Source organism: Thamnophis sirtalis, unplaced genomic scaffold (genome assembly GCF_051295495.1).
Source record: "Thamnophis sirtalis isolate CommonGarterSnake01/CBP01778 unplaced genomic scaffold, rThaSir2_p1.2 scaffold_13, whole genome shotgun sequence".
NCBI lineage: Eukaryota > Metazoa > Chordata > Lepidosauria > Squamata > Natricidae > Thamnophis > Thamnophis sirtalis.
This window is the reverse complement of record NW_028261393.1, coordinates 29666887-29809455: the sequence shown is the minus strand read 5'-3', so window position 1 is coordinate 29809455 and position 142569 is coordinate 29666887. Positions and strand designations below refer to the sequence as shown.

Here is a 142569-nt window from a genome sequence, read left to right as displayed (position 1 = left end):
TCCAGACAATTTAGATTGACACTCCTTGGGCTGGGTTGGATGCCAACCTGGATCAGGAACCCACAACCATGAGGGGAAGGGCCTGCCAGAGTGTGGAAGCAGCGGGAATGTTGACTCCGGTCTCAGAAGGCTGAACACAGCTGTGAATGTCCTCCTGCACTCCCGAGGCAGCAGTGACTTTTCATTATTTCAAAGTCAACTGGTCAAACATTCTGGCCTCAGTGAAGATGAGTGGTCAGAAGAGTCTATGGATATCCACAATTAGTCTGTATAGGTGGCCTGGTAGCTCAAATCCCAAAGCTTTGGTTTATGAGTCAACATTACATCAACATCTTTCATCTTTAAATATTTTTCCCATAAATCTACTAATATATATTAATGTCAGGTCCCAAAATGATGCTAAATGATCCCATGACTGTAATATGTGGCTCGGTGAACCCTCAGATGCCAGCATAAAAGTCGGATGCCTCTTGGCTGAAACGCATTCTTGGGGAAATCCAGCATGCTTTAAATACAATTTTTAATGACTCAATCTCAAATCTGCAGATACCCTTTAAACATGTTTAAGCATCTGAAGCCATTGCTAACCCATAGATGGCAGATTTTGAAACAACAACCTGATCCCGAAACCACAGAGGAGGATCTGATAGTAGAGTTGACAGTTCTCAACCATTCATTCAGTGACCATTCAAGGTTATAACGGCATTGAAAAAGGTGACTTATGACAATTGGGACCAGAATTTCTAAACTAAGCAAGGTGGTTATTAATTGAGTTTTGCCATATTTTACAACCTTTCTGTGACAGTTGTTAAGTGAATCGCTGAAGTTGTTAAATGAATCACGCACTCGATGAGCAAATCCAGCTTCCCCCATTGACTTTGTTTGTCAGAAGCCAGCAGTTAAGGTTGCAAACGGCGATCACGTGACCCCGGGATCATTGTAAATACATGCTCATTGCAAAGCACCCACATTTGGATCCCAGGACTGTGTGGATCCTGCAACAGTTATAAGTGCAAGGACCAGTCATAAGCCACTTTTGTCAGCGCTACGGTCGTTAAATGAACTGCTAATTAGTTTGAGGACTACCTGCAGTTCCCCAGTTAACGAGGTTTGTTCTATGAAATGAAATAAACTCAAACTATGAACACAGGTGCTGTCCTCTGAGCCTTGCCATCCTGCTCCCTTCCCGGTGCCTGTGACCAGCAAGCCCCTGGAGAAATGCTGCTTGGGAGGAGAGCTGAGGCACTCTGCATGCCAGCACAAGGCTTCTCCGCTGCCTGAGGGTGGAGGGCACAGTGCTTCACCCGTCACATACTCAGGAGCTGCTGTGTTCTGTTGGAAGAAATGTCCTTCTGGGTTCAATTCCAAGTGGGGGAAAAGACTCTGGAAACAGGGAAACTGCTTGGAAAGATAGTTTAATGGTGGATAGGATCACATGGTTTGAGCTCATGGGGAAAACGGGGGTCAGATGCTTCCAGATGTTGGGTGAAGAAGAAAAAGAGAGTGAGATGCTGAAAGGTCCTGATTTTATGCTCCCTCTGGGCTTTGATCTTGATCTTGTATTCTGATTGGCTATCAGACTTCCATGGGGCCATGCAGGGGCAACTCTGTAGGCTGTGTTTTGAGTCCAAGTTTGGTTGAGCATTGCTTCTTCCCAGGTGCCCTGTGGTGAGAGGAGTAAAGGGCTAGAATACTATCATGCCTTAATCCCATCACCCTGGAACTGAAGGGGGGAGAGATCTTTGTTATGTAGAATAGACTGGCTCAGGCCTTTTAATGGCCCATTGGCAAAGGTGTGGGCTATTAAGAGTGAGTCGCTTCCTGCCTAAAAACATTTTTCTCCATTTCTGATCCAGAGAAATATAATATTCTGCCTTTTCAATATTTCCCAGGATGTTTCATTTTTCTAGGAGAGGGGTGGGTGCCAACTTTCCTACAGTTCCAAGGGTGACTCATGGCATCTGTCCTTGCCAGGCCCCTGCTGTGTCGGTAGCGGCAGCAACAGCAACGATTCGCAATTCTCTACTACACAGCCATCCTATCGGATTGACAAGTGGCACCTTCGGCCCAGCTGCCAACGCTCGGTGGTCTGTTTTGCCACGACGACTCTTGTTCTGACTGTTCCTGATCTGCTCCTTTGGATGGAGCTGCTGGAAGACCACAGCATAACCCACAAATTACAATAATATAATGGATGCTTTTGTGCATACAGGTTTGCCTTCAAATGTTTCGGGTGCTTATGAGGTTATTTTTTCCACATATGAGAGAATAATCTATTGCCTCTGGGTCACAATTTAGTGCTGAAAATGCCGCATCACTTAATGACAAGGTCACGAATGTATTCTGGGTGCTTGAGAACTGACCTGTATTTATGACAGGCTGCAGCATCCAGCAGTTGTGGGGCTGAGATTTTGGACGTTTTTTCAGCAGAAAACGGCAACAAATGCAACTGGATATGCTGGATTCACTTAATAACCTTAACAACCATGGCAACTCACTTAATGACAGTCATAAAACACTCAAAAGCATTTAGTCAATGCTTTTATGTTGTAAATTGTTTGTCCTTCCTCCCCCCCCCTTTGAACTGTGAGCCGCCCTGAGTCCCCCCAGGGAAAAGGGCGGCATACAAATAAAGTGAAACTAAACTAAACTAAACTAGTCAGGTCATATGGACCTATTTAAAGACTGTCTGAATTTGCGACTTACAACCAAACTTCTGAGCTCAATTGCAGTTTTAAATTGAGGAGATCTGCACTTTAGAGGCATTAAAATGTGATCCCAAATAGCAAATCTTCTATTCACGTTAAAGCAGTAATATTATTCATGCCTTGCAGACAGCGGCAGCCAGTGCTGTGGCTGAAAGCAGCTTGCAAAGTGCACTTAAAGTAAAAAAAGAAAAAACAGAAACTATGCATCAGCTGCTTTGCTGCTCTTTCAGGGAATCTAAAAATATCTATTTAATTTTATAGGAATGCTTAAAGAAGCTACAGGAAAAATTACAGTTCACTTTCATCAAAGCACTATATGCTATAAAGTATCAGCTGAAACACTTAATTAATGTAATTAATATAATTAATAAAATAAGTGTATGAATGATTTTTTTAAAAAATAGTTAAGAGGAGGCACATGGACGTACAAAGATCCATTCTTTAGTATGTCAAAACATGAGTCATCTAGACACTATCTACTACTCTATAAATAACCAACTTAATCCACATTGTTTAAAATAAAAATAAATTATGAAAAATTATCAAAACGCTGTTTAAAGTTATGCATTGATAAAGAACAATAAATGGTGTATAAGCTACTTCTGATTCAGAAACCATTTCATTTAATCTGAAGGCCTTATACGTATGTTTTGGGTTTATAAACATTTTTAGGAGTTGAAAACCATGAACTCACAATTGATTAGATAGCTGGTCAATAATATTAGCTTTGCTTCTATATTTGATTTATGCCTGACTTGGCGCTCTATCTGCTATAGAACCAGTAGTTGGTTAAAAGCAAAGCCAAGCAATATTAACAGAGAATTCGCTTTTCAAAAACAGCATCTGTAGAATGGAATGAGATTCAGGCTATCTTGCCTACCGACATATTCAGGCCTGAATTAAAGACTTGGCAAAGATCTCTTTTATGCCACATTGAAATCTGAAATATTTATTATTAAGGGACTATTACTTTTTGTCATATAAATTTAAAAGTATCCCACAGATTTATCCTGTTCATGCTTGTTAGCATGGAATCATTTTTTTTGAATAATAAAAATAAAAATTAAGCATCAAAGTCAGACAAATATATAGATATTTAGCAAACATTTATACCATGGTCATTAAGCAAATCCAGCTTCTCCCACTGAACTTGCTTGTCAGACGCCGGCGGCAAAGGCTGCGAATTGCGATCATGTCACCACAAGAGGCTGGAACCATTGTAAATGTGAACCTGTGGCCAAGCGTCGGATCATGTGTGGCCACCATGAGGGTGCAATGGTCATAACTTTGAGGATGGGTCATAAGTCACTTTCCCCAAGCCTATCTAAGTTCCAACCATAAATATGGTCGGAAGTCCAGGACTACCTGTGTGTATATATCTATATATCTATATTGAACAATAGTATCTCTGGCGTTCTATTTTCTTACCCCAATGGAAAAGCCACAGGGCGTGTGCCAGCCTTTCAACCCGCAGCCCTCACTGCCTGATCCATTTGAATCCAGAAACAAACCAGCCTCCTCTAATGGATGGACGGCACCTGCTTGCAGTGGAGAAAGCATCTTTCGGAATGAATGAGGGCTGGAGAGAAAGGGCCAATCGGCCCTCGGCTGAGCCTTCCAGCAAGCGAAAGCAAGGAAAGGCAGACGCCAGAGAGGGAGAGCCACCCCCAACGGGCGCAAGAAGGAAGAACACAACCACAAGGCAACAAGGGAGACCACCTGAAAGTTATGCTCTAGTCACTAGAATGCAGCATGGACTACTGTGAGTAACTGTGACGGACTGATCTCATTCCCGACCTTCCGCAAGAGCCTGAAAATGCGGCTCTGCCCATTGGAAGGGTCATAGCGGAGGTGGTTGATTGGCTGACAACAGATCCCCATCCTGCTACCACCCTCCCCGTCTTAAACTGAGCCGCAGTGTTTGCTTGTGTATCAATTTATGTTTCACTTTATACTATCTCAACATTTCATGATTGTAAGCCACCCTGACAAAATGGGCAATAAATTGTATAAATAAAATAAATGGATATAAATAAAGGAATAAAATGCACATACAAAGGGTTGGGGATAGTCAGATGAGGTATGCTGGCTGAGGGGTTCTGGGAGTTGAAGTCCACCCATCTTGTCATGGTTGAGAAAGCTATTGGAATAATTGCTGATTAGAAGCAGAGTAAGAATCTTTGGTGTCGTGTGATTATGTGAATTTCCTGCATCTGGATTTGTTCATGCAGACAACATCGAATTTGAATTCCTGCACGAAAGTGAAGGTTAGACTTTTTTAAAAAAAAATGGACTCCTGAAATTTACTTAGTGTCAGTATATTTTTAAATGCCAGTAACATTTGGTACAAGATGTTTCCAGGGTGCTTCTAAAATTCTACATTCCTTGTAAAACAATGATTCAGTACATCAGCTCAAGATACTGTACAATGGATTTTTTAAAGAAACTTCCAAGTAAAGCTACATACTCAATCCTATGCCATCTACCTACTGAAATATTATCCAGATTTTTCCATTGTTTAACAATGACTAACTTAGTTTTTACAAATAAAGACTTAATGAGGCCTTTTGTTTTGCAATTTTTTATTCTGGCCCTTAAATATTTGAGGCAGACTGAGCTGAACTGAATATATTGTTTAGTTCCAGGAGACATTTTTTTAAACACATTCTTCCAAACTCTGATATTTTATTGCATTTCCACTGAAACTGAGAACATCCTAACAGTGAGGACAATTAACTGGTGGAACAGCTTGCCTCCAGAAATTGTTAGTGCTCCATCACTGGAGGTTTCTAAGAAGAGATTGGACAGTCTCTTGTCTGAGATGGTATAGGACAGTTCTTCTGCTTGAGCAAGGTCCCTTCCAGCTCTATCCTGTTCTGTTCTGTTCCTGCAATTTACAGACTTGCTAGCATGTCATTGTACTGTATATTGAGAAGATACCATATTTGTATTGGTGTTTGATACTGCAAATACAAACATTTATGACATTTATGACATATTTTCATTTTGGATGCTGATAAAATCCTTCAGGGTGCCAATAATATGAAGTATTATATTCTAATTGTTTCTCTTAGGCTTCTTTTACTCTATAGTACAGGGCTGTCAAGCTCCCAACCCATGGGCCAGATGTGCCACATGCTGGGCACGCCCACACTCAGGTTTTTCCCCAGTCCCGATACGCCACGTGACACCACTGTGACGACATGAATTTAACACTCCTGCCCTTATTTATCAAATTTGATAAATTATTGAAATTATGCCTTTAGGTTCTATTAAAAACATTATTTAAAAAAATACACAGATGTTTATTACAATTTATCATACAATACTAAATTGATCTGACATCAAGGAAACCATAAGATTTTTTCTTCTAATTGTTGTTCCATTTATTTCTAAAATTATAAAGCTTGGCATTTTTGTAGAACTCTTTTATCCTATAAATATCTTTTCTTCCATAGCTCCATTTGGATAACCATTAAAATTTGGGTATGTTATCCATGGAATTATCACAAAAGAGGCCGGCTACTCACTTGGCTGACTTCAAAGTAGGGCTCAGAGATTCCCAGGAATCCCAGGAATCAGTGGCTCTTGGCCTTGATGGGGTGATTACCCCTGAAGGACATCTCCTGGGAGACCCCTGAGCCAAGTTGGTTGGCCACTGGGAGAATAGGCTGCTGAACAAAATGGGCCAAGGACAGAACAAGATCCTGCCGCAAAGCCAGTGGGATACACTGGACACCTCCTCTACTGGTCCTGCATTCTCATTGGAGGGAGCTGTGCCTCGGCTGGAGCCAGCAAAGGTTTCTAAGCAGCGTTTTCCCCGCAGCGATGAGGCAGATGGGAAGGGGCTAAGAATGCTACGTGAGCAGAGAAGCATTAGGGTGCACCTCTGCTTCAAGGCAACATCTCCAGTTGTGAGAAGAAGCACCTAAATTTAAGCAACAGGGAAAGCATCGGCCTTATGCAGCACTCATTCTTCACTGGGACTTCTTAGCCTTCAAATTGGTTGGTTACCTGCCAATCACAGACTTGGCCAGAGTTGGTAGCGTTACCAGCAAGGCAAGAGGAGGATTCACCGACGGATGGACTGATGCTAGGGAGGACTGGGAATAAATCCTGGGAGGACTGGGGGCAGCCTTGGGCCGAGGGGCTTTTTGTGCGATCTGGGATGATGAGATCTTGCTCTTCTGAGCGAGGCTGACAGCCGGGCTCCAGGAAGAGGTAACCTTGGAGCAGAGTCCACCACTGGCCCCTTCCAAGCAGTTGCTGAAAGGGAACAAGGATGGCAGGAATTTTCCAATACGCTGTTTGCCTAGTCTAAAAATAGCTTGGGAAGAACACAGGAAAATAGGCAAAGAGCATTTAAAAAAAAGCAATTTCAGGAAATCAGTGATGTTCCTTTGGCAGCAGCTGAAAAAGAATGGAGGGCTTTAGTGCGACTTCCCTCCCCTCCCCTTTGTCCAAAGCACTGAGCCCTGAGCTGGGCAAGGTTCCTGCGAAAAAAGGGGGGAACTTCTAGAATACTCCATCTTTTTTTGCATAGCCCAGCAATTCATGTGTGCAAATGCCAGGAAAGGGGAGGGCAGGGTGGGGCAGGGGAAATGCAGGCTCTTTGCATACCACTCCAAACAAATATAATGTTTCAGCCAAAGCCTCCCCATTCAAGAGCATCAACTATGCCCCTCCTACACAAAAAACACTTAAACAGAAACTCCATCCCACACACTCACACAGACAAAATATCTACTTAAAAATCAAACTAACAAATTTGATGAAAAGTCATAACTGAACAGATCAGGCGCTGTAGTACCCCACAAAGGAGAAGGTTTACAATGACATACTGGATGATTGCAAGAAGCCCGCAGATCAAGGCATAAACAAATAATTATAAATATGATTTTATTTATTTATTAATATATGAAAAGGCAGCATTACCCTCCCGTAGCTGATCCCAAGTATCTTGTATGTAGAGGCAGAGAGCACCTGTGCCCCAAGCAGCCCTTGGGCACCAAGGCTACATTTGTCTATTAAGAGCCACAGTGGCACAGTGGTTGGAATGCAGTCTTGCAGGCTACTTCTGCTGACTGCTGGTTACCAGCAGTTTTGCAGTTCGATTCTCACCAGCTCAAGGTTGACTCAGCCTTCCATTCTTACGAGGTGGGTAAAAGGAGGACCTCAATTGTTGGGGGGGCAAGAGGCTGACTTGGTTGCCCTCTGCTTAGAGAGGCCTGTAAAAGCACCGTGAAGAACTATTGTTATTCCCCTTCAGAAGCCAGCCAAATGAGCAGCCAAATAACCATTATGGGATATACAAATTGATTGCAACTTGCATGGAGAAATATTTCCTTCTTAGTAGCTGCAAAATCTAGGATCAGTTTTGTTGAATGGTCTCTAGTTCTAGGATTACAGGAAACCTCCCTCTTCAGCTGTTGATCTCCTGCTTCATGGGTGCCCTGGTTGACATTCTGCTTCTGGGAGGGATTCAGTGTGCTGGTTACCACGCAGAAAGTCCTGTGTGGCCCAAGGTCAGGCTAATTGAGAGATTGGAATCTGCTCAGCCAATATGACAGGTTGCTCCAGGTCCTGCAATCAACAGTGGCCTTGTCTGGGACCCAAGAATCAGGTTCCCTGTCTGGTATGTGGAATGAAATTGTCACCAGGATCTGGATGATGCCACCCTGGGAAGCCTTAAAGACCTGGCAGTGCCCCAGGCCTTGGGTAGGGTGGGTTGACAATCCCCTTGTTAGATATGATTGATACTTTTTGTTTTGTGCTGATGTGGTTACCCAGACTGTTATATAACATATATAATAGCATGTTATTTATTATTGCATTTTTAATGAATTGATTTTTTGATTTTTTTATTTTTTTTTATTTTTTTTCCATTTTCATAACATACAATCACATGTATACTATATAGTCAGTATCCTATAGTATTAAATAGTAATTACAACAGTTCCTCTTGTCATCAACGCCCCCCCAAAATAAAAACCCATTATTAGCTCTTCTGCTCTCCACACACCTCTTTCTTCTCCCTCTCTCCTATCTCCTATCTTCCCTCCATCATCCTTTCCTACTCTACTTTCCCTTCCTTTCTCCTTCTCCTCTCTCTACATTTCACTCCTCCTTATCCTCCTCATCTTCCCCCCTTACCCTCTCTCCTATCCCTCTCTTCCCATCTTTCTTCTCCCTTCTGTTTCCCACTCTTCCTCTCCTTGGTGTATTTCCGCTTCCATATCAATATACTTAACATATCCTAGTTTCAAAGAAAAAAAAATAAGAGAAAACAGTATACATGTGGAGTCAAATTACATTAAAATCTAACACCTCTCGTCAGGCCTAACATTCATCCCTCCCTCCCACCCTCCCCCCTAACCACCCCCAACCTTCCCTCCCCTGACTTCCCAGAACCCATACACAGTATAAATCTTTAACAAAAACAGTCTAAAATATATTGGATGAATGAATTGATTTTTGTATACTGTTGTATATTTGAGCCAGTTTGAGTTGCTGTGGAGTCAAGACAGTGCTAAAATAAACAATTAAAAATAAAAAAAAACATAAGATATAAGAAAAGAATGCCACCCACCCAATACACACACATACCTTTTTCTATAGCTGTCAAACGGGCATATCAATTTAGGATTTATACACAGAGCAGCCAATTCAGGGTACTTCTCTACCTCATCAACTTTACGATCTAGCTCCCAGAATTTCCTAGCTGTGCTCCCATCCCCATGCTGGCTGGGGAATTCTGAGAGTTGAAGTCCACACCTAGCGTGTGCTAGGAAGGAGGCATAGATGTGATACCCAGAGACCACACTAAAAAAAAAAAAACTTCATTTCCTGCTGCTTGTGAGAAGAAGCTTGTGATACTACCTGGGAAATGACCCAAAATAGAAAGAAAATTATTTGGGTTTGATGAGCAAGTCATGATTTTTTTTCTTCAACAAAGCAGACTTAAAACAAACCTTGCATTAGGAAGAACTGCAAACGTATGCCAATATGAGTGCAAAATTTGAGAGGCCTAATTAAAGGTATCCTAGCGAAATAAGTAAACAAGTGAAGCCAAAAGCGAACCAAAGGGAAAATAAAAATAAAAACCAGGGCCTTCATAGAGAATGTTTTTCTGGGGATCATCCAGATGGTTACCATAGAACTGATTTCTCTGTTTCTTACCATAATCTCTGCTGCTGCCCCAAAATAGACCATCTTGCTTTGCTTTAGGGCAGGACTTTATGTGCTTTGAACACACCCGTGCGCACACACCAACTCACAGGCACACGCATACAAGCCATTCAGGATTTGCTGCAACAGGCAGTGTTGTTCTTGGAACCTGTAGCTGCCTTGGGTATTATCAAGTAATCGGCTCCTTCCTCTTGCATGACACACAACCAACGGTTGCCTGGCTGTGTCCACAAACAGAGAAAGCTTGCAGTCACCCTGGGCATCAGGAGCAGTGCATTTAGGCTCTCCCTTCCTGACTGCCCCCCAATCCCTCTTCCCTCTCAGGGCCTCTCTGGACACAGGTGCATGGACAGCTCAAGGTGCCCACCTTGTTTGGACTCTCTTTATGCCACAGAAGGCTCTCTTTGACCAGCCTGGCTGACCCTTTGCTGTAACTTTACTGGCTGTTCCTACACTTAGATAGATTTAGTTGGGTATTTATATACACAAGCAACCTCACCCAACTTAACAGCATTCCTATACTACTGAGTCAAACACCGCTCTGCGATTGGAGGGGCAGAGCGTGTGGGTTGAGCTGAATTCTTGAGAAAGGACAAAAGCACATTTAGATTTAAAAAAAGAGAGCCCTGGGTTTCATTCCTTTTAAAGCCTTTCTTTTGCCTTTACCCAGGTTTTTGCTGTGCAACTGCACCTCAAAGTGAGCAAACCGAGGAAATCTTAGGCTTGGGCGACAGAGGAGGGGGCAGTGGGAGACGGCTTCATGCCTCTGATTTGTTCAGGGAAGCTTTGGGACTTCAGCAAACAAAAGGAAAGAAGCCAGCAAGGGCTGCAGGCAGCTTCACTGGGCCGACTTCCTTCCTTGGTCAGGCCCGATTTCCATCATAAGGCCTCTTAACCATCAGCAGTTAGAGAAAGCTTTAAACACTCAGGGGCCTCAGCAGCATCTGGGAAGAGCTGTTTCTAGGGCTTGTTTGGAACAGTTGGGCTCCCTGGGGGCTTTCGTGGAGTTCTGTTAGAAGAAAGTCTCAGTTCCATTTGTGGAACAACAGCCATGAAAGGCACCTTCTTGCATGGTCAGCAACCTCTGGACTCTCCAGGAAGGCTCCTCCCTTAGATTCTTCTTTAAGAAGTAAAAGATATTGGGACAGACAGGAGAAGCTGTCTTCCTTTTTGCTAGGAACAAACTTGTATGTCACTAGTAAGACTGAACTCAAGATAAATCAACCAAGTGTTGGAAGTGTCACCAGACGCCGGGATTATATTATCATGTGTGGTGGACATGTGCAGAGGCAAAAATTATTGGGCAAAAATTCATATGTGGTTGGAAAGGCTGATACAGCAGCATATTGATTTAAAGCCGGAACTGTTTTTGTTGGGTATTTACCAGAGAAATATAGTAAAGAAAATGTATATTTAATTATTCATGTAATAACTGAAGCTAGAATTGTATTTGCACAAAATTGGAAAATGGAAAAAAAAATCCCTCAGAGAGAGAGGTAATTAAAAAAATATTAGACTGTGCAGAAATGAATAGATTAACATTGGCAATTAAAGAGAAGGAAGAATAAGATTATTATAAGATATGGGAATGTTTTTATCACTGGATAGAAAATGAATATAGACAAAAAGAAACAGAAAATTGAATAATTTAGAAAATAACGTAGAATTATAGGGGAGGAGTTGAATTAAAAGGCAATTGAAATGTAAGGTAAGATAAAAAAAAGATTAAAATGATGTAACTGTATATGATGACACAAAAATTGTACCCAGATGACACACTGTAAGTTTAATGATGTAAGAGTGGTTAAATAAAAAATAAAAAACTTTTTTTAAAAAACTAGTAAGATTGAACTCTTTATTTCAAAGGCCATTTAGCTTAGATTGAGTTTAAGTGTAGGGGTGACAACTTATTATAAGTTGTCAATAAACCTATTGTTTTCTTTGTATGTTTGTATTAGTTTTATATTTTTAATTTAGTCAAATGACTACAGTATATCAATATTTATGCTATCCTATCCTTTCTATTCCATTCCGTCCCATCCCATCCTCTCATTATTCCAGTATTTGAAACCTTACATTACAGCTCTCCATACCTTAATTTCCCTAATAGAAACTGCACCATGTCCCACAGTTGCAGCTGAGTGAACATTTTCACACATTTTACTGTCCTTACATCTCTCCCTCCCACCTTGCACTACAAGAATCCCCTCCATCTCCCTCTGCCCGGCAATTGTTGAAAGTCACCTGGGCTTTCTGCAATGGGCCCCTCAGGTAGAATATCCTTAAGAAAGCAGCATACAGGCAAGGATGTGATATGTAGCGGTGGTTGTTTTAGAAAACAGCACAGATCAACTTTTTGGCTTTGGACACTAAAATGCTTTCAGCATTCTTTGGTCACTCACAAACATCTTGGCAAGAGGACATTTAAGGCAAATCAATCTCTTACCCTTCCAAAAATCCACTGTTAAGATTTAGGTTACATTTTGACAACACAGAGAATTCTGCCGGACTTAACTATGGTTTGTATAATCAAGCGAGTTTTACATTTTGTCCTGCTGTGTTCCAAGAATGTCGAGCCAGCCTCCTTCAGCAACCAAGAAAGAAACCACTTAACTCCATTTTGTAGAATTAAGAGTACTTTTACTGGTTATGAAAAGATAGCAGCTAAGTAAAGCAAGGTCTGAGGCAAAAGCGCGTCAAATCATACATACCAATATTTGTCCAACCCCCTCCCTCCGGCAACCCCCATCCCATTGTCCAATCTGCAAATCCTTCAGGTGTCACGTGGTTGCATCCCCAAAAAGCATCATCAGGTTGGTATGCAGGACAGTTGGCCTTGATCAACCCTAAACACCAGCAGGCACAGTAGATGGTGAGAACAAAACTCCCTCTTAACAAGCTCTCCTGTACCAAATCTTCCCCTCCCAAATATCAGCCCCCCCTCCCCATTTCAATGGTAGCCAAAAGTGAATAGCGAAACAGAGGCTGACATCCAGCCCTCCTTCAGGAAGAGAAATCATTCCTGCAGGAAAAACAGAACACAATAGAAAAGACAACATAAATATGTACATTTCAAATAATATCAAGGCTTATCGGGGTACTTGGAGTAGAACTTCTGTAAAAGTCTAGGAGCCCTAACATGAGATTTATCAACCCATTCAGTATGGGAGGGGGGAAAATGTTTCCAGGACAACAGATACTGAATTCGACTTCTATGTTTCCTGGAGTCCAAGATTTCTTTAACTTCAAAATGTTGCTCTCCCTCAATAAGAGGAAGAGCTGGGGGTGCAGGTTGAGGCGGATGAAAGGAAGAAGTGTGCTCTGGTTTCAACAGGTTCATGTGAAACACAGGATAAATCCACCTAAGATTCTTTGGCAACAGAGAATTCTTTGGAAACAGGATTTATGATTTTCACAAATTGGGACCGACATACTTCGGTCCCAATTTTTTCGATTTTGGGGTGGTTTGCAGAAACTTGGTGGACAAAAACACTAGATCCCCCACTTTGTATTCTTTCGGGTTCACCCTCTTTTTATCAGCCTGTTTCTTGTGCGCCTGTTGAGCCTTGCGGGTCATGCACCAAAACACCTTGGCGGGTCATGCGCCAAAATTGGCAAAGTTGATCACTCCACTCAGAGAGGGACAAAATTTGTGGTTTCTTTTGAGGTAACTCAGGGATCGGTACAAAGTCCTGGCCAAACACAACTTTAAAAGGGGTCAAGCTGGTACTGCTGTGCACAGAGTTATTGTATGCCACCTCAGCATGTGGTAACAGTTCAACCCAATTATCTTGTTGATAATTGATGAAACACCAGAGGTACTGTTCCAAAACAGAATTAGTCCATTCACAAGCCCCATTAGTCTGAGGATGGTGGGTGGAACTTAGCCCCTGGGTGGAGCCAATCAACTTCAGAAACTCCTTCCAAAAGAGGGAGGTGAATTGGACCCCCCTATCCAAAATTATGCGCTCAGGCACTCCATGTAACCGATACACATGTGAAATAAACAACTTAGCTAACGACTTAGCTGATGGAATTTTGGAACAGGGTACAAAATGAACTTGTTTGGAAAACAGGTCGGTGATAACCCAAATCACAGTATTTCCTAGACTCTCTGGCAACTCGACAATGAAGTCCATCAATATCTCCTTCCATGGGGCCTCAGGGCAGGGAACACTTTGGAGAAGGCCCTGGGGTTTCCTCAGTGGTCATTTTGCAGCTGCACAAATGGGACAACTGGCTAGGTAGGACTCAATGTCTTTTTTCAATGAAGGCCATCAAAATTGCCTCTTAATCAAATGCAAAGTCTTTACAAATCCAAAATGGCCCGCCATTCTCAAATCGTGGGCCAGTTGAAGAACAATAGGTTTCAGGTTGGCAGGAACTTACAATTTAGCTCGTAACCAAGCCAGTCCATCTTTCATGGTGCATTCATTTGAATGTTTATTGAACCAGTCATCGCACTCAAGGCCCTCCTTGAGTTTGTACATGAGGTCCGTAGTGACCTCTAAATTCGCTGTGCCTTGGCTCCTAGTAACCACTGGGGCAGCCAGACTTTTTGCTGGGTTGACTGGGTGAACAATGCTCAGCTTAGAGCTGTTGTACTGGGGAAGCCTAGACAAGGCATTGGCCATAAAGTTCTCCCCCCCCCCGAATGTACTTGAGGGTAAAGTTTGAAATGGTTGAAGTGTTGTGCCCAACACACCTGTTTGGGAGATAGCTTACATGGGGTCTTCAATGCCTCCAAATTTTTATGATCAGTCCCTACTTCAAAAGGGTGTTTTGTCCCTTCTAGGAAATGTCACCAGGTTATCAAAGCCCACCTGACAACAAAAGCTTCCTTTTCACATATAGCCCATCTCCTCTCTGTCTCTGTAAGCTTATGTGAGGTGTAAGCACACAGCTGCAATTTTCCATCAGCGTTCGTTTGAAGTACGACTACCCCCCACCACCACATCACTGGCATCAGCTTGAACGACAAATGGTGCCTCCATATCCGGGTGTTTCAAAACAGGTTCAGCTGCAAAGAGTCACTTTAATTTTTCGAAAGCGGCTTGACACTCCATAATCCAATTCAAAGGCTTACCCGGTCTGGGTTTGGCCTCCCCTTTAGATTTTAGGAGATTTGTAATGGGCAGAGCAATGCTGGCGAATGAGAGAATAAATTGACGATAAACATTCGCAAAATCCAAAAAACTTTGCAATTGCTTGTGGGTGCGAGGAGGTGCCCACTCAGTGACAGCCTGGACTTTCGCCGGGTCCATCTCGATGCCATTGTGGGAGATGTGTTAGCCAAGGTAATCAATCTTCTCTTAATGAAATTCACATTTAGAAAATTTGGCATAAAGTTCGGCAGCCCGGATTTTCTTAAGTACTGATTGTACTAAAGTCACGTGTTCATTAGGTGTTTCCATGTAGATAAGGATGTCATCAAGGTAGTCCATCATGCATTTGTACAGGTGTTTATGCAAAACTTCATTTATTAATTGCATGAAAACTGCTGGCGCCCCCAGACAGTCATCATCAGAATCGGTTTCACTTTCCCCCGATGAAGGGTTCTTCTTCCCTCAGAATGAGAGGGAAGTCTGCAACTGGTTCCACCCCTTTCATAGCGGTGTCCTTTCATTTCCCACATTGTTTGTCTGGCTTCCTCTCCCCAGTGGCAGGGGGCTTTGGGCCAATTTTGGAGTGGCAATTCACTGCCTGGTGCCCCTCCTTCCCACAGCGGAAACAAGCGGTAGACCGGGGTTTGTTTGTAGACCAACTTTTTCCTCCCTTCGGAGATCCTTGGGAGGGGGAGGGGTTTTTTCTCTTTCTCACTGTCTTCACGGTACTTATCCCTGGCTAGGTCGATCTCCACATCTGCTGCCAACCAGCGTTGCAGGTTACCGGGGTGGGGTGGGGGGGCTGTTAACACAGTTCTGGTATATATCTTTGTTCAGGCCATCATAAAACTGTCCATCAAAGCCTCTTCCGACCACCCCGTGCATATAAACAGATAGTTCACGAAACTCTTGGATGTAATCAGCCACTGGATTCTTTCCCTGAGTAAGGGTTTTCATTTTGGTTCTGGCCTTTCACTCGGTGAACGGGTCATCAAAGCTTTTTCTCAGGGCAACCATAAATTTATTATAGCCTCTCAGCAAAGGGGGAATTATCATTATGCAGAGCAACCATCCATGCCGCCGCCTTGTTCTCCAACGCCATGGTAACAACTCTTACCTTGGCTTCTTCGGTGGGGAGATCCTCTCCGAACTGTTGCATGAAATTCCAGACCTGGACCAGGAAAACTCCTTTGGGTCACCTCCAAATTTCACACCAAGAAGAGGAACTTTTGCCACTTGGCGTCTGCGGGGGGGGCCCTCCTCCCCTTGGAAGGGCTCTCATGGCTGCTGCTGCTGGGGCTCCCCCATCCTGATCAGCTCCACTGTCTGACCCTAGGGCCCCCCTGGGTGAGACAGGTCCTCTGCAGGTCTCTCCTCTAGATCAGGGAAATCAGCTTCTCTTTCGGACCTGCTCTCACGAAAACGTCGTCTCTCCCAAGCATCCTGGAAGAGTTTCATAGCGTGGGACATCATGAGATCGCCCTCTTCAGCTTTCTGCCAGGCAGCTGCCAGTCGCCAATGTTGCCTTGTTGTAACTCCAGCCGGGATTTCCTCAGTGGGTTTCCGTTCCACTCCCAATGACCACCTGGGGTGGATGGATCTTTTCTCCAAATTCAGTTCTGCCATCCACTTCATCTCCAAGGGATATGAGGATCTGGCCACCCCCATGTCATCCTCCTAGTCGTTGCCTAGGTAGGACATTCCTTTGAAGGTTTTGGTTTTAATACACTCCCCTCAGAAGGTGTTAGCTCCGGGATGAGGGCGAAAGTAAGACCTTGCTTAATGTCGAGCCAGCCTCCTTCAGCAACCAAGAAAGAAACCACTTAACTCAATTTTGTAGAATTAAGAGTATTAAAAGATAGCAGCAAAGTAAAGCAAGATCCAAGGCAAAAGTGTGCAAAATCATACATATCAATATTTGTCCAACCCTCTTCCCCCCCCCCCCAGTAACCCCCATATAGCGAATAGCGAAACAGAGGCTGACAGAAGCTTTGGCCTCTGAGCTTTTTGAGGCACAGATAAACCAACTTGTTCTTGTCCTGCTTCAAGCATGAAAGCTGGCTGGGTGACCTTTGGCCAGTCATTCTCTCCCTGTCCAACCCATCTCACAGGGATGTTGTTATGGGGAAATAGGAGGAAGGAGCTGAATATGTTCACAGCCTTGAGTTAGTTGTAAAAATTATAAAAGCAGGATATAAATAAAAAGATAAATCTTTTGCTTAGGATGGCAAAATACAAACTTTTCTTTACCCTTTTTAGCCATAATGTAGCACCATTACTGCATTATAAATGCCAGGAGACTATTCAGGATCCGAGACAACCCTCAATTATCTCTTTATTCATTCAATTTATATAATATATAGAAAAAAAGAAATTTAGAAAAATATAGAAGGGAAGTCATTAAATTTGCAGATGACACCAAGCTAGGGGGAGAGGCTTGCTGGTGGGAGCTGGTCGTTACAGCTCCGGAATCCTGGTCGCGTTAAACTGTCTGATCAGCAATCCATCAGCTGTCTGACAGCTTGTTTACCTTTTCTTCGGGCTAAGGAGATAAGGTGAGCTAATTGTGCTGGGCAACGTGCCAACTAACTCTCTCAGATCGACTCTGGGAGGGGAGGAAGGGCACCCGAGAGCAGAATTGTCTCCATGCTAGGAATTCCTGCTGTCTATTAGCAGCACAAAGCAAACCACCCATCCCCAGAACAAAAATTTGATTTATTGAATTCAAGACGAGCAGACCCTATACACGTGAACTTTTAATTGTTTGTATTAATCCTTAGCTTCATTTTTACAAGAATTCCTTCTGATTATCTTACTTGCTAAAGAGATATTCAAAATGGCGTCGAGCAGCTTCGTAACACTGATTGGGCTTTGAATTTCTAAGGAGTTTAAAACTTCAAAGAAAAGGAGTGATTTAATACTAAATTAAACAGCAACAGCTGCACAATCGACCAGCAGAGACTTATTAATTGGCTGAAGAAGATTAAAACTTGGAATGGCTTCTAAGCAAAACCCTATCCAAAAGGTTCCCCCCCCATTTCAAAAAGTGCAGGCAGCTCGCCCGCCCCTGGCACAAAACTACAGTCATTACTTCCTCCCTAGAAGAGCCGTTAACTAAAGAAACTTTTCAGAAGGAACTGGCTGAAGCATTTAAAAATCATGTAGTTACGATGGAAACAAAAATTAAGGAGGAGATATCCGTTGTTCATAAAGAACTGTCTGATAAACTTGAGACCCGGGTTCAGAAGATCAGGGATGATATGTTGGGGGTTCTTAATTCGTTTTCAGATTATGTGTCCGGAATTGAAAGCAGATTAGAAGATCTTAATGACTCTCATATTAATTTGGTATCCAAAATGGACGTGGTTCAACAAAAAGTCAGAGATGCTGAAAAATAAATTATTATGTTACAGTATAGACAAATGGAACTTGCACTAAGAATAAGAGGTTTGCGTGAAAATAACCAGGAAAATCTAAAATAGATTCTCTCAGAAGCTTTCGATAGTCTGATGGGAAGGCCAGGGGGGAATTTTGATTGGCAAATTGATAAAGTTTATCGTGTTAACTCCTGGCTGGCTAGACAGAAGCAACTTCCAAGGGACATTGTGATTTACTTTACCACAAGAGACATGAGGAATATGATATTGCAAGAGTCCTATAAAACCAAGCTTCAAATTGGGGGTCAGGAAGTGACTGTTTTGAAAGAGATACCACCTCAAATGCTAAGATCTAGGAAAGACTACGCCTTTTTAGTTGAAGAGCTTAAAAATCATCAGCTACAGTTCAGATGGGATGCACCAATTGGGCTAGCACTCATTTTTGAGGGGCAAAGATACCGCCTTAATTCAGTATGGAAGGCCCGAGATTTTTACCATAATATCTTGAAGGCCGGACATCCCGCCCCACCTGGACCTAGAGAAAGAGAACAAGAAGGACAAGATAGACAGCAAACTACACAATTATCAACAAGGATGGATCATCTTTCTCTCTCAGAAGCACAAGGAGCCAAGGAACAAAGACAAACCCGTGTGATTACCAGATGAATGGACCAACAATTAAAAAAGCAACAATCACAACAAACACCTGTTACCGGTCAAGATGCTACAGTTACCAGCTTAGAAGCAGTGGGAGGAGCCAGACCAAAGATTAAATTCCAGGATGTTCAGATGGCTCTAAAAAAGCTTCAGGGAGCCAAAAATGACAACTAAGTTTCTAACATGGAACGTCAATGGATTAAACTCTCCACAGAAAAGAAAGAAAATATATCACTATCTTAAACAGTTCAAGAATGATATAATTTGTCTGCAAGAAACTCACATTAGATCAACTGATCAAAAATATCTGATTAATACAAGATTTGGACAACATTTTATAGCTTCTGCTACAGAGAAGAAAAATGGTATAGTTATATACTTAAGGAAGGATATGAAAGCTGAATTAATCGAAGCAGATCCCCATGGAAGATATATTGCAATAGACTTGGTATTAGAAGGGAAAAGGACATTGCTACTGGGAATATATGCTCCCAATCAATAACAAGATGGATTTTATAGAAAGCTTCATGCCAAATTAGTACACTTGGATTATAGGTCCTGCATACAATTGGGTGGCTGAAACAGTGTTATGGACACTAAGAAAGATAAGAAGGCTTCTCGCCCAAATACTCAAATGCGAGCGAAACTACCTAAGTCCTTTTTCAATATGATGGATGATTTCAAACTGAGAGATATTTGGCGAGAAAGAAATGCAGAAGAATATGATTTTACCTTCTTTTCTGATAGACATCAATCCTTTTCCAGAATTTATTTCATACTAACTACCAATGATTTGCTTTCTAGGGTGAAAAGAGCCGAGGTGGCGCAATGGTTAGGGTGCAGTACTGCAGGCCACTTCAGCTGACTGTTATCTGCAGTTCGGCAGTTCTAATCGCACCGGCTCAAGGTTGACTCAGCCTCCCATCCTTCCGAGGTGGGTAAAATGAGGACCCAGACTGTGGGGGCGATATGCTGACTCTGTAAACTGCTTAGAGAGGGCTGAAAGCCCTATGAAGCTGTATATAAGTCTAACTGCTATTGCTATTGAAGAAGACAAAGAGATGTGCCAGAGTTTTATCAGATCATAATCCAGTTTGGATGGAGTTGGGAGGGGTGACGCAAGCAAGAAGGTCTTGGAGATTGAATGAAAATTTATTTAGATATGAGAAATATATTAATGAATGTAAAAAATTGTTAACAGAATACTTTGTTTTTAATATGAATAAGGGTACATCTATGGAAATTGTATGGGATGCAAGTAAAGTGTATATGAGAGGAGCTTTGATAAATCTAAATAGATTACATAGACACAAACAAGGAGAAAAGTGAACAGAACTGGAAGATGAAATTAGGAAAAAAGAGCAAGAGTTAACTTTAAAACCAGGAGATATAAAGATTAAAGAAGCAATTACCTTATTAAAAGACCAATTTAATATGTTGATCTCAGACCAGGTAGCCACTAGTCTGTTATATGCAAAACATAATACTTTCTGCAATGCAAATAAATCTGGTAGATGGTTAGCATATCAGATTAGGAAAAAAAATTTTTTCGCAACATAACCAAATTGCACTACAGAGGGAAAGAAGTGTTTCAACAGGGTGAGATTCAAAAGGTCTTCCGTGAATTCTTTACAGTGCTGTACAAGGGTGACAAAATTAATGGTCTAGATATAGAGAGATACTTGGATAAAGAAAAAATACCCATAGTTAAAGAAGAGCAGAGGCAAAGATTGAATCAACCAATAACTTCGGGGGAAAATTTACAGGTAATTAAGCAGTTAAAGGCAGGGAAGACACCTGGTACAGATGGCTTGACAGCGGCTTACTATAAAAATCTACAATTAGAAATGGTAGAACCTCTTAAGGAATTATTTAATAAGATTCAAACGGAAGGTAAGGTACCTCCATCTTGGAAGACAGCTTTTATATCCCTGATACCCAAAGAAGACCAAGATATTACCCAACCAAAAAACTACAGACCTATATTACTACTTGATGTAGATTATAAAATCTTTACTAAAATACTAGCAAATAGGTTAATGTTGGTTATTCAACAATTGATTCATAATGATCAAACAGGTTTTATTCAAGGGAGACAAATGAGAAGTAACGTAAGATTAATCGTTAATGCACTAGAATATTTGGGAAAGAATAACCAAATTCCTACTGCGTTCATATTTCTGGATGCTGAGAAAGCCTTTGATCGAGTTAACTGGCAATTCCTGTTGAAAACACTGCAAAAAATGCAAATAGGAGAACGTTTCTTACAATCAATTAAAGCAATATATCAACAGCAAACAGCTCAAATTATAGTTAATGGAAGTTTAACAGATTCTTTTCAAATTGAAAAAGGTACAAGACAGGGTTGTCCCTTGTCCCCATTACTGTTTATTATAACTTTGGAAATATTGTTGAATAAAATACGGGGCTTGGAGGGCCTAAAGGGAATTAAGATTAGGCAGCAAGAATATAGAGTATGTGCTTTTGCGGATGATCTGGTTATAATATTAACCCAACCGCAGGAATCTAGTATGATCTTAATGAATATGATTAATCAATATGGTCAAGTGTCAGGATTTAAAATAAATCTAGGGAAAACAAAAATATTAGCTACAAATATGAATACTAAACAAAAGGAAGAACTAGAAGGAATGATAGGATGCGAAATAGTTAAAAAGGTCAAATATTTAGGAGTTCATATTTCAACCTCAAACAGGAAGTTATATAAGTATAATTATGAACCACTTTGGCATAGTATACAGATAGAGATGAAAAAATGGGGAAAGTTACAGTTATCCTTGCTGGGAAGAATAATGAATATTTTACCTAAATTTTTATTTCTTTTCCAAATGCTACCTATACTTAAAAAAGATGTGACCCTGTTAGAATGGCAGAAGGGTATTAATAAATTTGTATGGGCAGGGAAGAAGCCGAGAGTAAAACTAAAAATAATGCAAGATGCGTGTCAGAGGGGAGGTTTGAAATTACCCAATTTAAAACTATACTACGACGCAGTAGCTGTATCTGTAATTAGTGATTGGATTAATTTAACAAATGATAGGATACTTAATATCGAGGGGTATGATCTGGTATATGGCTGGCATGCTTACCTGCTATATAACAAAAAAAGTGGACAAGAATTTTAAAAGTCATATTTTAAGGAATGCTTTACTGCGGGTCTGGAAAAAATATCAATACAAATTAAATGATAAGATACCCATGTGAGCAATTCCTAGACATGCAATAGAAAATATGAACATAGTACAAAAACAGGATATAATTACTTACAGACAGCTTCTTACCCTAGAAAGGGATGTATTACAACTAAAATCCTTGGATGAATTAAAAGAGGAAAAGGTAATTCAAACATGGTTCCAGTATGGACAGTTACAGGCCAGGTGAAAAACAGATCAAAAAATTGGTTTTATGCAAGTCGAGGATAATTTATTTAAACAAATAAGAGATCAAAGCTTAATGCATCTAAAGAGACTATACAATGTATTAATACAGATGGATTCCGAAACAGAATTAGTTAAAAACTGTATGATAAAGTGGGCTCAAAATATTGAAGAACCAATAATGTTGGATACATGGGAAAGGATCTGGGTAAGAAATGTAAAATTTACACAAGCCCAAAACTTGAGAGAAAACTTTTATAAGATGTTTTATAGATGGCATTTAGATCCTAAAAAGTTGGCTTCTATGTATCCGAACTTACAACCCAAATGCTGGAGATGTGATTCTCTGGACGCTACATATTTTCATACATGGTGGACTTGCAAAAAGGTTAAGGCATTTTGGATAAAAATATGGTGGATTATGCAAAATGTTCTTTAAAAAAGGATAAAGTTTATCCCTCAGTTATTTTTGTTAGGTATAATTACTGATTGTACAGCTGTAGAGATTAATTTGATTTTGCACTTAATAACTGCAGCTAGATTGTTGGTGGCGCAATACTGGAAGAAGGAAGATTTGTCTACAATTCAAGAATGGACATTGAAAGTCACAAATTTAGCCGAGATGGCTAAAATATCTGCATATCTTAAGGACCACTCAAACAAGAGATATAAACGAGACTGGAGAAAATGGATCGATTATATACAAAATAAATATTGGACTAAGAAATTTCAGATAGCTTATGATTAAGATCAGGAATTATATAAATTGTTTAAAGTTAGCCTAGCAAGGAGAAGCTAAGTTCAATGTAAAGATGTATCAATTTTCCATTCTTTTTTCAAATATATTTTAGACTGTTTTTGTTAAAGATTTATACCATGTATGGGTTCTGGGAAGTCGGGGGGGGGGGGAGGGTGGGAGGGAGGGATGTATATTAGGCTTGATGAGGGGTGTTAGATTTTAAAGTAATATGATTGCACATGTATGCTGTCTTCTCTTATTTTTTCTTTAAAACTAAGATATGTTAAGTATATTGATATGGAAGCATAAATACCATCAACATAGAAGGGAGTTTGCTCAGAAGCTGAAATACACCAAGTGAATGAGAGGAAGAGTGGGAAACAGAGGAGAGAAGAAAGATAGAAAGAGAGGGATAGGAGAGAGGGTAAGGGGGGAAGATGAGGAGGATAAGGAGGAGTGGAATGTAGAGAGAGGAGAAGGAGAAAGGAAGGGGAAGTAGAGTAGTAAAGGATGATAGGAGGTAGGAGAGAGGTAGAAGAAAGAGGTGTATGGAGAGCAGAAGAGCTAATAATGGGTTTTTATCTTTCTGGGCGTAGATGACAAGAGGAACTGATGTAATTACTACTTAATACAATAGGATATTGGCTATGTAATAGTATACACATGATTATATGTTATGAAAATGGAAAATAAAAAAAGTATATTTGAAAAAAAAAAGTTGTGGGTGCTCCATCATGTAGGCTTTAGAGAAGAGACTGAAGAGCCCTGTGTCTGGAATGCTATAGAGTCGCCCCCTTCAGTTGGGGGTTGGACTAGAGGGCCTCCAAGGTCCCTTCCACCTCTGTTATTCGACATGCCGCCCCCATCTCGCCTAGAGACCTTCTTCTAAGTCCTCTTGGCGTGTTATGCGAGACCCCTGCAGCTTTCCTGGGAAACTCCAACTGGAAAAGATGCGACCAGATTCCGTCACGCGGCTCTCCTGCCAGCCCTGCGTTCCACGGGCCCCTCAGCCTCCCCGCCCAGGATCCCCACAAGGGTGAGAAGCACCGCAGTCGCCCCTCCCCGCCCGGCCCCGCCTCCCTCCCCAGGCTCCTCCCTCCGGCCGATGAGGGGGGGCGCGGCGGGCTTCGGGTTTCTGCTCCTGCTTATTAATAACGGCGGCTCCAGGCGCCAGTGCCGGAGCGGCAGGTGAGCAGCGGCTGGCGCGCGGGGCTCCGGGCGAGGGGCGGCGGGGGGCGCTGGGGCAGGGTCGGAGGGGCCGGGGGCGCTGCAGGGGAGGAGAGGGGCAGGCGCGGCTGTTCGGAAAACTTGCGGCGGGAGAAGAAACTGTACGACTCCCGCCGCCCCTCCGAGCCCCGCGGGGAATCGGCCCCGCCGACCGGGAGCTACCAGGGGGCGTCTGGGCCAGCTGTGCAGCCGCCGGGGGCAGCGGGGGCTGCGGGCGCCTTCGGAGGTCGGGTGTGGCTCCCGAGAGGGGCCCTTCGCCTGCAAGCCTGCTCTGGAGCCCCGAGGGCGGGCTGGCCGAGGGGGAAGCGGCCTTATTTGGGAAAAGGGGCCGATTCGCCTGCCGCTCCTCCGCCTCGGCGGAGGCTCGCGGGGCTCGGCCCCTCCGCCAGGCCAGGGGCTCGGCCGGCCGCGCGTGGAAGTCAGCCGCCCGCTCGCTCTCCCGAGGGAGTGGAAGGCCAGGCGGCCCTTGTGCGGCCACCTGTTGCCGGGGCCCCTCCGCTCCTGCTCGCCTCTTTCCTCCCCGGCTCGTCTGGGCGGCCGCTGCGGGGAGGGGGGCGCCTCGTCCGGCCGCTGGCGGGCTCGGCACCTGCTCGGCCGTCCACCCGGAGCAACCGGACTTCGGGCTCCGTCCCCAGCACCGCCCGGGGAATCTCCGGTCCCGAGAGACTTTTGCCGTGGCCGCCGTCATATGGAGTTTCGCCGCCGCCTTGCTGATTCACGCGGGCGCAGCCTCCTCGCCCGAGAAAGCAGTGGCGCTTCAGTCATTAGTCAGTTCCCAGCAGCGGCGGCGGAGGCTGCTCTCAAGCCCGACTAAACTGCTCAGATTTGTCGGTGCCATAAAATCCTTGCTAGAATTTAATCGCCCGTTTCATGGCTAAATGTTTGATTTGTGCCTTTCATACCTCCGTACTTGTTACTTTACGGGGTGGCCTCCCATATGCAGCTCCTGCCTTCCCTGCTCACAGGTTCCTCCTCCCGACTCACTTTTCAACTCCTTTCCCGTCCTTAGTGGAATTTTCTGGTTTGCCGATAATCCCCAGCCTCCCCTCCGAACCAGAAACTCCAATGCACCAGGTGGATTTGGAGCTGGCAAAAAAAAGGTTTGGCTTCCTGATGTCTCCTGAGAAGGGAGCCGAAGAGTTTCTGTCGGGCATGAATTACGGTCCAGTTGAGGTGTGAGAGAAACGATGGAAGAGGAAGAAAATGAAGGCAAAATGGGAAGAAGAAAAACAATACTGTAGTTTTCTCTATTAGGGTTTAATCCTACTGTGGGCTAAGGGAGGATTAGAAGAATAGGGAAAGAAATGCAAACAGTTTGAGAGGTAGAAGTTGGAAAAACCCACACATAAATTGGAGGATGCTTAAATATTTGGAATTACATAACACTGACTCAGGTTTCCCAAATCTGGCACTGTCCAGATACACTGAGATTAAAATTTGCTGGATTCCTAGCCAGCAATGCTAAATAAATCACGCAACATCTTAAAACCACTAATGGGTTGGATCAATATTTAGCTTGAAAATGTTGCCAAGGTAAGGAGAACATATACATTTATGTCTCGGGCACCAAAATACTTTCAGTCGTGCTAATTTATCTCGCTCTTCTGCTCAGACCACAGTCCTTCCATGCAAGATGGGTTGGGTGACCACACAAACATTTGAAGCAACCGGCAATATTTTTCCACAAAGACTCCAACCTCAAAACAGCTGCCAATGTTTATTGACAGAAGAGAAACTGCTGATTCCTCAAACCAAAGAGATCTCACCTATCATAACAGGGTTAGGAATCCCAGCAGTGTGGATGCCACGCAGCTAATCAAAACTCAACACTTGAAAAAAGTAAAGGATGTTTATCTGAATAAAAACTTAGGACAATAGCTGCATCATTGCATGAGGCTTAATTTGCCACCTGTGCGCATTGGCAGCCATTGAGCTGAGCAAAGCAATAGACGGGCATGAGCAGCAGAATTAAAACTGTCAAAAATAGTAATGTAAGATCTGTATATGACCCTCCACCCCCACCCAGTTCACTTCACTAGTCTTGGATCTCCTGGGATTTGGCTGGGGGAATGAGGCTTGTGGTCTAGATCTGTTTCTAAAGTCCTTGCTTCCTTGACGACCTTCAGCCAAGAATTCCTTAGCCCAAAGAAATCTCTTATTTCCTCTCTTCCCAAAGACCCCTCGCTGGGAGAGGACTTTAGAAGGGTAGAATATTTACAATCTCTGCTAATTTAAAGATTCATAGACCAGATATTATATTAATGCACAACCACTGTATTCTAGGGAAAAATCAATACAGAGTTAGTCCATGGTTTACAAACCCAATTGGGACTAGAAATTCTGTTGCTAAGCAAGGTGGTTGTTAAGTGGGTCATACCCGATGTTATGACTTTTTTTGCCATGCATATTAAGCAAATCACCTCAGTTAAGTGAATCATGGTCATTAAGCAAATCTGACTTCTCCCATTGACTTTGCTTGTTGGAAATGATCACATGACACCCCACCCCCCCCACCCCCCGGGATACTGCAACCATTGTAAATACATGGCTGGTTGCTGAGTGCTGAAGTTGATGCTGCAATGGTTGTAGGTGTAAGGATCGGTTGTATGTTACTTTTTTCAGCGCTGTCATAATTTCATGTGATTGCTAAATGAATGGTTATAAGTTGAAAGTTACCTGTCCATATTCTCTGCCCTTTCTATATTAGTCTCCAGTGAGACTGACTTGTAATAACCCACAGGCACCTGCTGGTGAAGAATGCAACACAGAGAGAGTTTGGAAAAGAAAATTCTTCTAAACCCATGTGCTACCTAAAAAAAGGGAAATGAGTGGCATATAAGTTGACAAAATATGGGCAAATAAAGGTCACACACTTGTGTTTGTGTGGCAGGTACTCATGCAGGGGGTTGGGATGTTTTTATACTTTCCCCCAACTAACTTGTCAGAAAGTATTTAAGAAATTCTGTCTGCTCCAGTCTCTCCTCTGCATTACATCTTTACCAGAAACTGAAAAGTTAATCATTTTGCTGAGAACGTTCCCTGTTCTAGGATGACAACATATGGAGGCTGTACAGATGATGGCCTAGAGCAGACTTGGCCAAATAATATAATGGCTGTTTTGAGTTTTGTGAGGAAGGGATCAGGAAAGGGCCCTGGGATGCAAGACCAGCCTCTTGCCAATTACTCAGAAAAAGGATTTTATTTTAAAGCGCTGTAAATCAAAACAGAACTGCTGGGCAATAAAGCTTTTTAAATATTTTAACAGCAGAAATGCCATGCCACTGTGATTCCTTTTCAAATTCTCTTTTCTTAAATAATGCCCTCAAAAGTCTTTCTATGACTTTTTGATTCAATGTCTTTAAATCCCCACTTTCCTTCTCTATTTACAATACAAAGCTATGGCATCTGTGTAGTACAAAGATACCTCTCTTTCTCGAGATCTGATTCAGTTTCCTTTCTCTTTTCAAGAAAGAAATGGCAGATTTTGAACTTCCAGTGGAGCAGAATAGTGAAGAAACCTTGGAGCCAAATATTGCCGGTGTAGGAACTCTGCCAGAATTTAACCAAGAAAATGTCCCTGAGTTCTTCTACAGGGACCCCATTAGTGCTCAGTTCCAACCAAACCCAGAAATTACTGGGGCCTCACTGGGGCCTCAAGAGTCCATGACTTGCCAAGACTTGTCTACTGCTGAGAGCCAACATGTGGAGGTGGAAGATCTAGGAGACCGTTTCCAGCAATGCATTGAAGCAGTCGAACAACTAGAGGAGGAGAGGGACTGTCTCATTAAGGAACTCACTCTCTTACGCCAGCCGGCTCTCAAGGAACTCCAACGGGCCCATGAAGAGATTCTGGAAGCCTACAGGCTCCATGCCAAAGTAGAGCTGGAGAAGGATAACCTGTGGGATGAGGTTCGACAGGTGAAGCAGAAGCTATTTAGGGTGACGCGGGAATGCGTGGCCTGCCAGTATCAGCTGGAAACCAGGAGGTACGAAGTCACTCAGCACGTGGACTACCGAAAAGAACTGGAAAACAGAGTCAGCCAGCTCTCAGAAGAACTGTCCCAGTTGAGAGAGACTTGTGAGGAAGAGAAGGAACATTTTAGGCAGAGGCTGAAGACTCCACGGCATGAGAGGAGCAGCCGTCACCTCCAAGAGAGCCGGCGGCTTTCCATGGAATTTGAGAGTTTTGTACTGGAGAACCGTCAGTGCTTGGAGGAGCATTACGAACCGAAGCTGATGCGCCTCTTGGAAAGGAGAGAAGCCAGCAGCAAAGCCTTGCAAACGACACAGAGTGAAATCCACAGACTGAAGGAGACCCTGAGGCCTCTGCAGGGAGAAGTCAGCAAGTTGCTACTGCAAAACAGGAACCTGGAGGAACAGATTTTGCTGATAAAGCAAAAGCGCGATGAAGAGGTCCTGCAATACAAGGTAAACCTTATGGCTTCCACCCACCCTCTTTCAGTTAGCTGCTAGGCCATTTGATGCAGCACTCGCCTGGCAAGGTAGCTTGGCAGGGCAAAAGGAGTTTTGTTTGCAGGTTCAATCTAGCTACTTTATTGTAGCCTCAAGTCTCAAAGGCCTTCTGGGGGAGTGCCAGGCTGGCCTTCATGTGCTCACCTAGTGAGTCTAGATGTCCCATTTGAGTCCGCCCCCCCCCCCAGGTGGGATGCTTGCTTTGCAACATTTACAGGTTGGTTCTTGACTTGCAACCACAATTGGCACCAGTATTTCCATTGTTGAGCAAGGTGATTATTAAATTAGTTACACCCCATTTTATGAACTTTTTTGCCAGTTATTAAGAAAATCTGCAATCTTTTTTATGAATCACATCGTCATTAAGCAAATCTGGCTTCTCCCATCAACTTTTCTTATCAGAAACCGGCAGGGAAGGTTGCAAATTGCGATCACATGATGCCGGGACACTGCAACTTTTATAAATACTTGCCAGTTGTCATGTACCCAAATTTTGATCATGTGACTGTAGGTCACTGTGATAATCGTGTGAGGTCCAGTCATAAACCACTTTTTTCAGTGCTGTTGTAACTTCAAACAACACATTGTTTTAAATCAAGGATTATCTGTATTGTAAGAGAAACTATGGTCCCATCTTTGACGCACAAATCAAAACCAAATATGACGGTCGTAATGGTGTAGCAAGTTATATGAAGCAAGCCAGAGAAAAGCTTATCATTTTCTATGCCACCTGCTTAGACATAACTCTGGGATTATCTTGACTAACAAACCTTAAACGTTTCTTATCTATACATGACTATCTAAAGAAATTATCCCATGCTTTCCTCAAAGGCACTGTAAGCTTACATTCAGTTTACAAAGGAACTATAATCATGTTGGTCCATGAGAAAATAATCTGCAATTCATGATGGAGCTGCCTCTTTATTAGGCTGAGGAAGTTATTTTAAACGGGGGTGGTGGTGGTGGTGTAGAACAGTGTTTTTCAACCTTTTTTGTGCAAAGGCACACTTTTTTCATGAAAAAATTCACGAGGCACACCACCATTAGAAAATGTTTAAAAAATTTAACTCTGTGCCTATATTGACTATATATAAAGTGTTTTTCCCACGGCACACCTTACACTATGTCACGGCACACTAGTGTGCCACGGCACAGTGGTTGAAAAACACTGGTGTAGAAGCACAACTCCCTGCCATCCATCAAGCTCGGTTTCCTCACAGCTCGGCTGGGCTGGGGCTGTGTGCGGTTCAGTAGCAGAGGCAGGGAGACAAGTTCTTTCCAGAGACGGGCTGTCTTATATGCAGTATGTTTGGTGGCAGACAACAACGCTATGTAGGGGGCAGGTGGAACAATGGAACTTCCGAATACATTCATTTTTGACGTCTTTTTCTGCTTAGAGCAGCTTTTCGAATCTGGCACGGCTTGCTGATCATAGGGAATGTAACTCCAACAGAGTCAAAATTCCAACAGGGGTCTCCTTTTCTGAGGAAACTTTATTCTTCTTCTTCAATTATTCAAACTCTTTCTTCAAAAAGGAAAAACTAGCAGGTTTAGGAAAAGCTATTTACTTGTTCAGTGAGATTTTAAAACCATGTGATCTGACTCCTCTCTGGAGAGTAGATAAATAATGGCCTATTTTTGTGGCCACAAAAGCACATTTTGCTTTCTATGAATAGGACTGATCTGTAACATCTTCAGCCAGTGAGGACTTTGAAGGAACCCTGGATCTGGGGGACATCAGGATAATAAAGAGTTTTGAGATGGACCAGATTCAACGTTTCTTTTCAGGAACAGACTACAACTAACAAGCCACATGTGCACCTGAAAGAGCCCCAAGGGCTGTCAAGCCAACGCCCTCAATACAGGCTGTCCTTACTGCCATTTAATGACCGAAATTATGACACTGAAAAAAAACAATGACCAGTCCTTGCCCTGACAACTATTTCAGTCTTACCAGTCATCTGATCAAAATTCAGTCCCTTGGCAACCTGTATGTATTTGTTATGGTTGCGGTGCATCCCATGCAATCCACCTTTTGCTACTTCCCAGCCAGCAAAGTCTGACAAGCAAAGTCATTGGGGGAAGCTGAACCAACAACAAAGTTTGTAAATTCAGGTGCAATTCAGTTAACAATTGCCTTGCTTAACAACGAAAGCCCATCTCCAATTGTCATCCTGCCAAGAATTATCTGTATCAAGAAACATCAGCATAAAATGATTATAGTGTTTCGTTAGTAACGTATCTTTAAAGCAGTTTAATATCTTTTATGTGCAAAAGATAATTAGAATGAACAAAATCATTTAATCTCATGATGGTAAAACTTTTAAAGCAAATAGTGAATCGCATCAATTCTACAAGCAGACTTGTAATTAAGGTATTGGCAAAATTATTTCACCATTTATATAATTACTCACACTTTTAAAAACTTTTAAAGTTTTCGTATTATTGTATAAACCAGGGCTCCTCAGAGCTGGCTGGAGAATTCTGGTAGTTGAAGTCCACAAGTCTTAAAATTGCCAAGTTTGAAGACCTCTGGTATAAACTTTGATTTGGGCTTATATAATCCCCGCTCACAGCTACATTTGTTTTCATGCATTTTCAAAACAAAAAATAGAACATCTGAGAGCTAGCGCTGTGAATGCCATTAGGGCTTCTTACTATGGAGCCTGTTTGGCAGCCATTTTATTTTCAGATTACTGTGGTCGTTTTGTGCATTTTTTAAACTTTTGACAGCTGCTCAGACTGATCAATCAATTTAAAACCAAATGTTAATTTAAATGAGACAAAGAGGCAATTCTCATTTAGCATGCTGCCTTTTTTAATGAGCACATGAGCTTATGCAGTTAATTTTACAACCAGACCTCATATTTATGCCTTTCACAGGTCTGTAAAGCAAAGATTGTGAGGAGTCACAGTTCCATTTATTGACCATTTTGTTTAATGACCGAGTTGTCAGTCCCAGTTGTGGTTTACCCAACAAGGAACACCTATAATTTATTCAAATTATTATAAGGTTATAGATTCCATGAAGGATGTGGCATGTGATTTGGCTGACTAAAAAGGCATGTACTGTAAATCTCCTGTGTCAACCAAGTAAGACTCCGTGGCAGGCACATCTGGGAAAACCCGAAGGAAAGTCAGTCTCTTCCCCTGCACCCACATGTCCATCACAAGGTCCAGTCAGGTCACCATCCTAACTGGAGTTGCTTCCCAGTCATGCCTCTCCAGGTGCAGGCTGAACATCCTTGCCTCCCAGTGAAAGAATGTTGTTATAGCTATACATCTCACCTCCCTCCCAGTTCCCACAGCATGCCCCTCCACCGAGTGTGGCAGCCCTGAAGATCCAAAGAAAAGGATGGCCTCCAGGGCTGGCATTGTGGGTTTGCAAGTGTCCATTCCAGTTCACTTGTCCATCGCCCAAGTTCACACCCAAGGGGCTGCTCCTTAATATTGCAAAGCCCATCTTGACTGCAACATAAGGTCACCATGAAGAATTTAAAGCTTTCTTTTTTAAGATAATTTACATACCAGTATAGTCCTCAGCTTGCCATTTGTTTAGCGATGCTTCCAAATCAAAGGCACTGAAAAAGTTCTCAGGAGGCTTCACACAACCTATGCAGCATCAGAATTTGGGGGCTTGCCAACTTTATTTATGGTTGCAGTGTGCTGCATTTATGATTGTCCCAGCTGAATTCTGACAAGCAAGTGTGAAGTTCCCAGAAGATGACCTAATTAATTTAGGAGCCTCCAGACGAAGTTCAAAATAAATCCAATCATTTATTAGGATTGACATTCTGGTGTGGACTCCTGTGGAGCCGAAACTGCTTTCACTTAATTGCGTTTGCACTTTACCCCCTGTATCTCCTCCCTTCTGTCCTGCGTCATAATTCATATTCTCCAACTAGGCTGTAGACATGAGATTGACTCCGGCCGAAAGCATGCATGGAATTTTCCCTTCCATGCCAGCCTGATAATAGTCATGGCAAGAGGATATATAATGTATTAATACAGATGGATTCGGAAACAGAATTAGTTAAAGATTGTATGATAAAATGGGCTCAAAATATTGAAGAACCAATAATGTTGGATACATGGGAAAGAATCTGGGTAAGAAATGTGAAATTTACACAAGCTCAAAATCTGAGAGAAAATTTTTACAAGATGTTCTATATATGGCATTTAGATCCTAAAAAGTTGGCTTCTATGTATCCGAATGTACAGCCTAAATGTTGGAGGTGTGGTTCTCTCGATGCTACATATTATCATATATGGTGGACCTGCCAAAAGGTTAAGGCATTCTGGATAAAAATATGGTGGGTTATGCAAAATATTTTTAAAAGAAGGATAAAGTTTATTCCTCAGTTATTTTTACTAGGTATATGTACTGACTTTACAGTGGTAGAGACTAACTTGATTCTGCATCTAATAACTGCAGCAAGACTGTTGGTGGCGCAATACTGGAAGAAGGAAGACTTGCCTACAATCCAAGAATGGACATTGAAAGTCACAAACTTAGCTGAGATGGCTAAAATATCGGCATATCTTAAAGATCACTCAAATGAGAGATATAAACGAGACTGGAAAAAAATGAATTGACTATATACAAAATAAATACGGGACCAAGAAATTCCAGTTAGCCTATGCTTAAGATCAGAAATGATTTAAATTGTTTAAAGTTAGTTCAGTAAGAAGAAGCTAAGGTCAATGTAGAATGTCATTAATTTCTTTATTTCTTTTTTCTCAATAGATTTTAGACTATGTTAGTTAAAAATCCATACCGTGTACGGGTTCTGGGAAGGAGGGGGGGGGAAGGAGGGGGGTTGGGGGGGTGGAGGGAGGGGCATACAAAAAAAAATTGTACTTCAATGTTTTAATGATTGACGAATGATGAAATATTTGTGTTTTTTAAAAGAAATAAAATAAATATTTGGAGAATAGTCATGGCAATGCTTTAGAAGTTGACACAAAGTTTGATTTGCTTAACAGCATGATTCATTTAACAACTCTGGCAAAATATGTTGCCAAATTTTGCCTAGCAACACAATCCCAGCTCTGGTTGTAAATTGAGGATTACCTGTCTTTTTTGCTCACAGGAGCAAGTGGAGGAGATGGAAAACAGAATGAGGGAACTGAAGACTGGAGTTCAACTTCAGCAACGAAAGAACCAAGAATTGGAAGAACTGAAAGCCAGTTTACATCAAGAACTGTCCATTTACAAGTAGGTTTCACTTCTTTGATCCGTATCCACGTAAAAGCAAATTAAGGGTTTGAAAATAACACTTTTGAGCTAGGAATCTTGATTTCCTATTTTTTCTACCTTTGTAGTACCTTTGTAGCTTACTTCCTTGGCCTTTGTGCTAGGAGTGTAGCCTAATAGCCACTCTTACTATACCAACAGTATAAACCATGGCGGCATAATTAGCATATAATCTAAATATATTCTGTGTACAGACAGGATTTTTGATACAATATTCAAATTATAACAAATAGCAATAGGACTTAGACTTATATACTGCTTCAGTGCTTTATAGCCCTCTCTTAAGCGGTTTACAGAGTCAGCATATTGCCCCCAACAATCTGGGTCCTTATTTTACCCAGCTTGGAAGGATGGAAGAGTCAACCTCGAGCCTGGTGAGATTCAATCTGCCAAATTGCTGGCAGCCGGTGATCAGAAGTAGGCTGCAGTACTGCACTCTAACCATTGCATCGATAGATAAAAATATCTTGCTTTGATATAAAAATGGTTATATAACTTTTCTACTGTCAAGTTTTCTTCTATGTAGGATCTACAAGAGTTTATGTTCAAAGCACCTCTAGAGCAAATGTTATTTTGCAATATATTGTCTTTTGTAACATAGAACTGATGCAACTGTGTAACCAATTGTCAATTCTCACAGAGGCTGCTTAGAAATGTACGGGCAACTCTGCAAATCGGAAGTGAAGGAAGATGAAGACTGAATCCTATGCAGAGCCATCTTTCCCTCTGCTTACCAATATGGACTCCATCCAACTAATACTGGTAGCAACCAATAAGCAAGATTTCTAGAATGAGAGTGCATTTTTACTGTCAAAAAGGATTATGATTTTTGAGATGTGGCCATTATGACAGATTTGATGTTAACAGACTAGATAAGCATTATCAACAACTGTAAAAAAATACTCACATGACATGTCAAAAACTTTGTGTCAATATTTAACTTTCTATATAAAACTTGCTTATGAATAGTGAAGGAAACTTTTCATATAAGAACTGCTTTCCTATAGGGGTTTTTCAATCTATGACATTCGATCAGCAACCATTCCAATGGTATCAACCATTATGACACTACCTGAATGGTAGTTACGACCAGTCATTGGACTGCTGGCTGTCCCAGCAGCCCCACAATCACAGGATTGCAACTTGGGTGATTGGCAAACTATCTGCACTTACAACCAATTGCTAAGGACACCATGATCACCATTTGCAACCAACCTTGTACACTTCTCCAGAAAAGTCAACAAGGAGGCTAGCAGGAAAAGTTTATATAAGACAATTTATATGGACGCCCACCCACTCAGTGATTCTGAGGAGCATAAAAAAAATAAAAACCAAAATCATAAGTTTTAAGGCTCTCCAACTCACAGGGCACCTCTCACACACCCTCACTGTGCCCCCTCATCCCCAGCCCACAGTGGGTCACCTGCCTGCAAGCCTGGGACTGGCAACTTCCCCCAGATTTTGATTGTAGGAAGCTGGCAGGAAATTGTCTGCCCTAACACCAGGTGACAGCAACCAGGACTGCAGGAATTGCTGCTGCTAAGTGGTGTGGAACAGAACTACTAAGAACAGAACTATTGCAAAAAAGCTGCATAAGCACAACCAAACAGCTTCCAACATTAGGACCATCTTGATTTAGTCAGTAACACATAATTACTCAATTTTTATTCCCAATGGCTAAGAACAATTAACTTCAGCTATGTGAATAGTCACTTAGCAACCATTCAGTTACATGACTCCCCCCCCCCAAAAAAAAGCTACTTACCTTTTTCTTCCCCTGAACCCACACCCTGCATCCCAGCATCACACACTCATTTTGGGTGCTTTGCAACCAGGCTCACCTTTATAATTGTTTGCAGCATCCACAGTCACATGAAAATAATTTGTGACACTTTTTATTTCTGGCAGAAAATACATATTGGGGAAAATAGATTTGTTTAATGTCCATGGAATTCACTTAATAACCACAAAAATTTCCAAAAAATTGGGTCCAATCACGTGATGCCTCAATTTGTGACCAGAATGATTTAGGGTTGTAGTTCCAGGCTCAATTATGATAGTAACTCAAGGAGTATCTCTAGCTCCTAAGAAACCTAAAAGACAAACTTTTCAATAATATATAATTTGGTAAAAAATCTATGCATGTTCAAATGAAGAAAAAAAGACGTCACATTTTACATTAAAAAATGAATTTATTTAACTTGAAGTTTTTTACAGGGTTCATGAAGTTACACTGGCTGCTGGTGAAACAGTTAAATCCACACAGCAAATATTCAGAGGCAAACTGAACTAGTTTCATCATTCTGTATTATGTATATCTGCTACCAGTGTTCAATTCCAGAAAGCTGGGCATGAGGTCTGCGATCTATCACTCAGCTGAGACACCTTTTACAACTTGGTCTCCCAAGTTAAAACATAAAAACAATTAACAAGAAATGAAAGATAAAACACATTTCAAGAAAGATACAGAGACAGCTAAGCAATGTGCAGATATATAGGCTATCACCATATTACATTCTTATGCTAACATCCTAAGATGCCTTATTGGAAAATGATAGACGGAACAAGATGCTACAGAGAAACCTAGGAAGAAAGTCTCACTGACAGCAGCTAGAGGTAAGAATGAGAAGTGATGAGCCTGCATTGGATTTACCTACGGCAAGAACTTGATGAGTAGAGAACAAAAGTAACCCCAATTCTTTTATTGGAGGGCACCAAAAGTATAAGAGAATCCCCTCTGCAACTTGTACTGCAACAGTTAGAGCATACCTTGTATTGTTGTTTAAAAATCAGAAATTAATCTTATAGTTGTGGCAACAGATATTCACACTAGCATAACTGACAAATTCTTTAGAAATGGTCAAAAAAGGTGAATCTGTCAACATTCAACAGCAACCTTTTACATTCTCAGATGAACAGCATTCATAAATGAGCTGTTGAATGCAGTGTGATTTCTTTCTTTCAAATATTGTCAATTTTAGGATAGTTAGAAAAGGCAGGAAGAGGACAGTAAGGAGAAATAAAAGGGGCCACGTGTCTAGGATCCTTGTCCTTCTGGATCCACACTTCCTTCAGGATCTTCATCATTATATATGTTCTCAGCCTAAAATAGGAGATGAATAGAGAAAGGGAAATATTGACTTGGTAGGCAAAGCAGACCAATTCTGAAGGCAGTTGTTAACCATTCCAACTGAAGAAAACAGATGCAATGGTGTCCTTGGTGCTCTGAGCCTGGTGGTTTGTCTGCAGACTTTCATTATAATTCACCTTGTTTACCCAACAAGGTAACATCAATGTGAATTGCAAGGAAACATCTGCAAGGAAGCCACCAAGCTCAGGAAGCTCAAAGAACTCCACAATTCTTAATTGTGTCAGTGATAGGTAACATTAAGCAGCTTAAATGTGCAACACAGTTTATGTATCTATTATAAGGATTCTATTCTTTCCACAAATACCAGTGATAAATTCCTTTGATTAGCATAAGGCAGGGGTGACAAACTCACATTGTCATGGCAGTGTCACGTGACATATTGGGACTCCCCCCCCTTCACTAAACCAGATGTGGTCATGGCCAGCGTGTGATGCATCCGGCCCATGGGCCAGGAATTTGATAGCCCTGGCATAAGGCAACTTAACAAGCATATCCTAGAAGTGTGCCAAAAGTGGGGGGAAACGCAGGGGGGGTCGTGCGCAGGCATGCTACCCATGTGCGTGCTTTTCCCCTCTGCGCGCAAGACCAGTGCTTCCCCTCTGCATTTTTTCATATTTTTTTGCCCTCCCCAGGCTCCAGAGGCTTCCTAGGAGCTTGGGGAGGGTGAAAATAGCTCCCCCGCCCTCCTAGAGGCTCTCCGGAGCTTCCCTGAAGCCTCGGGAGCACGAAAAACCGGCCCTACAGGCAAATTGGAAGTTCAGGAACGGACTTCTGGTTTGGCCATAGGGCTGTTTTTTGCCTTCAGGGAAGCCTCTGGAGGGCAAAAAATGGCCTCAAAAGAAGGCCAGTCAGCTAGTCAGCGCGCTAGAGCTGACAGGGCAACGCCTCGTGTGCCCTAACAAATGGCTCCGTATGCCACCATGGCACGCGTGCCATAGGTTTGCCATCACAGCCCTAGAATGTCACATTCTTTATATAGACATTACCATAATATTTCCAATATTGCCATAAAATTCTGTGGTCAACATTGTTCATGCAAGGAATGATTAAAAGTTTGCAAACTAACAAAAGTAATGGAACAGTCATCTAAAATTTGCACTTTGGCTTAGCCTTGAAATAATCCGTCAAATACGTACCATTTGCCACACTTGCATTATATTGTCTTCTGATACAGAACAAATTACCCAGGGTTCATTGGGATTCCAGGAGAAGTCAGATATCTTTGCAGTGTGACCCCCGTGAATGAACTAACATCAGAATCAAGAGAAAGTGACGTAAATACACAATAGCAATGGTGCATACTATCAGAAATAGGCTTCATAAAATCCAAGAGACTTGGCCATATAAAATGTATTGATCTTTAATACTTACTTCTATAGGGTACATGAGCAAGCATCATTCAACCATACACTTCACTTTATTTTACTACCTCTTTTACTGTAGATTTGGAAAGCACATCTCAGGACAAAAAAGATCATAACAGAAGGTGGCAAAAGGTTGTTCTGTCAGACTGACTGTAATTTTGGGATAAAAGATGGAGAGGGGAATAATTTCAAACAGGAAAATGTAGCAGAGATAGCACTGTAGTAAGATTAAAGTAGGAAGGATCCTCTCTTGAGCGTGGATTGTTTTCTTGCAGATGTTTCATTACCCAACTAGGTAATCAGTGCTAGTAAGGAGTGGGGTTTGCTTTCAGTTTATATTCTAGTGGCTTATCCTCTGAATATTGGTAGAGGTGGTTTTAGAGGGTCTTTGGTTGGGCTATTTATTGTTGGCTTGTTTGACAGTTCCATGACTGGGTTTATTGTTGATCTGACGTTAAACCTGCAGTAAATCTATGCTCATCAGGATGCTGATTGTTGGTGGGGAGATGTTTTAATCTTTTTGTTCCCTTTTTGCCTCGTTGACTCTCTCTTTTGCACAGAATGTAGATATTGTTTATGTCTATTGATGGCTAGTTTGTCAGTGCCAAGCTTCTAGAAATTCCCTAGCATTCTTGGATTTGGCTTGGTGTAGGTCAGTTTCCAAATTGAAAGTATGGTTAATTGTGAAATTAAAGAGTTTTCACATCTTCTGACTGCTGGTTGGTGTTTATGGATACATTCTGCCAGTCTTCTGTTTGTCCTACATAGTGGCTATTGTAGTCATTACACTGTATGTTATAGATGGCTCCTGTTTTTTCTTCTGGGGCTGCAGGATCTTTTGGTTTTCTTAGGATATTTTGAAAGGCTTTAATTGGCTACGCTGATTCCATCTGGTTGTAGTAGTCTGTTCTCTGTAGAGTTGTAGTAGTCTGGTTGTAGTAATCTGTTCTAGATATATATTAGTCAGGGGTGGGATTCTACCAGTTCAGACCAGTTCAGGTGAACCGGTAGTTCTAACGATCAGCTGGGAGCGAATCGGTTCGGTCCAACAATCAGGTGGGCCCGCCTGCCTACCCCTGCACTATACGGACCTATATCTTCTCACCTGATTCGCACAGCAGAGTGGATTGCCATGCCTCAGCTGTGCTACTCCCCAGCAGTAACGCGGAAGGTAAGCATTCTTAAAACTCTGCACGAGAAGCGCGTGATCACCGAACCAGTTGTTAAACCAGCAGAATTCCACCATTGTTAGTGTTATTCTTTTTAGGGTTTGGGGTGATTGTGCTGTATTGGGTTGAGTGGATTAAAGTACCCACTTACCAGCAATTCAGGTGGACCATCTTCTGCATCCTCGGGAGATTGCTCTTCTCCAATTTTACTAGAAAAGAAGCAGCTGCATTATATAAAAACCATTCCTGATAAAAATTTATACACACATCATTAGACTAATTTGATGCTCACCTCAAATCCCAGACATTTAGTCGGCGATCAGTACCACTGGAGGCCAAAATAGTTTCATTATGTGGTGACCACTGAACCTGTGGAGTAAGATGATGCAAAACACATTGTTGTAGTACAGGTAATCCCCACTTAATGACAACTTGGAACGATTAGGTATTTGGTCAAAAAAAGCTTAATGGCGAATGAACTATTGTGCCACTCCCCTTGAGCAAAAAAAAATGCATTAACCAAATGTTTGCTTTAATTGTAGAACTTTTGAAAGATCTTCTTAAAAACAGCCAACTTGTCAAATGATTAAGAGCAAAGCATTCCATACCCATTATGTGAATTACCTGAAATATTTCATCTTTATGTGACTCAAAGGAATGCAGCTTTAGTTTCAAGTTTCTCAGATCCCACAATGCAACAGTCTGTCCAGGAAGATCAAAACAATTTGACAAATTAAAACATTTACCTTTTATTTCATATATAGCAGTCAATAGAGTGCAAATCATATGTTCAATACCGCTTCAATGCCAAAAAAAAACACCCCTATGTAATATGCTGATTTAAATAGAAAGACCCCTAAACTGAAACCATGAATTTAAAGGCAAAACACTACACATGATTCTAATTAGGTACCTTATCAGCTGATCCTGTAGCCAGGATGAACTCGCTGTAAGGATTGAAAGACAGGCAGTTCACTTCAGCAGTGTGAGCATCCACCGAATGGCTTGGTTTCGAAGTGTTGTTTGAACGGGTGTCCCAGCTTTAAAAAAGAAAGAAAATACAATTTGAGAAACTGTTCTCATAGGGTAGTAATATATACATTGTTGGGTGATTAACAAAACCCTTTTCTCTTTGTAAATAATAATAATAATCCCGAAATTTAGTTTGAGATAAAGAATACTGCTTTGCTTACATCATGAGTTTCTGATCATCAGCAACAGATCCAAAAAGAGATTCATGGAGCAAATGCCAGGAAACATCCTCCACCACAGCTGTATGACCAGTGAAGATAGTTTTAGCATCCACCACTTTCCCTTCCTTTGGAACAGCACTTATGTCCCACAAGCAAATAGTCTTAAACAAGGAGAGAAAGTGTGTTTGGTTAGGATAATTTACCTGGCAATTAATACATGTAATGGGGATGTGCTAACACATAATTACTCACATGATCATCAGATGCACTAAGCAAATGTCCACTAAGATTTGGATTCCAAGACAGACCATAACCTTCTTTTTGATGCCCCCGAAGACGTAGATCTGGATTGCACTCCCCAGAAGGATCTACAAAGAAAGCAATGGCTGAGCAAAAGCACAAATATAATAAAATAATAACTTCTTCTCATTTTTTAAAACATTTAACACTAGGGAAATGCAAATAGCAAGCATATAACTATTGTGAAAAGTATTAATTTTGCTTCAGGTTGGAATTAAAGTAGAGAAAACTTGACTATCTAGTTGATCCACATAATTAAACAGTTACTCAAAATCCTTCCCTAGTAACCACTATCATATGCTATTCCTACTTGCCTGAATGCATAAATGTTACTTTTCAAATAGCAATTATTTGGCATATTATAACTTTCTTAAGATTGTATTTCCAAACAGGAGATGAAAGACATGGAAATAGGCAAAAACCTGGTTTAGATGGATGTTTGGTATAATCAAATACAAGAACATCACTGGATGGAGTTTTTGTGGCAATAATGCAAGGATTCTGAGGCATGTAACGGGCTCTATTCACTTCTCCTTCATGGTTGATCTTTATTTCAATTTCAATTTTTCCACTAACAGATCCAAAGCCGCCAAATTCTGGAAATAAAGATAAGGTTTATAAACTCTACTTTATTGCTCATCGGAGGATATGAATTGAGAACAGAAATATAAAATATAAAAGCTAGTGCAATAATGCAATACAGCAGCCTAAAATACTATTGCTGATTACTAAACTGTGCTCAAGCAAATGTAACATTAAAAGCTTTCCATTGACTTATCTAAAAAAAATCAAAATGCTGACATTTCATATTTATAGTGTTACAATATTTAATATTTTCTATCAGCTCATTATCAATGTTCATTATGAACCTAATTTGTACATAGCTGAATGATTTTAACCCTAACCCATTTGTCAATAAAACCAAAACAAGAAATCAGGTACTGCCAAAAAGTACACACAAGATGCAATTACGCAAACCATGTTTTAAATAATAGGTCTAAACCCACAACTAAAAACTTTCTTACCTCCCTTTTCACTATCATAATGTGAGGCATCAAACTGGGCATCATCATTGGGGAGCTGAACACTGGCTATTACAAGGTGATTTTGCTCATCAGATGTATGTGTCCCAAGAACTAGCCGGTGAATACTGAAATCTTTGCCTTCGGGTCTGTAATGCCATTAAAAAATGAGACCGGGTTGAATTTAAAAGAAAAAAAGAAAAGCTAGACTGATTAAATAGGGTCAGTGAACACTACAAAGAAAAAGCATCCTTTGAGCAATTAATTCTTAAAGTAATAAGAATATTTTGCTAAGAAAAAAAAGCAAGAAAGAGCCAAGAGCTCTGGCTATTTCATACATTTTCAAAAACAAGGCAGGCTATTTATTTGGGGGGGGGGGGTGTAGGAGAAGAGACCAGCCAGATTTCTTCTGCTACACTGGGTAGAAAAAACAAAAAGGAATCTCTTGCAAAATTCTTTTGGGCCCAAGTACCATTCCACACAGGAAAGAGCTGTGTAACTGAATGCCATCTGATTCAGAGAAGGCCAAAAAGGCATTATAAGAAAAGGTATGTGAGAAATAAATTCAAGCAACCTTGGTTCACCTTAGCATTAAGATGAATTAGAGAGGGGCTTTGATAGCTTCCTGTTACAACATTCTAATTATATAAAAGCCTGACCCAAGACTCCACATGATTCCTCTGTCTTGGCTATGCCTATCTTGAAGATTTGACCATTATTTTTCCAGGACTGAGGGTTTTTTTTCTGCAACAGCTACATTTTAGATTGTTTTTGCCAAGCACACCTCAGCCATAATGATTTAGCAAAACTTGTGGAACATGATTTACTCTGATTTAAAATAGGTTTTACTTTTTGTGCTCACCCCTATTTGCTATATGTTAATAAAGAGTTGCAAAAGAAAATTAAAAGTATGGTGAGGACTATTGTGCGCATTTAAGTCTTACCCTCAATATGCACATGTCCGAACTCAATTCCATTCTATAGAACTTAATGCACTGTGCATGAGTATCTGGTAAAGAGGACTAGAAAACTAAATGCATTTATAATTTTATGCAAAGGGAGGGAGCAAGCAGACTGCAAGAAACACATGCAGGCAAAGATTATTGGCACCTAGAGTTAATAAGAGCAAGGTCTTTTCAGTTAAATTAATGCTATAATGGGTATAGCTACTTTTCCAGCATATTTACAAAGTTTCACTTTGCTCAGTACTTATACATGTTAAACTGTAATTCTTAGAAAATTACCTGGTTACATCTGGAAGCCACTGAGCAGTCAAGCTGGGCCATTCTAAGGCATGTGTCATTACAAGGTCGTAAAGAAAGGGAGTATTCTTTTTCCATATTTTATATTCTTCATTGATCACTCGTTCCTCTACTGCATCATCAAAGGCAGCTAAAATATAACATCAATGCAATCCAATTAATTTTACAGTAGCATGAAAAGAAATTATTAGTAAAGTTAATTATTCAGAATACGAGATAGAAGGGAAAAGGTACTTTTTATACATTGCAAAGTATTTATGTACACTCACAACCTTATCAGGAAATGCAAAAAATCTAGTAATTAAACATGCAAGCCTATACTAATGTATAGAGCTTACTATTGACTGGATAATTATCACCGAGACACATTTTTTTCCTGTGATTAGAAATTATTATCCACAATATCAATATTAAAGTTCGGCAGTCTCTTTCACAAGACAGAACACAATATAGGAGGGGGGTCAAATTGTCATTTTTCTTTAATGCTCCGAAAGAAAAGGCGATTCTGGCCTGCAGTACAACAAAGAGCTCCCTCCAGGCTAAGGCCTCCTCCTCCTCGGCTATCAAGCGGTGCTGCTTCCCAGTCCGGTTCGTCTCAAGGAAAGCAACCAAGGCGCGTGGAAGAGCCAGGCCTGTTCACGGGGCTTCTCGCTGCCAGAGCATCCGAGGGGAGCTGACCGGGCTGCGCTGGGCCAACAACGGCAAGAAGCCTCCCCCCCACCCCGTCTCGTCCCCCTCCCCAGGAGCAACCGCCCAGAAAGGCCGAGGCGGAAAAAGGCCCAGCGGCCGGGGGAAAAAACGCCCTCGTTCCTTCCGCCCCCCGGTCGGCGCCGGGGCAGCCATGACATCAGCGTTGCTTCCCCGGAAGGCGGAGACCCGACTGCCGCGGGGCTCAGACCGGCGTGGGATTCAAGTGCCGGGGAAATTGTTGGGGGGGGGAGCGCCAACCCCCCCCCCGCGAGGAAATCGGGAGACCATCGGGGAGCCCACCACCCCCGCCCCGGGATTCCCCCCGGCCAGGCCCCTACCTGAGCCATCGGGCAGCCCGGCCCGCCTCATCCCGGCGAACTCGCAGCCGCCACCGAGGGACCCAGAAGCGCGGACTTGCCGCCGCGGGGGAAGAGTCGGAGAGGGCGGGTCCAGCGCGCGCGGCGTACCCTATTGGGCGGCGTCGGGGATTCGGGGCGGGGCCAGGTGGACCGGCGCCAGGATTGGATGAAGGACTCCTCGTCAGGGCGGGAAGAGAGGGCGGGCGCGGGGCCTGTTCCGGCGGAGGCTTCCCCTCGGGAGAGTGCGGCTCGCCTACCTTCCTTATCCGCCATGATGGCGACTCGTCGAAACGGCGCGTGTGGCGTCGCGGCTCCCGGTTTCCGACGGCTGCCTGTCTGGGCACGCCTCTACCGTTTGGCGAGGCCGCCGCCGGTTCCTTTGCCCCCCCTTTTGGCCGTCGCCACAGAACCGCAGCCGCGCGCGACGCGTTCGCGCCAACGGCAACCAATCGCAGACCCTCACCGCCGCCGCCTCCTCCGCGAATCACGAGCGCGGGAATGGCGGGAGGGGGCGGGGCAGGCAAGGCCACACGCGCGCGCGAGCTCCCCCCTCCGCCGCCATTTTCCACCGAGGAGGGGCGGGAGGATTGTCCGGGAAAGGACCCCCCCCCTTGTCCCTTTGGCCGTCTTCCCAGTTGCCAGTCAGCCTCTCCTTTGCTCGGATCAGGGAGGGGTTTCTCCCCTCCCTTTCGGGATAGCCGGTGAAGCAGAAATCCGGCCGGTAAAGCTGCTTCAGCGGAAGACAAGGGCAGAGCAGCGCCGATTGACAGTGGCAGGGTGAGGTCGGGCCGGATCTGCTGGGACTTGGTTGAGGGGCCTCGGACCACGCCGGGAGTTAGGAACAGGAGCTCCCCCTCCCCCAGTCCATCGGGCCGAGAGGCCGAGGAAGCCCGGGGAAACAGAGCAGCCCGGCCCCATGGCGGACGACGGGCGGGACTACGACTTGACCGAGGCGCAGCAGGGAGTCAAGGCCAAATACCCGGCCATCCAGAAGAAGTACGAATGTGAGTTCGGCTTTAAGAAGAACCGGCGCCCTGCCTCCGCCTTGGCGCTCTTCCTTCATTTATGGCAGATGAGATCCAGAGAGTAAAACGATCTTTGCCTCCTTTTAATTCTTTTCACTTTGTTTTCCATCGGTCTTTGTTCAACTGTAGTTTTTAGCGTTTCTATTTCCCAATCTGGAAAAACATTGCTGAAATTTTGATTTTGAGATGATTACTTTTTAATTAGCAAATCAAAACCTTTAAGTTTGAGGCGCCTATTGTGATTTCTGTAGATTTCACTTTGACTCTTCATTAATTGATTTTATGTATTCTTTTAAAACCACATTTAGATCTGGATCATACGGCTGATGTGCAGTGAGTATTTCCACCTAAGCATATACTCTAATAAATGGAAAGGGGAGGGTTAGGTTATGCAATGCCCTTTCTCTAGTCTTCAGGAAAGAGTTTTTTCATGTCATAATTCCTCATTAGTAACTAATCTTATTGGACTCTGAATATGTTAAACCAGCAAAAAAGTCAACACAGTTCTAGGTTGCATAAACAGAGGGATAGAATCAAGATCATGTGAAGGGTTAATATCATTTTATAATGCCTTGGTAAGACCACACTTCAAATACGGCATCCAGTTTTGGTCACCACGATATAAAAAAGATGTGGAGACTCTAGAAAGAGTGCAGAGAAGAGCGACTAGGGGACTGGAGGCTACTAACCATAATAACCATTCTCCAGACTGAAAGGTCTCCAATTCTATGTGTAAAGGGGAGGAACCAAATATGGAATTCCTATCTGCAAAACAGGAGTTATGTCCCTAAAATACATTTCTTCCCCCCAAAGCTTCTAGTTTAAATCCACTGTATGGGTTTGTACCTGTTGGAAGATTACATCATATAAAAGATTCCTCTGCAGACTGGGAAGAAGAGTGGGTGGGAACAAAGGTTTTTCTAAAGAGCAAGTTATTGTAGAGGTCATTGTTGAGAACATTGAATATAACCCACAGAATTAAAAAGGCAACTACTATTTATTTTTTATTGGAGATCTCAAAATATAAAACATGTACTATTTATCCTGTAAGTCAACTGAATTGTCCTTTGTGATACTCTGGTCTTCAGATTTCTCATCTATATATTTTATTCTGATGCTAGGACCACCCTACCAAGCAGAATTAATTCTAATCAACTTGTAGGTTGCATGCCTGGGGTGATACCTTGGAAGAGGCATTTGAACAATGTGCTATGGCCATGTTTGGCTACATGACAGACACGGAAACAGTTGAACCTCTTGACACAGTAGAAGTGGAAGCGGAAGGTAAGAAAGTATTTTTGGAGCCTGGCTGTTCTAACTAGGCATTCCCCAGAGGTTTTTTCCCACAACATCCACAGGCAGGAAAAAGTTTTAAGAAGATTGCCTTCAATTATATGAGTGTTTTTAAAGGGCAAAATATTAGATGAAGACCTGTCAGTCAATCAGCCCAAAAGAGAAAAAAAAGATTCCAGCACCCCTCCACCAGTATTCGGCAACCAGATCAGCATAGATTAAATATTTGAGGAAGTAAAAGTGAGGTTTTGGCTTTCTTAGGAGAATATCTATGTGTGCACAATTATTGGGCAACTTAATTTGCAGAATTATCATGCAACTTAATGAAAAATAAAAATACCTCTGTTAAAGTGAGAATAATAAACTACTCAAAATGTACAAATAAACATTTCTGACATTTAAAAAAAAATCAGTGACCAATATCCTTCTTGTCAGTAACAGTCATGAGCCTTCCGTACATAGAGTCTGTCAGTTTCTTGACCTACTGACAAATAACTTTTTGTGCAGCAGGAACCACAGCCTCCCAGACACTGTTCAGAGAGATTTTCTGTTTTCCTTCACCATAAATCTCCCATATAAGGGCCCACAAGTTCTCATTAGGGTTTAGGCCAGGTGAAGAAGCGGCCCATGTCATTATTCTTTCATCTTTAAGGCCTTTTACTGGCTAGCTACACAGTGGAGTATCCATGCGATGGAGCATTGTCCTGCATAAAAATCATGGTCGTCTTGAAAGATGCAGACTTTTTCCTGTACCGCTGCTTAAAGAAAGTGTCTTCTAAAAACTGACAGTATGTTTGGAGGTTGATTTTAAATCCATCTTCAACCTAAAAAGACCCAATTAACTCATCTTTAATGCCAGCCCACATCAGTATCCAACCTCCACCTTGGTGGTGTCGGAGCTCCGTGCCCATTACTGATCCAGCCACGGGCCCACCCATCTGGTCCATCAAGAGTCACTCTCATCTCCTCAGTCCACAAAACCTTTGAAAAAACTGTCTCCAGATATTTCTTGGCCCAGGCTTAGTGTTTCAACCTGTGTGTCCTGTTCAGTGGTGGTCGGGTTTCAGCCTCCCTTACCTTGGCCATGTCTCTGAGCTCTGAACACCTTCTACTTCTGGGCACTCCAGGTAGGCGGCAGTTCTGGAATATAACAGCACGGAAGGATAATGGGTTCCTGGTAGCTTCATGTTTGATTCTTCTCAAACCTTTGGCAGTTAAGGTGCGTCTTTTTTCTCTCGACACGTTTCTTGTGATCCTGTTGACTATTTGCAACAAAATGTTTGAAAGTTCTGTGACCACACCCCAATATCTTAGCAACTTCAAGAATGCTGCGTCTCTGTCATTTTTTGACTTTTCAGAGTTAAATCTTTTTTAGCCCATTTTGCTGAGGAAAAGAAGCTGCCTAATAATTATGCACACCTTGATATAGGGTGTTGATCTCCTTAGGCCTCATTACATGAATACACATCACCTGATATGCTTATAGCCAATAAACATTCAAGTTTATACAGCTTGGAGGTGGAAAATATGCATAAAAATGATACGTCCAAAATACTCTTGTTAATAATTGTGCACATGCTGTAAAATAGTTTTTCAAAGTTTTTAAAGCATAATTGTTGATTCCTACAAGTAGGCAGAAAATTTAACTTCCTTTGCATTCAATCAATCCAGGGCAACAAGCAGAAAAAAGAATGTTTTAGCATAGCATGTGCAAGAAAATAATGGTCCCTCCCAGCATGGTTCACAAAAAGATCTCCTTTCATATCCTTTGCCCAGCCTAAAGCTGTTGAGGGTGAGAATTAAGACAGGGAGGAAGAATTCTGCTTTGAAAATCCACCTGTGGTTTCTAACATATTTTTCCATAGGACATGATATGCTCTCTCTTCTCTTTCATTTCCTCGATGAGTGGCTCTATAAATTCAGCGCTGAGGAGTTTTTCATACCCAGAGTGAGTATTAATATTTTTCATCTTAAGAAATATGATACTTTATATACCAGCTCTTTGCAATGATCTTTTTGACCTATTGAATTCATCTATTCTTACGAAGCTGAGGTAGAATCATAAGACTACAACTAGCCAATGAAAAAAATCTAAAGAGGAGCAGGAATGTATTTTGTTAAGGTCCCATTAGTTGCATTCTTCTTGTGAATCAGGGATATAGCATCTTGTTAGATTATGTGAACTGTTCAAGATGCTGGAGCAGACTAAAATATCAGTTTGTAGGCTCTAAGAAAGTTACTGCTTCAGGTATACCTTGATGTATGTAGAAGTGGAGAATTTTTATGCTTGGATTAAGAATCCTGCTACTTGGAGATACTACTGGAGCTGTGTGAAGCCTGTGAAGGTGTATAGATTTCATACTAAGGTTAAATTCCTCCCTGTTTATAGGAAGTGAAAGTGCTTCACATCGACCCAATACATTTCAGGATACGATCTATTGGGTAAGTGAAATTATCCAGTTTAAAATAGAAGAATTGAAGTTCTAAAATCTAAAGACTTTGTGACTTTCATGGAAGATTCTGCAAAGAGTCATGGCGACTAAGTGTCATCTCTCTGCCAGGTTTCTTGTCATTTGTCATGAACATTTGGGAAAGAAAATACACACCATTGGAATCAAATTTGTCTGCCTTTAAATCTGAGTTCCCCCACTTTTCTGGGTCAATGGCCAGGGAAAGGGGGAGAAGAGGGAATGGTTTTGTGTGAGGGCAGGCACTCATGCTTGCACAGATTGTCACACAAGTGGGATTGCGAATGCATAGGCCATAGCCTGGTAGTGGGCTGCGACCCACAGGTTGAGGACCCCTGCTTTAAATGTTCCAGGCGACTTCCCCCTCCTTTGGTGATGACTTTTTAAAAAATGCTTTACCTTCTAATGATTGGTTTCTTTTATTTTCAAGGTGGGGAGAAGAGTTCTCTTTGCAGAAGCATCCCCAGGTATGCTCTAACATGCTTTAACATAGTTATTGTGGACTAGTGAATCAGAGTCAAATCTGGCTTGGTTGAGCATCCTTCTGCATTTCAGGAAAACCATCCTTGCATTATTTGGTCAAAGGCTCATAACTTATATACTCCACATAAAGTTCACTCTAACCTTTCAGCTAAAAGGAAATAATAACTACAAATAGATTCCCCTGAAAACGGCAACTTGGAAAAAAGCAAGCTCTGATATGGTTGGCTTCACACATTACCCTAAGTCAAAGCTCATTTAACTATGATTTACTGAATAAGCCGCACTTGTTTAGGTCCACATAACCACAGTTAAATGACCCATACCTTAGAAACCTCAACAATTAGCAGTATGGCTTTATGTGATTTATACACTCAGAAACTTGACTAGAAAGAGCAAGTGAGTGTACACGCACTGCCTCCAGTTTGCCTAAGTTCCTCCCTTGTTAGCTGTCCTGAGTCTGATCCAGTGCAAAGGGATGCTGTTGCTCAAATATTCACATATGATTTCTGAACTCTGCTCTTGACAAGGATGTTTGAATTCTGCCCGAATAAGCCATGGTTAAACATAGTTTGTTGAATTAACAAGTTATTTACTGTTTTCTTCTTGCTTGTTCATCTCAGGGGACAGAAGTCAAAGCAATCACGTATTCAGCCATGCAGGTCCTGGAAGAAGGAAAAGAAGTTTTTGTCATAATCGATATTTAAACAAAGGTTATTCTGCTGGACGCTTCCTCTGCAGCCGGCCCTTGGAGCCACAGGGATCGTTTTCAGGAGGAACACAGAAGCCAGTCAGTCCAGAAACCCAAAAGCCAGGAGAAAGGAGCATGCGACAGCCATTGAGAAGATAATTTTTCAGTGAAAGCCAGAGATGAAATTGTTAGCTGTTTCATGACAAGATGGAAATGAACTAGGATCAATTATTTTCTTGTTTTAATTTTGCTATTTCCTGCACTTCCCCTTTGGAGAATATGTTGTTGAATATCCATTTGCTTTATGCACTAATTGCAGCCAGTCAATTACACTTAGTCACCCCCTCCCTTATGTAGTCATAAGAAACATTGGAAGATGTAGTTCTCCTGCAACCCTCCTGCAGTCACGCTCTCCATGATCAGGTGGCTGTGAAAGCACAGCTTATATCTTCTGCTCTCCTTGATAAATTCTTTCCTAGCCTCCATGACTGCTTCCAGCGGTGTGGTGAGATAGCATCAGCACTGGTGCAATTATGGTTTGCACAGATGAGAAGTTATCAAGAGGATCTGCTACTCACACTGTTGGAGAACGTATGGCATGGTTAAAACAAGTAGTCCACAGATATTGACGAGAACACATAAGTTGCGTCATACAGATAGTTCTTGACTTATGACAGTTCAATTAACGACAGTTCAAAGTTATGATGGGCTCAGAAAGTCTTCACACTTATGACCATTAGTACATGGTCATGTAATTGCATGATTGAGGTTTGCCATCTTTCCAGCCAGTTTGTGGCAAGCGGTGTCAGTTGTGGAAGCTGGATCTCTTATCAAATGCAATGATTGTAAAATTGGGTCCAATTAGTTGATGAGTTGCTTTACAACCGCACTAACGTATTACAGAAAGTCCAACCCCAGTTGTGATTGTCAATCGAGGACTATCGCTCAAATGTCAACCAAAATCAGAGCTATGGTGGTCTTATTAAAGCTAAGAAATGTCTTTGTATAAAATAATACGTAAAGAATGTATATTGCGTGCATCCTGTGGTGGAGAACTGGGTTGTCAAGCATGAGCTGAGTGTTTGAAGTCTCCCTGAAGCGACTCAGTAGTGTTGAGGTCATGAGACTGACAGCCACTCCAGAACTCTTGCCCTTTTTGGGGAGGTCACTGTCATGTTGGGAAGTCCAGGTGGTGCCCGTGTGCAGCTTTGGAGCTGATGAATGCAAATTGTCATCCTGTATTTTCTGATGAGATGTTGTCTTCCTCTTGCCATTGATTTGGACTGCTGCCGAATCTCCCCACCCCAAAGCAACAGAGACCCACCCCCAGGCTTCCTGGGAGGGTTGGGTCTGCGTCTCCACAGGGATTCCTCTGCAAGTGTTTATGTCCATTTGCGGCTATAATGTTCAATTTTGGCCTCATCGTCCCAGACGATTTTGTTCGGGAGGTTTCAAGGCTCCTCCAGATGCCGTCTGGCATATTGCAAGTGAGCTGCTTTGGGCGTTGGTGCATCGACGGCAACCCTGCCCATGTCCCATTTTTGTTCCAGGAGCTCCTTGCTCCTCCTGAAGCAGCCACACTGCTGCTCTGAGAAGCCTCTGTCCCCATGGAAGCCGCTTCTGGGGTTTTCCTTCCAGCCCAGCAGATCTTGCAGCAGTTTTGTCTGACATCTTTCTTGGTCTACCCAGCTGGCTCAGTATTCGCAGAGCCCCTCATTCCCCACTTCTGGGTCAGAGTCTGAGCGGCACCGTTTGGCATTTTCAAATCTTTGGATCTCTTTTTAGATCCTTTTCCTGACTATGAAGTGGAGTTGCCTCTCCTCACAAATCCTTTCGCTTTCCCCCGGCTTCTCTAAGCGACACAGTCCTGGATTTATTTTTTTTAATGCATGAGTGTTTCTTGGGACCAAAGAAACTCATTGACTGCTGTTAAACGAGAAAGTTCTGGGTTCAAGTGTGACTTGAGTTATGAAGGAGCACATTGAACAACTGTTTGGAGTGGAGGATGGTTTATTAGGCTACTCTTGAAATTGGCACAGGCAAAAGGGGCAGTAAGGTTTCTAGTAAAGTCGTCCCAGTGTTTGAAAGGTGCAGACAGAGAGGTGGGAAGTTTGGTAGAAGGAATGCCATCCTTCCTTATTCTTTATCTAGGTCTTTGGTTGTCTGGTGTTGAGGGGAAAACATCTTGTGTATCCTGGGAGATTGTCTTTCCTATTAAGAAACCGGCACTTATCAACTTCTTAAAGGGAAAGCAGCACTGCATTTCAGCCTCCACCTCAATCTAGCCTGAAGGGATTGGGGGGGGGGGTGTTCTTCTGCAACCTTCAGCTTCTTTCTAATGGTTGGTTATTAGCTGGAGAGTCAGGAGAGATGATCTGCCTGTGAAATGCACATGAGGGCTGGCATGGATGGTATTTTCCCCCTTTTCCCCTCCTGTTATGTTTCCACAATACACTAATTACACTGAAACAAGGCATAGATACTTGCCGCTGACTATCACGCCCAAATAATCAAGGGTATGCAAACTTTTGAACAGGGCTGTTTTATTATTTCCTTTATTGCTATGGTTTATTTAATGATTGCACTATGATAGTTTATATTTTAATCACATTACAAATAAATATATTTTATTTGCTTGTTTATATTTACTTCCAAAATGATCCACATCTTACAAATTTTGCAAGGCATACGTAAGTTTACGAGCATAATTTATAAGACTTGGGGAAAATAACTGGTTTGCTACAGGAGAGGTACAGATATAATTAGGACTGCAAGAAAAACAATTGCAACTGGCCTGCCTACCATTGAGGACCTGTACCTTGTGCTGGTCAGAAGGGCTGAGAAAATACCCCGTCACTTCCTGGACATAAACTGGCTCAACTCTTCCAGATGCCGCTATAGAGCATTGCAAGTTAAAACCACCAGACCCAGAGTGTTTTTCCTTGTGCAATTGCTCTGCTGAACAACTAATTTCCACAGTACTGTAGTCACATGCAACTTCATTTAATAACCAGGAAAGAAACCACTCAGCTCCATTTGTTTGAAATTAAGTGTACTTTTACTAATTACAAATGAACAGTTGCGAAGCTAAGTGAATCTGTTAATTAGGCGCGAAAGCAAAGAATATCGTATAATTCAATCCCCTCCCCTTGGCACCCCAGTCCATAGTCCAATTATAATTCACCCAACAGTCAGGTGGGAGATATCTTCAAAAAACATCACCAGGATGGAATGCTGGACAGTTAACCTTGGCGGGAAACTCCCTCCACATGCGCAGTAAGATGGTCAGATTAGTGTCTGGAATCTTCCTCCAGCACATAATGATTCCCTTCCCAAATACCATGCCCCCCCTCCCTGTTTCAATGACAGCCGAAGCAGCAGCAAAGCAGAGGCTGACATCCGGCCCTCCTCCAGAAAAGGGTGGTCAGACCTGCAGAAACAAAAAACACAAACAAACCGACAGACAACAACACAAGAGGAAGGGAGAAAAACAAAAGAAAGGAAAATTAGGAGACTGTCCAATAATCAGGGCTTGTCAGGATAGGCAGAGTAGAACTTGCGGAGCAGACGAGGCGCCCGAACATGGGATCCATCAACCCATTCAGTGTGAGACGGGAGAAAATGCTTCCAAGCCACCAGGTACTGGACACAGTTTCGCCGTTTACGAGAGTCCAAAATCTCACGAATCTCGAAATGCTGCTCTCCCTCTATCAAAACCGGTGCAGGTGGAGGAGGGAGAGGTGTTCTCGAAGAAGTGTGGAGAGGCTTCAGGAGATTAACATGAAAAACAGGGTAAACCCGGTTGAGATGCTTAGGCAACTGGAGACGGACGGAAACAGGGTTGATGATCTTGACAATGGGAAACGGGCCAACATACTTGGGGCCCAATTTCTTCGACTTCTGGGGTGTCTGAAGAAATCTAGTGGATAAATAAACTTGATCACCAACTTTGTACTCATAGGGCTTAGTCCGTTTCTTATCAGCCTGTTTCTTATGAGCACAGTGCGCAGCATCTAGAGTCTGGAGAGCCAAAGGCCAAACGGCCCGAAGGCGATCACTCCACTCGGACAGTGAAGACACCTGCGGCTGCTCGCAAGAAATCTCGGGAATGGGTACAAAATCTTGGCCGTACACCACACGAAAAGGGGTAAAGCCAGTATTGCTGTGCATGGAATTGTTGTAAGCCACCTCAGCGTGAGGCAACAAATCCACCCAATCATCTTGCTGGTAGTTGATGAAACAACGAAAATATTGTTCCAGCACAGAATTAGTCCTTTCGCAAGCCCCATTAGTTTGAGGGTGGTGGGAGGAGCTTAACCCCTGGGCGGAGCCAATCCTCTTGAGAAACTCTTTCCAGAATAGGGAGATGAACTGAACACCCCTCTCCGAAATGATGTGGTCGGGTACCACATCACTCAATCCCGACAAGACTGAGTGGCTATTGATGCTCGCTCCCAAAGATTGGCTAACTATTCCATCTCTCAGGCTGGGGGGTGAAATTATACGCCCCTCAGAGAGGGCCCGCAATTTGGGAGTCCTCCTAGATCCACAGCTGACGTTAGAACATCATTTGTTGGCTGTGACCAGGGGGGTCTTTGCCCAGGTTCGCCTAATGCACCAATTGTGACCCTACCTGGACCGGGAGGCACTTCAGATAGTCACTCACGCCCTCGTCACCTCAAGACTGGATTATTGCGGCTTCCGGTGGGCGGGCCTGACAGAGAGTTGCTATCTCTAACAGCTCTGGAATCTTGGCGTCGTTAATCTGTCTAAACAGCAATCTATCAAGTTGTTTAGCAGTTTATCTATCCTCCCTTCGGGCTTAGAAGAGAGAGATGAGCAGCTATGCATCGGAAGTTTTCCAACTAGCTTTTTCAGCATAAACGCCGGGAAGAAAGTCGGAAAGCACCGGCTGTAGCATGGCAGATCCGTGCCAGGATTTATTCTGCCTTTTGCTGCAGAATGAAGGTTTTCGCCCATTCTCAGCACAATAATTTATTATGGACTTCAAGCCGAGCTGAACCAATACTTGTGAGCTTCTTAATTGTATGTATAAATCTTTTTAGCTCCATTGTAAAGAATTCCTTCTGCTGATTACTTGCTGAAAGTTCTATAAAAATGGCGCTGAGCTGTGTAGGAGGGGCGTGCCTCAGGTAGAGCTTCTGCGAAGCCTAAAAGTGATTTACTGTCAAGAAGAGATTTATTATCAAAACAAATAGCAATTGCTGTATAATTGGACTTCCTGGACTTTTTAACTGACTAAAGAAGATTAAGTTCGAGATGGCTTCTAAGCAAAGATTCCTCCCCCCCTCCTCCCCCCGCATCGAAAAGTGCCGGAAATTCACCAGTGCCTTCTGCTAAAATACAATCATCACTCCCTTCTACATCTGCAGGTGACCCCCTGACAAGGCAAATTCTGCAGAAGGAATTAATCGATGCGTTACAAACTCATGCTGTTATGATGGGAAAAAAATTTAAGGAAGAGATAGCTGCTTCTAACAAACAGATGTATGAAAAACTTGTGACATATAACCAAATGATTAGGAGTGACTTTGTGACAGTTATGAACTTAATAGTTGGCTATGCACAGGACCTTGAAGAAAAGGTAGAAGAACTTAGTGATGCTAATACGAAATTGGCAACGAAACTGGAGGCGGTCCAGCAAAAGGTTAGCGGTGCAGACAATGAAATCCTAATGCTACAGTATAGGCAAATGGAATTGGCTTTAAGGATAAGGGGTCTCCCTGAAAATACACAAGAGAACCTGGAACAGACTCTCTCTGAAGCCTTCGACCTGATGGCGGGAGGGAATCTTGACTGGCAAATCGAAAAGGTTTATCGAGTTAATTCCTCACTGGCAAAACAAAAACAATTACCAAGAGATATAGTGGTCTACTTCACCACTAGAAATGTGAGAAATACGATATTACAGGAATCCTACAAAAATAAGCTTCAAATCCGGGGTCGGGAGGTGACTGTCTTGAAGGAGATACCACCTAAAATGCTGAGGAAAGATTATGCCTTTCTAGTGGAAGAGCTCAAAAATTGCCAGATACAGTTTAGATGGGATGCACCAACCGGCATCACATTTAGCTATCTTGGAAAAAGACATTGCCTCAATACAGTATGGAAAGCTCAATATTTCTACACCAACGTACTGATGGGTGGACAACTCTCTTCCTCTAGAACTAGACAAAGAGAAGGATATGATGGAAAGCAAGCCACTCAAGTTTTAACAAGGGAGGATCAACTTGTTCTTTCAGAGGTACACGATGCTAAAGAACAAAGACAAAACTGTGTGGTTACCAGACGAATGGAACAGGAATTAAGAAAGCAACGTACACAAGCCACCGTTCAAGAGCATACAGGTGTTACATCAGAAACAGTGGGAGGAGCTAGGCCAAAGCTTAAATTTCAAGATGTTCAGATGGCTATTAAAAAGTTTCAGGGGGCTAAGGATGGTGACTAAATCCCTAATATGGAATATTAAATGATTGGATTAATTTAGCAGGAAATGGAGTGCTCATTATTGAAGGGTTTGATTTGGTATATGGCTGCTTGTTTGCTGTATAATAAAGAGGTGGATGAGAACGTTAAAGGTCATGCTCTGGGGAATGCCTTGCTATGGGTTGGGGAAAAAAACATTACATGGTAGATTTATAAAAAGGTTAAGGTATTCTGGACACAAATATGATGGATTATGTAAAATGCTTTCTCTCTCAAAAAAAACCCCACCTATTCTTTATTATGTATAATTACTGACTGTACAGCAGTAGAGATCAACTTGACTTTGCATTTGATAACTGCAGCTAGATTGTTTGTGGCGCAATATTGGAAGAAATAAGATTTGTTTACTATTTAGGAATGGATCACAAACTTAGCAGAGACGGCTAAAATAGTTGCATATGTCAAGGATAACTCAAATGAGAGATGTAAACCAGACTGGGGAAAATGGATTGACTATATTCAAAATAAATATGGGTCTAGGAAATTTCAGATAGTTTATGACTAAGATCAGAAACGATACAAATTATTTATAGTTAGCCTAGCAAGGAGGAGCTAATATGAATTCAAAGATGTTATTAACTTTCTACGTTTTCTCTTAAGTATATTTTAAACTGTTTTTGTTAAAGATTTATACCTTGTATTAGTTCTGGGAAGTCAGGGTGGGGGAAGGTTAGGGGCTTGGGGGGAGGGTGGGAGGGAGTGGAGTTTACTAAGTTGGAGGAGGGATGTTGGATGATTGTACATGTGTACTGTTATTTTTTAATTTTTTAAGTATATTGAAATGGAATTATAAATACCATCAACACAAAAGGGATTTTGCTCAGATGCCGAAACACATTAAGTGAATCAGAGGAAGAGTGGGAAGTAGAGGAGAGAAGAAAGATAGGAAGAGAGGGATAGGAGGGAGGGGGAAGGGGGAAGACGAGAAGAGAAGGAGAAAGGAAGGGGAAGTAGAGTAGAAAATGATGGAGGGAAGTCAGGATATAGAAGAGTTGGAAGTAGAGGAGAGAAGAAGATAGGAAGAGAGGAATAGGAGAAAGGGGGAAGGGGGAAGATGAGGTGTATAAGGAGGAGTGGTAAGGGGAGAGAGTAGAAAGAGAAAGGAAGAGGAAATAGAGTAGTATGGAAGCGGAAATACACCAACGAAAGGAAGAGTGGGAAGCAGAAGGGAGAAGAAAAGTGGGAAGGGAGGGATAGGAGAGAGGACAAGGGGGGAAGATGAGGAGGATGAGGATAAGGAGGAGTGGAATGTAGAGAGAGGAGAAGGAGAAAGGAAGGGGAAATAGAGTAGGAAAGGAAGAGGGAGGGAAGATAGGAAATAAGAGAGGGGTAGAAGAAAGAGGTGTATGGAGAGTAGAAGAACTAATAATGGGTGTTAATCTTTTTGGGGTGTTGAGGACAAGAGGAACTGATGTAATCATTATTTAATACTATATGATATTGGCTATGTATAGTATACATGTGATTGTATGTTATGAAATGGAAATAAATATTTTTTTTTAAAAAAAAGACTGGATTATTGTAATGCGCTCTACATGGGGCTGCCCTTGAATAGTGTTCGAAGACTTCAGCTAGTCCAGAATGCAGCCGCGCGAGCAATTGTGGGTGCACCTAGGTACACCCACGTTACACCTATCCTCCGCGAGTTGCACTGGCTGCCCATTGGTCTCCGGACACGCTTCAAGGTGCTAGTCGTTACTTATAAAGCCTTGCATGGCATCGGACCTGGGTACCTGAGAGACCGCCTCCTGCCAATTACCTCCCTAAGACCGATTCGATCGCACAGGCTTGGCCTTCTCCGGATTCCATTTGCCAGCCAATGTCGGCTGGTGACCCCCGGGGGGAGGGCCTTCTCTGTTGCTGCTCTGGCCCGCTGGAATGAGCTCCCCGTGGAGATCCGGACCCTTACTACCCTCCCGGCCTTCCATAAAGCTACTAAGTCCTGGCTGTTCCGGCAGGCTGGGGGCTGTTGAAGTATCCGGCCCCACTTCAATTGTGAATGTTGCTGTATTTTTAAATTGTTGTATTGTCTTGTACTGTCTTTTTATCCCCTCTTCCTGTTTGATTGTAAGCCGCCCGGAGTCCTTCGGGAGTGGGCGGCATACAAAACCAATAAAACTAAACTAACTAAATTACCCCATGTAAGCGATATATATGAGAGATGAACGTCTTAGCGAGAGATTTAGCAGAAGGGATCTTAGAGCAAGGGATGAAATGAACTTGCTTGGAGAATAAGTCCGTAACAACCCAGATTACTGTGTGTCCTTGACTCTCCGGAAGTTCAACAATGAAATCCATGGAGATCTCCTTCCATGGGGCTACTGGGCGAGCCACTGCCTGGAGCAACCCCTAGGGCTTACCCGGAGGGCGTTTAGCAGCGGCACAAATGGGGCAACTAGCAACATAAGCCTCAATGTCTTTTTTCAGTGCGGGCCACCAAAATTGCCTCTTGACGAGGTGTAGAGTCTTGACAAATCCAAAGTGTCCAGCCATCCGGGAGTCATGAGCCTGTTGGAGAACAATGGCTCTAATGGACACAGGGATGTATAACTTTGCCCCAATCCAAGGCAATCCATCTTTCATAGTACATTCATCCATGTGTTGCTGGAACCAGTCATCCTCAGTAAGGACCTTTTTTAGGTTAGAAAGAAAGTCCTTAGTGACCTCCACTTTAGAAATTGTTTGACTTTTAGTAACAACAGAAGCAGCGAGGCTCTTTGTGGGAATGACAGGCTGGACGACAGTGAGCTTTGAACAGTTGTACTGAGGGAGCCTGGACAAAGCATCAGCCATAAAGTTTTTCCCTCCTGGAATGTATTTCAAGGTAAAATTGAATCTATTGAAATGTTGAGCCCAGCACATCTGCTTAGGAGAAAGTTTTCTGGGGGTCCTCAGTGTTTCCAAGTTTTTATGGTCAGTCCACACCTCAAAAGGGTGCTTGGCGCCCTCCAGAAAATGGCGCCACGTGGATAAAGCCCAGCGAACAGCAAAAGCCTCTTTCTCCCAAATGGCCCAACGTCTCTCTGTGTCGGTCAGTTTGCGAGAGGTGTAAGCGCAGGGTTGTAATTTACCTTGGCTATTAGCTTGAAGTAGTACAGCTCCCACTGCCACATCACTGGCGTCAGCTTGGACCACAAAAGGTGCGTCCATGTCTGGGTGTTTGAGAACTGGTTCCTCCACAAAGAGGCATTTCAATTTCTCGAAAGCAGCTTGACAGTCCATAGTCCAATCTAGCGGTTTGCTAGGTTTAGGGTTTGGCCCTTCCTGTCGACTTAAGGAGGTTAGTTATAGGGAGAGCTATCTTAGCAAAGGAGGGAATAAATTGACGATAGAAGTTAGCAAAACCCAAAAACTTCTGCAATTGCTTACGTGTACGTGGGGCCTCCCACTCGGTGACAGCTCTGACCTTAGCGGGGTCCATTTCAATTCCATTTTGGGAGATGCGATAGCCCAGGTAATCAACCTTCTCCTGATGAAATTCGCACTTGGACAATTTGGCGTAGAGTTTCGCTGCCCGGAGTTTTTTCAGAACTGTGCGAACAAGTTTCACATGTTCTTCACGTGTTTCCGTGTAAATAAGGATATCGTCTAAATAGACCATTACGCCTTTGTAAAGATGGTCATGTAAAACCTCATTAATTAACTGCATGAAGACTGCTGGCGCCCCCTGGAGGCCAAATGGCATTACCCGAAATTGGAAACAACCAAGGGGGCAGTTGAAAGCAGTTTTCCATTCATCCCCCTTGTTAATTCTGACTCTATAGTACGCTTCCCTCGGGTCCAATTTAGTGAAAATTCGGCCCTTCCCCAGTTGGGCCAGCATGTCCTTCATCAGTGGTAAGGGGTACAGGTTCTGAGCAGAGATGCAGTTTAAATTTTTGAAGTTCACACATAATCTGAAGGAGCCATCTTTCTTTTCCCTGAACAATACTGGAGCTGCTACCTTGGGCCTTGCTGGCTCAATGAAGCCCCGTTCCAAGTTTTTATCAATAAATTTCCTCATTTCCTCCATCTCCCTAGGGGTCATGGAATATATTTGGGGCTTTGGAAGTTTTACTCCAGGTAAAATATCAATGTGCAATCAGTGGGTCTGTGAGGGGGTAATTTATCAGAAGATTTTTCACTAAAAACATCCTTGAGGACCCAATATTCCCTTGGTATTCGTTCCTCCCCCTCAATCTTCTCCTGCCCCCTGGCTGCCAGTGAGGGGGTAGTAGTATCAGAGGCTGGAGCTTCACCTTTTCCCTTTGGGGGTGTGGATGTTCGAATCCGCAACCACCCCTCCCTCCAGTTTATGCGCGGGTTCCATCTACGGAACCAGGGGAGTCCCAGAATAAGGGGCCGGTCCATGCCAGGAGCTACAATAAAAGTTATTAGCTCTTGGTGGGTACCCATCCACATCTCGATGGGTTCAGTGGAAAAATGAGCAGGACCGCCTCCCGCAATAGAGCCATCTATTTGGCAAAAAGCAATAGGGATTTTTAAAGTCTTTAGTTTCAAGCCCAGCTTCTCAACCATTTCAGGGCTTATCATGCAACGGGAACACCCAGAATCTAACAGGGCCAGAAGTTTTTCTGTTGCGCCAGAAGAGGGCACTTTAAGCTCAATTGGGATAAGCATAGGGCCAGAGCGGGAACTTACCCAGCGATGAGAATTTTCATCATCAGTGTCGTCTCCCTCCTCCTCTGGCTCAAAGCGTCGAGAAACATTTTCAGCAGTGAAGGCGGCCTCCTTCCTCTTGCCTGGAGCTTTCTCAGGTTTCCTTTCCCTCCGGGGGGGGTGGAGCGGGTTGGGTCAGCTTGACACGGCAATTCACAGCATGATGCCCCTCCTTTCCACAGCGGAAACAAGCGGAGGGCTTTGCTTTGCCTGCAAAACCTCTCCTGCCCTCACTTCTTGGGCGGGGGGCTTTAGGGGGTGCTGGGGGGGGATTTCTCAACTTCTCCCTCTTCCATGCAACGAAGCCTGATTAAGTCTAACTCAATGTCTGCCGCGTTCTCATACCAAGCTTCCAAACGACGGGGAAGGCGTCTGTTTATGCACTGCTGGTAAACATCTTTATCCAAGCCATCAGTAAATCGATCCAGCAAGGCCTCTTCCGACCACCCCCTCATATAGGCTGACAATTCCTGGAATTCCTGCACATAGTCAGGCAGTTTTCTTTCCCTGTTTAAGGGCCGTAAATTTCAGCCTAGCGCGACGCTCGGTCAAAGGGTCGTCGAACCTCCTTCTCATGGCTGCCATAAATTCATCAAAATTCCTCAGGAGAGGGGAATTACTATTATGTAGTCTGACCATCCAGTCGGCTGCTTTCTTCTCTAAGGCCATTAACACCATTCTCACTTTAGATTCATCTGTCTCTAAATCAGGCCCATATATTTCCATATAATTCCAGACCTAAACAACCCAAGACCTCTGGATTCTCCATCATACTCTACGCTTAAGGGTGGGACCTTAGCCATCCGGCATTGCCTGTCCCCCCCTGCCCTCGGGATGTCTCTAGCCACAGGGGGGGGGCTGGTTCTGGGTTTTCTTGCGCACATCCCCCATCGGCCCCTCCAGTCTCCCTTAAGCTATGCAGTGAGTACCTTTCCTCCAGTTCCTCTGTTGGTTCCCTTTCCACAGCTCTCTCTCGAATTCGGCGTTCACTCCATGCCTCTTCGAGGAGCCTCATGGCGTGGGAGATTTTGTAGTCTTCCTCTCCAGAGCCACTCCAGTCAGCTGCTGGCTTTTTCTTTGGCCTCCTTCTCGTGACTCCAGCTTGTAATTCCTCAGGTTCCTCTTTCTGTCCCACACCCCAAGTCCATCTGGGACGGACGGCAGGTTCTTCCACTCTCAGTTTGGCTAGTCTTTCTGTTAGAGATGGTCCTGCCGTTGCACCCAAGTCTTCCTCTTGGTCGCTTTCATGCAAAGACATTTTCTTTTCTTTCTATGAAGGCACCCCCCTCGGTAGTTGTTCGCTCCGGGTTGGGTGCGAGGTGAGATTCAGCTTATTGTCACGTGCAACTTCATTTAATAGCCAGGAAAGAAACCACTCAACTCCATTTGTTTGAAATTAAGTGTACTTTTACTAATTACAAATGAACAGTTGCGAAGCTAAGCTGAATCTGGTTAATTAGCAAAGAATATCATGTATAATTCAATCCCCTCCCCTTGGCACCCCAGTCCATAGTCCAATTATAATTCACCCAACAGTCAGGTGGGAGATATCTTCAAAAAACATCACCAGGATGGAATGCTGGACAGTTAACCTTGGCGGGAAACTCCCTTCCTCCACATGCGCAGTAAGATGGTCAGATCAGCGTCTGGAATCTTCCTCCAGCACATAATGATTCCATTCCCAAATACCATGCCCCCCTCCCCGTTTCAATGGCAGCCAAAGCAGCAGCAAAGCAGAGGCTGACAACTGTCTTATAAGAATATTTACCCATATAGTATGGTTGTATGACCTTATCCTTTTCATCTTTTCTACTACCTTCTATCACTATTACTCTGTTTTGCATGCATACTAAAAGCTGCACCAGATATACATTCCATACACTCTCAGAATTCTCCTTGGAATCAAAGTCCACACAGCTTAAAGTTGGTGAGGTTGGGAATCACTGGTTTAGTGTAATGCATTTAGTAAACCCAGCCATTATGGCTTAACAATATTTGAAAACCAGCCACAATGGATTGTTCAGTAAAGCAGAGCTGAAAATTCTGGTTTGGTGTGGATTGTGCTTTGTGGTGATCACCTCCAGTGAAGTGCATCTAATATTACATCAATCCCAGGAAATGCCACAGCCTGGTTGTGCCTGCTCAATAGATTATGGTGGCTAATTCAACAAGTAACATAATTTAAAGATGAATCCAAGTTTTGTGGAGGAACCAGGAGTACAAGACAAATGTATTTCTATGATACCAATATTTGCACCAATTACAAGTGACTAGCAAGTGTCTTCCTGGTTTACAGCTCAGAACATCCTCCTCCATTCATAGGAGAGGGGAAAAGAGCCTCATTTTTGTCCTTGGAGTTGCCATTCCTTGTGGAGAAACAAGGACTCTCTCATCCCTGATCAACACCAGTAGGAAATGCAATAAGCACTTTCCCTTCCTATGCATTTTTGGTCTGTGCAGTTCTCTGGAAATCTGCAGGACAGCAGGACATTGTGCAGTTACATGAAAAAACCTCTGAAGGGTAGAGCAGAGTGAGACGCAAATTGCCCATTTTTGCAACCAATCGTTTTTCCCAGTAACTTGGGTCGTTTTCCTTCTCAGAGTTGGAAGAAACAAAAGTAAATTCTGAACTGATATCGATAAAGGAGAATATTTGTGGCTCAGGGTTGAACTGTCAGGCCTGCAATTATATTTCTTTTAGAATTTTGGCCTGCCACACTTTCTCTTATTTCATTATGTTGTTTCATTAGTATAGTTGATGGGAGGGGGAATAGACAGGAGTGAGATTGTGGAATGTATTGTTATTATTCTTTTCTAGAAGCTCAAGGTCATCTTTTGTCTCCGTACTTTCACACCTGACCGGAAGCAGCTGGGTATGGATGCCAGCGTGGAAGAAGAAGATTGGACCATGTGAGGGATTGTGGGTGTGGGGACAAGATCATGAACTTTTAACTGGGTGGAATTCTGATGTCATTTCCAGTATGGGGATTCCATAGCATAATGCCAACATGTCTGATTTATTAAATTGGAACTTTAAGGATCGTTTTGCCTTGGTCTCTGATTTAATTCTACATGATACTTGGAATGCTGACATTATCCCAATACTCTCTTCAAAATAAATCACCAGCACCCGCTCCCTCAAGGGGGCTGGTGGCTGGTGAGGGTTGCTGTTTTCCCAACGCTGAGCCACTCGGTCAGCGTAAAATATCAGTGAACAATTATGAGCAAGACTTTTGAGATAAGAAGCTGAGATGAGACGCTTCTTTGCAAATCTTCAAAGGTGAAGCAGTTTCGCTTTTAAAATTTATTGCCGCTGGCAAGAAGCCCAGCCTGTGGGGGATGGAAAGAAGAGGAATGAAGAAACTTATTCTCAACGCAACTAAAGAATGGCCAGATGATCTGATGAATGGAGATCCCAGTCACCCTCACGCAGTCAGCTCCAATGGCTTTCCCGGACTGTTCCAGACAACTAAATGTGAATGCATACTACCCCTCCTTCCCCCTCAGCCAAGGCTTGGAAAAAACCCTGGAGTGGAGATTTTGACTCCTTCCAAATGGGGATAATTGAAATGAACCAATGCCCTGCAACTGAGTTGAAGACAGAATCCCTATCAAGATGGGATTTTCAACCCAGCCAGCAAGAAGGGATTTGGCCAGCATCTTTCACTTGCCAGCCACCAGAAATTGGGCTGCAGCTAGTGGATGAAGCACCACTAAATTGGGTTTTCTTCCCAGAGTATGGATGGTTAAGATGCCAGTGGGCCATCAACATGGGCCATCAACATGGGGAAATCCTCCAAGCCAGCAGTGGGGCCCTTGGCACATAAACCCCCCTAACCAGCCATCATTGGGTGAACTGCAACCTGTGAATCAGGCACCCTCGGGATGAGTCTTAATCCCAGGTCATGGATGGAAGGGATTCCAATTGGTACCTGCCCTTCCTCAGCAGATGGCATCATGGCAGACAACTGGGCAGTGGCCCACCGAGGGATTGGCCTCCCCACTGGTTCCAGTCTCCCCTGCAATGCCCCCAAAGGTTCTTACCCAACTTTCCTACAGAGAAAGGTTCTCAACAATGGAAGAAGGGATTACCAAGGGGCAAGCTACAGAATGGACGGTGGAAAAATGTGATGAGGCGGTTCCTAAGTTTAGAGATGTAACTAGGTCCCTTTCCTCGTGGGGGCCAACAAAATGCCACCTTTGCTGTCAACTTGGCCACAAAGCGTCAGAGTGCTTGGCTCCAGCCCCATTGCCACAAATGTGCACATCAACTGCCATGGCAGAAAAGAGAAGGCCTCAGATGCCACCACAAAAGAGTCATCTGGGCCAACAACCTCGAGAAGAGGATCCCCAACTTAAGGTGACAAAGAGTCCTACCAAGGGGGAGGCCTCGGAGGAGGAAAAGGGTCAACAACCTCTGGAAGAGGATCCCCAACTTAAGGTGACAAAGAGTCCTACCAAGGGGGAGGCCTCGGAGGAGGAAAAAAGCAAACACTCTCTGGAAGAGGATCCCCAACTTAAGGTGACGAAGAGTCCTACCAAGGGGGAGTCCTCGGAGGAGGAAAATGCTGAAGATGACCCAATGGTGAATGCACCCATCCGCCCCTTCACCTTCCAAGTCAACCTCCAAGTGCCTAAGATGGGGTTGGAGGGGGAAGTTGAAGCAGTTGTGAGCACCAGTTGCTCTCGATGCTTAATCAGCAGGTCAATTGTCAAGCAACTAGGCATAAGCACAAGACCTCTAGCCTGTCCCATTCAGGTTGAGCAGGTAGATGGAACGCTAATTGGAGGGGCCCAAACCATGCTAGTAACTGACCTGGTGAAGTTACAAGTGGGCCGCCACTGCGAGCTTCTCAGATTCATTGTGGCTCGAGATGCCTGAAAAAATAATCTTGGGGCTTGCATGGCTTGACAAGTGGAAGCCTACGATAAAGTGGGAAGACGGTGGTAGGAAATTGATGATGATAGTGGTTGAGCCGCTACCACCTGTGAAGGAAAAGGGCCAGATAGGGATGATTGAACCCAAGAGCCCAGAACCTGCAGCAGACACAAAACCCCCAGCTGTCCAACAAGTACTCAAAAACTTGTTGGGGGATGTTTTGTCGAGAAAAACGCAATATGATACTAATGGAAGCCAGGATAAGCTGATGACAGCTATGAAATTGGCGCTCCCAACAGACCAGTCTGGACTGCTACAACGAGTGGCCAGCCTTAACAGACCATAGGAAGAGGTCGCAATGGACTTCATCGTGCAACTCCCAGACAGCATTGGCAACAGAGTAATCTGGACAGTTAAGGACTTGGTTTTGCAAGCTGGTGCACTTCATCGCTTGCTCAGAGTTGCCATCCACAAAGAAATTAGCGAAAATGTTTGTGAAACACATATATTTCCTGCACAGATTGCCCAAGAGGATTATTTCAGACCGCGGAGTCCAGTTCACAGCCAAGTTCTGGAGCCAGGTCCTGAGATCCATGGGGTCCACATAAGAACTGAGCTCAGAGGTTCATCCCAACATGAACTGTGCAGCAGAGAGAGCCAATGTGGTAGTAGAACAATACATCCAGTGTTTTGTGGACTATCAGCAAGACAACTGGTCAGACTTGCTACCCTTCGCAGAAGTGGCATACAACGATGCGATTCACAGCAGCACTGGATTTACTCCTTTCCAGATTACCAGTGGCATGGAATTTGTTCCCATGCCTGAGCTGCCTAGGAAATCTCCCTCCTCCATGTCTTTGAATGAATGGATGGACATACTAAAGAAAGGTTGGGAGAATATGAAGAAGGCTCTAGCAGATGCAGCAGAAGCCTACCAGAAGCAAGCTGATAAACATCGCTTGCTCCAGAACCCCTTCCATGTGGGGGACAAAGTTTTTGTGTCTATCAAATACTTAAGATTAGGAATGCCTAGCAAGGAATTTGGTCCAAAATGTCTAGGTCCATTACCAATAGTGAAGATAGTTAACCCATTTACAGTTCAACTCAGTCTACCCAGAAGTCTAGGGAAATTTGACCCAGAATTTCAATGTAGCTTGTTGAAACCAGTAAACCTGGGGGTGATGAGTTCCCTCCCCTCTCGACATGTATGGTTGTGCGACTGTTGTCTACTTTTATTATTTGTATTTTGTCTTTTTATGTTCCCCATTTTTTCCCCCTTGAATTGTTCGCCGCCCTGGGTCCTCCCGGAGAAGGGCGGCATACAAATAATCAAATACAAATACAAATACAAATAGAGTCTAGCATAAGAGCATCCACCCAAACTTTCTCTCCTCTTAACCAGATAGAAGGGGAAACACAATCTGAAAAGATTGTAGACTCTAGGTTGAATAGGGGTCGCTTACAGTATTTAGTGCAGTGGAAGGGTTACCCTTTGTCTGAAGCCACTTGGGTGAAAAGTTGGAACTTAACAGTGGAAAAGTTAGTAGAACAATTCCATGAGAAGTTTCCCGATAAGCCAAAGGGTCCCCTAAGGGGGGAAGTAGGTGGTTAATTTTTTATGTTAACTTTTATGTTATTATCTTTTCAGGAAACATTTTTCTTCTGAGGAGAGGCCGCCTGTCAGGCCTGCAATTATATTCCTTTTAGAATTTTGGCCGCTTCTCTTAATTTCATTATGTTGTTTCATTAGTATAGTTGATGGGAGGGGAATAGACAGGAGTGAGATTGTGGAATGTATTGTTATCATTCTTTTATGGGTGTGGGGACAAGATCATGAACTTTTAACTGGGTGGAATTCTGATGTCATTTCCAGTATTGGGATTCCATAGCATAATGCCAACATGTCTGATTTATTAAATTGGAACTTTAAGGATCGTTTTGCCTTGGTCTCTGATTTAATTCTACATGATACTTGGAACGCTGACAGAGTCCTTGGTACCCTCAAAGCTTGGGGATTTCCTATAGACATTTCTTAGGGACGCAGTGGTTCAGTGGCTAACACGCTGAGCTTGTTGATCAGAAAGGTTGGCAGTTCGGTGGTTTGAATCCCTAGCGCTGCATAACGGAGTGAGCTTCCATGACTTGTTCCAGCTTCTGCTAACCTAGCAGTTTGAAAACATGTAAAAATGCAAGTAGAAAAATAGGAACCACCTTTGTTGGGAAGGGAACAGTGTTCCATGCGCCTTTGGCGTTTAGTCATGCTGGCCACATGATCATGAGACGTCTTCAGACAGTGCTGGCTCTTCGGCTTTGAAACAGAGATGAGCATTGCCCCCTAGAGTCAGAACGACTAGCACATATGTGCGAGGGGAACATTTACCTTTATAGTCATTTCATTACTCAACTACATAACATTATCAGTGCTGGTAAGTAGTAGTAGCAAATTGAGAGCAAATCCCCTCCCTTCTACCACTGATGTTACCGCTATGGGTAATGAAATGTCTGCCAGAAAACCACCAAGCTCAGAGAGCATCAAGGACCTCCCCCTATTTTTCCTGAACAGAGCACATAGGAAGAGTAGAGTTAATGCTTGCTGGGACCCAAGAAACTGGAGGCCACGAAGCTCAAACCGTCTGCCAAGCAGAGCCGCCCACAAGAACTATGGAGCTGCCAGACTCAAAGTCAAATGGTGGTTTTGCCGGGCTCCCAACAGAGCAAAGACGGGAAGGAGGCCTATGCCCCCCTCCCACTCCCTCTGAGACTGATCCCAGGTGGGTAGAAGTGCCCCAGGCCAAGCTGAGTGTCAGCATGGGATTAGATTTTGCTGCATGCTTGCTATCAGCTGCCATAGTAATTGGGGGGGGGGATGGCATTTGGGCTGGTGAGGTGAAGTCTCATGTGAACTGGGAGGTTTGCTCTCAAAAATTTTTGCACTGCTGAGTGGATTTGTTTATACCCAGTCAAGACCAACCGTCCTAGGACTCCAGATGGGTAAAATACCTGAAGATGGGCTTCACATATCATCATACTGGACTTTGATTGGACCCTCAGTACTGGACTCAGGGGGGGGGGATTTGGGGAAACGTTCAATCTGTAACTTTCACATGTTTTGAATTAGATCTTGCCTTGCTTTCGCTGCTATTGATACAGCATGGGTTGCACAGGTAAACCCACCAGTGGCTGGCCAGGTTAGGTGGTCTTAATAGAATGGACCTTATAGATTCATTTTAGTTTGGCCTTTTACTCCAGTGCCCTGGAGTCCCAAAGTTGACTTTTAACTTCCTCATATTACAAATAGGGCTGACAGTGTGGCAAGACTCTGTAAAGGAGGGGCACAGGAAGCCAGGCGTGGGGTAGAGATAGTACAGAGAAGTTGCAGAAAACTGTTGGTATGAATATCTGCTTTTGTATTTTTCCAAGATGTACTTCCCTGTTCTGAACAGGGGTTTTTACGTTTTGTATGAATACGCCTCTTTAAACGCCCTCTGATTGACGAAGTTTGATTAAAGGTATAAAATCACTGCCTTGGGCGTAGCCAGGCCAGTTCAGATGTTGGTGTGTGAACACGCTGAACTCGATGCATCCAATAAACCTGTTTCTCTTCCTTCGTGGTCTCAAGTCCTGATCTTTCGTAAGTAGATTACAAACCTCAATCTGCTGCAACATTTTTGGCGAGCCAGCCAGGAGTTGAGGGGTCTTTGGGACCCTCTGGAGCGTCCACCCCGGTGTCAGAGCTCATCTTGTCAGGGGGAACCTCCCTGGCGCCAACGGACCCATTTGATCCGAGGGACTTCCCAGCGACAGAGGGCTCTGGCAGCAGCGTTTGGCGATTCCAAGAACCACCAGAGAAGGACCAGAGACCAGGCATCTAAAAGGCTGGCCAGCATCGCAGGAGGGAAGCCAAGTACATGAGGCAAGTACTGTGGGAACCCTATTTAGACCCGGACTCCTTGTTGAGCCGGAGGTGAGGCCTGATCTCCCTCACTAGGTGAAAGGTTTTGGGGAGGATTGTCTAGTGTATGTGTGTGTGTGTGATTGAGGGGGGGGGGCTACTGCATTTCCCTACGATAGCCGTGTCCATCCGGTATCCTGGGTCAGAAGCCTGTGTGGGGTGATTGCTAAATTTTTGTTGTCTGGTACCCTGGGAAGAGTTGTGGGGGGGGGGCAGCAGTGTTCCCTTGACCCCTTACAATGTATGTTAAATCATTTTAAAGAAGGATATGTGACTCAGGACTATGGCATTGAGTGAAGCAGGCATGAGCTTAAAAAAAGTTTTGTGAATCTGAATGGCCCACTTTTGGTTTTGGGAGGCCTAACAAAGGCAATTTTTGATCCCAACATAGCTTTGAATGTCCATAGGTTAGTGTTTGATCCTGTTCAAACAGGATCCGTATATTGACGTGTAGTACAATTTGTTGAGGAGACAGCTTGGCTAAAAAACAAATGCAAAAGACCAACAGTGTATTCTTATGGCTGTTCGGGTTGCAAACCCCAAATGTCCCAAGCAGAGACCACCAATCCTAGCTAGTGCCCCAGAAGACTTGCCAGAAGAAGGAAGAGGAGATAGAGCAGTCTGAAGAGAGGGAGAAGATTAGAATTGCAGTGTCTAACATTCTAAAACCTGATGTTCCTGCTCACACCAATCTGGCTGACTTTACTGAGCAACGCTTCCCTTCAAGGGACCCGAGATGGAGCCCCTATGACCCCCACCAGTTGACTCTGCTACGTAATCATCAACAGTTAATTGTAAGGGCTGTCCGGCTGGGAGGAAAGCCAGCCACTAAAATGTCTAAACTCTGCCGAAAGCCCCGAGGTTTTTATTTATGGTAACCACTAACCTTCCTGAAAATGCTCGGATGCTAGCTATGGCCTTTATTTCTCAGTCATCCGACACAAGCTGTAGAAGCTGGAAGGGGCACTGGGGAAGCCCCTCAATGAGCTTATGGAAGTAGCTAGAAAAACTCTCGTCAATAGAGACTTGTTGGAGGAAAAGAAAAAAAAATCAAAAGATGCAGGAAAAAAGCAGAAGTGCTCGCGGCAGCAATTAGGGAGGGGAACAGGCCCCCACCCTTGGGACGGAACTGATGTGCCATCTGTTACGAACATGGCCACTGGGAGGGGAGTGCCTCAACTGGGACTGGGCTCCACCCCCTGAGGAAAGGGAAGATGACCGCCCTAGGATGCCAAGGGATCCCCCCACCAAGCTGCCCCAGGAGACCTGAATCTTACAGGAGGGCCTTCAATGGCATGCAGAGGAAAATGGTTTTCAGTCATTGATTCAAAAGATGCTTTCTTGTTTGCCTTCGAATGCCCAGTCACAGGCAGAAAGCAGCAATATGCGTGGACACGCTTGCATCGAGGCTTTGGAAAAAACTCCCCCACCTTATTTGGAGCTGCATTAGCCATGGATTTGAAACTTTTAGACATTGCCCCACCTGATGTGGTTTTGCAAGATGTAGCTGACTTGTTGGTCACAGGCCAGACGGAGGAAGCCTATCATGCCAATGCAGCAGCCCTACTGCTCCTCCTACAGGAGAGAGGCTACAAGGCCTCTCAGACCAAAGCCCAATTAGTCCAATTGGAAGTTAGATATTTAGGTTACGACATCCAATAGGGACAAAGGACTCTGGGCCATAAAAGGAAGGAGGCCACTTGCCAATTGCCAGCCCCACGAAATAGGAAGGCATTAAGGGGCTTTTGGGATGCAGCTGGGTTTTGTCGCATTTGGATTCTCAACTTCGCATTGTTAGCAAAGCCACTCTATGAAGCTACCAAGGGGAATGGAAAAGGAACCCTTGAGTTAAGAGGAAGAGGAACAGAACAGCTTTTTGGAATTGAAGCATGCTGTGACTCAGGCTCCTAGTTTTCTGACTTGACAGCCTTTTCAGTTGTTTGTGGACATTGAGCAGAATATGGCCATTAGGATACTGACCCAACAGTTGGGAACATGGTATCATCCGGTTGCATATTTGTCCAAACAGCTGGATCAGGTGGCCAAAGGGTGGCCAGCCTGTCTCAAGGCTGTGACAGGAACTGCCCTACTTACCCAGGAAGCCAATAAGCTCACTTTTGGACAGCAATTAAATATCTACACCCCCCATGCTCTTCGGGCTGTCCTAGACCAGAAAGGTCATTTGTGGCTTACCAATCCACGAATGTTGAAGTATCAGGGGCTTGTTACACATAACCCCCTCATCACGTTTGTCCAATCTATGCTTTGAATCCAGCAACCCTGTGGCCTGACCCAGACTCTGAAATTACTCATGATTGTTTGCAAACCATTGAAGAAACCTATGCCAGTCACCCAGATTTGAAGGATAAACCCACATCACACAAAGATGCAACTCTTTGTACAGATGGAACCAGCTTTCTACATGAGGGCATGCGAAAAGCAGCTTATGCTGTAGTCACCCTTGATGATGTGTGGGAAGCCATGCCCCTACCACCAGAAACCAGTGCCCACTTGGCAGAACTACATGCCCTCACATGGCTTTGGAATTGGCATGAGATCTACGAGTCAACATTTACACAGACTCCAAATAGGCCTTCCTAACCATCCAAGCCCATGGAGTTTTAGGAAAAAGCTAATCACAGGAAAAAGGCCTCATCACAGCTGGAGGAAAGGACATCAGATATGACCCCAAATTATGCGTTTGTTGGACAGTGTGTGGGCCCCCAAACAAGTTGCCATTATGCGTGTATGGGTCATCAGAAAGGGGTTTCAATAACTGAAAGAGGAAACAACAAAGCTGATCAAGTTGCCAGAGCAGCAGCCTTGGATCCCCCTTCTTTACAGGCCGCATGCCTTACTCTGTGGACCCCGGCTCAGGAAGAACAACCCACATCGTATAGTCACTCAGGAACCCAGCGAGCTGAAGCAATGGGGTGGAACTACTAGATGGGTGGTGGGTTCTGCCGGACAAAAAGGTGTTTGTTTCCCAGCAGTTGGCATGGGATGCTGTCTCCTCCCTGCATAAGCATTTGCACTTAGGAAAAACGGCTTTGAAGAAAAAAAAGCCTTGGCTCAGGGAGGTCTATATCAACAATTTGTCTAGCCTGGCAGCTGCTGTTTGCTCTCAATGTCAGGTATGTGCTGCTAATAACCCTCCGTCAAGGCCCAGTTCAGGTGGGAGGGTCAAGAGGGCAGATCACACCATAGAGGATAAGTTGGCCAAAATTTGTCAGGAAACCCATTTCAAATGGCCGGATGATGCCCACAGCATGGCGTTGCTGGCAAAGAGGTGCACTCTCACCGAGGAGTTGGGTGTCTCGCCATTTGAATTGTTGTATGGGAGGGTTCCTAATTTGCGTGGCCCACAGGTGTTGCCCAACCCCAAGTTACAGACATGGTGAAGCTCAAACAGTTGCCAGCCCTGAATGCCATAGTCCACAAATTGCAGAAATATGTTTTGTCTTGTTGTTCTCATGAAATTGTAACTCCAGTCCACAACTTCCACCCAGGACAAGAAGTCTGGGTGAAGGACTGGTAGAAGGAACTATTGGGCCCCAAATGGTGTGGGCCGTATGCTGTTGTTGTTTTTTCTCCCCTTGTTGTTAAGGTAACTGAAATTAGGCCTTGGATTCACTGGACCCGTTTTAAATTGGCTGCGAAAGCTTATTGGAAGGCCTCCAGTGACCCTGCCAAGCCTCTATACCTCACGTTTTGGAAACACCAGGAGGAACGCCACCTCTTCTGCGGACACACGGGAAGCTGTCGCTCTACGAACAGGTGGTGAAGAACCAGCGCCCTCTGCAGGTGTCGCTCCAGGTGCCGTCGACACCCATCGCACAGGCAACGTACCGCGCCTACCGTGGAAACTCCGCCCCGTCCAATGCCCAGGCACAACCATGAAGACTGACTAGCGCCTACGCCGAGCTGCGTGCATTAGGAGAGGCCTGATGCCGGCAGTGCTGATCGTGGTTTTTCTCCTATTCATTTCTATTCTCATTGACTCTCTTTATCTCTATCAGGCAATCTTGGCCAGAGCAAAGGGTGAGGCCCATTGGTGGTGTGGGAAGTTCCGAATGATTACGGGGACCCCCGCTCCATCCTTTCCTATAGGGGGGAATGAGGATAATGAGGGTACTTCCCAACAAATGGAAGCTAGGCCCCTCACCTCTATAAATGACTCCCCTGCACAGGTAACTTCTGAGCCAATGCTAGAAAAAATGGGTTCAGGGCCTTTCCCCCTTTGCAAAGACTGCTTTTATCAGGGTGAACAGGGACTGCATTTTGTGTATAATGAACGCTGGTTATTAAATTGCCATCCGGAGGAGGGGCCATCACCCTGTTCAGAGGAGACAGGGAACTATTGGCAGTGTCACATGAACCCCAATGTCACAACTTGGGCACCAAACAAACAATACAATTCAACCATTAGGTGCCATAGAAAAAAAGCCCATTCAGAGACCCTTCCCAGACCCCTTTCCAGAAAGGACAAGGGCTCAGGTGAAGCGGGCCCCCCTTGATTTCAGTCTGAAAATGGAATATGACATAACTTATGACCAGATTCCCATAATAGTGGAGATAACTTGTCAGCTTATTGGGGATGTAGGGAATCAGTGGTTTCTACAATGGTGGTCAGAGGATGAAAATCTGTCAAGCATGGATGCACAAGACCTGAGTAAGTACTGGCAGATAGGTGTAACACGTAACCATAGTGCTAAAGCCAGTCGCCTGGAGGTCTGGATAACCCAATCCAGCTACTTGGAAACATATCAATGCCATGCGGGGACACTTGACAAGAACCTCAGCAGAACAGCTATAGCCACCCTAAACACACAGGGAAAGGGAATGGTGGTTCTGGAGCCACTCCTACAACAGGGTAGGAACCCCCATCCCAGATGGACCCCTCAGGAGGGTGGGAGGGGCGGCCCACAAGGGAAGGAAAAGGGAGCCCCAAGGGAACCCAGGGCCACAAGGGAGGCCATTACCCCCTCTCCATTGGAATGCACTCAATGCCTGCAGGATCCACAGAAGGACAAAAGGGAAAAAAGCCACAAAAACCCCATCTAGCACTTGGGAAGCCCCGGAGAACATGTATTGGATTCGTGGCACATTGGCCTACGAAGTCCTCCCTGTGTTCTTGGATGGATAAAACTTTGGGTTCTTTCTGTTGCCCATCCAATCATGACAGGTGCTAGGGGTCCTGGTGTATGACTCAGTAGGCCCCATCCGTCAGAAGAGGAAGGTGGACACAGCCTTCTCTAACTTTCCTTGTAAGGAACTGGCTGAATACGAGAAATCCGACATGTGGAATTCAGAGAGAATCGTATGCACATATGGGAGGGCCACTAGGGCAGAGGATGGGTCTTGGGGTTACTGCACCCCAATCTACATGATCAATTGGATCATGCATTTGCAGGCAGTATTGGACTTGGCTGGGGAGAGGATTGATAAATCTTTGAATATCCTCTCCAGTGCCACTGGCAAACTCTGTACTGCAGTGTACCAAAATCGATTGGCTCTTGATTACCTCCACGCAAGGGAAGGAGGGTCTGTGGGAAGTTCAACTTGTTTAATTGCTGCCTTCACATTGATGAGACTGGATGTGTCATTAAGCAGCTCACCACAGAAATGAGGCAACTCACTCATGTCCCAGGGCAGGAATGGAAAGGTTTTGATTTCACCTCCACTTCTAACTCCTGGTTCCCAAAATTGCCAAGGTTGCAGGCCATCATTGCCTTGATTGGTCTGATCGCAGCAGGCTGTGTAATCATCCCCTGCCTTATGCCAATCTTTGTCCGCACTATCACAAACTCCTTACCCCTCTTGATGGAGAAATGGGCCACTGAAAAGGTCCTGGCCCTGGTGGGATGCTCAGAAGAAGGACACTCGAGCAAATATGTTGGGCTCATGCTTCATGGAGAGGAACCTGCCATTTATGAAACTACACAGTAATCTTAGGATTGGGTGAAGTTTCAATAGGGGGGAATGATACAGCATGGGTTGCACAGGTAAACCCACCAGTGGCTGGCCAGGTTAGGTGGTCTTAATAGAATGGACCTTATAGATTCATTTTAGTTTGGCCTTTTACTCCAGTGCCCTGGAGTCCCAAAGTTGACTTTTAACTTCCTCATATTACAAATAGGGCTGACAGTGTGGCAAGACTCTGTAAAGGAGGGGCACAGGAAGCCAGGCGTGGGGTAGAGATAGTACAGAGAAGTTGCAGAAAACTGTTGGTATGAATATCTGCTTTTGTATTTTTCCAAGATGTACTTCCCTGTTCTGAACAGGGGTTTTTACGTTTTGTATGAATACGCCTCTTTAAACGCCCTCTGATTGACGAAGTTTGATTAAAGGTATAAAATCACTGCCTTGGGCGTAGCCAGGCCAGTTCAGATGTTGGTGTGTGAACACGCTGAACTCGATGCATCCAATAAACCTGTTTCTCTTCCTTCGTGGTCTCAAGTCCTGATCTTTCGTAAGTAGATTACAAACCTCAATCTGCTGCAACACTATCCTCTCTATCTCAATGGATTTGGGGTTTTTTTTTCTTGGGGTTTGAAAGGAGGCAGGCCTGACTTTGGGCCAGCAACAGTTTTTCTGGGCCAGCAACTGGGTTTCTGACCTTCCCAGCTGGCTTCTGACAAGCAAAGTCAAGATGGATTCACTTAACTATGTGATTCACTTAACAGTTGCAGTGATTCACTTAAACAGTGACAAAAAGGCTTGTAAAATCAGGTGCAGCTCACTTAACAACTGACTTGCTTAGCAACATAAATTGTGGTGAATCAAGGTTGACCTGGGAGAGGCCAGCAGAAGAGATGGGATGCACTCAGCAGCTGAGGCCCTGCCAGTCACCGAGTTACATACACCCCACTCCATTTCCATTCCAGCCATCGGAAGGGGTTGTGGATCTGGTGCCCAGCTGCTCCCAGGCCTGGAGTCCTTCTGAGCCCATGAACAGGAGACATGAATAATGGGCTGTCCGCTAAAAAAAGGCAAGGCTTCCTGGTAGGAAGCCTTTCATTGTGGAGCCTGTCTGGCAAGAACAAAGAATGCTTATTCGGAGAGAATATGCCAGTGTAAAACTTGGCATATTCTGGGTGGCTAAAGAACTGATAAGAGTAACAAAAGCTAGACATCCTGCATACCACAGCTGGAAGTTAGGAATAGGGATGGCCTGGAGCAAATAGATAACTCCTGGAGCATTCATTAGCCAAGTCTTAGGAATAGGGACAGCTAGGAACCAATAGAACAATTGTTAGGTCCTTACTTTAGTAATGTTTATTACATATTTCTTATATATCTTGTCTTATCCGCCTTGTGCTTTAGTTTAGTGAAATTGTATAAAGCTTTCTTTATTCTATTCTTCGGGGTTCTTTGGCATTTTTTGCCAGGACCCCTTTTCTTGGAGCGTTCCAGTAAAAGGAAACAAACCTGCACCTTGCATCTGGTGTTCTTCATCGGCTTCGGCACCAGGCTCAGACCCAAATTGGGGACTCGTGTGGGATTCCATGTCTGGATTTGATTGAAAGATACCAACGACCACTAGAGGGCTCCCAGATGGGTAAGTAGTGACTGAAAGGTATGTGAATGGTTTGAAATAAGACTCTTGATCGATGATCAGGATTGTGTATTTCTGCATGTTATCAGTTGCACCGACACCCATGAATTTTTGGCAATGACTGGGTACCGTGGAATGCAAGGGACATTGCAGGAATCCACTTGTCCCACCAATGCATGGAGTGGATTGATTCAATGTAAGAAGCCACTGCCTAGTGGAGTGATGACTAACTTTTTCTAAAGGTGTGCCAAAACTGTGCACGTGTTCGTGTGCCCATCCCCCCACCCACTTGCACATGTTCGAGTGACCCCCCCACCATGCATGCGGGGGGGATTTTTGCCCTCCCCAGGCTCTGAAGACTTTCCTGAAGCCTGGGGAGGGGGGCAACTGCCTCCCCCGGCCCTCCAGAAGGCCAGAAATCAGAGTTGAGGGCTGCCGTGCCAGCAAATATGGTTCCATGTGCCACCTATGGAACGCGTGCCCTAGGTTCACCGTCACAGGTCTAATAGTTGAGGCAGCAATTAGAAACCAGGAGAAGGTGAGTTCTAGTCCTGCCGTAGGCATGAAAGTTGGCTGGGTGACTTTGGGCCAGTCCCTCAACCCAATGCACCTCACAGGGTTGTTGTTGTGGGGAAATTAGGAGAAGGGAGGAGTATTAGGTACGTTTGCTACCTTCAGTTAGTTATAATAAATGAAAGAATAAATAATAAACAATCTTTTAGCTGCCTACTGCAGTATCTGCTTAGCAGAAACCTACATTGTAACAAGGTAATGATGAGAGGTGGATTCATTCAACCTTCAGGGAGATCAAGCTATCTTTAAAATGACCTTGATACATCAAGATGTGGTACAGGTAGTCCTTGACTTACAACAGTTCATTTAGTGACCGTTCAAAGTTACATCTCTGAAAAAAGTGACTTATGACCAATTTTTCACACTTATGACCCCATCCCCATCGTCATGTGATCAAAATTCAGACACTTGGCAACCAACTCGTATTTATGACAGTTACCGTGTCCCGGGGTCACGTGATCCTCTTTTACAACCTTCTGACAAGGAAAGTCAATGGGGAAGCCAGATTCACTTAACAACTGTGTTACTAACTGAACAACTAGAGAGATTCACTTGGGAACTGTGGCAAGAAAGGTTGTAAAATGGGTCAAAACTCACTTCAATATCTCACTTAGCAACATAAATTTTGGCCTCAATTGTGATCATAAGTTGAGGACTATCTGTACTTTTCCAGCTGCCAGAGGATGCCACAATTGCGACAATTGGGAAATGCTAAATTAGTATTTTTTAAACCTGGCAAGTTAAAGATACGTATGTGGACTTCCAGAGTTCCTATGCTGATGGAGGAATCCTGGCAACTGAAGTCCATGCATCTTAAACGTTTCTGAGATTGAGAAACGTTGGTTTACAGGAAGAATCTGAGGTAGGGAATAGTGGCCTTGATAGGTCACAATCTGGCATCAGGACGGGATGTAAATATTTTAAATGTATTCAAAATATGTTCACTTTGCATAAACAAACAGAACTGTGAAATATTTGGCTGCCGTAGAAGCCAAGAAAATGAAAGACAGTGTTTCTCTAGGCTTCCGCTGCAGCTGCCCACCTGGCAAATGTCCCTGGCCTGGGGGACTTGTGGGGTCCTGCCATCTCTTGTGCCAGTGAAAGGTGTTTGGCCGGTCATGCCAGGTGTTCTACAATAGATAGCAGCTAGATCGGGGTCTCAGGGTTTTCTTCCCCACTGAAATTGCTATTCCAGGGATCGCTGAGTCAGAAGGATCCAGGTTCATTTGTTTAAGTCCATCCCTGGCAGCTGGCTGTGAACTGGGGTGGATGATCCTGGAAGAGACGGAGGCTGGAAAGAGAAGTTCGGGAGAAAGGAACCTCCCTGATCCCCAATAACAAACAGTGGGGGACAAACTCTGCCTAAGATGCCGAAGTAAGTAATGAGGCTTAAAAATTTGTGAACCCTTTTGAATATTTCCATAGAAGATAATCCTCGACTTACAACTGAGGTCTATCTTATGGCCATAAGTCATCAAGGTCATTAATTAACTGGGTGACCATGCCTGATTTCACAACCCTTTCTGCTGCAGTTTTTTTCGTTTCTGTTATAATTTTGCACCAGTGAGGTTAAAACCAATTTCATTGTATTTAAGTACAATGACAATAAAGATTATAAAACATGATCTATTCTCCGCATAGCATACCGGTACTTCCACATCTTCATGAGTTGTGAAAATCAGACTTTAATAGTGAATATGCAGTAGCCATTCAGAGTCACTGCAACAGTGGGATAGGCAACTTATAAATTGAATAAATAAATTTGCTTAATTTATTTTATTTATTTAATAAATTCTGTTCTTTAAGTTAGTTGGACCTCACACCTGATCCTCCGATTGAAATACCCAAGTCTGATTTCCCTTTCAGATGAGCTGGGCAGGGCTTCCCAACCAGGACACATTCTGGGAGTTGATGTCCACAATTTCAAGTGGTCAAGGTTGGGAGACCCTCCCCGAGGCCTTGTGTACTTTTGCCACACACAAATAGGTGGCTTTGGATCGTTTTCCTCAGTGAAACAAGTATAAGGCTTTTGACGGATTTGTTTACTTGAATTCGCTTTTGTTAGTTTTAGGACTTGTGTGGAGAACAGATCTCATTTAAAATTTATTATGCAGAAATATTGAACATTCAAAGGATTCACAAAGTTTGAACACCACTGTCAATCACTGGCAAGATGGAGCTAAGCTTTTTAGTATCTATTTGCTTCCATCTAATGGCCATCTGGGTTTTTTTGGGTTTAATTGCTTCAAAGAGAGAGGGGGGGGAGAGAGGGAGAGAGAGAGAAAGAGAGAGAGAGAGAGAGAGAGAGAGAATGAAAAACTAAAGAAAAACAAAAAGCACAACTGGAAAAAGAAAACCGCAAAATAGAACCTGTAAATTCAGGAAAAAATAATCGTAATGACTTGTGTCATTACTAAAGTATTGGGCTAAATGAGAAAATACAGGTTATTACCTCTCACAACCCCACATGTTGGTGCAGTGTCACAATTCCATAAAGTCAAGGAAGTGAACATGTGTGAACACCTGCATCATGAGGAAAAGCTGCATTACCATCTGTGTGCTCCGGCGGATTTGAGAAGTATCAGTTGTTCTATCAGGCACAAGGCCTGCCGAAAGGGTTCACTGAAAAGAGATTTGGGAATCAAAAACTGGTTTTGAAAACTTCATTGTTTTAATAAACAAATGATGCTTTGAAGAAGGTGAATGCTTGCTGAAGGATTATGAATTGTTGTCCACTTACATTCCTTTAAATCTACTGGCTATGTTTCTAAGATAACACATAGCTGAGATTATTGTCCATGGCTTAGGAGAGGCTGAAGCACCTTTTCATATTAATGTTTATAGTTAAACAAAACTCTTATACTTGCAAAAATTTTAATTCAGTAACTGAATTACTATGAAGTTGTTCACTTTTATTTTGAAGGGCTTTCCAATTCTGTAAAAGGATTAAGAGGACAATTTTATATTATCAAAAGTTATCACGGTTGCCATTTGCAAATAATTGTTCATACATTGCGCCATCTTGAAATGAAGACTTCCTTATGCAATAAAGTAGTGATACTTGGGAGTAGCTAAATTCAGAAGAGACACAATGGCATGTCCGTCACTGCATGCAGTTGACCCCAAGCCAGGGGAAGCCGTTAGAGCAGAGTGCATCTGAACCCTGGGCCAGCAGGCAGGCAGGCTGGGCGTCAACGCTCAAGACAAGGGATGAGACATAACGTTAACAGGACGGGGGGGAGAGACTCTATTCACGATCTGTCCTTCATACCTACCTGATATTGGGCTTTACGTCTTTTTCCTCGGCTTCATCGTCACTGTCATCCACTTGCTGGATAACCAGATCAGATGAGCCATCCTCTACAATCTCCACATCGGATCTATTGTCTTCGCTGTAATTCCAGTTGGAATCTTTGTCCTCCTCCAGAGGAAACTCCGGGGGCGGTTCTGTGTCCAAATCAATGCGGATGCTGTCGATCCCAGCTTCAGAGAGGCACTCGTTGCAAAGTCTGTAGCGTCTTGTCCCTTCCTGGACCACCTGGCCTGTCATTTCAGTGACATGACGCTTGCATTTCCTGCAGATGGGTTTGCAAGCTTGATGGATCTGCAGTGATGGGAGAGGACATTATCAGAAAGTGCTTAGATGGAAATAGAACTGTGTGGCAATAGCAAGTCATACTCTCCTCACTGAGAGAATGAGTCAGTTACATTTAGTCCTAAATTAAATCAATTTAATCTAGAAAAGACTTTGTCTGTTTATAAGAGCTGGACATAATTCGTGTTTGAATACGATGGGAGGTAAAAGGAACCACTTCTCTGTGGCTTGGAAGAAAACTCTTTGAAGTTGTTTATAACATCAGCAGGAGTCAAGGTTGAGTAAAGGCAAATCTAAATTTCAGGATAAGAAGGACTTTCTCCCTCTTTTTTTTAAGCAAAGAAGAGATGAAAACAAATTAATTGTAAAGCAAAGAAATTATAGGATAAATCTATTGTACAATTTTGTAATCATATACGATTTTGTATATAATTACATAAGATGCAAGGTGATATCAACAAAGTTATAAAATGCAAGGAAAGTTTCAAGTAATATTTTTTGGTTTCAATAGGTACATGCACAACCCATTTTTGGTTAAAATATTATGTTTATATTATGCACTCCACCCTTTGCAAAATATACTTCTTCCAAAAAATAATGGAACAGACTAACAGATTGGAAGGGACCTTGGAGGTCTTCTTGTCCAACACCCTACTCAAGCGAAAAACCTCCAGTGATGGAGCACTCGCAACTTAGGAAGGCAATCCATTCCACTGGTTAATGGTTCTCAGAGTTAGGAAATTTCTCCTTAGTTCTAGGCTGCTTTTCTACTTGATTAGTTTCCATCCATTGTTTCTTGTCTTGCCTGTGGTACTTTGGAAAATAGGTTGAAATCCCTCCTTCTTTGTGGCAGACCCCCAAATTTTGGAACACTGCTATCATGTCACCCCTGATGCTTTTCACTAGACTAGACATATCCAATTCCAGCAACCATTCTTCATATGCTTTAGCGTCCAAACCCATCTTTGTTACTTTTTTTCTGCACTCTTTCCAAAATCTTTACATCTTTTTTTTTTAATAATATGGTGTCCAAAACTGGATGCAGTATTCCAAGTGTGATCTTACCAAGGCTTTATGAAATGGTTCTAATAGTTCATTTGATCTTGATGCATTGGCTTTTTAGCTGCTGTTGCACACGGCTGGCTCCTGTTTGTCATGTTTGGACATGGACATGTTTGTCCACTAGGACTCCAAGATTCTTCTCACAGTTACTGCTATTGAGCCAGGTTTTGCCTAATCTCCACCTGTACATTTGATTTGTCTTGCCTAAATGTAAATGTACTTTTTCCGTGACCCGACAAAAGCGCGAACATCATAAGTGCGCCGACAACACCGCGGCGCTAAAACCGCGATGTCAAAAGCGCGCCAACAACAGCGCGCCGACAGAAGCGCGATTTAATTTAAGGTAAGATTTACGGTTAGGTTTAGGGTTAGGGTTACGTTACAGCGCGCTTCTGTCGGCGCGCTTTTGTCGGCGCGCTTTAGGGCTAATTTGACGCTCATTCGTTGCGCGGTTTTGTCACCGCGCTTTAGACACCGCGGTTTAGTCAGGCGCGCTTTTGTTGTGCGCGCATTTGTGGTGGAACCCTTTTTTCTATACTGAATTTCATTTTGATAGTTATGGCTCACTGTTCAAATCTGTTGAGATCTATCTGGATCTTGAGCCTATCTTCTGGAGTGGTGGCTATTCCTGCTTTAAAAGAGTGTTAGACTAATTGCATGAAGTTAATTCTAAGGTACTGAGGCATGTGATATCTAACATATATTGAATGTTCCACTGAAGTCTGGGAATTGGGCGCCTTGTCAGTCAACAGGAGTTCTGATTTACCACCAGCTTATCAGGTACATAGGAGCTGAGGAGTTGGCTGCACAAAGAGACAACAGCCAACCACTTAATAGCCGGCTATCAACATCCCAATCAACCAATAACAAGCCATCCATCCAGCTGGTGTTTAGACATATTTTATTAGAATTGTGTTTGTAGCTTATCCAATAGCCATGGCGGGCCAAGAGCCAGCTACGTCTTCATTTGATCACTGAACCCAGAGAGCCACGTTGAGACCAGTTGCCTTAAGCTCTCAGAGAGAACATGGCAAGATGGAAACGCAATAAACGGATAGAAGAGATGATTCCACCTAGCTCATCAGATCTGTTCTTGGAGAACTTGTCCTTCCAAAGGTGGTTAGTCAGAAGACACCTGGGCAACTGCACAAGAGTCAACTTCTGAAGTGCTGCATCTGCACAACACGCAAACGAAGGAAGCAATTAGACTCCAGACAGGTTTGGACGTGCACAAAACCCTGAGCCACCCAGAAAGCAACCAGGCTAACAATGCTAGCCTGCTGTTGGAATGTAGAGGCCACAGAACTTGGTTAGCATGTTTCGGAACAGCCGATGATTCCATCTTGTTGGAAAGGCAAGGCAGCTCTTGAAAGTCCGGCCTCTGGCTGTCATCACCCGGCCTCTCTGCCAAGGCTGCTCCTTCTTGCCTGCCAGCAGCTCTTCTTGGTCCCAGTCCCCCGTGCTGAGCGGAGGCTCTTCTGGAACGCTAAGGCCAATCGTGCCTCAGCCTCAGAAGCCTCTGGTCAGATCAGGACCTCCCCTTGGAGAGGGTGTCTGAGGCAAATGGCAGGCAGATGCCGAATGAGCAGCTGTCCGACTCCCATCCAGCAATGCTACATTCTCTTATTTTTTTATTTGCAACATTTATTGATAGAGGACAATTTATAGAAATTGGAGAATTGTGTTTCAATTCTGCTTCTTTAATCGATGTTAATCAGGGCGAGGAGCGTCTCTTGAAAAACCCAGAAGTTGTTGCTTGCTTCCCTGATAGGAATGTGCAACGTCTGGTCTGGTCACATTTTGCAAAATGCTGCTCCCTTTTCCAGGCTCCGAGACGTCCGTCTGAGCAGCCCAATGGCAAGAACATTTTTCCTACCCCCACTATGCCAAGCTCACTCAGGAGCAAGAGGGCTCCCTTTCCTTTACAAGTGAGAACATCTCATCACTTTGACATTATGCAAAAGAATGTGGTGTGGTGTGATGCGCACATCTTTATTGTGTTCTCTAGGTAGCAAGATAAGCACCTGAGCTTTCTGGAGTTGCAGGGTGATGAGACTATCAATATGGCTACAAAAGGCTTTCATTGGGAAGAAGCATCAGCAGCACAAACCTGGCACCTGTCTGTGACTCACTGAAGCAGCTGTGCAGCAGTTGCCCAGTTCTGAATCAGATGCAGCTGCTTTAATGAGATGCAGGCAGATGCTGTGCTTGGACTGCTGCCTGTTCCCAAATGAAGCCACCTGCCAGTTGACTTCAGAGACAAAAATCAGCCATTTGAACCAACCGTAGTTTTGACCTTATGCTGAGTGTCCCACAGGGTGAGAAGAAGGTGCTTCTATGGATTTAACAGAGTAACAGAGTTGGAAGGGACCTTGTAGGTAATCTAGTCCAACCCCTCACACAAGCAGGAGATCCTATACCATTTCTGACAGGTGGCAGGCCAATCTCTTCTTGAAAGTCTCAAGTGATTAAAGCTCCCAAACCTTCTGAGGGCAAGCTATTCAATTGGTTGATTGTTCTCACTGTCAGAACGTTCCTCCTTATTTCTAGGTTGAATCTCTCCATCAGTTTTCATACATTATTCCTTGGAAAATAGCTTCACCTCCTCTTCCTCTTTGTGGCAGCCCCTGAGATATTGGACGACTATCATGTCTCCCCTGGTCCTTCTCTTCTCTAGATTAGCCATGCCCAGTTCCTGCAACCATTCATCGTATGTTTTAGCCTCCACTTCCCTAATCAACTTGGTTGCTCTTCTTTGTACTCTTTCTAGAGTCTCAACATCTTTGTTATATTGTGGTGACCAAAACTGGATGCAGTGCTCTAGGTGTGGTTTTACTAAGGCTTTATAGGGTGGTATTAGTACCTCACTTGATCTTTTTTTTTTTTAAATAAATGTTTTTTTAATTTTAATTGAAACAAGTACAGCATCTTACTTTACATCTGTAGAAAATGTATCAATCGATTACAGATCCTCCACGGTCAACAAACATAACTCATATTAACTCAAGCATTATTATATATCCATTTTCATTTGACTGTAATTATTATTTAAAAATTATAATACAAGTAATAATCTTGAACAATACCTGCCCACACCAGTGGGAAAAGAAAAAATCAAAAAGAAAAGGCAAAAAAATAAAATAAAACAAAAAAAGACAAAAACAACAAAGGACAAGGCAGGAAAAAAACAACACAGGTATCTATTATAAAAAAGAAGAAGTATATCAACTGGTTACAACATGCTTTGGTGCTTCTCTTCCATTAACTCATATTAATTCAAATATCTTAACTCAAATGTTTACCATATTAACATCATTATACCTCCAGTTTTAATTACCTATAGTTATTTAAACATCCTTCATCCTTAGCTATGCCAAAGAATTAATCCATAACACATGCTGACATTTCATTTACTTACTTGTAAAATCCTCTATTAACATCAAATCCTCATATCCTATTTTAGCTGAACATCCATAATATTTAATTATATCATATATCATAACATTTTCCCAGTATTGATTAACATTTGATTGTATGTATTTTATTTAGTTTTTATAATAGTGATAATAATTGTAATTAATACTCTTTATGTATAATCCAAAAATGTTTTCTCATATCCAATTATTTATCATATCGACTCCACATTATATACATTACTATCAATATCAATTATTATTCAGCTATATCTGTTACAAAAAGAGCAATTAGGTTTAGCTAGTTTTCAATTGTATTCTTCAATCTATCAGCCAATTCCACATTATATACATTACCATCAATATCAATTATTATTCAGCTATATCTATTACAAATTAAAGTAATCAGATTTAGCTAATTTTAAGTTGTATTCTTCCATCTGTCAGCCTGTGTCCCTCCAATAGCAAAATTTTCTCAATCCAGTTGCCATTCGTTGGATAAATTTACCAAATGTTTTTATAAGCAAGTCCAGACAAAGATATCTTCTCACCTTTTGGCTCTGAATGTCAGTGATGAAATAATAATGTTGTCCCGGGCTTGTAAAACTTTTCAAATTGACTTTAATTCTCAAGGGTGGAGTTTTCATTTCTCCTGCACTCTGTCTCTTTAAATGAATCTTCTTTATAGCTCCCCCCCTCCTTTCTTCCTCTGAGATAGACCAGACGCCATTTCTCACATTTTCCATTTGTATTTCAGGAACATTCAAACATTCAACGATCTCAGTTTTTCCTTCATATTTTAAAATCAGATGATCCAATTTTCTTTCCAATCTCTGAAAAGAGTCAAAAAGCTCTCGACATGCGGAAAAAAGAATCTGGAATGAGACTTCAGACGCCATGATGTGTCGCAGTTAGAAATTGCAAATAGAAACACGCTGGAAACTGTGCAATCTTATCTGATCGTAAACACAGCCAAGTAATAAAAATGTCAGATCGTGAAGGGCTAATTAGTAGGAAGTTGACTTTACGATCCACTTAGAAAGAGTCAGTGGGGAGGGCTGCCGAAGAGTTCCTTGAAGCGTTTAAGAAATAAAGTAGCCACCAGCCATAAATCCATTAAAAAAAGACCAATTCGCCGCTAGATTCTTCTATTTTTTGGTTTCAATTAGCTTAAGCTTTTAGTGCGGACAGTCTCTCTTGAATAATAAATCAGCTTACCAGATGACATCACTTCTGCCATTCTTAGAGGCAACCTGCAGTTTCAGTTAGCACGCAGCTAATCCAGAAAGGAATTGGCACGAGGGGTTAATACCCCCCCCCCAGAGACTTTGCGAATGTCTCTGAGGTCCTGGGTCTCCCCTCACCTTCACTGTCGTCTCCGGGACAGCTAGGGTCCAAAAAACCCGTCCAAAAATCCTTCGGAATAGAGGAATTTCAGGAATAGCCTGAAACTCCGTCTTCTCACTGCTAAGCCCCGCCTTCTCGATCTGTACCTCACTTGATCTTGATTGTATCCCTCTGTTAATGCAACTTAGGATTGTATTGGCTTTTTTGACTGCTGATGCACACGGCTGGTTCATATTTACCTGGTTGTCCACTAAGACTCCAAGATCCATCTCACAGTCACTGATATTGAGCCTGGTTTCACCCAGTTTATATCTGTACCTTTGGTTTTTCTTGCTTAAGTGTAAGACTTTACTTTCCTCTATGCTGAATTTCATTTTGTTAGATAGGGCCCAGTGTTTAAGTCTGTCAAGATCCTTCTGGATCTTGAGCCTATCATCTAGGTCCGGGATGGCGAACCTGTGGCACGCAGAGCCATTTGTCAAGGCACGTGAGGCGTTGCCCTGTCAGCTGGCCAGCGTACATGCGCGCACTGGCCAGCTGAGTTCAGCCTTTTTAAAAGCCATTTTTCGCGTATCCCAGGCTCCAGAGGCATTATAGGAGCCTGGGGAGGGCGAAAAGAGCCTCCTCACACCCAGGCCCTCCGGAGGCTTCAGGAGCTTCTCTGAAGCCTCTGGAGTGCAAAAAAACGGCCCTAAGTGACTTCTGGTTTGCTCGGTTCTCTGAAGCCTCCTGAAGGTCCCTAAAGACTCCGGAGGGCCTCCAGGGGAGGCTGTTTTTGCCCTCCCCAGGCTCCTATAAAGCCTCTGGAGCCTGGGGAGGATTAAAATCGCATGGAAAAATGGGGGAGAATGCCTCTCGCATGCATGCGCACTGGGGTGTGTGTGTCACGTGTTGCATTATGGGTGTAGCACACCTACACACGACCCCCCTGCGCTCCCCACTTATGGCCAAAAAAGGTTCACCATCGCTGATCTAGGTGTTCGCTATTCCTGCCAGCTGAGTATCATCTATTTGCTTTAGAGTAGATACTCCCTGACTTAGCACTGGTCACTTAGCAACTCCTTAAAGTTACAATGCCCCCCCCAGGTGCTTTTACCTGGTTCTGAAGTTCTGACGGCTGTGGGGTGGTCAATTATGGTCACATGACTACCCTCAGATGCTCAACAACTGACCTGCACTTGTGGTTGTGATGCGTTTTACAACAGTTGTGCCAAAAACCAGAATTTACTTTCAGTTTTGGGCAATTTGGGAGTCCTCCTGGATCCACAGTTGACTCTAGAACACCATCTGTCGGCTGTGACCAGGGAGGCCTTTGCCCAGGTTCGCCTGGTGCACCAACTGCGACCCTATCTGGACTGGGAGGCCCTTCGGATAGTCACTCACGCCCTTGTCACCTCAAGACTGGACTAATGTAACACGCTCTACATGGGGCTGCCCTTGAAGAGTGTTCGAAAACTTCAGCTTGTCAAGAATGCAGCTGCGCGAGCGATTGTGGGTGCACCTCGGTACACCCACGTTACACCTATCCTCCGCGAGCTGCACCGTCTGCTAAGTATTTAGCTAAGTTGTTCATTACCCATGTATACCGTCTACATGGAGTACCGGACCGCATCATCTCAAGACAGGAGGGTCCAGTTTACTTCCTTGTTTTGGAAAGAGTTTTTGAAGTTAATAAGCTCTGCCCAGGGCTTAAGCTCCGCCCACCACCCTCAAACTAATGGGGCCTGTGAGAGGACTAATTCTGTGCTGGAACAGTATCTCCGATGTTTCATCAATTACCAGCAGGATAATTGGGTGGAATTATTGCCTCATGCTGAGGTGGCGTATAAAAACTCGGTACACAGCAACACAGGATTTACACCCTTCAAAATAGTGTACGGACATGATTTTGTGCCTATCCCCGAGATACCTTGAGAAAAACCATAGGTGCTGTCCCTGTCCGAGTGGAGTGACCAACTCCGAGAGATGTGGCCATTGGCTTACCGGGCGCTGGATGTGGCACATCGAGCACATAAGCGGCAAACGGATAAAAAGAGAACGGAGCCAAAGGAGTATAAAGTTGGTCATCGTGTATATTTATCTACCAAATACCTCCAGACCTCTCAAAAGTCTAAGAAATTGGGTCCCAAGTGTGTTGGCCCGTTCCCAATTGTCAAGGTCATCAATCCTGTCTCCGTACATCTGGAACTGCCTAAATACCTCAACCGTGTTTACCCGGTATTTCATGTCAATCTCCTAAAGCCTGAACGTACTTCTCCGTTGCGGGCCCCTGTGGCGGCTCCCCCTGCCCCGCTCCTGATTGAAGGTGAACAGCATTTTGAGGTTAAGGAAATTTTGGACTCTAGGAAACATAGAAACCGTGTTCAATATCTGGTGTCATGGAAACATTTCCCTCCCTCTCATGCTGAATGGGTTGATAAGTCCCATGTGCGGGCTCCTCGACTACTCCGTAAATTCTACTCTGCCTACCCAGACAATCCTTGACCTCGATTGATTTCTTTTAATTCCCCTTCCTTCTTTTTCTTCTATGTTATGTTGTTCGTCTGTTTGTTTGTGCTCTTTCGTTTCTACAGGGATGATCGTCCTTTTTTCTGGAAGAGGGCCGGATGTCAGCCTCTGTTTTGCTTCTTGCTTTTTGGCTGCCATTGAAACGGGGAGGGAGGGCATGGTATTTGGGTAAGGGAAATATTCTGTACAGGAGGACTGTTAATTGGGAATTGTTCTCACCATTCGTTTGCGCATGTGGAAGGAGGGGAGTTTCCCACCAAGGCCAACTGTCCGGCATACCAACCTGATGATGATTTTTGAAGATGTCTCCCACCTGACACTGAGGAGATATACGATTGAACTATGGACTGGGGTTACCAAGGGGAGGGGAATGGGTCATGCATTGATATCTAATGCTTTCGCGCGCTTTTACTCAGATCCAGCTTTGCCTAGCTTCTATTTACTTATAATCAGTAAAAGTACTCTTAATTCTGCAAAATGGAATTGAGTAGTTTCTTTCTTGGTTATTAAGTGAAGCAGCACCTGACAGAGAGTTTGTTCATATCTATTCTTGAAATGACAGACATGAGTGTTTAAGGTTCTGCTGTATATTGGTCAGAAGGGGTGAATCAGTAGCCATAGGATGGCCAATAGCCAATATGTGAAGACTGAAGTAATGAGATTCTTGTTCTGGAAGAGTCTACATTCTCGGAATGTATCTGTACCGTGTTTCCCCAAAAAGAAGACAGTGTCCCCGCCCCCAAAAATTTTTGTTTGGGCCTTATTATCGGGGGGGGGGACTTATTGGTTTGGGGTTGCCAGGTGGTTGCTCTCTTGCGAGCAGCACAACAAAGCCGCCATGAGGTGACCACGCTCATGAGCTGCCGCCCAGCAATGCCCCTTTCCAGCCGGGCAGAGCACCACTCACCGACCCAGTAATATCCCAAAGGCACTAAGCCACGTGGTGCTCTACCCGGCTGGAAAGAGAGGTTGCACAAGCACTTGTTCTGCCTCCAGCTCACGTGCCTCTCTGCCTCACCATGCCTAACACTCCCTGCAGGGCTGGGCCAGGGCGCCGCCTCCCCGCTGCCGCCACCCCCACACTGCTGCTGCCCCCATGCTCCAAGCATAACCGGCTTCCAAACTCCAGAGATCTGCTATCGAGTCTTCCGGGAGCGGCCACTATGGGACTACATTCTATGGTTGTGGGCTGGCTGCGGGAAGACTCTCTGTACCAGCCGGTTATGCTCGGAGTAGGGCGGTGGCAGCAGCAGCAGGGCGGCGGCAGCGGGGCGGCCCTGCAGGGAGAGTTGGGCATGGTGAGGCAGGGAGACACGTGAGCTGGAGGCAGAAAAAGTGCTTGCGCAACCTCTCTTTCTAGCCGGGTAGAGCGCCATGCGGCTTAGCGCCTTTGGGGTATTACTGGGTCGGTGAGTGGTGCTCTGCCCGGCTGGAAAGGGGCGTTGCTGGGGAGCTGCTCGTGAGAGCAATCGCTCTCAGCAAACCCCCGCTCCAGCTGGGCACAGCGCCACCCACCAATCTACCAGTATCCCAAGGGCGTCAAGCAATGCGAGCGCCTTTGCCCCCCCCTTTGTGCCTTCGGGATATCGCTAGGTTGGTGAGTGGCGCTCTGCCTCGCTGGAGGGGTGTGTGTGTCCGGGGGGCTTATTATTGGGGGAGGGTGTATATTTTTGTCCACAGGAAAAATATGGCATGGTGTTATTATCAGGATATATCGTAATTTCAGGGAAACATGGTAGTACAGGTAGTCCTCAATTAATAACAGTTGATTTAGTGACCATTCAAAGTTAAAACAGCACTGAAAAAACTTGCTTATGACTACCGTATTTTTCAGAGTATAAGACGCACCTTTTTTCCTCAAAAAAGAGGCTGAAAATCTGGGCGCATGTTATATACCGAATACAGCATTTTTTTGCCTCCCAAAGCCCCGCCCCTTGCAGAGAGCTCCTGGGGGCTGGGGAGGCCAGAAATGAGCAAAAGCCAGAACTTGACAGGTCAGAGCTCGCAGTGGTCATTGGCCATCTTCTCCTGGATGGACATACCAGGGGTCCCAGGCAACTTTAACTGGCTATTTACTCCTGGATTCTGGAAGGGGCTGCTGCTGATGGAATGGATAGGCCAACAGAATTGATAGAAAAAAATATTTCATAATGCAATATAATGTTATTTCTGACATGTTAATTGTATTTTATTTTTTAACCAACTGAGTTGAGGGGGTGAGTTAAGTTCACCCCACAAGATAGAGCTGAACTAAAAAAAAATAACCATTCCAAAACTAAAATGCTGCTTTGACATCCCACTAATTCCAATTGGAATATCAATATGCGATTAACACTGCCTTGAAATTAGAGCAACTTCAGAGCATTCCACCATAGTTGCATCAAGCTCCAATTGTATTCCTATTTGCTATTTAAGCCCAAGTTACTTTTCTTGGGCTTTAGAAATAACATTTCAGCTAAACATACAAAATGGGATTTTTAAAAGAAGCTGCATTGTAGCTGCCGTTTCTGTACAATGCAGACTTTGCCTGGAAGACAAATGCTTTGCCCATCTGGCATTTCCAGGTGTGTTTCACTATAAGTCCCAGAATTCCTATCTCGTGTGTCTGTGTGTTGGTACCATTTTAAAGCAAAACATTAAAAAAAAGTAAGGTTACCGTCCGAAAGTGGCTGCTCAAGTGGTCCAGCCGACTGAATCTTTTCCCGCAGGCTTCACATGGGTACGGCCGCTCTCCCGTGTGGCAGCGAAGGTGTCGCTTCAGATCTGCTTTCCGTTTCACCACGTGGGTGCAGAAGGGGCATTTGAACCTCATCCGTGGTAGGTCATCTGGAATGCAAAGCAATCCCTTCAGCTGCAAAATCCTCAAGACATACACCAATTGGCTTGAGTGGAAATACCGGTCATCCAATGGCTTTGGAAGGCATATGGATTTTTATTTTCCGTTTTCATAACATACAATCACATGTATTTTGCAGCCTTGGCAACTTTAACACATGTGTACTTCAACTCCCAGAATTCCCCAGCAGCAACTCTGGGAGCTGAAATCCACATGCGTTAAAGTTGCCAAGATCTACTGTAAAGTGTGCAAAGTGGTTGATCTTTGTGTGCTTGTTTGGCTGAATTTCATTAAAGTGAGCACAACTTGCAACAGATTCTGTTGGAAACTGCAGGTGGTCCTCAATTTATGACTAGTTCCTTAGCAACTGTTCAAAGTTATGGCAGGCTTTTCCAGGGCTGCTTACAGCTCAAATTCAAAATTGTGATGCTGCCCTACCCCCAGCCTGTGACTGCATTTTGTGCATTTGGCAACCAGCCCACATTTACAGCCATTTGCAGCATCCCAGAGTCACAACTTACAACATGTTTTGCTAGAAATAGGTGCTTATTTTCCATTTCGGGCAAAACCAGCCCATTATGAACCACTGGTTTGCTTAACAACTGCAGCGTTACAAAAAAGGTCGTAAAATCATGTGGAGTCATGACCTGCCTAATGATTGGTACAAACCTTTGGCTATAATTCAGTTAGTCAGGGCCACCTAGAACAGCCCGGCCCAGTCAGAGTCTGCCCAGGAGCCCCTCTTCCAGTGAGGAGCCTCCTTCAGGCTCAGACGTTTTTCCACAGGCTTCTTTGGTTCCTGGATGCCAGAGGCCGGTTCCAGGGGCCAAACTCAGCCTCTGGCACCAGAAACTTTTTTCCAACTGCTGGGTGAAGAAGACAGATTTGGGCACAAAATGAAGTCTGTTGCTTCTCCCCACTTTGTTGATAGGACCAAAGGTGATATGCTTAGGTTGTTATTGTACTGTAATTATAGGACATCTGGATTACTCGTTGCTCTGAAACCTATTTTTGGTTAAAGGGTGGTTATAAATACAAGAAATGAATATGGAGGGAGGAAAGAAGGGGAAATTGTTTAGGCTTGGGATATGCAAAACACAGAGGGAGCTCAGTTTTTCTTCTTGGAGATTGGAGAAAAACCCAAAGAGCCTCAGCCTGCTAATGATTTCTGCCCAAGGCTCTCCCTGCAATCAGGGAATCAGTTCAACCCTTCCCTTTGGAGCTCCTCTTCCCACCCCCACCCCCGCAAGCTCAATGGGTGCACAGATTGCCACCTTGCTCAACTTTGGCATGGCCACAAGGCCAGAACTCAGAAATCACCAGCAAGAAAATAAAAATCAGAGATGAAATTTCCTAACATTTTAGGTAGGAACTAATGAGGCCTCCCAAAAGATGGTCCTTATTTTCATTTTTAAACTCAGCAGTTCCAAAGATGCTGAGACTTTGGAAAAAGTGCAAAGAAAAGCAACTAAGACAATTAAAAGCCTGGAGATTAAAACATATGAAGAATGATTGCAGGAATTGGGTTTGGCTAGTCTAAGAAAAGAAGGACTAGGGTGGAATATGATAGCAATATTCCAGTATTTGAGGGGCTGCCACAAAAAAGAGAAAAGAACTTATTTTCTAAAGCACCTGAAGGCAGGACAAGAATCAATGGAGGGAAACTAACTAAGGAGAAAAGCAACCTAGAACTAAGGAGAAATTTCCTAATGGTGAGAAAAATTAACCAGTAGAAGGACTTGCCTCCAGAAGTTATGGGTGCTCTAACACTGGAGGTTTTGAAGAAGAGACTAGACAGTCACTGGTCTGAAATGGTATAGGGTCTCCTGCTTGAGCAGGGCACTGGCTTAAAAGACCTCCAAGGCCCCTTCCAGCTCTCCTCTCCTCTTATTCTGCAGATTTTGTGGTTCTTTTGCCATTTGGTGTAGTTAAGACACCATGCTAGAAAGCAGTTTTTGTTCCACCTTAGAAATGGAGAGTCTCCTTCAGCCCAACTCACTTCCCAGGGTTCTTGTTGTGGGGGAAATAGGAGGAACAAGGGGCACTGATCACCATGTTATTTGTAAAAATAATAAAATAATAATAATAAAGATACAATACAAATAAATAGTTGTTAGCTGCCCAGAATCACTTGCTCAAGTTGGGGACTGCAGGGAGAAGCTGATGGGAATTTTGCATGATGCCACAGTAGTCAACCGAACTAAACTATGGGACTACTTAAGATTATATAAAAAACCCATTCAGACACTCTTCTCCAACCGATCCCTTCTAACTTTGTGCCGGACTATAATTCAAACCATCTGTGTGCTAAAGAGCTAGGTTGCCCAAGACAGATGGCAGGTACTCAGCTGGGGAAGACACAACTCTGAGTTTATTTCTCTTAAATAAAATAAACTGTGAATTGTGAATGGCTCATGTGAGTTACATGAAAAGGCTCTTTAGATCAAATGCAGTTAGGACACACTCAATGGGTTGCCCTGCTGTGCAGCTGGATGCAACATCTGGTCAACTTGAGAAAGGATCAAAGAAAGAATTGTGTGTTTCAGTCAGACAGCACTTTCTAAAAGCGGGGGGGGGGGGAGAGAACATGGGAGGATCTGCTTCTGGCAGCAAACTGTCTTGGGCAGGCAGTACAAAACAGCATTTGGGAATGACCTCCGGGGACAAAGGGAAGAGATGCTGCTGAGGGAAGAATCAGAGAGGAGAAGAGCAGGGGGAGCCTCCAGCGGCTTAACCATCAAAGAAGGAAATTTAGGAAAGACCCACCCTAATGGATTAAGCAGCTAAAAGCGGCTAAAAGTAGGAAGTTTCTACCTTCAGACCTGCAACACTCTCTTAATATACTGTATTTTGGAGTATAAGATGCACATTCCCCCCCCCCGCTAAAAGAGCATGGAAATGTTGGTGCGTCTTATACACCGAATACAGCCATTTTTGGCCTCCCAAATCCCTGTCCCCACATTCCATTTTTGTGAAAAATGGCACATTTTCTGCTTGCTTTTCAAAAAGGGGGGCATTTTTGTCTCCCCCCAGCGCTGCTGAAGCCTGCAGAGTGCTCCTGGGGGCCGGGGAGGACAAAAACTTTTTTTTCTTACTTACCTCTTCGAAATCTTGATGCGTCTTATACACCGGTACCTCTTATAGTCCAAAATATATGGTACTTTTAGAATAAAGTAGAATTAGCTCCTTAGTCCCATTTCCTGTCTGGTTTACCCAGGAGGGCTAATACGTAGCTACACCAGCTCACAATCTGCTGGGGCCATCTCCAGTGGGATGGGCTTCACTCTGTGCCAACATGCCCCCAAAAGCCCTACCTCAGCCACCCACCACCACCTTCCCCTTAAGCAAAGAGAGCGAAGAGACAACTCCAGATTGAAACCTCTGCTAAAGAGCTCAGTTTTCAAAATCCACCGAGTCCTGCACAGCACTCAGCAGACATTCCTGACGCCTCCCCTGGAACCTTCACAAGAACGAGCAATTCAGAGGGACCCACCTCTGTCTGTCCTTCATTTCCCACCCCTGACTGAGCTTCTGCCAAAGCCTGGGGCTTCTGCCCGGGTAGGGAAGGGAGTGCAGCGCCAAGGCTCTTACCCTCAGCCCAATTCCCCATGACCCCCAAGACGGAGGGCATGCTGGGGTATTGCTCTTCGGCTTTGGAAGACTTGGACTTGCTGGCAGAATGGGGCAATTCGTGCTCGTGTTGAGGCACGGCCAGCCCTCTTGCGACTGCATCCGAGCCCTGCCCGTACTGGTAGCTGGTGGGACAGGAATCCCCTTCCGAGTCCACCTGGAGCTCCTCTTCAGACGGAGGAGCATGGCTCGCCTGCTCAGCAACCCGGTCCTCCAGCTTGTTTGCTTTGTAGGGGGGCCCGTCGGCAGGCTGCAAATGCCTGCTTTTCTTCAGGGATTCCTGCCTTTGGTCGTGTTTGGAGAGAGGCTGGGCGGCTCTTGGGGCGGACGGGTAGTAGCTGAAGTTGGTCCAGGAGTTGCTGTTGATCACGCAGGTCCCTCGGTCGGGGCTCAGGTGGGAATGGGGGGGGCTGGACTCCGCTCTCCAGCCAGCACTGTACAAACACAAGCGCTCCACCCCATTGGAGCTGACCTCCTTGTCTGAGAGGCTGAAGTAGCGGTCCTTCTCCTTCTCGCTGATGTCCAGGGATGACTTGATGAAAGTCTTGCAGACGCTGATGACGTCGGTCATCTGCAGGAAGCTGGCGGCCGACATGACCTCGATCACATTCTGGCCGGTGAGGGAGAGTTTGCCTGAATACACAAAGTCCAGAATCACCGAAAAGGTCTCCGGGGAAAAGGCCTGGAATGTGGCGGTGGTGGGCTGGCTGGCCTCCTTGGAGCACTGGGAGAGGAGCATTTTGAAGTAGCCGCTGCTGGCGAAGAGCACGTTGCGGTGGGCTTTGAAGACCTTCCCCTCCACCAGGATGCTGCAGTCGCAGAACAGGTCCTGCTGGCGCTGCTCATTTAACTGCTGCAGGAGGTGGGACTGGTGGGAAGAAATCTCCATTCTGAAACCGGGCAGTGTTTACGCTGCAAAAGAGCACAGAGAGGGCCTGTTTTTACATACCCACAGTGGCTGCAATGTTTTTAACAGGAAGCTATTTTCAGACCTTGGGACAGAGAGATATACCCATTCATTCATTCATCTCTACAGCTATTTGGGTAGCTATCTCAGTCAATGACTCTGGGTGACCTATAAGTATAAAAACAATTAAATCAATAAAAAGCATTTTACCAAGATGCTTAGCTAGTTAACAGTAGAGCCAGGAAGCTGGGCCCTTAGCACCTTCCATGCTCAAAGCTTGGGAACATAGCCAGGTTTTTAGAGCTTTGCGACAGGCCAAGAGGGTTGGGGCCCTACTAACCTCTGAGGGGAGGAAGCTCCCCAGAGCAGGTGCCACTGCCGAAAAGGCCCGTCTTCCAGTCCCCACCAGCCAACCCTCTTTGACTGACGGGATCTGCAGCAGCCCCCATTGGCTAGATCAAATCAGACGGGAGACATTCTGGGGAAAAGGCACTCCCTTGGACAATGGGGACGGTCTGCCAGGATGTCAGATGGAAGGGGTGAGCTGTACGTCTGGGCATAGAACGGCTCACTCACTCTAAGAGGCAGCAAATCCCTCCTGGCTTGCCTGAAGACGCTGAGGACGGATCCTAGAAGCCTCTTTAGCTGAAAGTATGGAATTATGGATTCCCCTGAAGAGAAAGAAGGCTCTAGTCCATAGGGTTCTAAAAAGAAGAACAATTTAAATAACGAAATTGTGGGAGTCCAGTACTACACTCTGCACCATGGCAGCTTTAAGATGGAGGGACTTCATCTCCCAGAATTCCCCAGCCAAGCTCCCAGGATTCATTTTGGATACTCCACTGCAGGAGATGATTGTTATTAGTCTGTTCTGGGATTAGAGCTTTTAATGTTGACTGGGGAAGTCTGGGAGCTGAAATTTTCCTAACTTAAAACTGTTGAGGTTGAGAAACAGCAACTATTAGAAACAATTCTTCAAGTTTCAGCCAAGCGTGCGCGCACACACAGACACAGACACAGACACACACACACACACGGATCCCCAGCTCTGCCCCTGCTCTACTAGTGAGCATTAATACATTGCAGTGGCTTCCGTGGTATTGCTCCTTGCATTGCTGCTGGATCTGGCAAGATGCAGGGTGGAATACAGTCACCAGCTGTTTCTTCCTTCCAGCCTGGCATCACACCAGCCCTCATGCACTGTTAATCATTATATTTGCTCCTCACTCTCCCCCCCCCCCCGGCTTGAACGCAGCAAGGTGGGAAGCTTAGGTAGGGGTGGTATCCGGCAGTGCTGCAAACGCACACAGGCTTGATGTGCACTGAGCGCTCTGCATGCATAAGTAATACTATTAAAATTGTTCTGTCCATGCACAGAATTTAAAAATAAGATGGCAACACCTACAGTGGCACCCGGGGGGGGGGGGGTATCACAGGCCTGGGTTGTTGCCGGTTCCAGCGACCTAGGCCGCCAAACCACTACCAGTTTGAACCGGTCCGAACCAGTAGGAACACACCACTGGGCTTATGGGCTCCCAATATTTGAAAGCATTTTCAGTAGCTACCAAAGTGAGTGATTGTTTCTATAGTGCAGTGTTTCTCAACCTTGGCAACTTTAAGAAGTGTGGGCTTCAGCTCCAAGAATTCCCCTGGCAGTCATGCTGGATGGGGAATTCTGAGAGTTGAAATCCACATATTTTAATGTTGCTAAGGTTGAAAAATATTGCTGTAGTGGAAGCCTTCTCTTTCCAGCCTCTGTATCACTTTCTTCCTTCTCCGCAGCAAGTTAGTGCACAACCATTACTACAAAGTGACCAGGTTTTGGGATTTGTACAAAAGAGCTTTGATTAACAATTGACCCAAAATACATTGGAATAGCATATTTTGGCGATGGTATACTACCATACGATGGTATGATGTATTATGCAGGGGGATTGATTTGATGATCTCTTAGGTCCCTTCCAATTCTATAATTCTATTATCCTCTTTCTGATTCTGAGTTGTTAAGGTTTCTAGGTTTACTCAATAGTAGTAACTGTGAGAGGGAACTTGGAGTCCTAATGGACAACCATTTAAATATGAGCCAGCCGTGTGCAGCAGCTGCCAAAAAAGCCAATACAGTTCTAGGCTGCATAAACAGAGGGATAGAATCAAGATCACGTGAAGTGTTAATACCACTTTATAAGGCCTTGGTAAGGCCACACTTGGAATACTGCGTTCAGTTTTGGTTGCCACGATGTAGAAAAGATGTGGAGACTCTGGAAAGAGTGCAGAGAAGAGCAACAAAGAGGATTAGGGGACTGGAGGCTAAAACAGATGAAGAACGGTTGCAGAAACTGGGTATGTCTAGTTTAATGAAAAGAAGGACTAGGGGAGACATGATAGTAGTGTTCCAATATCTCAGGGGTTGCCACAAAGAAGAGGGAGTCAAACTATTCTCCAAGGCACCTGAGGGTAAAACAAGAAGCAATGGGTGGAAACTAATCAAGGAGAGAAGCAACTTAGAACTGAGGAGAAATTTCCTGACAGTTAGAACAATTAAATCAGTGGAACAACTTGCCTCCAGAAGTTGTGAATGCCCTAACACTGGAAGTCTTTAAGAAGATGTTGGATAACCATTTGTCTGAAGAGGTGTAAAGGTTTCTGCCTAGGCAGGGGGTTGGACTAGAAGACCTCTAAGGTCCCTTCTAACTCTGCTATAGTATTGTATTGTATTGTATTGTATTGTATTGTATTTACACAATTGGCTAATTCCAGAAATGCCTAGTGTTGTGTGAATACTGCTAACATGCTGCATTGATTGGAGTGCTAGCAGGTGGCATGTAAGCTAAATTGTTGTTGGTTCCTGTGGATTTCCACAGAAGTTTCACCTTAAAAGAAAACTGCGCCCATTGATGTTTCATCAGAAAAATGAGCAGTGGCCAAAAGGGTCTCTGCTCCAAATTCACTTCTCATCAATTTTCCACAGCTACACAGGAACTCCTTTTCCCCAGAATTGGTTAAGGGTAGAGAGCGCTACCTGATTGGGAAGTTCATGGAGAAACTTTGACCTAAAACCCTTTGAAGTTAAAGGGATACTGAAAAATGTATAATCGAGTATGAGGGGATAATATGAGGAGATAGAAGGGGAATTCATCAAATTTGCAGTCAATACAAAATCTGGGAGGGGGGATAGCCAACACTTTAGAAGTTTGGCTTAAGATCCAGAAAAATATTGAACCCTATCTAACAAGATGTAATTCAAAAGTAAGGTCCTGTACTTAGGTAGAAGAACCAAATACACAAGAATAGAATAGACAGTACTTGGCTCAACAGCAGTAACTGTGAGAAGGATCTTGGGAGTACTAGAGGACAATCACTTAAACATGAGCCAGCCGTGTGCTGCAGCTGCCAAAAAAGCCAATGTACTCCTAGGCTGCATCAACAGAGAGACAGCATCAAAACCACAAGAATTGATAATATCGCCCTATACAGAAGTATTGAGGCCACATTGCATCCAGTGCTGGTCGCCAATATACAAAAACATGGTGAAACCAAAGGAGTGCAGAGAACAACAACGAAAAAGATGACAAGGGGTCTGGAGGCAACCATTTGCTGAACAAGGGTATGAGTAGGATTTGTAGTCTAAAGAAGAGAAGACTCAGGGGAGACCCCACAGCCATCTTGGCGTATTTGAAGGGCAATCACAGGGAGGAGGGAGTTCTTATTGTCCCAAGCACCTGAGAGCAGGACAAGAAGCAATGGGTGGAAGCTCATTAAAAAGACAACTAATCTAGAACTAAGGAAAAAAATTTGACACTGAAAAAAATTTCCGTATTTTTTGGACTATAAGACACACCGTGTATAAGACACACCAAGATTTTGAAGAGGTAAGAAAGAAATAAAAGTTTTTATCCTCCCCGGGCCCCAGCAGCACTCTGCAGGCTTCAACAGGGCTGGGGGAAGGCAAAAATGCCCCCATTTTTGTGAAAAACCCGCAGAAAATGGGTTGTTTTTTGCAAAAAAACTGAGGTGTTTTTGCCTTCCCCCAGTCCTACTGAAGCCTGCAGAGTGCTCCTGGGGGTTGGGAGAAGGCAAAAATGCCTCCTCTGCTGCTGGGATGGGGGGCAGGGATTCGGGAAGCCAAAAATGGCTGTATTTGGTGTATAAGATGCACCAACATTTCCATGCTCTTTTAGGGGAGGAAAGGTGTGTCTTATACTCTGAAAAATACAGTAATCAATAAAGCACCTTGCACCCTAGAGCTGTGGGTGCTCCATTGCTGAAAGTGTTCAAGAATAGATTGGGCAGCCATTTGTCCAGCATGCAATAAGGTCTCCTGCCTTGGACAGGGGTTTAGATAGAAGATCAAGGTCCCTTCCAGCCCTAGGATTCTATAATCCTAAAAGTGACAGCCGGTCCCTACAACCATCACAGCATCCTCAGTCATGAGATCAAAATTTGGGCACATGGCAACTGTCATATATTTATGGTAGTTGAATTGTTCCAGTGGTCACCAGAAGCCACCTTAAGTTAATGACCACATGATTCACTTAACTGTGGTTTAAAAAAAGGTAGTAAAATCAGCTGGGACTCACTCACCGACTGCCTTGCTTAGCAATGGAAATTCTTATCCCAACTGTGATCAAAAATCAAGGATTATCCATACTCAGCAATATTTGCTTATTTCTGGCTAGTTCTGAATGAGCTGATCATTTTGTTTTTCTCTGCTACTTTAACTACAATAATTACTACACAGTTCTGTTGTGATCCCTGGAGCAACTGGAAAGTGAGCTAATTACAGTATTAAAAAAGAGAGATTGGACACAAGTCAAATGCCTAGTTGAAACTTCCTAAAATTGTCAGGATGTTTCTAAGAAACCCAAGATTGTACAGAGCCTTGTGAAAAACAGCACAATATACTTTTGAGCCACACAAGCAGCAGCTCTACAACAGAAAATTTCTGTGTCTCCTTTAACCAGTAAGGTTCACACAGAAACCCCAGTAATTTCTGCTACCCTGCGAAATGGGGCAGAATTTGTTACAAGCAGTCCATCAGAGCTTCATCCTCAGGAGAATCTCCGGGTCAGTTGCTCTAAATCAGTGTTTCTCAACCTTGGCGACTTTAAGTCCTGTGGACTTCAACTCCCAGAATTCCCCAGCTGGGATTCTGGGAGTTGAAGTCCACAGGACTTAAAAGTCGCCAAGGTTGAGAAACACTGCTCTAAATATTTGCAGCAGGAATTTACAGTGTGCAGCCCCCCAAATCCATACCACATATTTAAAGAATTGGCCACTTTCAGCCACACACAGTACTGCACTTAAGCCAGCTGATGTAACTGTGGGAGAAAAAGAATCCTCAACTTGCCTCTCAGCCCTCATAACACCATAATGGGCCAGCTGTGGTTACCTTGGGAAACCTCTTCTCTTCTAGTCTAGTCTAGACTAATGTAGGCTTCTCTAGTCTAGTCCTGTCCAGCCCGGTTTATTCCTTGGCAAAAATGTTCCCGTGCAGACCTATTTTTGTTTTGCAATCAGCCCGTTTAGTCAATGACCATCCTCATACAATAAACTAACCCCCAAAACTTGGATACCCACATGATATCTTCTTCCCCAGCTGTGTGGTGCATCTCAGCCACTGTTGTCCATACTGAACTTTATAAGGAAGACTTTCAGAATGGAGGCAATTGATAATCTTATAAAGAAATATAAATAGGTTACAGGATGTGGCCTGTGCAAAATTCAAAACGCCACCAACTAGGTACAAACTTGGTTGTAAAACAAGGGCCATTGATGGATAGTTTATGCAAACTTGGCTTGGGGTGCTGTGCAAACCCTTTGGCTTTTTGGTTGGAATCTGACACTTCTTGGGTCTGAAGGGTCCACCAAAATCGACGGTTGATTAGCACTACATATTCATTCCTAAGGGGCCTACTGGGAGGGGGTGTTATTCTCCATTACTGTGGTTTTGGCTGCTGCTATCTTTCCTCCTTTCCAACTTCCCCAGGCCTTTTACCAGGACCCGGGAGGAGCAGAGTTCTGGACGCGGCTAAAGGGCCTCCGGACCGCTGCCCGGTCCCTCAAACCAGCCTTCCCTGCCGAGGCTTCGGGCCATTTGAAGCTGCCGCTTAGGTGGACTCGCGCAGGGCGAATCTCTCTGCGGAGCCCGCCTGGTTTCCTCAGGGCGCCAGAAGCCTCAGGCGATGAGGACCGCGGCTAGCCCGCTGAAGGCCCCGGAGGCTGGGCGTCCCTCGCTAAAACGGTTCGGGCAGCATCTCCGGCCTGCGACTTGAAGGCTGGGGCTGAGAGAGGGGGCGCTTCCCGCCCCTCCGTTCTTTCCTTGCAGGCCGGAGGGCCCACGGGCGGCTTCCCGGGAGTCCGCCGCTTCTTCCGGCGGGGGCCAAACCGCCTTCGCGGGCAGAGGGGTGCGGCGCGCAAAGCGCCATTTGCCCGGCGCCGTGAATGGCAGCGCGAAGCGCCGGGGCAGCCCTTCAGGTGCGCTCCGAGGACGGACCAGCGCGGCCACGGAGGACGCTCCCGGGAGTCGAAGCGAGATGCGCCGCCAGCGGTAGCCCAACCGCCCGCCGCCGCCGCCGCAACGAGCGCCAAGCGGGCAGCCGGGGCAGCGGCGGGGCCAGCCCGGCCGAAGAGGGATCGCGGCGGCGTATTGGCAGAGGGCGCCGTCAGTCTTTGGTCGCGCTTCCGAATTGGCTGCTCGGGCGTCGGGAGCCCCGGAGCCCGCCAAGGCAGCGGCGCTGGTGCGGGAGCCCCTGGAGGCTCGCAGGGCGAAGCCCGCTCCCTCGCTCTCGCTCGACGGAAAGCCGCCCGACCGGCGCTGGAGGCGATGCGGCAGCCCCCGCCCTCCTCGCCCTGCCCGCTCGGTGCCCGGCTAGCAGCGCCGCCCCCGGCAGCCCCGGCCTCGCCGCCCTTTGTTGCAAGGAGGGAGCGCCGCGCCCGGGGCGGCGACAGCAGCAAATGGCGCCCGGCCGCCCCCCGGGTCCGCTGGTGCTCCGGGCGATGGGGGCGCCGGGCGGGCGAGGCGGAGGCCGCGGGGCGCGCTCAGCCCACCCGACGCCCTGTTCGCACGGGCTACTGCGGGGCGCCGCTGGTGACTTACCGCTCGGCGGAGGCTGGGCTGGGTTGGCTGCGGCTCCGGAGGCGGGCGGGCGGATGGAAGGAGGGAGAGGCGGGGGTGACGGTGCGGAGCGTCGCGGGCACCGCCGCCCCGCCGCCCGGCCGGAGAGAAACAAAGGTGGCTGCTGACGTGGGCGGCGGAGAGAGGCGCCCGAGGGCCAGGGACACAATTAAAGGGGCAACGCAGCGAGCGCGGCAAGAGCCAAACACGCACGCCTCTCTCCGCCTGGCCGCGCGCCCCCTCCTCCTCGCCGCCTCCGTCCCGCCGGGCGCCCCCCGCCGCTGCCCCGCCCGCCCTGGCGCCCGTCCGGCTGGCGCTGCCCTCCCTGGCGCCCCCGGAACGCCCTCCTGCGCCTTGCCGCCACGGCCGGAGGGCTTCGGGCCGCCCGCCGTTTTCGCCTCTCCCCGCCCGGGCTTTGCTGCGTCCCCCAACCTGATGCGAAAGGAGCGGGTCGGAGGAGGCGGATGCCCGGCCGGGGTTCCGCCTGCAAGGACGGCCTGGCCGGTCCGAGTGGGACGAGTTGGCGGGGGAAGCAGCCGGGCTCCCGTCGCCTCTGACCAAATACAAGCTACCAGGCGAGCTTCAGGAGGCCGAGGGCGGCGAATAACGAGCCGGAGCGCTTCCGGGCGGTGCAAAGCTCTGCCAAAAAGGGAGCGGACGATGCCAGGGTCTCCTGCGGTTCCTGGACGGCCGAGGAGCGGGTGGTTGGAACCGCCTCTTCTCCGGCTGAAACTGAAAAATGCCCCAGCATCTCGCAGGCCCCGGGATGACCCGAAGAAGCCCCTTGTGGGTCCGCGATCTTTTTCAGGGCTTTTCTAGAAAGCCCCGGAGACCATTCGGTTTCCCCGCCGCCCGGGGCAGAGAAGGGCATCCGCCTTCCCGGAGCTGCTCCGACCGCGGCTTTCCCTAAGAGGCGGATTCCGCCCGGCCATCATTCAATCCTCCGGAGCTCCTGCAATTATTATCCAGCTGGATCGGAGCGAAAGTATCTTTCAATAAAATCGGTGTGTGTGTGTGTATGTTATTTGCTGAGAGGACGCCTCACCTTTGCCAAAGGAGGGTTAATCCGGAATTTGAATCAGCCAAGATTCTCATAGATTACCTAATCTACAAGTCCTCATTGAAAAACAGCTGGGTACCATCCAGTTCCAGTTGAGGGGCAACTATTGTGCACCACTGCTATTCCTATTAGATCAGGACAGGCATTAAAAACAGGATGTGACAATTTGTTAGGTGAGTGTGGCTCAAGATAAGCCCAAGAATTTGTGGTTGCTTCTTTAACCCTGAATTTGGAGTTCTATAAAGAGCAGGGATCCCGTTTGCTCTTTGGTTATTCTTTACTTTGGTGCAAAAGGATTCTCCCAGTGAGAGCTCAACGCTTACCATGCTTCCAAGAAAGAGGACAGAAGACTCTTGTGGTTTTCATAAAGATCTGAGGGCCAATTCAGTTTATTTTGGAAAACTATGGGCAAAGAGGACAAGTTATATTTGTTTTTTTGTTTGTCCTATGTTACACACACAGAAGTTGAATTGGTTCCACCACAAAACCGCGGACGACAAAATCTCGCTCGACGAAAGCGCGTACGTGACGTCATCACAGCGCGACGAAAACATCGCGCTATGATCGATAAATGTAAAAATAAAGCGAAAACCTTACCCTAACCCCCCCAAACCTAACCCTAAACCTAACCCTTAACCTAACCCTAAATCTAACCCTAAACCTAATGCTAAACCTAACGCTAACCCTTAACCTAACGCTAAACGTAACCCTAACGCTCTAAACCTAACCCTAACCCTTAACCTAACCCTAAATCTAACCCTAAACCTAATGCTAAACCTAACGCTAACCCTTAACCTAACGCTAAACGTAACCCTAACGCTCTAAACCTAACCCTAACCCTTAACCTAACCCTAAACCTAAACCTAACCCTTACCTTTATGTGAATCGGCTTGCTTTAATTTTATTTTTATTTCAATTTTTAATTTTTTTCGTCGCGCTGTGATGACGTCAAATGCGCGCTTTCGTTGAGCGCGCTTTTGTGGACTGCGGTTTTGACGGGTCACGGTTGAATTTTGTTCAGTTGCTATGCACATTAAACACTTGTTGATTGAACTACAAACAGTACACTCTTCCAAATGCTTTTTAATCCTAGGTATACAGATAGTCCTCAGTTTACAACCATTAATTTAGTGACCTTTCAGTTACACCATTGAAAAAAGTGACATTTCACCCCCACCATCTCCCCATTTCCCACCATTAGATATACAGGTGTGAATTGCCTCCTCCCTCCTTTCCCCTTTGCTTTTTTTATTATTTTATTTTATACACATAAGCACATCAACAGAACACATAAACACATTAACAAAAATAACCACATGAGTTAAAAACAACATGGGAACAATAAGTTCCATCGTATATCATACAGCAGTTCCGAATCGGTTTCTTTGCAGTTAGTGTTTTCCTTTCTATACATTTCTATCTTGCATTTGTAATCTTGTTACTCATTATCCATTTTTATATACATTTCTTTATTTATTTATACTTAGCTACTTATGATCAAGTATTATTTACCTATATTGTGCTTTATATTTTTACTGTCATCTATTCTCTTACATGCAGTTATAGGTATACATTCACATAGTTATTCTTTTTCTTTGCCATTCTTATATTATTATTATTCCATTTAAAAGGGTATAAGGTATAATTTGGAATGTATTATTTACCATCCTTCACACCTGTTATGACACCACCTTATTTTCTCTTTTCTTTTCTCCCTCCCTTCCTTCTCTACTTCCTTCCTTCCTCCTCTCCTTCCCCTTCTTCCTTCCCTTATTTCTCCCCTACTTCTCCCCTCTTTCTTCTCCTTCCTACCCTCTCTCCTTCTCTTTTTCTCTTCCTCCCTCCTCTCCTTCTCTTTCTCTCCCTTCCACCCACCTTTCCATACTTCTTTCTTCTTCCCCTACCTCTCCTCCACATTTCTTCTTCCTCTCCTACTGTCTCTCCTTCTCTCTCTCTCTCACCCTCCACTTCTTTCCCTTCCTTTGTCCCTCCATTCTCTACTTCCTTCCTCCCCTCCTTTCCTTCCTTCTTCCCTTCCTTTCTTTTTCTATTGTTATAGGTGTCTCTTTCAAATCCAGTTTATGTTTTCTTGAGGGTGTTATTTCCACAAGTCCATTTTTTTTCATATCATTTCCTTTTTTCTCTATCATTCTACAGTCTATATGCCAGCTATCATCCTGATTTGATTTCACCAATCATGACCCCCTTGTTTTACTCATAATTATTATTTTTGCGAGTTGTTCTATTCTTTCAATGCTTTTTATTTCTTCCATCCATCTATATCCATTAACCATATCTGGTCTACTTTCAATTTCTTAGGAATATTAAACATCTGGGCTCTTTTTTTTTTAGTGCATTCAGTCCATTCAAGTTTACCGACATAATTGTTGTTTCTTGATCCATCTTTCATTGAGGTTGTTTCTTTTACTTCTAGTTTGTATCTGACTTTTCCCTCTCATGCCTTCCTTCTGTGCTCTCTCTCTTTCTTGCCTCTGTTCTTCTCTCCTGCTTCTTCCGCTGTCTTCCTTCTGTGCTCTCTCTCTTTCTTGCCTCTGTTCTTCTCTCCTGCTTCTTTTGCTGTCTTCTGATGTTTCTTCCACTTGACCTCTGTATTCTAGTTCCTCTTTGCTTCCTTGTTTTCCTTCCCTATTACAGTGTTCTTCATAGAATTTGTGTGCTTCTTCTAAATTCTCTATCTTATATCTTTTTTCTTGCCAAGATACCAGAACCCCTTCTGGTACCAGCCATCTGTACATTATTCTGTTTTTATTCAACTCGTTTGTTAAAAATTGGTATTGCCTGCGTTGTTCCCGGATTCTCCGTGGGATCTGTTTAAACGTGGTCAGCTCTTTTCCCTGTAGTATAATCGTCTCTTCTCTGGTTTTTTTGTACACTTCATCTCTGGCAGTTTTCTTAGTGAATCTTACATGTACTTCTCTCGGGAGCCTATGTCTCCTTGCATAATTAGTATTCACCCTGTAAGCCTCATCAATAGTTCCTCTCAGTTCTTGTTCTGTTTTTTGGAGAAATTCAGTAAGGATATTAATCATTTTTCCTTTCAGATCTTCCTCCTTCTCTTCCGGTATATTTTGAAATCTTAGGTAGAATGCCGCTTTTTCGTTTTCGAGTCGGATTATTGACAATTCCAATTCTTTATTAAGTTGCCTATATTCTATTTCCATTTTTCCCATCTTCTGATCTGAATGTTGTATTTTTTCTTCCATACATTGGATTTTCTGTTCATTGATTGTTAAGGCATTCTGTATCTTTTCAACTTTATCATCTACATTTTTGATTGTTCCTTTCAATTCTCCCATTTCCTTTTTTAATTCTTCATGATTTTTCCTTGTCTCTACTTGGCTTATAGCCAAGGTCTCCTGGAGCATCTGGAGCATCGATTGTATGTTTTGCATCGTAGGTGCTGGTCCCGCTGATTCTGCCATCTTTTCCCCTTTCTCCAACCTCCACGCACTCTCCATTGTTTTTTTATTTGAGGAAGGGGGCGTTGCTGAACTCACATTGGGTATGGTCTTTTTCCCTAATTTTGATGAGGTTGCCATTTTTAACCCACTTTTTTGACCTTGCCCACGATTGGTTATAACTTTTACCTTATTTATACCTTGTCAGTATTATCAATAATATATTATAATTATTATAATTGTATAAACCAATATTCAACAACAATTCCATAATTATCCTTCCTTGGTATCACCTTTCAATACTTAAACAGTCCTATGTAATAATACTAGTGATATTCTATTTGATTAATTTGATTAGTAAATATCATAAATTTATATATCACACCCTATTCTTATATCAATAAATGTCTCTCAGTTTTGTCGGTTGTTCAATATTCAGTTCTAATAATTAGTCTCTCTAAGTCACTCTCTCCTTGGTGTCAGTGTTGATGTCCACAAAGCAAAAGACAGACCTCTATTTCTTGTCTCTGGCACTGCTCCAAGCTGCTAGTCAGCTCAATATCAAATACTTAAAAAATTCAACCCGGCGGCAGAAGGACTGGTAAGCAGAAAAAAAAGGGAACTCCGTTTGCCAACCCGACTATTATGCAGTCACTTCTTTAAACCTTCCAAATCCTTCCGGCAAATTTTATCCCCTGAAGTCCATGTTGGGATTTTGTTCTTACTGTGGCTGATCTTAAGGTTCCTGCGGCTGTCCCTTCCTGTCCGTTCTAACTCAGCCTCTTTGCACTGCTTCTTTTTGGCAAAATTAAACTGTAAAAAATAGCCTCTCTCCTGGCTCCTTCTTCTCTCAGTTCACCCATTTTGCCAGTTTCACGTTGCTTTCCTCTCTGGATTGTCGGCAATAATAACAAGCACCCGAATTCGTCTGCTTCTATTTCTGTTTCTTCCTTCTATGCGGCCGCCATTGCTCAGTCCTAACCAGATGGTAGGATATGTCTTCGTCCGTTTAGAGGGGTTTCTCCTATCTGCCGGGGGATTTGCCTTACCACCCCGGCGTCTGCAGAATATCCCCTTTGATCTGCTGGTCTCTTCGGGATCAGCAGTGCTCCAAAAGTGAGCCCACACGAAGAAATTAGAATTAGGGGTTAGAGGAGCTCCCTTACCCCGCTCTAGGCACAGTGACGTCACCACCCGGAAGTCCCTCCTTTCCCCTTTGATGGTAGGAACCCAGCAAGGGGCCATGCCAATGATGGAGATCCTGACATGCTGCCCCTCCCCTCGACAAGGACATTAGTCCTGCAAAAAAAGAGGGGAGAAGGGAGGGGAAGATACAAGAGAAAACAAGGAAAACCAGGGTTAGATCACCTTGGTTTGTCAGGATATTGGTTGGGGAAGCATTTAAGGAATTTTATGACTTTAACGTGTTTAAGGTCTACCCACTCCGTTTCGCAAACGGGAAAGTCTTTCCATGCCACCAGGTATTGGATCTTCCCCCAGTGTTTGCGGGAATCCAGAATGTCTTTGATTTTGAAATGCTGCTCCCTTTCTATCATGAGAGGCTCAGGTGGGGCAGGGTGGCATTGGATGCAGGGGGGAAGGGCATCTCAGGTTTCAGCAGATTGCAGTGGAAAATCGGGTGGATGCACCTGAGTGATTTGGGGAGTTCGAGTTCTACTGTGACTGATCAGGCATTTAATGGGAAAAGGTCCAACATACTGTATATACTCGAGTATAAGCCTAGTTTTTCAGCCCACTTTTTGGGCTGAAAAAAGCCGCCTCGGCTTATACTCGAGTCAGTGAAAAATTTGCCCGAAATGGAGGAGAAAAAGGGGCGGGGTCATGCCGCTGGGTGACACTCGTGAATGGCCCAGTGCCCCTGTGAGTTTCCCCTCCCTCTGTGTCAGTTTGCCGCGCAGCGCGCACCGCACCATCCCCCCTCCTCACGTTCTAATGTAATGCAGGGCTGTCTTACGATTCCCCTTCCTCCCCCTCCTGCCGCTCTGCAACGATGTCCCACCTCCTCCTTGTTATGGCAAGCAGCCACATAGCGATGTCCCACCTCCTCTGGTACAGTGATCCAATGATAGGAATCACTGTGCCGTGTGTCATAGGAGGCGGGACATCGCTCCCGCGGCTGCACGGGACATCATCATCACAGCGGGACATCAGCATCATGAGGTGAGTGAAGTATTTCATTGAATACACCGCTAGTTTACTGTTTTTCTTTGAAATAAATATTCAAAAACATTATTGGTATCTATTTTTATTTTTGAAATTTACCGGTAGCTGCTGCATTTCCCACCCTAGGCTTATACTCGAGTCAATAACTTTTCCAGTTTTTTGTGGTAAAATTAGGTGCCTCGGCTTATATTCGGGTCGGCCTATACTCGAGTATATACGGTACTTAGGCTCTGTTTTTTTCGAGGGTTGCCTGGCTTGAAAGTACTTGGTAAACAGATACACCTGATCTCCTACATTAAACTCTTTAGGCTTTGTGCATTTTTTATCTGCTTGCTTTTTATACATGTCCCTCGCCTCTAATGATTTTCTAACTTGTGGCCAGATGTCTTATAATTGGGTCACACAGTCTTTGAGAGAAGTGATGGGCGGGGCATTGGTAATTCCAGTATTGAGGCAAAGTCTTGACCTGAGGCCACCTTGAATGGGGTAAAGCCTGTGCTGCTATGGACAGAATTATTGTATGCTACTTCAGCAAACAGAAGGCACTCCGCTCAATTGTCTTGCTGATAGTTTACATAACACCTGAAGTACTGTTCTAGAACCCCATTATCTCATTCACACACCCCATTAGTTTGGGGTGATGACTGGAGTTTAGTTCCTGAGAGGTCCCCAAAAGTCCCAGAAACACCTGCCAAAACTTTGTGTTGAATTGGACTCTATGATAGAAGATTATGTGTTACGGAGCCCCATGCAGTCTATAGGCAATGTTTAATGAAATGTTTAGCCAAGGCATGGGCAGATGGGATCTTTTGGCAGGCTGCAAAATGTACTTGTTTGGAGAGTAGGTCCATTATAACCCAGATCACTGTATTTCCTGAGCTCTCAGGGAGTTCTACAATAAATGGAGATTTCTTTCCATGGAACACTAAGCTCTGCTACTGTTTGAAGGAGCCCTGGTGTTTTCTCTTGCTGTCATTCAGCTGAGGCACATACTGGGCAGCTTGCCATGTACCCTCCAATATCCTTTTTCAGCTATGGCCACCAAAACTGTTATTTGACCAAATGGAGCATTTTTATGAACCCGAAATGTTCTTCAGCTATAAAGTCATGGCTTTTCTCTAGAGTCTCTGGCTTTTTGGGACATATAATTTAGTTCCCACCTAAGCCAAACCATCTCTCATGGTGCATTCATCCTGATGTGTCTGGAAGCATTCATCTCCCTCCAGGATTTCTTTTAAGGTGGCTTCAGTTTTTGGGGCCCTTGCTTTCGTTTATGCCCTGATGGTTACTGGGGCCATTAGTTGATGGGAAGGATGACTGGTCTGACTATTTCTGGCTTAAGAGCTACCAAGGCATTCTAGATAGTGCATCAGCTAGGAGGTTTTTCCCCCCTGAGGGAAGTATTTCAGAGTGAAATTGAAGTGATTGAAGCATTGCATCCATTGGACTTATTTAGGCAACAGCTTTTTTTGGGGGGGGTGTTAAGGCCTCTATATTTTTGTGGTCTGAAAGGTGGCCAAGGCCTTGAAAGATGCCTTGGCCACCGTCAGGAAGTGCTCCATGTAAGTAATGCCCATCACACTTTGTATGCCTCTTTTTCCCAAACAGTTCTCCATTACCTGGTGTCAGTGAGTTTTTTGGATGTGGTGGGCACATGGTTGCGGAGGGCCCTCCTGTTTTTTTTTGTAGCAGGACTGCCCTCACAACTATATCATCAGCTTGGATGACAAAAGGAGCATTTGGGTCTGGGTGGCTCGGCTGCAAATAGGCATTTAAGTTTCTCAAACGCTGCTTGACAGTCCATTGTCCATTTGAGCGGCAGGCTGCTTTTATCAAGTTTGTGACGGGGAGAGTGATTTGTGGAAACAAGGGGATGAATTGCCAATAGAAGTTTGTGAATCCCCAAAAGCCCTGCAGTTGTTTCCTGGTGCAGAGTGGAGTCCAGTCCAGTACTGCACAGTACTGGACAGTACAATCCATTTCTATCTCTTTGTGGGATATTAGGTAACCTAAGTAGTCAATCTTGCTTTGATGGAACTCACATTTAGAAAGTTTATTGTATAGCTGGGCAGCACAGAGTTTCTTTAGTACTGCCTGCACCAGCCTGACATGCTCCGCCATAGGAGCCAAGGTGGCGCAGTGGTTAAATGCAGCACTGCAAGCTACTGCTAGATCAGCAGTTCAGCGGTTCAAATCCCACCGGCTCAGGGTTGACTCAGCCTTCCATCCTTCCGAGGTGGGTAAAATGAGGACCCAGATTGTTGGGGGCAATATGCTGACTCTCTGTAAACCGTTTAGAGAGGGCTGAAAGCCCTATGAAGCGGTATATAAGTCTACTGCTATTGCTATTGCTATAGTTTTGGAATAGATTAAAATATCATCTAAATATACCATCACCCCTTTGTATGTTTGTGCAGCACCTCATTTATCAGCTGCATGAGGACCTCAGGGGCTCCTTGCAGTCTATATAGGAGTTGTCTGAACTAGAAACACTCTAAGGGCAGTTGAACGCTATCTTCCACTCATTTCCTCTTTGATCCTAACTCGGTAGTATGCTTCTTGCAGGTCTAGCTTTGTGAAATTTTCCCTTTTGCCACATGGGCATGTTTTTTATTAATGGCAGAGGGTAAGCATTTTCCACGCAGACAGCGTTTAACCCTCTATAGTCCACACACAGATGGAGGGATCCAACTTTCTTTTCTTAGAACAGAACCAGGGAGCTGGGATGGCTTTTCGGGGTTGGGCCAGTTGAATGAAGCCTCATTCTAGATTTTTGGTCAATAAAAGTCTGTAGCTCGCCCAGTTCTCTAAGGGTCATGGAATATAGCTTGGGTTACTTGGTCACTAGTTACTTTGAAAAGATGTTAACAGCTCCTGATTTTTGTTGCCACCATGGACTAATATACCCCTCCTGCAATGTCATGAATCACAGAAATTCCACACAAAATGACAAGACTGTTCACAATTGAAAGAGTTTCAGGTGGCCCTTGACTTACAACAGACTCCCCAAAAGGCATTTATCTCCCAGTTTCAAGGTTCCAAAGGCCAACCCCTCCACCCTGCAGTCACGGGATTGCATTTTGCAGCACCTCAGTCACATGACCATGATTTATGACAGGTTTTGCCATAAAGTAGCCTTTACTTATGCCCATTGGGGAAAATGGATTCACTTAATGATCGCTGTATAAAAAAGGTCATAAATTCAGGCACTATCACATGGTGCCCTGCTTAATGACCACAACAACTTACAACTTTAATTTTGGGTTCAATTATGTAAGGTGACGACTATCTTTACCAAAATCTCTCCCCAAAAGATACTGGCAGAAGCCTCACCAAGTTCATATTGTTGTCAAAACTTTATTTTGTTCACAGTCAGCTCCAAAAGTCCTGCTACAGCTATCTGAAGAGACATGATATAAACATACAGAGACTTAATGGTGCGCCAATGTGGAAACAAGACTACTAAAGCATTTCCTATTTGTTCCACATCCTGCAAAGAAAAGAACACAATGTGGGCAAGGAGTGGCCTTTGTCGATTCTCTGCTTTGGTTTATTTCCAACCCTTTTGCCTTGAGACAAAGCCAACATCGCGAGGGGGTCACTTGCAAACTCAGACCAATGGTGGATAGCACTGGAGAACTATTTCACACAGACAAATTTCCCAGGTTTTGCTTGCTTGTAGATTAATTTTTTTCAGACTTGAATTCTCTGCCCCTGATGTGCATTTATTTATTTTGTCCTATAAAAATAATATTCTATCTAACATAACTGATTGGCACAAGCAATTCCAAGAAGCAGCTGATTGAAAGCTGCCTCATAATCTTGGAGGGGAAGGAGACAGGTAACCAGGTTCTTTTTTCCTTGGTGCGAAAGGGGGCAATCTTTGGGCACCAAAGTCATTTAGAAGAGAAAGTGCTTGGCATCTCAGGAAAAAAGACGATAGAGCTCTTATAGAAATGTTTTAGCAGCACTGGGCCAGCCCACAGCAAGGACAAGCCATGTTCTGATCAGATGCTATGTTCTAGTTACCAAGATCTATGCCAAATATTCTCCTTTACTGGTATCTATGTCTGCATTTCTTAAATCTTGACGGCTTCAAGATTTGTGGAGTCACCAGCATGTTGGCTGGGGAATTCTGGGATTTAAGTTGTCTTTAAGTTGCGTCTCCAAATTGCCTTTGCTATTTTTAACTACTGTAACATTTCAGAGAGTAGAGGTCTGTAGAGATTCTCAGTCATCCAGGTCATGGTTGTCCCAAAGGTGCTGCCCTCGCCCCCACCCCCCCAGGAGGCAACTGTACTTTGTTTTTTCTTTTGTGAAGTGTAATGTCTTGAAAAGAAAAAACAAGAAAGTCTAATTGTGGAGGGGGAAGCACCTTTGGGACATTTCACATGACCTGTAACCTTGTGGGATTTGGGACAATTTTTGGGGAATCCCACTTATTGTAGTTGTGCACGTCGGTAAAAATGTCTTAGTTGAATCCATCTCCCAACACTTTGATTCCTCATTTAAAAGCACATTCACAACAGTTCGAAAAAAACAGATTTGCAAGCTTCCCCAGACCCTCTTAACTAAAAAAGTCAGATCGGCTTAGAATGGGAAACCACCAGAGTTGTGCCTAAACTGGGAATTTCAAACTTCCCAGGAAGAGGAAAGGCACCCAGTTTCGGTAAAAATGATACTTTTACCAAAAACTATCTTGGGTGCACATGGGAAGCACCATGAGGTGAGCTTGACTTGAGGGAGACCTCAAGCAATAAATGTAATTTCACTAAATTTAAATGCAACTTTAGCACCAGCCTGCCTACCCTTTGAAGTCTCGGAATTCAAGATTTATGAAAGTTTTGAGTGGATATCTTTAAATGTATCTTTTCAAGGAACTTGCTTTACTTTCCATTCAATAAGTTCTGGTGATATAAAAGCAGAAGGGAGAATTTAGCCACATTAAATGGCATAAAGATTTAAATTTTGTAGTCACAGAGGAAACCAAGCAAAACAGCTTTATTTTTAAAAAATCACTTTAAAGATCTCTGGTTTAAAAACTTACTACTCATTGAAAACAAAATAAAAGAAACTTTGGAGAGGCTGAAGCCTTCTTAAAAGCATTTGTCTTCTGCAGTCAATGGGACTTCCCAGCAGGGAGACCACTGAGGCTGATAAGCAGTCAGGAAAACAAGGCAGTTAATCTCTCAACTGCATCTTCCAAGTACAGAGAGAGAAATAGTTTCAAAATGAAATTGGATTATATTAGCTCAAACGGCTTCTTGGGCTCATAGAAAAGTAATCAAAATTATATTAGGAATAAGCCTGTTTCCATTCTTTTTAAGCATTGCTTATCAAAATGCCAAATTTGGATTAGACGAAAAGGCTTCAGAGAAATATAATAGAACTTAGTATTTGAAGGATGAAGGGAACACGCAGGCAGTGTGTCCTCACAAGGAAGCCAAAGGCAATACAATTTCATGAAACACAAATGGCATGAACAAAATAACCCACTTAGTTTTGGCCAGAATGGGAATGTTGATTAGAATTCTCGCCTCTTCCCCCTTATATAAATAAGCTTCATTTTCTACTCTCAAGAAAATTCCTGAAACCAGATTGAATTGTCTGATGCAAAAAAGAGTTCTTAAACCTGCAAAGAGCTCTACAATAAACCATTATCACCAAGAAAACTGCAGCATTCTCTCCATTAATCATCAGATTTGTGTTGAGCATGGCCCACCTTGACTTTTCTACCCTAGCCAGAATAGCAATAGCACTTACTGTAGACTTATATACTGCTTCACAGTGTTTAACAGCCCTCTCTAAATGGTTTAGTCAGCCTATTGCTGTCAACAATCTAGGTCCTCATTTTGCAAACTTCGGAAGGAGGGAAGGCTGAGTCAACCTTGAGCCGGTTAGGATCAAACCGCTGGCATCTGGCAGAATTAGCTTGCAATATTGCATTCTGACCACTGCAGAAGGCCACAAACCAGATGGATTAATGGTTTCACCTGACCCTTCAGGAGATCGTGATGTCTGCTGCTCCTGCTACTCTCTCTCAATGCTTCATGTGATTCCTCATCTGCCCATCTCCTGACTTCCTCCAAGGAGCAAAGCCTAATCTATTTTATGCATCTTCAGGCTGCCTCCCGGATGGTGGACAGAACTTTAGTATTTACACCAGGACAATTTATACCTTCTGACTGCTGAGCCAGAAACAGCATCATCATCTGGAGGCCATGGCAGAAAAATAATGCTCCACTGAGATGGGTTTATACTAGCATCAGGTCCAGGAAGGGCCATAAGCTAAAGTGGGCGGAGCTTAGACAGCTGCAATGCTGAGTTGGTCAGAGGTAGTTCAGCATACTTGGGGGGATGCAGGTTGTGATATGCACAGGTACCACAATTCCTTGGAACCTGACAAGGTAAAGGCAAAATGGGGGGAAATAAAACAAAGTAGCAGCTACACAAAGCAGTGGGGCTTTGATTGTGTAGTCACACGCACTATTTTGAACTTTTTCAATAATCATTTTGGGGATTTGCACTTGGGAAACAGAGGAGGAACAATTCTATTTTTAAGAGCAAGGGAACAGTAAGCAGATTGTTTAGCCAGCTTTTAGAGAGGGTGTGATTGGCCAATGTTGACTTCTGTGTCTTAGGAAGAACTAGCAACCAGGTCTTTCTGCTCCCACTATCTGGGTTGGTGCTGTTCAAGTGCTCAGATTAATCTCCACAATTTCTAGTCAGAAGAGCTGGGTGGGAGCTAGTCCAGCATACTGGGAAGGTCAGCAGGTGTACTAACATGCGAGAAATGCCTTGGGAGACGGGGAGAGAGGCTTCCTAGAGAACCACCAGGTAAGAGACAGCTTAGTCCGCAGCTGGAGAGTGGGTGGGGCAAGAGGCCAAAGAGAGACCTTCCCTAGACTCTCAGACTGTAAAGGTGATGGCAGGAGAATTATACCTTCAGGCTTGCAAGATTCTATGAATGTAACTTTACAATAAAGTAGAATTAACATTTTTCCTGTCTGGTCTACCTGGTAAGGTTGACACCAGGATGGAGAAGGTGAGTTTATTCTGAATATGGAAGCTACAAACCACTACATACAATTTTACACTTTGATTTTCATTGGCTTTTCTTTTAGTAACTTTGTTCTGTTATATCTAATGTGTTTTGATAGTTCCCCAGATTGTTTAAATAGCCTCTAGAAATTCAACCAGAGGACATAAATTGAGTAATTTCACATTCTATAGGTAACCAAATCCCTAGTGTAGGCCATCAATGGGAGTAAAGCAAAGTTGAAACTGTGATTTTTTAAAACATGGAACACACACAAGACAAACTTGTAAGACGATACAAATACAGAAACCATCACAATCCACCCATATTACCATGTATCTGTGCAACAAGAGGAACGTATCCTGGAAAGAAGCAGGGCAGTAAACTGAAGAATTGTGGCTCATTGCTGACTTGGTGTTCACAATACAATTACCACCAGAAAGGGGATCCTTCAAGGGCCCAATTTACCCCACCCACCAGGTCCCGCCGAACATGGACATTCCCAGAAATCTTCACAGCGTTGCCTTTGGAATGCACAAGGGCAAAGTGGAGTTCTATTCACTTTGACCCAACAGGCTCATTCCAGGCTCTTTGCTGGGCCCTGCCGGAGGTCCCAGCTCAGCCACCAGTGAAGGTGCTGGAGCTCTACTCAACAGCACTTGAGACCACCGGTCCCCGGCTCTGACTCCCGAGTACCATTGGCTTCTCTCTCGTATTTCTTCCTAGAGGTATGGACCATCAATTGTTTTAAGAGCCCACAAGCAGTATATCCTGTGTGGTAGCTTGCACTGTACGGATGGGGCCAGCCACAGCACCCATTGGCTTTGGGTCCAATTAATGAAGACTGACTGATACTGAGCCAGTCAGGCAGCAAAGTATCTTAGGTGTTTCAGTTGGAGATGCTGAGAAATGAACTTCAGATTTTCTGCTCGACCATCAGCAGATGCAGACCTGAAGCCCTGCCACAGACACACAGATCAAGGCAGAAGGACCCCTTTGGTTTAAGCACGAGGCACATCAGGGCCCAATACACTGCAATCCCCAAGGTTCTTACTCCAGAGATTTGTAAACTTCTTATGTGCCCTTGACTTGAGGCAGAGCCGAAGCGTCCATTTAAGTTGGTGTTAAAAATATCTAAAATTAGGATTCCGTTGTGGCAGTTCTTCTTCAATTCAAACATCAAACTGGTGATGACGTTTCCAGTTTTTGCATGGACAGAGTCGTGTTTATACAATAATAATACAATAGCAGAGTTGGAAGGGGCCTTGGAGGTTTTCTAGTCCAATCCCCTGCCTAGGCAAGAAACCCTATACCATTTCAGACAAATGGCTATCCAACATCTTCTTAAAGACTTCCAGTGTTGGGGCATTCACAACTTCTGGAGGCAAGTTATTCCACTGATTAATTGTTCTGTCAGGAAATTTCTCCTCAGTTCTAAGTTGCTTCTCTCCTTGATTAGTTTCCACCCATTGCTTCTTGTTCTATCCTCAGGTGCCTTGGAAAATAGTTTGACTCCCTCTTCTTTGTGGCAACCCCTGAGTTTACATTTCCAAATTAAAGATCAGACCAGGGAGGGAGGGAGGGAGGAAGGAAAGCTTGTCCCCCCCCCCCAAAAAAAATCTTTTCTGGATCCAAATGGTACTTCAAGGAAAAAGCAGCAGCAGCAGGGAAGAAAAAGAGAAGCTGCACCAAGTAAGCAGAGAAGAGGCCAGCAGCAAAATGCACCCAACCTATCGAAACTGCAGCTGGGAGCCCTGTTGCTCCCACTTTTGAACGCGGAATCCTTTCCAAATATGTCGTGCACAGCAACGACGACTGAAAAAGACCTTTCGGAATGACCAAGTCCATCTGTGGTCACCAAAAGAGAATTATTTCTGTTTCTATAAAAAGAACCCAACTTCATGCAATTCTGGGTAACTGTATGAGTCGACCCATCCATAGTAAGGAAAAGGGATTCCCAACCGTGGCCCAGACCCTCCCTCCCTCGACTGCTACATCAATGCTTCTTCATGGAGGCCCTGCTTATGGTCAGGGTCAGCCTCCTCATCTTCAGGAGGATCGTTTTCATCCCCGGATTCGACGTAGATGGGCCAGTCGTTGTCTGGGTCACCCTTTTCTGGCCCTTCGGAAGAAGGCTCCATGAGGCTGAGGTTGATGGGCACTGAATCCTCATGAGTGGTGGTGACACATGTGCAACTGTCGCACAGGCCAAAGCGACGCAAGCCTTGAGTCAGACTGCTGGTGAATGTCCGCCGGCAGCCTTTGCAGATGATGGGCTTGTTGGACCGATGGACCTGGAGAACAAAAATCAAGCAGGATGGTCAACCCAGGGGACAGTCGAGGTCAGGAGGGCCTTTGCACAATTTTGGGTTGTGCACTGGTTATGCCCATTCCTGGAGCAACATGCCCATCTCAGATACCCACGCCCTGGTCCCCTCCTGTCTGCACTGGTGTAATGTACTCTACATGGGGCTGCCCCCAAAGACCCTTTAGAAGCTTCAATCAGGGCAGAACGCAGCAGCCCAGACAAGCCCAGAGTTTGCAAGAGCCGCCCTGGCTGCCACTCTGCTTCCAGTCCAATTAAGATGCTGGTTGCCACTTTTAAAGCCCTGCATGGACTGGGACCAGGCTGTCAGGCCTGCAGTTTTCTTTTGGATCTTTGGCCTGCCATACTTTCTATTATCTTTCTTTTTCTATTATAGGAAAGATAGGAGGGGGGATTGTAAGGAGTTACTTATTGTGTAGCCTAAAAAAAATTCTTTCTAAAAGCCAAGTCATCCTTTGTTTCTAGGCCTCTGCACCTGACCGGAACTGGATGTGTGGAACTGCCAGCATGGCAGTGGAAGATTGGACCATGGGATGGACTTGTGGGTGTGGGAGCAAGATTGAACTTTCAACTCGGTGAGGAAAACTGGGGAGCTTTCAGATTTGGGTTTTCCCAGATGTGCCAACGTGGCTCTCTTCATAAATTGGAACTCTGAGGAATCCTTTGCCTTGGACTCTGATTTAATTTTGGATGCTATTTGGAACCCTTACAGGTTGTTTGAAGGATCATGTATAATGTCCCCTCTTCCATCCACCCAGCCCACCCGAACAGGAAGGCAGGGCATATTACGGGACTGTCATCTGCTGAGATCACAAAAAGATCTTGGGGGTGGGGGGGCTTCTTTATGGAACATCTTACTCCCACAAATACGATTGCTCCCCTCCCCCCTTGATGCATTAAGATGTAGCAATCAAGGGGTTGGTATGATTATATTGCTGCTGCCTTGGGGGGCAGGGAGAATGGGTTGTGTATGTTAATGTGGTGAGCTGCCCAGGGTCACCAGGGTGTGAGTTGGGCAGCCATATAGATTTGTACAATGGACAAGCAACATGGCTGATGCCCCAAACTCTGTGTCTCATCTGTACTGGCCCAAGTCATGCCCAGTCCTTTTCCAAAAACCTCCCCCACTTCCACAAGTTGATTGCCCGTTGCGATGGGGACATGGCTTCCCCTGATGGGCAGGTGCAGCCAAAGTAACACTTACACTCAAGGCGTGGCTCCGGAGGTGCTCCTGGCGCGTGAAGCGCTTGCCGCAGACTTCGCAGGGGTAGGGCCTCTCTCCAGTGTGGGAGCGGATGTGGCGCTTCAGGATGCCCTTCTGCTTCGCCGTGTAGGGGCAAAACGGGCACTTGTGCAACTTGATGGGCACCACAAGGACATCACCTTTGTGGGGAGGGAAACAGCATTGGGGACCGTTTCAAACGGGGGTGCAAGTTTCAAAGGAGGAGATTTAAATGCAAGTGCAACCATTTGGGAGGGGAAAGAGAATTCCGTTGAGAATTCCAGGCCATGGCAGGCAAAACTTCATTTTAGCATCTGCAGCATTTAGGCTGCATGTGTGAAAGCATTTCCGCCTGGTTACTGCAGCCACTGCCACTGATCCATGGAAGCAAAAAGGTTGGGGACCACTGGGGCAGTGCGTGTTCCTTTTAGATATACCTGGTACAAACATTTGAGTGCAGGGATTCCTTGACTTGCAACCGTTTGTTTAGTGACCATTCGAGCTTATAATGACACTGAAAAAAGTGACATGACCATTTTTCACACTTATGACCGTTGTAGCATCCCCTTGATCCTGGGATCAGATTTTGGATGCTTGGCGACTGGCATGTGTTTCTGAAGGTTGCAGGGACCACGTGATCCCCTTTTACGACCTTCTGATGATCAACTTCAATGAGGCAGCCGGATTCACTCAACCACCATCCTACTACCTAATTGCAGCAACACACGTACACAAGGAAAGTCGTAAAATGAGGCACTCTCTCTTAACAACTGTCTTGCTTAGCAACAGAAATTTCGTGCACAATTGTGGTCATAAGTCAAGGACTACCTGTAACTTTTAGTTATCCTATATTTTTAATTCCACTTTTCAGTTAGCCTAATATTAAGGGTCCCAGCTTTTATTCTGTGCTTCCCAACACTGCCCACTTCAAGCTGTGTGGACTTCAACTCCCAAAGATGCTGGGGGATTCTGGGAGCTGAAGCCCAACTGGCTTGAAATTGATTCAAGGTGGGATACCAAAGCAGGCAGGGGTGGGGTGCTGCCCCCCCCCCAAACAGGAAAGAGGAAACGGACATCAGGGCAAAGGAAAGACCAAGAGAAGATCTTCCTGCACCAGCACCGCTTTCCTCCAGGCAGAGAGAATTATGGGCTTATTTTCTGGGGAGGAAACATGAGAGTCACCTTGGATAGCGAGATGGGTGGCATATAATTTAATAAATAAGTAAATAAATCAAGCATCTTTCAAAGTCAATAACAAAAAGCACACAACTTCAACATCCAATTTCAATTTATGTAAATTACAGAATTCCAGAAGATGGACATTCCTTCATCAAAGGAATGTTTCCCAGTAGTTTCATCAACAGCTCAGTTAGACAACATCACTAGGTGGTTTATGGGTGCATCCCACAGATAAGTCAAGGGCCCAGGGCTCCTTTCTAAATGCAAGAGCCTTTGAAATGGGTAGAATCATTTAAAGGCATCCTTTGTGCCTTCTGCATTCTCACCGGACAATGGAAAGCACTTTTAAATCCAAGACTTATCGTAATTGGAGATTGTGGGTTAGGGCAGGTTACAAAGACAGCAGAATAAATGAATGAATGGTTCCATTTTATGACATTTCATTCTCCCTTCATCATAACCTGCCCATCATCTTTGGGAAGGGGAGCAAGGAAAATGAAGCAGAAGGGAGAATCCCAACACTAATATAGGTATCCCCCAACTTACATCCACAACTGGGACCAGAATTTCCATTGTTAAGCAAATCATTGAAGTTGTTAAGTGAATCATGCAAACATTAAGCAAACCTGGCTTCTCCCCTCGACTTTGTTGGAAGCCAGCTGGGAAGCTCACAAAGAGATCCCACAAGCTCGGGACACTGCAAGTGCCGTAAACACAGGCCTGTTGCCTAGCACCTGAATACTGATCAAATCAGCATGGGATTGCTGTGACAGTCGTAAGTGTGAGGATTGGTTGCAAGTCATTATTTTCAGTGTGGTTGTAACTTAAATAATTAAACAAATGGTCGCATGTGAAGGACTACCTTCATTAAATACTTGTTGAATTCTACACCTTCCCAGAAACTTTAGATTGTGGAATTAAGATTCATTCTTCCTTTGGAAGCCCAGCTATTTTGATGCACCTCATTACCTCAATTCCACACAGGCAAGAAACTCTGTGAAATCACTGAATCAGAAAACAACCCCCTTGCGAGGAAGAAGGCGGGGCTTAGCAGTGAGAAGACGGAGTTTCAGGCTATTCCTGAAATTCCTCTATTCTGAAGGATTTTTGGACGGGTTCTTTGGACCCTAGCTGTCCCGGAGATGACAGTGAAGGTGAGGAGAGACCCAGGACCTCAGAGACACTCGCAAAGTCTCGGGGGGGGGGTTATTAACTCCTCATGCCAATTCCTTTCTGGATTAGCTGCATGCTAACTGAAACTGCAGGTTGCCCCTAAGAATGGCAGAAGTGATGTCATCTGGTAAGCTGATTTTATTACTCAAGAGAGACTGTCTGCACTAAAAGCTTAAGCTAATTGAAACCAAAAAATAGAAGAATCTAGCTGCGAATTGGTCTTTTTTTTAATGGATTTATGGCTGGTGGCTACTTTATTTCTTAAACGCTTCAAGGAACGCTTCGGCAGCCCTCCTCACTGACTCTTTTTAAGTGGATCGTAAAGTCAACTTTCTATTAATTAGCCCTTCACGATCTGACATTTTTATTACTTGGCTGTGTTTACGATCAGATAAGATTGCACAGTTTCCAGCGTGTTTCTATTTGCAATTTCTAACTGCGACACATCATGGCGTCTGAAGTCTCATTCCAGATTCTTTTTTCCGCATGTCGAGAGCTTTTTGACTCTTTTCAGAGATTGGAAAGAAAATTGGATCATCTGATTTTAAAATATGAAGGAAAAACTGAGATCGTTGAATGTTTGAATGTTCCTGAAATACAAATGGAAAATGTGAGAAATGGCGTCTGGTCTATCTCAGAGGAAGAAAGGAGGGGGGGAGCTATAAAGAAGATTCATTTAAAGAGACAGAGTGCAGGACAAATGGAAACTCCACCCTGGAGAATTAAAGTCAATTTGAAAAGTTTTACAAGCCCGGGACAACATTATTATTTCATCACTGACATTCAGAGCCAAAAGGTGTGGAGATATTTTTGTCTGGACTTGCTTATAAAAACATTTGGTAAATTTATTCAACGAATGGCAATTGGATTGAGAAAATTTTGCTGTTGGAGGGACACAGGCTGACAGATGCAAGAATATAACTTAAAATTAGCTAAATCTGATTACTTTAATTTGTAATAGATATAGCTGAATAATTATTGATATTGATGGTAATGTATATAATGTGGAATTGGCTGATAGATTGAAGAATACAATTGAAATCTAGCTAAACCTAATTGCTCTCTTTGTAACAGATATAGCTGAATAATAATTGATATTGATAGTAATGTATATAATGTGGAGTCGATATGATAAATAACAATTGGATATGAGAAAACATTTTTGGATTATACATAAAGAGTATTAATTACAATAACTATCACTATTATAAAAACTAAATAAAATACATACAATCAAATGTTAATCAATACTGGGAAAATGTTATATGATATAACTAAATATTATGGATGTTCAGCTAAAATAGGATATGAGGATTTGATGTAAATAGAGGACTTTATAAGTAAGAAAATGAAATGTCAGCATGTGTTATGGATTAATTCTTTGGCATAGCTAAGGATGAAGGATGTTTAAATAACTATAGGTAATTAAAACTGGAGGTATAATGATGCTAATATGGTAAACATTTGAGTTAAGATATTTGAATTAATATGAGTTAATGGAAGAGAAGCACCAAAGCATGTTGTAACCAGTTGATATACTTCTTCTTTTTCATAATAGATACCTGTGTTTTGTTCTTTTTTCCTGCCTTGTCCTTTGTCGTTTTTGTCTCTTTTTTTTGTTCTATTTTTTTTTTTTTGCCTCTTCTTTTTGATTTTTTCTTTTCCCACTGGTGTGGGCAGGTATTGTTCAAGATTATTACTTGTATTAATACTTTTAAATAATAATTACAGTCAAATGAAAATGGATATATAATAATGCTTAAGTTAATATGAGTTATGTTTGTTGACCGTGGAGGATCTGTAATCGATTGATACATTTTCTACAGATGTAAAGAAAGATGCTGTACTTGTTTCAATTAAAATTAAAAAACATTTATTAAAAAAAAAAGAAAAGAAAACAACCCCCTTGCGAGAAGCTGCATCAGACTCCGCTTACCTGTGTCCTCCCCATACCAGTCACTCTGAAGGTCCATCATGGAGCTCATGGGCAAACCGGCATCTTCTGGCCGGCCCTCAAAGCCACGCACAAAAGGGTGGACCATCTCGTCTTTCCTTTGGGAGGCGCTGTTGCGTAGCAAGGCTTCGAGAACCTGCTTCATGTGGTAGCTGCTGCATGCCAAGTCCATGGCCTGCCCCCCGTGAAGCCCCTCTTCGATCTGCTCGATCATCAAGGGAGTGGGATACTGCTGTAGCCGTCCCCCAACTTCCACCTCGTCCACATCAAACTCGACCTTTGGCTCGATCACCTTGGGTGCGGAGGAGCTGGTGTCATCCGGAGACTCGCAGCCAGCAGGGTCCCTGGCCAGGAGATCCAGATGACGCTGGCAGCTGCTGCAGTCCCCACAGGGGGGAGGCCCTTGTGGGCAGTCCGGGGCGCCATCCTTGTCCTGCAGAGAGGAAGTGGAGGCTGAGCATTGGGACTTGGCACCGCAGGATGGGCCTTGGCAGGCAGAGCTGGCAGAGCTCCCGCTGTCTGCCTGGTAGAAGGCAGCTTCTCGCTCGATCTTCCTGCAGATGTCCAGCGATGACCGGATGTACGTCTTGCAGAAGTTGACCACGTCAGTCATCTGCAAGTAGCTGGCCGCGGACATGACCTCAATCACATTTTCCCCACAAAGTTCCAGCTTACCTGAATAAAGGAAGTCCAGGATAACGGAGAAGGCCTCCGAAGTCACAATGTCCAGGGAAGCTGTGCTGTGCCGGCCACCGTCCTGAATGTAGTGGATCAACAAAGCTCGGAAGTAGCCGCTGTTGGCAAAGAGAATGTTCTTGTGGGCCTTGAAAATCCTCCCTTCCACTATGATGCTGCAGTCGCAAAAGAAGTCCCGCTTCCGCTGCTCGTTCAGCTCGCTCAAGAGTTTGGCATAGTAGGACTGTATCTCCATGGCTCTGCAGCTTGGAGCAGTCAGGGGGCCCTGCAAGGAAAAGGAGGACCAAGCGAGGTCACGCAGCTCCAGGGCACGGAGGCAGACCGAGCCCCCCTCCAGCCTGCACCTGAACTTTGACAGCCCTTCCTGGAGGGCTTCAAAGGGCTGTGGATGGAGAAGAAGCCGCAGTGGGAATCCTACGTCATCAAGAGTCTTTTTCCTCTCTCAGCTCTGCACTCTAATCCAGAGTTTCTCAGCAATGGCCTTTTTAAGAAGCGTGGACTTCAATTCCCAGAATACCCAAGTATTGAGTGCTAGCTGTGGAATTTGGGGAGTTGAAGTTTATACATCTCAAAATGGCCCAGGCTGAGAAATACTAATCTGGTTTATCACACCTGAATGGCGTGTTAACTTAGGAGTTCCCAGTGAGCTGCACCCAAACTTTGGCTTATTTCTGGATAAGCCAATGACTGGATGCAGAAAGTTCTAGAGCTTTTTTTGGGGGGGGGGGAATAAGCAAGAACAAGAATGCCGATCCCACTCCCTGCCTCTGCTTCCACTTGCCTTCTCCTTCTGTTCTGTGGGGTACCCTGCAAAGGGATTCTTTCCTAGATCAAGTGGGAGATTTTGCAGGATTGTCCCTTATACACAGACACATACATCAAAAACCTCCACTGGGACCCTGTCTTAGGAACTAAAACTTCCAACATTGCCATAAAGGAAAACAAACACCAACATCTGGAGCCTGGCAATCCCATCCTTGTCTCTGCTGTTATCCTTGTAAGATTTTCCCAGCCATTTTCACTTTCAGAACATCCCCCCCCTCCCTCTAAGCAGCTGCAGGCAGGCTCTTTCTCCTCCAGCTGGGTTCCTTTTCCTAACTGAGGCAACTGCCAAGATTTTCCACTTTTCTCTTCGTTTGCAACTGCAAGAACTGCACCAGATGAAAGGGGCCTGAGCCTCAACGTCTCAGGGCCCCCGTTTTGCAGGCAAGGAAGGCAAGGCCATTCAGCCTTTGTAAGTGCACTCCTTGCTGGTAATATTATAATCACACAGATGATGATTTCCTCCTCCAGGGTAGAAGTCCTTGGGTAATGGTTCCTTCTGCCTGGAGTAGGAAGCAAAAGCTATAATGGGACCAGGGGAGCCCCACAGACCCCCCTCCTCCTTCCTCTCAAAGGGCAAAATTGGCCAGTCATTCACTAAAGCACAAAACAGGACGGCAGATGCTTCTCCCCATCCCGTCCTCTAAATCAGCCATTCAGAACTGAGTCCTTTTCATTCCTTTGGCTTTGTGGCACCATAGGAGGGAGATATTCCGCACAAGAGATGATCAGTCAGGGCTAAATCACAAAGTTCAGGGGAATGAAGTTCTTGGGAAGCAGCCGTAGCAGCTGCTTTTGCCTCCCCTGCTTCAACCCTTGTCTAATAAACCATGGTTTCTTCAATAAACCTATATTCGGACCGAAGCCCAGCCCAGCCCAGCCCTCAGGCTCCTTGGTGCTGGCGGAGCATTCTTGAAAGCCAAGCCCCGCAGGGCTTCGCAGTGGATCGCAGCCTCGCTTCTGCCCGGCGCTGATCATCCGCGGGCTAAGCCACGCGGGGGTGGGGGGTTTTCGGCCCCGGTGGGCGGGAAGGCAGCCAGGGGACCCTCCAGCCCGGCCTGCAACGAAGCGGGCAGGAGCGCGGCGGGGCCGAAGCCAAAGAGCCGGTTCCCTCTCTCCCTCCGTGCCCATCCAAGGCGTCCCTCGCGGACCTGCCGGGAGACAGACGGGCCCCTCCGCGCCCAGCAGCCCCTCCCGCTGCCTTCCTTCGGCGCTGCCCCCTCGCCAGGCGCAGCGCGGGTCCCCGGAGGTCTTCTAGTCCGACCCTCCGCCGTCCCAGCGATGCAGCGCCCGCAAGCGCCGGAGGGAGGCCGGCTTGGAGGTGGGGTCACCCCGCCCCGGCAGCCTTTGGAGGGAGAGCGGGAGCCGCCCCGCCGGCCAAGCAGCGCAGACTCACCTGCCTTGACTCGCCCGCCGCGGCTGCTGCCTGCCTCCTCCGCTCCCCTCCACGCGGCCGCGCGCGCGCGCTCCGAGCCACAGGCAGGGCACCGGCAGCCCGCCCGATTGCAGGGGCCACCCACCCTGCTCGGCGCCAATCGCCCCCCGGAGCCCCCGGCTTCTTGGGGGTTGCCGGGATTTGCAGTCTTCTCGGCCGGGGCTGGAGGTGGGGGGAGAAAGGGTGGCGGGCGGTCTTTGAGGAGGAGGAGAGGAGGGGGAGTCAAGGGAAGAGGGGAGTCTTCGCAGAAGAGAGCCAGCCGTGCGTCCCGGGGGTCCATCCAGCGACTCCGCCTTCCTCGCAGTAGTCAGTGCGGCTCAGCAAATGTAAGATGTGTGGCCTTCAAGGCATCAGGCTGGCTGGGGAACCTGGGAATTGAAGTCCGCGTATCTTAAAAGTTGCTGAAGTTCGGAAACCGCGGCTTAAACGGGGATGCTTCTTGCATCAGCCAAAGAGGAGACTCCTTTTGCACATTAGGCTGTAGGTTTTCAAACTTGGCAACCTTGTGGACTTCAACTCCCAGAATTCTCCAGCCAGCTCTGCAAACCATCTCTGCTGGCTGGAGAATTCTGGCAGTTGAAGTCCTCCCATCTTAAAGCTGCTGAGATTGAGAAACACTGACCTAAGTCTAAGTAGGATCTTGCTGCAGAGCTATTTTGGGTGGCTCTAAGTAAGGCGGTTGTTCAGTGAGTCATGCACTATTTTACAATCTTTTTTTAGCCATAGTTGTTACATTAAATGGTGCAAGGGAATCTTCCTGTAACCTTTACCATTTCAGACAAACGATTGTCCAATCTCTTCTTAAAAATCTCCAGTAATGGAGCACCCAAAACTTCTAAAGGCAAGCTGTTACGCTGATTAGTCAGGAAATGTCTACTTAGTTTTAGATTGGATCATCTTCCACACATTACTTTTTGTCCTGCCTTCTGGTGCTTTGGAGAATATATTGACCCCCTCTTTTCTGTGGCAGCCCCTCAAATATTGGAAGACTGCTATCATGTCTCTCCTTGTCCTTCTTTTCCCTAACTAGACATACCCAATTCCTGCAACTGTTCTTCACGTTTTAGCCTCCAGTCCCCGAATCATCTTTGTTGTTCTTCTCTGCACTCTCTCCAGAGTCTCAACATCTTTTGATATCATATAGTCCAAACTGCATGCAATATTCCAAGCGTGTTCTTACTAAGTTGTTCTAAAGTGGTATTAACATCTCAAGTTATCTTGATTCTATCCCTCTGATAATGCAGTCTAGGACTTCTTTCTTTGGCAGTTGAAGCACACTGCGGGCTCATATTTAAGTGAATGTCCACTAGGACTCCAAGATCCCTCTTGCAGTTACTACTTTTGAGCTGAGTTTCACCTAATCTGTACCTCTACATTTGGTTTTTCTTCCCTGTTAAACCTTACTTTTCTCCAGATTGAATTTCATTTTGTTAGATGTGGCCCAGTGTTCAAGTCTGTTAAGATCCTTCTGCATCTTGAGCCTATCTTCTGGAATGTTGGCTATTATTCCTGTTTAGTGTCATCTGCAAATTTGATGAGTTCCCCATCTATCCCTTCATCTAAATCATTGATTAAGATAGTGAAGAGTAGTGGGCCTAAGACAGAGCCTGGGGGTACCCAACTGCCTACTTCCCTCCATATAGGTGCAGTTCAATTAAGAATTACATATTGAGTACGGTTGATCAGCCAATTACAAATCCATCTGGTGGTGATGCTGTCCCACATTTTTCTAGTTTATCAAGTTGTAGCTTGTGGTCCATTTTATTAAATGCCTTGCTGAAGTCCAAGTAAATTATATTCACAGCATTTCACTGGTCCACTAATTTTATCTCCTCACTACCTGCCAGACTCAGGATGTGTTGGACTACCACTGCCATCATCCTAAATCAACATGAGCCTGGTAATCTGGGGGCCCCAGTTGAGAAGGCCTTTTTTATAGTGCCTGATTTTGCATAACTAGTTTCCACCCCCTTTCCTTTTATCTCATTCCCTTAACTTCACATATTGATTACTAGCTGAATTCCCGTTCTCCGCTTCGAAACTATGTGATCGGGCTTGATAAATCGACACAAATTGAAAATTGAGTAGTTACGATCGGCCTCTCCTCTTCCCTTCTTTCCTCAGGCTTGCCCCACAGAAGCCTCTCCTGACCTAGCCCCTTCTCTCCCTCAGGCTCCTCTCCAAACTCCCAGCCCCCAGGCGGGACGAGTCATACACTTGCCATGCCCAGGTGGCAGTTGGAACAGAGTTATTTTCAGGTTGGGCGGGGGAGAAGAATGTCTAACTCCTTAGCATCAGAGTGTGTTAATTACTGTATAAGAAATACTAATGATCTATAAGAAGCATTTTTGCCATATTCTTAATTTCAGATCAATTCCTGATCTTTCTATTTTCATTTCTCCAACTCCACTACATCTTCAAACCCAAAAGTGCAGAACTGTTGGCTGCAGGAATTCTGTTCAGCTGATGATCCAGTAATATGTTTGATTTGACTTCTTTTCGACCTGAGCTTCTTACTGGGAACAGTCTTAGTGGCTTTGGCAGATCTCCCACATCCAGCTCTGCTCAATCCAGACCTTGGGGGAATCATCTAGAAGAATCCAGGCCTCATTTCTCCCACAGCATCAGGCCCTTGGTCTGGGTGTGTGTGTGGGTGCTCACTAGTGTGGCCATCACATGCACAATGACTTAGCACCAGAAAAGGAAGACAGCTTCCCTACCTGTTTTGGGTGTTTTTTTCTGAATCCAACTCGGGTTGCCATTGTGTCACATAAATCCTTGAGGCTCCGGACCCTCGGGAAATCACACAAGAGAGCTGTGCTTTTAAGCAGACCCTGCAAAATGAGTTTGTTTTACTTGTATTTTATTTAATTTCATTTCTGTAATTATTTGATTTTTTAATGTAATGCATAGCAACACATCTTATTTAACTGTATTTTTTAAATAAATGAATATGTAAAGGATTGTGTCTCTTTTGTTGGGGAGGCAGTGACATATGAGCAGAGCTGAATTTGGCATTTTCTGAATTTTTGACATGCCAAGCCCAAAATATTTGCCATCAGTAAAAAGTACCTGGTATTGTCAGAGGAAAGGGGTAGGTGGGATGCAGGGATGTCCTTAAAGTGCAATTGAAAAAGTAAAAATTGACCCAGAATGGGGCAATTAAAATCTCCATCTGTAAAATGCCAGAGATTTAATTGCACCACCACAGGCACCATCTGGGCTTTTCTTGACCACCCCCGCAGGCATCCCTGGTAGGTAAAGCAAAACATAAACACATATTTAATCCCTATTCTACCTATCCAGCCTCTTCTCCCACAAGATGCTCTCCTACTCAGCTCTTCCTGAAATGACTCCAAATGAATGTGAATTGGGCGTTTGTGAAGCCCCACAAGGCCTTGGGGGCTGGAATTATACCACAATTCCAACAGGGTCCCCCAAGAGCAGTTGGTTCCAGGCCTCTTCTCTTCCATGCTGTGCTTTTCCTTCAAGCCTTCAATCAACCGACCAAACAAAACCAGAATAGAGCTGGGAGGGACCTTGGAGGTCTTCTAGTCCAATCCTCTGCTCAAGCAAGAGACCATACCATTCCTCACAAGTAGTTGTCCAGTCTCCTCTTAAATGCCTCCAGTGAGGAGGCACCCACAACTTCTGAAGGCAAGCTGTTCTCACTATTGAGTTTCTCCTTACATTGTCTCTTGAATTGTCACTTGTGTGCAACAGTTCAGTTGATTGGCAAAATCCCAACTGTACTTTTGTTTTTAATTGTGGCTTGGCTGCTTCTACTAGTCATGGATGGAGGCAGGATAGTCCACTATTAATTATTGCTTGTGGGTCTTGGTTTGCAAGAGAAAGGAGACACACCAGCTTTGTGAAGCCTCCTCTACCTGTCTGGTTGCTGCTCCTTGTGCCATTTTGTGTCAGATCTTTGCTTGCCTGATTAAGGCCTTTCTGGGGCTTCAGGGATGGCTAATGCCTCCCCACCCCCAAATACGCTGGGCCAGTGAAGTATCCCATGGATTCACACCATCTGCTTCCAATCAGCAATGCGCGAAAGTCAGCTTCAATGCAGCTGCCCATCCAGTTATTCCAGGAAGAGGTGAAAGTATCCGTGTATCAACAGACATGCTTAAAAGGGCCCCCCTCCCTTCTTCTGGAATACCATTATTTTCCCAATAATTGTTCCTTTTCCCCAAGTGGAATTATGGAAGAGCCTGCTCTGAGTATCCAGGGCACAGCCCTCTGGGATGGTAACCTCGCAATCGATATCTTTGACCACCTTTTGTAGCTGAGCCTCTTTGTTCAAAGGCACATTTTGGGGGGAGGGGGATTGAGGGTCCCTGCCAAAGAGCTCAGGTGGGATCCAAGAAGCTGCAGCCGCAGCAGGAGGCCTTCCCAGCTGGGCCTTCCAGCTACTACCCCCAACAGCTGTTTCCAAGCTACTCTTGTTTATAATCTGTAAAGGGACCAAGGTTTTCAGGACAATAATAAGGAATGTTACAGCTGCAAATCAGTCTTGTTCATTGTTTCAGCTGTTTAGTAAATGAGGTCAGCATTATTAAGCCATCTTGCCAAGGAAGGCCTCGAGGGAAGAGCCATTTGTCCTAAATTAAAAACCCAAAGTCGCTGCTTGTTGTCCCAGGGCATGGGGACAATCAAGTCTCTTCTCCAAATCAAAGAAGGCCTGAACTGGCATCAGCCTTGCGACCCTGTGGCTGCACCATGCTGCTCTTTGCCAGCGCCTCATTCAACACCACAGGCCACTTCTACTCCCAACCCATTTGCCCCAGAGTCTTGACCCTGCCCCATCTCCAGCCAGGAGATGATCAGCTAAAATGTGGATGCTGCAGCCAGGTCTGCACCATCAATATTTCGGCCAATCAATAGGTCAGCAAACATCATCCTTGCCCTGCCACAAGCCAGCCTGACAAGAGCAAGAACTTAAAAGGAAAATGGCATAAGCCAGGGCATTGTTAAACCTTTAAAGGTTGAAGCATTATTTGTCTTGGCTGTTCTGTTACCCAGAAATTTAAGGACATGGCCAGGAGAAATCTATGTATGTATGGAAACCTAGTAATCCCATATTTGGAAGGTGCTTGAACAAGTTTATAATCTTATATGGCAAACACAGTCCTGTATTGCAAATACTGGCAGTCACACACATTTCAGAGAGAATCCAGGGATCAAATTCCCATTTTAATAATCCCAGGAATGAAATGAGAGTTGATAGATGTCTGGAGTAATCCTTCTATAGAAGGACTGTTCTTTAAAAAAATTTTTTTTACTAGATTTACCATTTGTCAGAAATAAGCTGATACCTGTGTATTACAGGAATGGTTTCCATTTAATACAAGATTTCCTTCTACTATTACTTAACTGTTAGGTAATGAAAAATAAAACTGTAAATAAACTGAAGGTTTCAATTAGGATGTTAGTACAGAGCAAGCAAGCTATCATTTTAATTTTCACCTGTCTACATACTTAGGTTCTTGTAGTGACTCAGCAGAAGCTTGCTGTGAGTTGTTTCGGGATGCAGGAATAATGAGCAGCTGTTGCTCATTAGGGTCGTCTTCTGCAGATAAAAGATGGATGGTGCCACGCCTTAGTTGCAGAAGTAAACGTCGTTTGTTTGTTTGTTCGTGAGTTCAGTTTCGTGATTCAAAGAGGCACTTGGATAAGTGATTTGCTTTCTGTAAACCTGTCAGCCTTTCTTCATTCAATAATCAGGAAAGAAAACCACCGGACTCCATTTTGTTGAAATCAAGTGTACTTTTACTAATTATAAACGAACAGATGCAAAGCTAAGTTAAGCCTGGTTAATTAGGCGCGAAAGCGAATAATATAATGTATAATTCATTCCCCTCCCCTTGGCATCCCCGTGCACAGTCCAATCATAATTCTCCCAAATGTCAGGTGTGAGATAACTTCAAAAGGCATCACCAGGATGGAATGCTGGACCGTTGGCCTTGGCGGGAAACACTCCTCCTCAACATGCGCAGTAAGGTGGTCAGTTCAGAGTCTAGAAACTTCCTCCAGCACAACAATGATTCCCCTCCCAAATACTATGCCCCCCTCCCAGTTTCAATGGCAGCCGAAGCAGTAGCAAAGCAGAGGCTGACATCCGGCCCTCCTCCAGAAAAAGGCGGTCAGACCTGCAGAAACAATAGCAATAGCAGTTAGACATATACCGCTTCATAGGGCTTTCAGCCCTCTCTAAGCAATTTACAGAGTCAGCATATTGCCCCCAACAACAATCCGGGTCCTCATTTTACCCACCTCGGAAGGATGGAAGGCTGAGTCAACCCTGAGCCGGTAAGGTTTGAACAGCCGAACTGCAGTCAGCTGAAGTAGCCTGCAGTGCTGCATTTAACCACTGCGCCACCTCGGCTCTTAAACGACAAAACACAAACAGACAAACAACAAAACACAAAAAGGGGAAAAAAGGAGAGGAAGAGAGAGAGAAAAGAGAGAAGAGAAAAAAAATGTTGTCAGGAAAGTAGCCAAATCAGAGCTTGTCGGGATAAGCAGAATAGAACTTGCGAAGTAACTGAGGGGCCCAAACAGGGACCCATCCACCCATTCTGCGTGAGAGGGGGGGAAAATGCTTCCAAGCCACCAGGTACTGGACACGATTCCGGCGTTTACGAGAGTCCAAAATCTCGCAAACCTCGAAATGTTGTTCACTGTCGATCATAAGCGGAGCGGGAGGTGGAGGAGCAGGCGGACGCAAGGACGAAGTGCAGACAGGCTTTATGAGGTTAACATGAAAAACCGGGTAAACCCGGTTGAGGTGCTTAGGCAGCTGCAGGCGAACAGAAACAGGATTGATGATCTTGACAATGGGAAATGGGCCAACATATTTAGGCCCCAACTTCTTCGACTTTTGTGTAGTCTGAAGAAACTAGGTGGACAAATAAACTTGATTACCAACTTTGTAATCAATCGGCTTAGTCCGCTTCTTATCAGCCTGTTTCTTATGGGTGCGATGCGCAGCGTCCAAAGTGCAGAGAGCTAAAGGCCAAACGCGCCGAAGGCAATCACTCCACTCGGACAGAGATGATACTTGGAGCTGCTCATGAGGAACCTCAGTAATGGGCACAAAGTCCTGGCCAAACACCACACGGAAAGGGGTGAACCCAGTGCTGCTATGCACAGAATTATTATAAGCCACCTCCGCGTACGGCAACAAATCCACCCAATCATCTTGCTGGTAGTTGATGAAACAATGTAAATATTGTTCCAGTACAGAATTAGTCCTCTCACAAGCCCCATTAGTCTGAGGGTGGTGGACGGAGCTTAAGCCCTGGGCGGAGCCAATCCGCTTCAGAAACTCCTTCCAGAAAATGGAGGTGAACTTCACACCTCTATCCGAAATGATACGGTTGGGCACCCTATGTAAATGGTAAATGTGGGAGATGAACATCTTAGCAAGAGTCTTAGCAGAAGGAATCTTGGAACAAGGGATGAAATGGACTTGCTTGGAGAACAAGTCAGTAACAACCCAGATAACAGTGTGACTCTGACTCTCAGGAAGTTCGACGATGAAGTCCATAGAGATCTCCTTCCAAGAGGCAACAGGGCGGGCCACAGCCTGGAGCAGTCCTTGCGGTTTCCCCGGTGGGCGTTTAGCAGCAGCACAAACGGGACAACTGGCAACATAACGTTCAATATCCTTTTTCAAAGAAGGCCACCAAAACTGTCTTTTGACAAGATGGAGCGTTTTAACGAAACCAAAATGTCCTGCCATTCGGGAATCATGAGCACGCTGAAGAACAATTAATCAAAGAGACGCAGGAACGTAAAGCTTTGCCCCAATCCAGGGCAACTCATCCCTCATAGTACATTCAGTCACGTGCTGCTGGAACCAATCATCATCAGGGAGGGCTTTCTTGAGATCGGAAAGAAAGTCCTGGGACACCTCCACTTTAGAGCGTGCCTGATTCCTAGTAACAACTGGAGCAGCTAGGCTCGTCGTGGGAAAGAGGCTGGACCACGCTGAGTTTAGAACAGTTGTACTGAGGAAGCCGGGATAAAGCGTCAGCCATAAAATTCTTCCCCCCTGGAATGTATATCTAGAAGGTGTTTGGCACCTTCTAGAAAATGGCACCAAGTGGTTAAAGCCCAATGAACAGCAAACGCCTCCTTCTCCCAAATGGCCCAACATCTCTCAGTGTCAGTCAGCTTGCGAGAGGTGTATGCGCAGGGTTGTAAGTTACCTTGATTGTTGGCCTGAAGCAATACGGCCCCCACTGCCATGTCGCTGGCGTCAGCTTGAACCACAAAACGCGTGTCCATATCTGGGTGTTTGAGGACAGGTTCCTCGGCAAAAAGCCGTTTTAACTTCTCAAAGGCAGCTTGACATTCCATGGTCCAATCCAACGGCTTGCTAGGCTTGGGTTTCACCCCACCTTTGGACTTCCAAAGGTTAGTTATGGGAAGAGCTATCTTAGCAAAAGAGCGGATGAACTGGCGATAGAAATTGGCAAACCCCAAAACTTTTTGCAATTGCCTGTGTGTACGAGGGGCCTCCCACTCAGTGACCGCTTCGACTTTAGTGGGATCCATCTCAACACCTGTGTGTGAGATACGATAGCCCAGGTAGTCAACCTTCTCTTGATGGAATTCACATTTGGACAATTTGGCGTAAAGCTCCGCGGCCCGAAGTTTCTTCAGCACGGTACGAACCAGCTTTACGTGTTCCTCACATGTTTCCGTGTAAATAAGGATATCATCTAAATATACGATAACGCCTTTGTAAAGATGGTCATGTAACACCTCTTTAATTAATTGCATGAAGACCGCCCCCCCTCCCCATTTCAATGGCAGCCGAAGAAGTAGCAAAGCAGAGGCTGACAAAACCTGATTCAAAGAGGCACTTGGATAAGTGATTTGCTTTCTGTAAACCTGGTTTGCTGTAAGAGCTTTTTGTTTTTGCATTGTAACTTTTTGCCAGAGACTATCTACGTTTAATTTTGGGCTCGCAGCCAGCTTGAGCCAGGACTGATAAAGATATTTCCTTTGAAGTTCTGTCTGACTGTCGTTTGTGAACGAGCGAAGAGGGGGGTCAGAACAGATTGACTTCTGCCCGACAAACCTCCATTTAATTAATTATGGAGCAATTACTTGCTGAAAATGCCAGACTGACTCAGCAGATAGCTGTATTGGCTGACCAAATTGCTCAGCTGCAGAGAGCTGTAAACCGCCCACCCCCCCAGCCAAGGAGGAAGTGCCCAGTAGCCATGCCAGATAAATTTGATGGGAGTCAGGCCATGTTTGCCGCATTTCTGGGACAATGCCAGCTGTTCCTGAGTTTGAGAGCAGAGGACTTTCCCCCTGACCGGACGAAGGTGGGTTTTATTATCAGTTTGCTCTCAGGCACAGCTGTCCGTTGGGCTACCCCCTTGCTAACTCAGCCGAGCCCTTTGTTAGATGACTTCCAGGGTTTTTGTCAATACTTTAAACGTATGTTTGAGGATCCCATTAAGGGGGAAACATCAACAAGACGTCTGAAGTCACTGCAGCAGGGGAGTGGTTCATTGCAAGACTATGTCAGTGAATTCAGGCTGCGTAGCCAGGCTTCAACGTGGAATGAACCAGCTCTGATGGACACTTTCCAAGATGGATTGTCTGATGCCTTGCCAGATGAACTGGCGAGGGTGGACAGGCCACCGACATTCGATGCATTGGTCCACTTGTGCCTCCGGATAGACGCCCAGCTGCAGAGGCGAAGGCCTCGCTGTGCATTCCAGGAGACCACCAGCATGCCGGTTCAGCAAGAGACTGCAGTGGACTGGGAGGAGCCCATGGAGTTGGGTGCTGTCAGACCTCGAGTGTCATGTACAGAGATGGACAGACGACATGCTGAGGGATTGTGCTTCTATTGTGGGGATCTTGGACCCCTGGCGGGGAGTTGCCCCAAGAAGAATAGAAGGGTTGCGTGGACTGCGGCCGTCCCTCAGCAACAAACTATCGTGTCAGACAATCGGCACGTTTGTGCGGCTGTGATACTCCGTTCGCACAATGTAGTGTGCATTCGTGGGGTGGGTAATCCCAGGGCGGATACCCTGCCTAGGAAATCAGAGAACTTTGACCCTGCGAACTCGCTTCCACCTCGGACTGTTCTACCTGTTGCATCCTGCACTGCAGTTTATCATCCCGTGAGCATACAGTCTCTGATACGGGATGCGCAGCTGGATGACAAATGGGTGGAGCGACGAAAGGCGGAAGTAGGGCCGGCTTCCCCGTGGACTTTGAAAGGGGATCTTTTGAAGTATCGGAGCCGGCTCTATGTTTCCGCTGGGCACATCCGTAGATGGGTGCTCTCTCAGGTTCATGGCACTTCTGCATCGAGACATTGGGGTTTTTTCCGGACATTGCGCCTGGCATCCCGTCAGTTTTGGTGGCCCCATTTAAGAAATGACATGCGGAAGTGCGTGGCGTCATGTGTCCAGTGCCAATGGGCCAGGTCTGCGAGGAGTGCTTCACCAAGATTCCAGCCCTTGGCGACCCCGGTCCCCGCAGTACAGGACTTCGTTTTTAGGTTCCTGGCGGGGTACCAGTGTCTTGGACTGTGTTCCGTGGAGTCCGTCACCAACCCTTCTGGGCCGCATTCTGAGGGTCAGACCCGGGGGAAGGCCCCTGCGATGGGGGATAGTGTGGTGGCCTGGCAGGAGTCGGTGGAGCTGCTGCCAGACTCCGACGGCGAGGGGTCTTATGAGTTGGCCTTGGAGGAGGTGGAGGACCCTGGATAGGGTGTTAGGGCTCGGCCGGAGCTATTAGAGCCGCCGCCAGACTCCGACAGTATGGGTGTTGGTGGGTTGGCTTTGGAGAGGGTGGAGAACCCTGGACAGGGTGTTAGGGCTCGGCCGGAGCTGTTAGAGCTGCTGCCAGTCTCCGACAGCATGGGGGCTGGTGGGTCTGCCTTGGAGAGGGTGGAGGATCCTGGACGGGGTGTCGACGCCGCGCAGGGCGGGAGGAGACATGGTGGCCACCGGATATCTGGGGAGCATTGGATCAAGGGGAAGGCTCCTGCAGGTATTTGGGAATCACGAAGGTGGAAACACAGGAGATGAGTGCGGGCCATCTTATGGACAATCCATTCTGACCACATCCAGACCGTCAGACCTGGGGAAAGGGCCCTGCGGTGGGGGATAGTGTTGTGACTCAGCAGAAGCTTGCTGTGAGTTGTTTCGGGATGCAGGAATAATAAGCAGCTGCTGCTCGTTAGGGTCGTCTTCTGCAGATAAAAGACGGATGGTGCCACGCCTTAGTTGCAGAAGTCAACGTAGTTCGTCGTTCATCGTTCATTTGTTCGTGAGTTCAGTTTCGTGATTCAAAGAGGCACTTGGATAAGTGATTTGCTTTCTGTAAACCTGGTTTGCTGTAAGAGCTTTTTGTTTTTGCATTGTAACTTTTTGCCAGAGACTTTATCTACGTTTAATTTTGGGCTCGCAGCCAGCTTGAGCCAGGACTGATAAAGATATTTCTGTCTGACTGTCGTTTGTGAACGAGCGAAGAGGGGGGTCAGAACAGGTTCTTATACTGTTTTATCTCTTTGTCTCTCTTAAACACGTCAGTTTCCGGCAGGTGGAGACAAGCTGCCTTTCTCAGAAAGCGAGGTGTTAACACACAGACAACTGTTGGAGAGCAGCAAAGGGCACATAAACCCATGAACGCTGCCTGCCAACACTTTGGGATTCACTGGATGAAGGCTTTGTATCCACCACAATTCATTTTCGTCACCACCTTTTAGGTCATGGAAGTTTGTGGATACAATGATAGAATTTACATACAATTTACACTGTCAGTCAACCACCTGCCAATTAGATCCATGTCCCCCGTTTGGTAAAACCCTCTGGGATAGTGACCAGCAGATGGGTCCAGGCTAAACTCTTCATTGTAGGAGGGGATGTTACTGGGACCTTTTAAGACCTTGATAAGCCCCCTCCTGAAAAAGGCCATCACTTGATCCTACCTGCCTGGACAATTTTCATCCAGTTTCCTACCTTCACTCATTAGGGAAGGTGGTAGAAAAAGATGGTTTTGCTTGGCAGCTTCAGAGGGTCCTAGGTGAAATGGATTATCTGGCGCCTTTTCCAATCAGGATTCAGGCCCAGCTATGGAACTGAAATAGCCTTGGTCGGTTTGTGGATGATCTCTGCCAAGATCGGCAGGGACTAGTGCAACCATCTTTGCTCTCTTTGATCTCTTAGTGGCCTTTGATATCATCCACCATGGCATCCTTTTCGGCTGTGGAGATTGGGGCTGGGCAGTGCGGTGCAGTTTTGTGCTGGAATTGGCTCCTTTCACTAAAGTTGATTCCAATAAGAAGTGACAGATCCAGCCTATGGCTGCTCTTTTATGGTATGCCATAGGGCTCAGTACTCTCCCCACTCCTTTTTCTATGAAACTCGTGGGTGAAACCATCCACTACTGTGGGATGAGGTATCTTCAATATGCTGTTGATACTCAACTTCAAATCTCCACCCCCTAGTGATCTAAGTGAGGCTGTCACTGTCTTCTATGATGCCTGAAGGCCGTGGGGCCTAAATGGTTGACTACAGGCTTTGGCTGAACCCTGGGAAGCCTGAATGGCTTTAGGTGCTTCAAGGTCTCGAAGTTTAACCTCTTTAGTTCTGGGTGGGGTTCCAGCACTACCCCAGACAGACATGATCCACAACTTGGGGGTTCCACAACTCAAAGACAGGTGACAGTTGTGGCTAGCAGAGCCTTTGCCAACTCTACGTTGTATGCCAGTTGCAGCCTCTCCTGAATCAGGAGTTCCTGTGCTCACTCATTCATCCCACATTTGGACTATTGCAATGTGCTTTGTGTAGGGCTCCCCTTAAGGAGCATTCAGAAGCTACAATCGGTGCAAAATATAGTAGCACAGGTAGTCTTTGGGGCCCCTAGAATGGTTTCAAG

General features: G+C 44.7%; 5 protein-coding genes across 8 annotated transcripts; 2 read left to right on the top strand and 3 right to left on the bottom strand.

The window, feature by feature from the left end:
* Positions 1 to 24245: 24245 nt before the first annotated feature.
* Positions 24246 to 35097, top strand: SYNC (syncoilin, intermediate filament protein). Of its 2 annotated transcripts, none has more exons than XM_014068777.2 (4): positions 24246 to 24360; positions 27872 to 28827; positions 33966 to 34090; positions 34770 to 35097. In XM_014068777.2, the coding sequence occupies exons 2-4, from the start codon at positions 27874 to 27876 to the stop codon at positions 34828 to 34830; spliced, it is 1140 nt and encodes a 379-aa protein (XP_013924252.1). In that variant the 5' UTR covers positions 24246 to 24360; positions 27872 to 27873; the 3' UTR covers positions 34831 to 35097. The 2 variants fall into 2 exon arrangements, with proteins under 2 accessions (XP_013924252.1, XP_013924251.1); XM_014068776.2 differs by having other exon boundaries at positions 24249 to 24360; positions 27868 to 28827.
* A 1204-nt stretch (positions 35098 to 36301) lies between these two features.
* RBBP4 (RB binding protein 4, chromatin remodeling factor) lies at positions 36302 to 45047 on the bottom strand. 2 transcript variants are annotated; one of them, XM_014068775.2, is made up of 12 exons: positions 44897 to 45047; positions 43573 to 43720; positions 42332 to 42477; positions 41729 to 41902; positions 41259 to 41374; positions 41007 to 41167; positions 40727 to 40853; positions 40438 to 40515; positions 40106 to 40182; positions 39965 to 40022; positions 38417 to 38527; positions 36302 to 37232 (listed from the first exon to the last, which is right to left on the bottom strand). In XM_014068775.2, the coding sequence occupies exons 1-12, from the start codon at positions 44910 to 44912 to the stop codon at positions 37167 to 37169; spliced, it is 1278 nt and encodes a 425-aa protein (XP_013924250.1). In that variant the 5' UTR covers positions 44913 to 45047; the 3' UTR covers positions 36302 to 37166. The 2 variants fall into 2 exon arrangements, with proteins under 2 accessions (XP_013924250.1, XP_013924249.1); XM_014068774.2 differs by lacking the exon at positions 44897 to 45047 and adding an exon at positions 44619 to 44763.
* Positions 45048 to 45182: 135 nt separating this feature from the next.
* TSLIG1 (tRNA splicing ligase complex subunit 1) lies at positions 45183 to 50828 on the top strand. 2 transcript variants are annotated; one of them, XM_014068779.2, is made up of 7 exons: positions 45183 to 45643; positions 45973 to 45997; positions 46827 to 46948; positions 48823 to 48905; positions 49347 to 49399; positions 49856 to 49892; positions 50529 to 50828. In XM_014068779.2, the coding sequence occupies exons 1-7, from the start codon at positions 45556 to 45558 to the stop codon at positions 50610 to 50612; spliced, it is 492 nt and encodes a 163-aa protein (XP_013924254.1). In that variant the 5' UTR covers positions 45183 to 45555; the 3' UTR covers positions 50613 to 50828. The 2 variants fall into 2 exon arrangements, with proteins under 2 accessions (XP_013924254.1, XP_087584363.1); XM_087728237.1 differs by lacking the exon at positions 45183 to 45643 and having other exon boundaries at positions 45728 to 45997; positions 46786 to 46948.
* A 30787-nt stretch (positions 50829 to 81615) lies between these two features.
* On the bottom strand, positions 81616 to 105391 carry ZBTB8A (zinc finger and BTB domain containing 8A). Its single transcript, XM_087728235.1, has 4 exons — positions 105119 to 105391; positions 97077 to 98027; positions 93306 to 93475; positions 81616 to 82328 (listed from the first exon to the last, which is right to left on the bottom strand). The coding sequence occupies exons 2-4, from the start codon at positions 98002 to 98004 to the stop codon at positions 81996 to 81998; spliced, it is 1431 nt and encodes a 476-aa protein (XP_087584361.1). The 5' UTR covers positions 98005 to 98027; positions 105119 to 105391; the 3' UTR covers positions 81616 to 81995.
* Positions 105392 to 116781: 11390 nt separating this feature from the next.
* On the bottom strand, positions 116782 to 129424 carry ZBTB8B (zinc finger and BTB domain containing 8B). The gene is made up of 3 exons (XM_014057683.2): positions 126675 to 129424; positions 122369 to 122547; positions 116782 to 121132 (listed from the first exon to the last, which is right to left on the bottom strand). The coding sequence occupies exons 1-3, from the start codon at positions 127621 to 127623 to the stop codon at positions 120830 to 120832; spliced, it is 1431 nt and encodes a 476-aa protein (XP_013913158.1). The 5' UTR covers positions 127624 to 129424; the 3' UTR covers positions 116782 to 120829.
* Positions 129425 to 142569: the final 13145 nt, after the last annotated feature.

Bases quoted from the DNA above. Each gene is read 5' to 3' on its own strand.
- ZBTB8B (XM_014057683.2), bottom strand. From the start codon at position 127,623: ATGGAGATACAGTCCTACTATGCCAAACTCTTGAGCGAGCTGAACGAG. The intron at 122,548-126,674 runs GTAAGCGGAGTC...CTCCCCACAAAG, and splicing joins CTGGTATGGGGAGGACACAG to GTGATGTCCTTGTGGTGCCC. The intron at 121,133-122,368 runs GTAAGTGTTACT...TTTGTTCTCCAG, and splicing joins TCCGGAGCCACGCCTTGAGT to GTCCATCGGTCCAACAAGCC.
- RBBP4 (XM_014068774.2), bottom strand. From the start codon at position 44,649: ATGAGGCGGGCCGGGCTGCCCGATGGCTCAG. The intron at 43,721-44,618 runs GTAGGGGCCTGG...GTTATATTTTAG, and splicing joins CGGGCTGCCCGATGGCTCAG to CTGCCTTTGATGATGCAGTA. The intron at 42,478-43,572 runs GTAATTTTCTAA...ATGGCATTACAG, and splicing joins TGGCTTCCAGATGTAACCAG to ACCCGAAGGCAAAGATTTCA.
- SYNC (XM_014068777.2), top strand. From the start codon at position 27,874: ATGGCAGATTTTGAACTTCCAGTGGAGCAGAATAGTGAAGAAACCTTG. The intron at 28,828-33,965 runs GTAAACCTTATG...TTTTGCTCACAG, and splicing joins AAGAGGTCCTGCAATACAAG to GAGCAAGTGGAGGAGATGGA. The intron at 34,091-34,769 runs GTAGGTTTCACT...CAATTCTCACAG, and splicing joins CAAGAACTGTCCATTTACAA to AGGCTGCTTAGAAATGTACG.
- ZBTB8A (XM_087728235.1), bottom strand. From the start codon at position 98,004: ATGGAGATTTCTTCCCACCAGTCCCACCTCCTGCAGCAGTTAAATGAG. The intron at 93,476-97,076 runs GTAAGAGCCTTG...TTTGCATTCCAG, and splicing joins CATGGGGAATTGGGCTGAGG to ATGACCTACCACGGATGAGG. The intron at 82,329-93,305 runs GTAACCTTACTT...CCATCACTGCAG, and splicing joins TGAGCAGCCACTTTCGGACG to ATCCATCAAGCTTGCAAACC.
- TSLIG1 (XM_014068779.2), top strand. From the start codon at position 45,556: ATGGCGGACGACGGGCGGGACTACGACTTGACCGAGGCGCAGCAGGGA. The intron at 45,644-45,972 runs GTGAGTTCGGCT...AACCACATTTAG, and splicing joins CATCCAGAAGAAGTACGAAT to ATCTGGATCATACGGCTGAT. The intron at 46,949-48,822 runs GTAAGAAAGTAT...ATTTTTCCATAG, and splicing joins AGTAGAAGTGGAAGCGGAAG to GACATGATATGCTCTCTCTT.